Source organism: Mesoplodon bidens (genome assembly GCF_964165515.1).
Source record: "Mesoplodon bidens genome assembly, chromosome: 16".
Taxonomy (NCBI): domain Eukaryota; kingdom Metazoa; phylum Chordata; class Mammalia; order Artiodactyla; family Ziphiidae; genus Mesoplodon; species Mesoplodon bidens.
In genome coordinates this window covers 8301108-8423003 of record NC_138173.1, presented here as the reverse complement: position 1 = coordinate 8423003, position 121896 = coordinate 8301108, and the positions used below count along the sequence as shown (strand labels likewise).

The window sequence follows — 121896 nt, the reverse complement described above, 5'->3', positions numbered from 1 at the left end:
GTCCAGAATAAGTAAAACCACGGGGACAGAACACAGATTAGTGGTCGCCAGGGGCTGGTGGAGGGGTGAGGGGAGTAACTGATGAATAGGTACGGGGTCTCTTAGGGGCGATGAGGAAAGTGTTTTGAAACTAGATAGAAGGGGTGGGTTGCACAGATGGTGAAGTACTAAAGGCTACTGAATTGTTCACTTAAAGATGCTTAATTTTGTTATGCGAATGTCACTTCAGTCTAAAAGAAAGAAAGAAGTATTCTGGTTGAGAAAGAAGTGGGAAGGCAAGAAGAATTAGGAAGCTTGGTACCACTGCACACACCCCGTTTTCAGGAATTTCATTCTGCAGATGGCAATGCTGCCTGACAGGATGACACATGGCCCTCAGACCGGGCAGCATCATGGAGACCCACGCGTGCCGGCCCCATGAAGTTGTGGAGGCCCAAGTGGCAAAGGGCTCAGGTTCCAATGGGTCTTGATTAAGTAGTGAGACATTCAGAATTAGGAAGGGGCTTATTTCATGGTTGAGCTTTTCTCTAGATTTAGTAGACACAAATGAAAATAAGGAACCTGAAGGGAGCATCCTTTAAAATCTCTGTGCCTAGCTTGTCCATGTCATGCGGTGGTCCCCAAACTTCATCATAAACACAGACTAGGCTGATTATAGAGCTGAGTGCCTTCCTTTCATACTGTCCAAAATCCATAACCCATAACCACATTTGTTATGGGCTGCACTGTGTACCTCCCCTCCCAAATTCATATGTTGAAATCTTAAACCTCAGTATTGAAGAATGTGACCTCATTTGGAGATAGAATCTTTAAAGTGATCCAGTTAAAATGAGGTCATTAGGGTGGGCCCTAACCCATATATATGACTGGTGTCCTTATACAAAGAGGAAATTTGGATACGAAGACACACATATAGGGACAATGATGTGAAGAGACACAGGGCCAAGATGGTCATCTACAAGCCAAGGAGAGAGGCCTAGAACAGTCTTCCCTCACAGCCGTCAAAAGGGACCAGCCCTGCCGACACCATGATCTTGGACTTTTAGCCTCTAGAACTGAGATAATAAATTTCTGTTTTGTAAGCCCTCCAGTTTACGATACTTTGTTCTGGCAGCCCTAGCAAACTAATACAGCATTGCATAATAACCCTTGCTTTTCACCCTTAAAAGGCACATTAGTTGCATAAATGCTTCACCCACCGTGTAATGGCTGGTCCCATGGAATAAATCATGGTCCTTGGAGATGGTAAGTTTCCACAGGACAGGTCCCAGGAACAGACAGCTTTGTGGCCACAGCCCCTGACAGAGCCATCTCTGATTACAGTCCTTAGCAAATGATTTCATAATTCTAATTGCAAAGAGGATGTTAAACTTTAGTGCTTTAACACAAATCAGCACCTGCTTGAGGGAAAAGTCTGAAATGAAGTATGGATGCTTGTCCCAGCTGCACCCAACTCATGCAGAAGCGCATGTGAAAAGACACAGCGGAGGGTCGACTGCAGCCAGTTTCCACGTTCTTGTAAATGTGAATTCTGTGCAGTAGCTCCTGGGGACTGGAATGTGGCAATTTTAATGCAAAATTAATTGTCAAGTATAAGACTGCAGTGGCCTTGTCCCTGGTGACTATCTCACCCACCAGCTAGTCACCTTCACTCTTGTTCTCGATGCTCTGTACCTTGTTAGCAATATTCAAATGATCAAAAATGATTCCAGGGGCTTCCCTGGTGGCGCAGTGGTTGAGAATCTGCCTGCCAATGCAGGGGACACAGGTTCGAGCCCTGGCCTGGGAAGATCCCACATGCTGCGGAGCAACTAAGCCCGTGCGCCACAACTACCGAGCCTGCGCTCTAGAGCCCGCAAGCCACAACTGCTGAGCCTGCGTGCCACAACTACTGAAGCCCACGTGCCTAGAGCCCGGGCTCTGCAACAAGAGAAGCCACCGCAATGAGAAGCCCGCTCACCACAATGAAGAGTAGCCCCCGTTCGCCGCAACTAGAGAAAGCCCGCGCGCAACGAAGACCCAACGCAGCCATAAATAAACAAACAAACAAATAAATAAAAATGATTTCAGGATCTCAATCTCAAAACACAACGCCTCTTGGTTAGCTTGCACCTACTTTTTGTTTTTACTTGCTTACTTTCACAACAGGATGTCATTGCTGAACTTGTGTTAACATCTCCACTTTCACTGTCAGCATCACAATCATTGTAAGATCACACTTGTACACACTGACGTCTGCTTCAACTTTAAACTGAATTCTGGGCTTAAGTAACATTAAAAATGCTATCTTTAACGTCATATAAGGAAAGTCCTGTGCTGTATCTATGATTTTTCATAAAATCCCTATGTACAAAAACGTTTCATACTCTGAATAGCATCTGGATGTGTAAATTACATTACTCTGAAGCAGGAAGCTGTAACAATATTCCTAGAGATTAACCTTGCTTCTCTCACAATGATTTCTACATGTGCTATGCAGTGAAGCAGCTGTTACTCTCCCATAAACCCACAGCTTCAACAAGACCTTTCACTGAAGGGACACAGACAACCTATCAAAAAATGTCTACATTCATAGGATGTAAGGTATGTATTAATTTCCTAGGGTGGCCGTAACAAAGTGCCACTTACTGGGTGACTTGAAACAGCAGGAACTTCTTCCACAGTTCTGGAGGCTCAACACCAGAAGTCAAGAGGTCGGCAGGGTGTAATCCCTGAAACCCGTGGAGGACTCATCCTAGCGGCTGGTGGTTTGCTGGCCATCTCAGGGGCTCCCGGGTTTGAGGCTGCCTTGTCCACATGGCCTTCTCCCCGTGTGTCTTCACACGGCCATCTTCTGATAAGGACGCCAGCCCTGCTCCTGTATGACTCCATCTTAACTCATCATATCTGCAACCATCTTGTTTCCAAATAAAGACAAATTCTGAGGTAGGAGGGCTTAGGACTTCAGCATACCTATTTTTGGGGGGGCTGGTGGGGAGCACAATTCAATCCACGAAAAGGGGACAGGGTAGACTTCACATTTTTCAAGTTCTGAGGGCAACTCGTAAGGCAGCATTTTTGATCGATGGAGACAAAATCTTAATTTACAAGAAAGTACATACAACACATAGGCACAGTTTAAAGGATTATAAAGCAAGTATCCGTGTAACCCCCATTTAGGTCAAGAAACAGAACGTGTACCAGAGAAGCCCCCCGTGTGCCCCTCCCTCATCAAAACTGCCTCCAGGACCCATCCAGCACCCCATGTTACATTCAGCTGTCATGTCTGTCTCCTCCAATCTGTGTGCCTTATTCTTTATCTTTCACAACCTTGGTATTTTTGAAGAGCACTGGCCACTTACTTTGTAGGATTTTCCTCAGTTTGGGTTCGTCTGAGGTTTCCCAGTGACTAGGCTGACGTTATACATTTTGCGCAAGAATTCCACAGAACTGTGCAGTGTGGTAATGTCACTTTTTAATACTATAGGTAGGTTCTCATTAGTTTTTATTTCATTTTGAGTTCCTGGCACATCATGGTTGACTTTAATTATTTTCAGAGTATGTGAAACATTACTGTAGTGTTGAGTTAAACGAAACTATGTTGGAAGGTGCTACTCGTCGCGATTCGCCTGACTTTCCACTCTGTACTCACCCCCTGTAGGTAACCAGTCTCATTAGTTTCTAGTTTATTCTTCTTGTGTTTCTTCTGCACAGGTGAGCAGATACATGTATATTTTCGTCTCCTGCCTTCCTTATTCAATGAGCGATGGTAAACTGTAGACATGCTTGCATTTTGCTTTTCTCATTTTGCTTAACAATATATCCTGGAAATCATGACATCAGTACACAGAGCTCTTGCACAGACTTTTTACACCCGTGTAGGACTACATTGTGTGACGTACCAGCTTACTGAATCACTCTCCTATGTAAAGACCTTGAGGTCATTTTCAATTATTTTGCAATTACAGCCAATGCTGCAGTGAGCAGCCTTGTGCACACGTGCTTTCGCATTGTTGGAGGGTATCATCAGGGTGTTTTCCTAGAAGTGGGAAGGCTGGGTCAACAGGTATCTCCTGGTTCTATTAGGTATTGTTGAGTTCCTCTCCAGAAAGCTAGTATCAGTCTGCACTTCCACCCACAACATGAGACAATTCACCAACAGAATGTGTTGTCATACTTGTATTAATCTTCTTCCAATATCATAGTTGAGAAATGGCATCTCAGTTTTAATTTGCATTTCTAACTGTCTGGATTTTAAAACATATTTTAGGGACACTTTTACTTCTTTTTTTGGTGAACTTTTTCCATGTTTCCTATCAGGTTTTTGGTCCTTTGTCCTTCAATTTTTTTTTTTTTTTTGGTCCTTCAATTTTTAAGAGCTGGCCTGAGGATTTTCCAAACCTAATCAACACTGGATATATACATGTGCACCTTAAAGTTTCCCATCATGACTTCAACCAAGTAGTGTTATCCAGTATATACCAATGCAACATGAGATACGCTACTTATGGGGTTAGGCTCTATTCTCACTTGAACACTGAAGCACATGTGAACTCTTTCCAGGAAACACAGGTAGATATGCTCATGCATTTGTATAGTCAATTACTTATTATGGAACAGGGTTATCTTTTTGCATTATTATGGGTTTTTTTGGTATTAATTTTTAGCTCACATAGCCGAACCCTGTGCTGCCAACCTAGTACTGAGCTTAGATGGAGCTTCACTACCTATGAGGGAATAAATGTTTAATGTGTTCCAAACACAAACAATTTGAGAGATTAGACACATTTTGGTATCATATATATCCCTACTCTCTTGACTATTAGAACTATTAGAAATAGGGACTATTTTCCTGTTAACAGGCTATTTTAAAATTAAAAACATAACCTATAATGGAAGAGAATTTAAAAAGAACCTAGGTGTATACATATATATGTATAACCGAATCACTTTGCTGTACACCTGAAACTATAACACAATACTGTAAATCAACTATACTTCAATAAAAAATTAAACTGTGTAGGAAGATACAGTTTCGCTCTCATGTACTGTTTGAATTGTTTATCTAATTATACACTACTCTTCCAAAAATTTGGTCTTAATCCAGTTTTGTTAAATCCAGAAGGCAAATTATAACACTATATTTATGAAGATTACAACTTTGGAATGTTACATGTTGAGACATTAAAAGTTTTCTTTATTTTCTGTGACTGATTTTCTAGCTCTTAAAACATGTCCATAGGTGCTACCAAAATTGACCAAAGATCATTTAAAGACTTAATTACAGTATTAAAGCGTTTGGTTCCAGGTGCCACTATTACATTATTTGTGACAAGAATAATAAAACAGCAGAGTAGAAACCAGACAGTAACACTGCTTTGTCGACTGACGTAAAGGATTCATCACATAGGTTCCTTAATGGCGGGTGAAATCTGTAGAGAAAGTGGTGACAACTACGGAGAAGTCCTCTACCCGCCCCTGTGGCCCAACGCCGAGGCAGGTTAAGGCTGCTGTGCAGGGGCTGCATTTGAGGGCTCCAGCTCTTCTTAGGTTATTAAAATACATGTGTTTTGGTGTTGTTGGTTTTTCCCATGACCTTCTCTTCTTACACGTGATTTATAAAAGAATTAGAGACAGAATGGAAAAGAAACACATTAAGTTTCCGGGAAAATTAACAGCAGTTTAGAAGTACCAGTTCCCAGAGAATCCCCCTCTTCCTGGTACAGAGCAGAGCAGGTCCTAGTCGTCGGCCCTTGTCCTGCTCACCATTAGAGAGTGAATCTGGTGAGACCACTTTAGGGGGAAAAAAAGTGCATAATAAAAATACTCAGGAAACTCGATTTCCCCTCACCGTTCCCTCTGCCCTCTAGGAGCTAGTCAAAGCAAAAAACTAAGATAGCATTGGGTGACGTCCCACAAGAGTAATGACAAAGCTTTGAAAGAGCACTGCTGAATCTTCAGGAAAGACCGGTAGAAAGCTGAAGTCACTGAGTGGACGGAAAGTAGTTAGCTTCATACTTAAAATACTTGCTTACATCATCAATAACAAAAAGAATTTCAATACGGTAAAAAGATTTTTACCACATTCTAGCAAAATTTTTAAAAAGGGTAGTGTTAAACATCCTGACCCTTAAAAAAAATGTGCTTTAATACATGTAAAAGCTGTGGAGGGACTGAAAAATTGCATTCTTAAAAAATGATATGGTCATAAAAAAAAAGAACACTTTTATACATAGGATTTTATTTTGCACTGCTGTAACAATTTCATTATAGTCCAAGGGAGAAAAAGAAAAAGGATAAAACCACCACACTGAGCAAATTACTAAAGCTTTTCTACTTTTAACAGGATTTTCCATCTGGTAGGTTTATTGTCATATCCCCTTCAAAACAGACAAGATGCTCACCATATTTTAAAGATTATAGGTTGCCACTGAAAGAAAAATTTTACACAGTCACTGTACATCAAGGTTGAAAAAACTGTCCTGCGTGAAAAATATATTTAGAAATCATGTGAATAAAAGAAAAAGAAAACATTATTGTGTTCAAGGAAAGATTAAAGTCCTCATAATGTGCCGTCTAAATGTGGACACTCATTCCTCCTGGAGTCGCTCAGGCAGAGGGAGTTCTTTCTTCCGCCCACCTCACTCATTATACTGTGTTTTTACCCAACAGTATGCATTAAGGCAAACAAATCCTTTTCTGAAGAGGTCTTAAAGAAACTGTGGACAAACAGCAAACTTTTGGCATTAAAACAGGTTAACACATACATAGCCTTTAGAATGTACATTAAGCATATTTCTCTCGGACTAGTGACAAGAAAAAGATGAACATGCTTGTTAACAATGTCAAAAAGTTTAAAATTCAGTGTCCAAGCAATTCCTAACGATGCTTCTGTAGCTTTAAGCTCTAAACAGTATAGAATTTATGCAAATGCATTAAAGAATTCAAGCTTGGCAAATTACACCCAAGCAGGTTATTAAACTATATATACAGAAAGTAAATGATAAATACAGAATTAAAAGAGTCCTTCGGTTTTCCTTATAGCCTTGAAAACTGACAAACTTTTGAGGACAGTTCTATAATATTAAACATTAGGTAACCACAGGTGTGGGGAAACCTAACTACACAATCCGATTTAAAATACTCAAGATGACTTTGTAGTGTTCAATACAATTCAGTTCGTAGGTAAGGGCACAAGACAACATTTAACAAAAATAATCACATCAATTGACCTAGAAATCAAATGCAAATAGATATGAATACAATCTCCAAAATCTGTCTTTTTAAGTGAACATTAACCATTTATTCAAAGTTATACAAGAATTTGAAGGATTAAAGTCTTCTTCTGTGACATAAAGCCATTTCGAAGAGTCTCCCGTCTCAGCTGAGCAGGAGGGTGAAAGAATAGGCGAGTAGCCCCTTCTGGGCAGCGGGACAGTAGAAACAGACTCAACAGCAGCCTCCCCCCGCCTGCTGTCCTCCCTGACCGCCTGCGTGCGTGGCGTTAGTAGCAGCATGCTGAGGGCCAATTTTAATGCCATTTGCCTGAAATGAAAGACAGAAGGATAATAAATGTAACCGGAGCCAACCAGACAGTATAATTTAAATTTAAGAAATCCTTTGGTTTCTTAGTGGCACAATCTTACCAAACAACTGAAAAAAAAAAATATATATATATATACACTAAGCAGATTTTCACAATTAAAACAATATCTCTCAGGGGATGTTCCTTCCTATTAAAATAATACTTGTGGAAATATTCCTGCAAACAATTCCTTATCATACCAGGTACTGTGGTAACAGAAACTGGAGTGCTGCTTTTAAGGGAATTCTCACAATGGAGAGACTGTTTAAAACGTAATCTTTAAAAGAGAAAAACATGCAAAGCCTATGCTCCTCTAATACGACGTACAATCTTTCCTCTAGACAGCGTTTCTGTTCCATGTTGAATCAGCTGTACAGGCTAAGGGCATATGAGTGTTCTGTGTCATCAATAATTTCTATGATCCCCAAAGACATGGCAGCTTGCCAAGAACCCACACACAGAGTGGTTCTTTCATTCATCAAACTCACACTTATGTCTCAACCCTCACTCCCTCAAGTGGATTTTACCTAAAAATACAACACTCTGAGAAAAGTAATACAGTAGCTTCAGAAATTAAGCTCTTAAGGAAACTTTACGTCACAGTAAATCTCAGATTTATAGTGCTTGGCAGTTGTTCTGCAACAGTAGTAGCCTTGGGGTTTCTGGCACTAGCTCAGTATTGACAGCAGCTGATGTGGTTTCTTTTCGCTCTTTTGACTCCTCTTTAATAAAAAGCATGCCCTATGGCTCATTGGTTTTGCCCCCTCTGGGCTGGTAGCAACTTCTTGAGGAATCAAGAAGTCAGACTTGGCATTAGGCCAGATAAATCGCACGGCCTGTTGGCTCCTGACAGCACATTGCAATCAAAGCCACACCAGGCACAGTAAAGCAGTCAGCTACTATATGAAACCAGACAGAGACAATGAACATGCCCTTTACAGAGACGCCCAATTACTGTTCAATTTATATGGCATTAGTCTCTGAATGGTGTCGCCTTTAAATTAACTCAAGATCTATTGCCATATGAGCCTGGAAAATATGGGTTAGAAACTTTATCACTACAAATTAAAAGAAACTGGAAAATCAACACTTTTTGGAAACCCCAGGCAAACTGTTGTTTGTTTTAGCAACGAATATTGAGACAGATAATAAAGAGGCTCTCTTGCACGTGCGCCAAGAGACACACGCACCATGGCTCCTAACACGGTGCTTCCTCGCTGCACCCGGGGGAGGAATAAGGGTTTTTCTCTTGGAAGCAAGAAGGCTTATTGTAGAAAAGCAGAAACATTTACGTAAAAGTAAGTAATATGCTCTTATCCACATAACAATTCTGAAATAAATAAGGACAAATGCATAGTGGTGATTTAGGTCAAAATGATGGCCTTTGGTAAACACTCTGAATTATTTGCTTCAAAGTTACATTTTATCCTAATCATGTTGATCAAAACTGGCTCAAAATAATCTCACAAAAAAAAAAAGGAAAAAAGAAAAAGGAAAAGAAAAGAAACCCACAAAAACAAACAAAACAACTAGTGCCAACTGCCAATTACATATACTAACTCAGGCTCCTGAAAACACGCTATGCTGACCTGGGAGTAATTTCCAAATGGACGTCTCCCTTCTCCGCACCAGACAACGGAGAGAGCACCTTGCATCAGTTAACATCACACATGCATTTACACACTAGAAAATTATTCCCAAAGCAGATGACACCATATGGATGTGTAGATGAAAGTGGATTTTCTTCTCTCTTTGGAGGATATATATTATTTTGCATTGCTTGCAATAAATGGATAGGGTCACTTACTTTAATTCGTTTTCATAGATAAAGTGATGCTTCACTAGAACATAAACATTTAGCTATTATACAACATATAACAAATTTTCAATGAGATGATTATAAATGAATGTGTTAACTGACATCATAGATCCATTTTAGGAATTTTAAAAAACAGAAATCTTGAATCCAAGTAATTAAAATTCAATTCTAAATTAACTAGCCAATAATATTTATATATATATATATATATATATATATATACCTCATTATTAATGTCAAAGACTCCTTCTTGGATTTTTTCATAAATTTCTTTTGCTGTATTAATAAATGCCTGAAATATAAGGTAGAGAAATTAGTTCAAATTATTTAAAACCACACAGTAAGAGAACATTATATTAAAAGCTCTATAAAATATTACAATGCTCAACATAAGAAAATCAACCAATGGAACACACCATATTAATAGAATAAAGGACAAAAACCACATGATCATTTTAATAGGTGCAGGAAAAGCATTTGACAAAATCCAACATGTTTTCACAATAAAAGCATTCAACTAGAAACAGAAAGGAATTTCCTCAACCTGATAAACAGCATCTAAGAAAACCCACAGCCTGTATCATACCCAGCGGTGAAGTCTGAAAGCCTTCCCCCTAAGATCACGAACAAGACAAGGATGTATGGGAACTAACGCTAGTAGCAGCAATAGCCAAAAAGTGGAAACAACACAAATGTTCACCAACTGAAGAATTAAAACCAAAATGTGGCATAACCATACAATGGAATATTATTCAGCCTTAAAAAATGAAGTACTGGTTCATGCGACAGTGAGGATGAACCTTGCTAATAAGTAAAATAAGCCAGACATGAAAGACCACATATAGTTCAATTCCGTTTATACGAAATGTCCAGAAGAGGTCAATCCACAGAAGGAAAATAATTATTGGTTGCCAGGGGTTAGGGGAAGGAAGGAATCGAGTGATGAAAATGTGCTGGAAGACAGTGGAGATGGTCGCACAACTTTGTGAATATACTAAAACCCACAGAACTGTACCCTTTAAAAAAGGGTGAATTTTATGGTATGTGAATTATATCTCAAAAGAAAAAATTCATGGCTGGAGAAGGGAAGGGGGAGGGGGAGACCATAACATAAGAACAGCACACCTGAGAAAAACATGTCAATTAGGTAAGCTGCATAGATGTCCATGTTGAAACTAGCTTACTTCTGGAGGCCACCGTTCCATACAGGATCTTTTTCCCCAGACAATGTATTACTTAACATACAGTTTGGCCGGGGTGGGGGGGAGTAATCAAAGGGTGCTTATGATAAAGAGATAAAGGCAGCTCAACTTCTATGCCATGTTGAATAAAGTTTCACCCTTTTCCCACAGAGCGTACTACTAAATGACAAGAAATTAGCATTAGAACATTGTAACCAAATTAAGCCTCTAAATATCAAAATTAATCCAAAAGCATTCTATATTTATGTAAGATATTAAGATATTTTACACATTACTGCCAATGCTACAGAAGGTGTATACAAACTCAGGTTCTAAACTATTAGATTTGAGAGATAATAGTATTAATATTATATTCAATTAGCATTCTATAAAAATTCGTAAAAGAAGGCTGTTCTCCACTACTACTGATACAGACCTAATTCAAGATATAAAAAGTAAACAGGTTTACAGAGAGGAACACATCACATCTTTCGTCTTTTCTACACTGGAAACATCTGACTGCCGAAACTGCCACCAGAGCTTTTGTTTCCTAATTAACAGGACTGGTATGTTTTCACCTTTAAAGGCCTTACAGCTCCCCAGAGTAATCAATCTACTGCAGCTCAATTACTGCACCAAGAACACACCAGTCAGTGCAGGGGGCGTGAGCGACTGCGGCAGGCGCACAGAGGAATGAATATGCATCAACTCTAAGCGCCTGATCGAACCATCAGAGAGGGTCACGAGAACTTGCAGCGAAATAATGAGAAGAATTAATCACTGCAGATTCACAAGGCACTTTGGAAGCCAGTGTGCTTTTCCAGTGTGTGCTGGAGCTCAAGTGAAGGAGAAACCGGCTGTCAGCCAACTATGAATTGATTCACATTCCTCAAAATGGAGGTTATCCTTATAAATAAGGGAAAACCTAACTCTATTTCCAATAACATGTCAATTACAGTGATGGCCAGGCTAACTAAATATTGAAGTCAACAGATTCATAAATTCACAGAGTTGGAATTCCTTCCAGGAGCACCCGCATGTGTACATTTCACTAGAACATTAGAACTACAAGGTCCCATAAATGAGTTATAACTTCATATAAACAAGCATTTATATTATAAAAGTCATTATTACATGTGCCAATGGATGTAAATAAATTGGCTTTTTGCTAATCTGTTGATGAATCACTTTAAAAACTGGCTTAAGAAAGCTATGTCTTTGTTTATGCTAAATTTTCCAAGTCACTACTAATTTTATTACTTAAATAGTATATTTAATACTTTATTTAAGCACCTTCAAGAATAGCTGTACCCAATGGACGTAAGAGGTATTTTATATCAGAAAGACATGCAATTAACTCCATTATAATTAAATATAGCAAATGGTTATCTTTTCTAATTCCCATAATCTCAGTGAAATACTCTTTGGACAATGCTACAATTTACTTGTCATCCAACTCTCTGATTACATATTAAAGACACTGAAATAAAATATTTTCCACTTCTCTGAGCACACTATAGAGAGGACACTATATAAATGGATTATTTACATCATGGCAAAAATTAATATTTAATATATATTACTAAGTGATTAACTAATGATCAATTTTAAGAAGTCCTTAAGAGTTTAAAACCAATGTGACAACTGTAGACATTAGTACACCTCTTTTCAAAGTATGTGGCTATGGACTGAAATTGTTGAGTTCTCAAACATAATGAGCATTAACCAAATACTGTTAAGGCTTAGTAGACATAAAATAAAACTTCTAAGAGAACAGCCTTCGTTGTCACGGACAGTAACTGTCCACTAAAGCTGCAAAGCACTTCAAAAACTCAGAAAGACAAGAGATACATATCTGTTACAATTGGCTAGAATTTTCTTTCATTGCTCATTTCACTCCAGTCACTAAAAATCAGTCTCCATATATATTTTTCAAGGAAGAGATGTAACAATCTGAAATACCTCTAGGACACAGGGAAAAAAAAAGAAAAAAAAAAAAAGGAAGAAATTAGCAACAATAAGTTAGCTAAATAGATACTACAGAACCTTTACACTAAAGCTCATGCTTTTTTTTTTTTTTTTTTTTTTTTGGCTGTGCTGTGTGGCTTGCAGGGTCTTAGTTCCCTGACCAGAGATTGAACCCGGGGCCCTGGCAGTGAGAGCGCAGAGTCCTAACCACTAGACCACCAGAGAATTCCCTAAAGCTCATGCTTTAATAGGACAGTCTTAAATTGAAATTCCTTCCAATTTTAGACATCATTTTAACTAGTTTTACTTCTTCTATTCCCCAGTCTACAGAAGCAAATTATGAAAAGGAGAGGGAAGGAGAAAGGGAAAGAGAGTGAGTGTGAGGATGTGTCTGTGTGAGCAGCTAGCGGGGATGTGTGTGTGCGGTTTTGGGGAAGAGGCCACGGGGGAGCCCGCACATGGCAGCGGCGGCGGGAGCAGTGGGCCTGTGTGAAGACGGGCTCACAGCTCCTGACTGAAGAGGGCATGTGTTGGCCAAGGTGGCCCGAGTCATCAAGGGGAGAGAGACTCAGGATTTGCTGTTTAACATAAGTAACACAAAACACGTTCTCGAAACGTCTTCATTATTCTTACAAGTTTTGATGTTTACCAGGGAAAGATTTTGTAACAATTAATTTATCTGGAATAGTTATTTCCTTACTATCAGAAAAATGAAGCAAGATGATGGCATAACTCCAGAAAATTTTTAGCACTGCTTAATTGACATAATACTCTAAAAACATGACATCCTAAATATCACTGCAGGTTTTGTGACAAGTCAGAATTACAAACATTATATTCATCTATACTCCACGTTTCAAATATAGTCAAATCTGAATATTAGTTAATAGGTTATAGAATAGGAAAAAACATTTGCTGAGAAACTGATGTGAAAGGATTTCATTAACCCTGTGAAACAATCTAGGCAGATCCACGATTAAGAAGTATAAGCAGGGCTTCCCTGGTGGCGCACTGGTTGAGAATCTGCCTGCCAATGCAGGGGACACGGGTTCGAGCCCTGGTCTGGGAGGATCCCACATGCCGCAGAGCAACTAGGCCCGTGAGCCACAACTACTGAGCCTGTGCGTCTGGAGCCTGTGCTCCGCAACAAGAGAGGCCGCGATAGTGAGAGGCCCGCGCACCGCAATGAAGAGTGGCCCCCGCTTGCCACAACTAGAGAAAGCCCTCGCACAGAAACAAAGACCCAACACAGCAAAAATAAATAAATAAATTAAAAAAAAAAAAAAAAAAAAAAAAAAAGAAGTATAAGCAGAGGCTTCCCTGGTGGCGCAGTGGTTGAGAGTCTGCCTGCCAGTGCAGGGGACATGGGTTCGAGCCCTGGTCTGGGAGGGTCCCACATGCCGCGGAGCGGCTGGGCCACAACTACTGAGCCTGCGCGTCTAGAGCCTGTGCTCTGCAACGGGAGAGGCTGCGATAGTGAGAGGCCCTGTGCACCGCAATGAGGAGTGGCCCCCGCTTGCCGCAGCTGGAGAGGGCCCTCGCGCAGAGACGAAGACCCAACATAGCTAAAAAAAAAAAAAAAAAAAAAAAAGAAGTATAAGCAGATTTCCTCGCAGCCAACTTAACTTGGCGAGCCTCTGGCCTTCCCATGCAGCGCTGCACGCCAGTATCTGAAGCCTGACTCTCTCTACATTTTCCCATTAGCTCCCTGCTCTGCCCTACTTTGATTAATTGCCATGTCCAGTCCTTTACCTTCATTAGCCATTAATTGCCCTCCACCTCAGACACTAATCTTTCAACCCTTGGCAGTAGTTATCTGAATGATTCTGATAATACCTAAACTTAAGTAAGTTTTCAAGGACTTGTATAGCACAAATTAAAATAAACATAACCACAAAGAACTAAAAATGTATATCCTACCTATTACCTGGCCGTTACCCAAGGGCACCTACTCAATTGCTGCCGCAGATCTGGTACTTCTCTGGGTACCATGGAAGGTCCAGGGAAGAGGACGACTGCGGTAGTTCCTACTGCTGCTGAACGAGAACAATTTAGTTGGGAGAATCTCAGTACGAGGGCTTACATTTCGGTTGCAGATGCAGGAAAAGTAACTCTCTGCCCTGGCTGACAGAGGGATAGTGTGTGCAGGGCAGGACCAAGGCAGGTCTAGCTGTGGGCTATGGACACTGGGCTATGAGGGCCTTCACAACCAATGAGGGGGAATACAGACAAAGGGGAACACGGGGTAATATTTTGTTATTATTATGGTTTAACAGTTTTTAAGGCAAAATACTGAAAACTAGTCTACAACAGAATAACATTTCAATTATTTCCTTGTGTAACATGCTGCCACCTGGTGGCAAGATAAAAATTACAGCATCTGTTAGGTAAGAATTCAAAATAAATTGAAGTGTCTTCGTTTTATTTCAACATCTTGAATAGATGCTAAAGAGCAAAGTACCCTGTAAAATAAGGGAGTCTTTAGTTCTCTCTGAGAACTGGGAGACAGAGAACTAGGATGCTGTTAAATTTTCTTCTCCATTGCTAATCAAGGCTATGGACATTCCAGGTGTCCATCTGCCAAAGCTTACACTAGCCAATATTTTTACCAAATATTTACTATGGGTCAGTCAGTATACTAAGTGACTTACACAGGTTCTCGATATTTCTGAAAAGAAGTTCAAAATCTGTGTAACAACGAGGAAATTAATCTTGCGGGTTGAAGCCGTACCTCCAAGTTTGCTAGCAGAACGGCCAAGGGGAGGCTCTGAGCAGGCTGTCGGGGTCAGAGCCCAGCGCCACCTCTTACCACACGTGTCGCTTGGACCTGCTGCTCAGCCTCTCTGTAAAAGGAGGGCAGCCGTGGCGCCTACTCCAGACCGGCTGGTTCGCAGGCGGCCTCGGCACGCGTCCGCCCTCGGCACCACGGGGCGTCGGCGCACACCAGCGCGGAACGAGAGGGGAAGCGGGCCCTCGGGAGCAGCCTCCTCAGCGAATTACAACACCCTGATTAGACAGAACTAAGCATCAAAAGGTAAGTCAGCAACACATAATGTGTACGGTGAGCCGAAAGAAGAAAATGTATTGAGATAAGACTTCGGTACTATGCAGACAGGAAAGTCCTGAGAAAAGAACATCAGACGAGAAGCAAGACAGGCCGTTTACACATGAAGCTTCGCCGAATTCCGTGACGGAAAATATTCTGGTTGGACCTGCGTTAGCTTCCGGAGAGCCTTCCCACACGCCGAGCCCGACGCGATGGCTTCAAGCTGCGTTCACGGACACCCCGCGGGGGCCACCATTTCCTCCTCCTCCCCCTCATTTTCCGCGGCATCCCCTATTCCAAAGTAGAGCTGTTCTGCTCTTCTTTCTTTCATCCAGTTTCCTGTGTTTCATTAGAAGAAAGAGGGCTGCTGCTAAATCTACTGACCTGTCATAACTCTCACTGTACAGACGGCACTGGGCTGCCAAGGAGAAGGGACTTGCCCAAGACCGGGCAGAACTGTAGCAGAAGCAGGGTTAGCAGGATTAATATTCTGCCCACGTTTATCGTCTCTTTATTAGGATCACTTATCTTTAACCCAACTCAAAGGAATTTTCATTTATTTTGCTTATGCTGCCACGAAAATTGAACATAAAAAGCACACAATTATCCTATCCTCTTAAAAACCTTCTAGCTAGCTAGAAATTACTGTGGATTGCTAGGATTATTCTTGGAAGTACAAAATATTTGTGTTACTTGTAACACGCAGATATGTTTAATTCCTTAGTAATTTAGTTCTTCCATTCAACAAGCATTTACTGAGTGCCTGATTTGTACCAGGCACAGAGCATATATACTCAGTTATATACTTGGGTACATGAATGCCTTTGACCGCAAGGATGTGGGAGTACTACAGGACAGATGCAAATCCAAAACTGGCACACAGCACGAAAGCTTCCACAACAGCCGTTTAGAAGGGTAACGTGGCATGACCACTTCTGCTGGTAAAAAAAACTGTCGAGAGAGAGAAAGCCCCATGAATGAAGGCTTGAAGGAAAGTCAGCTCCCACTCATTTATTAGGAAAGTTAACGGGAGGAAAGACTAGTCTGGACAGAGAGGCAGCTTTTAAGCTCAGTTACAGTGGAAGCTGGGGACAGGGAGCCATGTGAGATGAGGGTAGACAGGGGGCCCAACAGACCTCAAGGAACCTTGAAAAGGTAGGAAGCAGGCTGGGGACAAAATCAGAGGGTGGTTTAGAGGAGGAATTCTCAGGAGGAGGGTTGGCAACAGGAAGGCCAGGAGGAGTTGAGAACTATAATCAAGGTAAGAAATGAAGCCTGACAAAACAGTGGCAACCAGAATGGAAGGCAAAGATCAAACTTAGTATCTCTTTTGGGGAAATGAACAGCACTCGGTAAAGAACAGGGTGAGGATGGTAAGATGTTTAAGGGTGACTCCATTTTTGGCCTAAGTGGCTGAGGTGGAAGGGTATGCCGTGAATTGAGAGAAATAAAAAAGGAAGAAAATCAGGTTTCAAGGAGGGAATGAAGAGTTTTACTTTCGACACACGGAAGGATCTCTAATGCTGATGGGAAAGTCTTGGTAGCCGGTCATCTATATAGTTGTGTAAGTGCATAACACGCACACAACAGCAAGGTTTTCTTCAGAAATGTTCAGCCACCCTGGTTTAGAAGTAGAGAAACTGGACGAAACTTTCAAAGTTAGTTTGGTTTGGATCATCCCTGAAGTTCCCTAGGGTGATGGCCAAACGAGCAGCAGAGAAGCCGACGCCAGTCCGCAAAGCCTTCCAATCTGTGGAAGGGAGTGGTAAATATTTATTACACTAAGCTCCCCTCAAGGTATGCTGGAAGCTTGGTAAGGTCAGGTCAGATTTTCAGTGAAAAGCCCTGTGGTACCCACGACACCGAGAACAGGGTTGAGGGGTAACAAAGCTTTCAGTTCACAGCCACATTCCAGCTCTACAGAAACATCTGTTCCACCACTTACAACACAGCCCAAGGCAAGGAAGATGTCCCCTCAACCCAAATTCTGTCTGTAGATCTCAAGTAGCAGGACAGGACGCAAGTATTCACAAGGTGCCTTGAAACTGGTCTTAGTCACTAAAGTCTTACTGTCAGGTGTTTTCCCCGTCCCACCCCGACACAGAAACCCACTGACCCTGTCAGGTTAGATGTCTTGGCAGCTTACTACAGTGTCTTTGGGTTAGGTGGCTGTATTTTCAGCTATCACCTTGGCTATATCTTTAGTGCTTTAGCAGCTAAACCAGGAATTTTCCAGCCCTGATTTTTCAACAGTTTAAGATATTTTTAATTACTAAACTTTTGCCTCAAAAAATTTTGATGTTTATATATTTTTCTGGTTTCACATAAATTTCCAATCTTAATTTTAAGTAAAATTGATGAATATTAGGGAAAAATCACCCATCAAGTAAATGGCTAAGAGATTGAGAATATTTGACAGTGACAGCTGTTTGACAAACAATATGTTTATTTCACACCACAATCACCTTTGGGTCCTAAAGGAAATATAATACTGTTTAAGTTTTGGTAATGTACAACTCTGAGGAAACGAAATTTTAATTTAGAGGGAATAAACAGAGAAAAACAAGGAAGGAATCACAGAAGTAAATATATCACTTCTAGAATATTCGGACACCTTTAAAAAGTTGACCTGCGGCCTTTGGGAAGGGGTACTTTCCCTAGCCTGCCATATTATTCCTGGGTTATTCCTGGGTCTGAAGAACCTCTTTCAAACCACAAAGACCCTAGGAGGCTACTGGAGGGGGCTCCCAATCAAAGGAGAAGCCAACCTATTCACCTGTGTTTTTCAAAACTCATAGGTTTTAGAATGCTTAGGGCAAAGAAGGTTTCGGACAGAATTCCACCTACAAGTTAACAAGTGGGACCAAAGCATAAGCTGATTAAAGACTGCGGGGAGAGGAGTAAGGTTAAAGTAATTAAATAAATACATAACCATCCGAACAATTATCTACTGTGTGGGGAGAAACTGTGCTAGGCGCTGGGGATGCCGAGATGAAAAGACAGCCTATGTTTTCAAGGAACTCTGTCCTCATGTTGAGCCAACGTGAAAAACAAGGGTCACGACAGAGTCATGAGAGAGTGCGAAGATAATAAACCCATGACACAGGAATGACTAAGTACAGAGAAAGGAGCACATAAGAGTGGTGAAGGGGGCAGGGAGGGTGTGCCACGTGTCACGCATTCCAAGAGGAGGAATCAGACTCACTATACATCCTTGAAGGATCAGGTCGGAAGGAGGGCATTTCTAGTGTGGAGAATACTTTCTGCGGAAGCAGGTCAGGAGCCCTGCCCTGTGGACGCGCTCTCTAGTTTAACAAGGAGAAGAGAGGGGAGGGCTGGCAAATAAAGGGACCTGTCTTCCAAGCTAAGGAGTTTGATGCAGAAGCTGTGAGGAACCACCTCAGGGTTTTAATAAAGCTGGAGAGTGACATTCAATTTTCATTTTTAGAAAGATCTTATAGGCAACAGCGTAGAGGCCTGAAAAATGAACACAGGGAGTCCAATCACAGAAGAGGACAATTTGGAGAGACATTTAACTGGCAGAAATAATAATACACACATGGAAAGCAATACATATTGACTGAAGAAATGAGTGTAAGGGATAGGGAAGGGGGTTGCTTTAGGGTACACGACAGCGCACACCTGCAGACTGGAGCAGAGAAGGGATATCAGTTCAGTCTGAATGTGTTAAACCGGAGGGTCCGAGACCCACTCACGCAGAGCTGCCCAAGTAGAGCTGGACACACAGCCTAAGAAGGGTATTCATGGATTTAGGTGACATTTCAACGTGGAAGAAGGAGATGGTAAAGGAGTCTGGAAGGCGGGAGAGCACAAATAAAGATGAGACCATGATACCGTGGAGCTAAGACAGAAGAGTAGTCAAAAGCATCACATACCCCCCAGGGACTGTTCAAGAGAAGAAGAGAAAAGCATTTGTTAGGGGAGGCAACTAGGAGGTCTAGGGTGGCCTTGGCCATGATGGAGGAAGTCAGACTGTGAACCGAGGTGTGAAATCCAATGAGGAAACAGAGGTAGATCTTACTAGAAGCTACAAGAGAACATATCCAGGAGAACAGGGACTGATAGGGTTTGTTTTTAAGATGGTTGAAACCTGATTATGTAATTATATGCTGAGGGCCAAGAATCAGTAAAAGAGAGGACGAAGATGATGAGAAGGTCTGAAGAAATCATGAATCTGCGGAGCAGGGGAAGGACAGCACTTGGCTGGACCGTCTCGTTCACTCACAGCCTCTCCGCTCCCCAGAGGGAGCCCGGGTCGCGGTACCGACACCCCCTGAGAGCAAGCTGCAAATGCAGACCTTCAGGCTGCACCCCAGACCTACCGAATCGTAAGCTGCATTTTAACAGGATTCCTAGGTGAAGTGAATACACACTAATGTTTGAGAAGCACTGTTCTAAATACAACTGATTTGGAAAAAAATATTCTTACAAGATATTCTGAGCTTAAGAAGAAAGTAGCCTCCACTTCCCCCACTGCAACCTCTATGTTACCATGAAGAGAATTAGCAAAACTAAAGGACGTCAATCCTTTGGCTATTACACACCCTCCACCCCAATTCCACTGGGGCGGGGGTGGGGGTGGGAATGGCTAAATCACACTTGGAAAACTCTAGGTTAAATAAAAGCCAACAAATTTCTTAACAGTGGGTTTTCAGAATAGGAATAACACACTACTATTGTGAATTCTGGTTTCCTGAAAGGGGGTAGACTCCAGCTCCTCCTAAGCTCACCTGACCACGGAACCCTCTGCAGAAGCGATCATTTTAATTCATGCTCCTCAGAGAAGGGCAGGCTAACCTTCAGCGCTGCTGTTCTCCCCCGTGTGGCAGACAGAATGGGAACGGATGGGGAACCCGGAACACCTGGGTTTGAGTCCTCACTACATATGTGAAAGAACTCTGACAATATGCCATACAAACACACAGCCACATTATTATTTCAGGGACCTGACACATTTTAATCATTTGAAAATACTTCTGAAAGCAACCTTCCACTTATGAGACACTCTTCTAAATGCTGCAAGCAAGGTCACCAGATTCCAGTGACTGGAGGAGCGTCCCTTCATATCAACTCCTCAGTGTGTCACAGGACAGACCACGGAGGTCAGATCTTCCTGGAACCCTGCAGACTAGGACACTAAATGAAGCTGTGGTTCTGGAATGAACTGCCAGAGGGTGGCAGCTGAGGAGGCATGTAGCCAATGGGAAGCCAGGGCAGTCACCAGGCAGCATGATATCTTGATGTCCTCAATAACCTTTAAGTCTCAGTTGAAAATGGAAGTCAAACTAATATTCAAAAATATTTACTGCTGGTCACATGGTCGATTCTTATTTCCTTATCAGCAAAATCTTCAGCAAAATGGAGGTCAAAATAATCGTTTTTTTTCTTTTTTGTCCACCAGAGGTAAAAGAGCCTAAACCTCATTTTCTTAATATAAGGTGTGATGACACTATAAATGCACTGTATATTCAGCGTGAACATTACCTGAATAAATGGTAGACAACTAAATATATGGGTTCCCCCCCATATGCTATGCACTCAAATATATGTGTATAGCATCCAAATATTAAGTTTAAAAATCAGTAATGGGAACTGAAAATGTAAAGAATGTGTTCTGGTCTCCTATTCTATGGGAATACCGCATAGGCGAGAATATTTTGGTTGCAGTTGGCTTTTTAATTTCGTTGACACTTAGGAGATGAATTCTGGGGTGTACCTCTACTATCACATTTAAACGTGCATTTCTTCAGCAAATAGCAAAAAGGATGAATGATAATTGCATGTTTGGAGCAACCCCAAGTTGTATAAAACTGACTAGAATCCACTTCATAGGAAGGGTGAATTCTCTTATTATAACTTGTAACTTGGAAATTATAATTTACAGTTTGGAAACAAATATACTTAAACATAATACTTATGTACCACAGTAGTTTGCTAATACAGAGAGGTTTTATGTGGAGAGAGCTTTCTATGTTTGTATGTATATAAAAAAGTGTTGCTTTGTGTGTACATGGTCTGTGTGTGGTGTTAATCTTATACATGATTTTATAAATATAAAATGATACCCATCTATTAAATAGTAGATCTATCTGAGAAATTCTTACCTCTGTAAGTATCTAGTTTAGGCAGACTAGGGTATCATTTTATTTTTATGCTCTTTATAAAATAATTTGAAAAAAATCCTGGAAGCATAGTCTTGGTGCCATTTTCCATTTATCATCCCAGCTGAAGACCAGCAGCATAAATCCAGGTAAGAGCAGAACAGTCGGCACACGAGAGGCTGCCGTTAACAGAAAACTATGAGTCCGAAATACTATAAGTAGAGCAGTGCTGAACGATGTTGCCAGTGGGGCCCTGAACCGGAAAAGAGAAGGACATCAGTGTGGTTTAGAAATACAAGGAGCTTGGATCCAGCTGTCAACATCATCAGCAAGACGATGAAACAGTTGAGGATTCTCACTGTAGAATTCACAGGTCGCAGCCAGCCCGTAAAACAGAAGTGGGACCCTTCGTAACAGGACTTTCTAGTCTTCACTCTCTCCCCCAGGTTGTCATTGAAATGAAGCTTTTTTAGATCAAAATATACACCATCCTACCTACTACTAAATGAATAAAGAGGATTCATGTATTATGCTAAGTTGTTGGTGCTTCACTTCATTGATTTTAATTATATCCTGTTATTTTAGCTCAGCGTTACTGACATTTTGGACTCGGTAATTCTCTTTTGTGGACAGCTATCCTGTGCATTTTTCTCTAACACCACTTTGATCCTTCCCCTCAACAGATCCTTCGTGGACGAAATCATTATGCTGAGTAAATCAGTACATCCAGAGATTAACAGTAAACCTATTTCCAGCAACAACGCAACAAATGCTGGAAAAATGGTGCTATCTTATGCTGCAAATTGTCCAATTGCTTACAGGGAAATAAAAGAGTTAAACTTCATGGTCTCGACTTGCATTAGGTAACTGGACCTTGGTTAAAATACAAAAATAGTCCACAGCACAACAGGAAAAGGAAACAGGTCTAGTTCTAAACTGAAAGGAATCATCAAGGTACCAGTTAGGCTTAATCTTAATGAATGATCACATAGTTTTAAATTTCTAAAAAGAACCCTTAGTCAGATGGTCCATAATCAGGACACTGGCATTTGTATAAATCATTCTATCTTTAAACATAATTATGTTTAAATAATTTATATTTAAAAATGGCTTTTAAGAAAGTTTTTTTCTTTAATACCGGAGTTCTCTAACTTCTCTACACATGAGAGCCAAGGATTGGCTAGGAATCAAGTACTTTTTAAAGATTATACAGAAGAGGACACTGACCTTCTGTGAGCTGCCCAAACACCAACCACCACTCTTACTAGCTGACCAGGATGCACTCAGGATACCTGCCTTACTTTTTTAACTCCTCACATGATCAGCTCTCCCAGAGGGTCCTCAAGCTCAGGCAGTAAGCTGAGGATAAACTCTTGTCTGAGTCCATAGCCCAAGTTTCTACCCACTGTGCTAAACGGCCTCTCCCATGGAGGATGGCATAGTTAGGCAAATCCAAGTCCTTAGAAAGCAAAAACAGAAGGTATAGCACTTAGAACAAACATCTTTGAAATGAATTACTATTTTCTCCAACCCCAAGTCTAAGTCACTAACTGATCAAGAATCTAAAGACCCTGTAAAACTAATGTATTTATTGCTTGTTTTCAGGATGATTCCTCTTTGGATCTAATTCTAGTAGGCTAACTCTTGCTTAAATCCCAGAGAGCGTATACTGTAATTTTATGAGCTGAATAGTTTCCCACTGAGGCCTCAGCTCTCCTGCTGCAGGAGCCAGTGCTGACTGCAGTGACAAGGAGGGTATCTGACAGATGCTGGCTTAGTTCTCCTTCCTTCCCTTCTCAAAGTAGAAAGAACAGGTTTTGTTAGTCTTCCCTGACCTCGAAGAAAGAAACTAAGTACCTGTTTTCCAACATCAATTGCTGAATGAAAAAAAAAAGGGGGGGGGTTGCTATTCAGACTTGATATCAGATATTATTAAGGAATTACTGCTAAGTTTGTTAGGTATAATAATGGTATGATGGACATTTTTTTTTTTAAATTACTGCTACTGAAATTTGTAGGTAAAATATTTCTGGAATTTGCTTTAAAAACAGGGCACATAATAAAATAATATCATCAAAATGTCAAAATGGTGGTAACTTCTGAAGCCAGATGATGCATATGTGGGTTTACTTTTAAAAATGGTGACACTATTTAAACTGATTTAAAATAGCAGCTTCATCAATCTTACTGTGAGGCTACCAAAATGCTTTAATACAGGGGATGTAAAAAAAACCTAAACTAATGGATAAATGTGTACTGTCATATAAATGCTCTTTACTTAATGATGAACTTAATTATTTTAAAGTCTGACATGCATAGAGGTCATCAATGAACTCTTTTTAAAAAAAAGAATACTAGTGCAAAACATCTAATATTTAGCCCATTTTTGGAGTTCTTCCTTTAGTTACTTTGTACAACTCATCATTATCTTCCAACCAGGTCTTTTTTATTCCATATAGCCTAGCTGTCTTTTTTATGAATATTAGTGTTATTTCATGTTCTGCTTCTTCTGAGAAATCGTATGAAGGATGTCTATGCATAATAAAAATCACAACAGTAACTCTATTATTTGTTAGGCATATGCTAAACATACATTTAGCATGGAGGGAACTGGTTGTATAAAAATTTGCTCTGTGTAAGAATGTGACAGACTCATGAAAGAGCCATACTTAACAAATAATGACAATAATTTGAAAAACAAATCCTGGGATCTTCATGAATTAAAAAAAATCACTTAAGCCTTTATAATTATATTCCATTTTCTCACATTAGTATTTCATTACAATTGTGAGGTTTTGTAATCCTTAATTTTTATTTTTTTAATTGCCATTGTGATCTTAAAGAACAGGTTAAATTTAATGAATTTAAGTTGCTTGTATGTGGTTATTACTATTATGTTTTGATCAAACTTTCTGAGATAATTACAGACTGACGTTCAGGTGTAAGATAATACAGAGAGATCCTGTGTGACTTTCACCTTGTTTCCCTCAGTGGTGGTATCTTGGAAACATAATACATTGTTACAACCAAAATAATGAAAAGGGATACAGACATTTCAGTTTTCAGGGATCCCTCACGCTGTCTTTTTATAACCATACCACCTCCTCTTCCACCCTGACATCCTGGCTCAACACTGGCAATGACTAATCTGTTCTCTATTTCTCTAATTTTGTCATTTCAACCAAGTCATATAAATGGAATCACACAATGTGCAACCTTTTGGGACTGATTTTACTCATTAAGCATACTTTTCTGGAGATTCATCCAGGTTGCTGCATGTAACAATAGTTTGTTCTTTTTTAATGCTGAGTAGTATTCCATGGTGTGGATGTACTATACACTTTGTCTAACTATTCATCTGTTGAAGGACATTTGGGTTGTTTCCAGTGCTTGGTTATCATGAATAAAGCTGCTATGAACATCTGTGTATGGGTTTTTGTGTGAACATGTCTTCATTTCTCTCAGATAAATGCCCAGGGGTGCAATTGCTAGGTCATATGATAGCTGCACATCCAGTTTTTAAAGAAACTGCCAAACTGTTTTCCAAAGTGGCTGTATCAATTTAACATTCCCACCAGCAATGTATGAATGACCTAGTTTCTCCACATGCTTGCTAGCATTTGGTGTTGTCACTATGTTTCATTTCAGTGTGTAGTGATACCTCATGGAGGTCTTAATTTGCATTTCTCTAATGGCTAGTGATGCTGAATATCTTTTCAAGTGCTTATCTGTCATTTATATATGCTCTTTGATGAAATGTCTTGTCATGTCTTCTGACCATCTTCTAATTGGACTATCTGGTTTTTTTACTATTGAGTTTTGAGAGTTCTTTATTTTAGATACTAGCGGTCCTTTGTCGGATATTTGGTTTGTAAATACTTTCTCCCAGTCTGTAGGTTGTCTTTTCATCCTCTTACCAGGCTTATTCATAGAGTAAAAGTTTTTAAAGACTAATTTATCAACTTTTCCTTTTATGGATCATGCTTTTAGTGACAAGCATGCCTACTGCTAGAATCAAAAGATCTTCTCCTGTTTTTTTTCCATAAAAGATAAATAGGTAGAACATTTTACATTTAATTCCATGATCAGTTTTGAGTTAGTTTTTGTATAAGGTGTGAGACTTCGGTCCTTTCTTTCTTTTGCTTATGAATGCCCAATTGCTACAGCACCATTTGTTGAAATGGCTATCTTACCCTGTGAATTGTTTTTGCATCTTTGTTAAAAAGCAGTTGGGCACATTTGTGGGTTCTCCATTTGGTTCCACTGATGTTTCTCTCCCTTCACCAATATCACACAGTCTTGACAACTACAGCTACGTTAAGACTTGAGATCCAACAGAGTGATTCTTCCTACATTATTCTTCTTTTTCAAAGTTGTTTTAGCTATTCTAGTTCCTCTGCCTTTCAGTATGTATTTTATAATAATATTGTCAGATTATCTACAAAAAAATCTTACTGGAATTTTGTTTGATAAGAGTTGGGTTAAACCTGTATATCAATTTCTGAAAAAGTGACATCTTTACTAGGTTGAGAATTCCAAACAATGAACATAGTGTATGTCTCTCCATTTATTTAGATCTTCTTTACTTTCTTTCATAAGCATTTTGTAGTTTTCAGCATACATGTCTTATACCTATCATTTTTAGATTTATACCTAGGTATTTCATTTTCTTTTTGTGTGATTATAGATGGCACTGTATTTTAAATTTTGGTGTTCATTGTGAGTATATAGAAATACAGTAGATTTTTTATATATGTCTTGTAAAAATCCTGTAAACTTGCTGAACTCACTTATTAGCTCTAGTTTATTTATTTTGCAAATTCCTTGGGATTCCTACAGAGACAATCATGTCATCCACAAATATAAACAGTTTTATGTCTTCCTTTTTGAGTTGTATGCCTTTATTTCATGCCTTTATATCATGAGAATAGCTATCCTTGCTTTGTTCCTGATCTAAGGGGTAAAGCATTCAGCCTTTCACCACTAAGTATAATGTTAGTTGTAGGTTTTTTTGTAGATGCTCTTTAACAAGCTGAGGAAGTTCTCCTCAATTCCTTTTTTTTTTTCTTTTTGAGGGTTTTTAAACACGACTGGTGTTGGATTTTGTCACATGCATTTTCTGCACTGACTGCTATGATGTGATTTTTCTTCTTTATCCTATTAAAATGGTAGATTATACTGAACCAGCTCTGTATCCCTGGAATAAATTCCTTTTGGCCATGATATATATATTATACATATGCACATGTATATGATTTCATATATTGTTGAAATTCTACTTGCTGATATTTTGTTGAGAACTTCTTTCATATATTAATAAATGTTATCAGTCTGTACCCCCCGTTTTTTTTTCCTTTGGTTTTGGCATCAGGGCAATATTAGCTTCTTAAAATAAATAAGGAAATGTTCTACCTCTTCCATTTTCTGGAAAAGATAGTGTAGAATTGGTGTTCATTCTTTCTTTAAATGTTTGGTAGAATCCTCCAGTGAAACCATCTGAACCTAGATATTTCTTTTTGGAAAACTTTTAAATTACTAATTCAATCTCCTTAATAGTTATAGGGCTGTTCAAATACTCTGTTTCATTCTAGGAGAGCTACAGTAGTTTGTGCTGAGTTTGTGTTCTTTTTGTCCATTTCATCTAAGTTACCATATTCATGTATTATTCCTTTGATGTCTGCAGGATCTATAGTTATAATTTCTGTTTTGTTCCTGATACTGGCAAAATCTGTACCTTCTCTCTTTGCTTCCTTGTCGGTCTTGCTATATTATTTACTTAAAAAAAAAAAAACAGCCTTAAAAAATTTCCTCTATTGTTTTCCTGTTTTTGATTTCACTGATTTCTGCTCTTATCTTTATTATTTTCTTCCTTCTAGTTGCTTTGGGTTCTTGAGATAGGAGCTAAGGTTCTTGATCTGAGACTTTTCCCTTTTCTAACGAATGTGGTTAATGCTATAAATCTCCCTCTCTGCACTGCATTACGTGTTTCCCACAAATTCTGATATGTTGTATTTTATTTTCATTCAATGTATTTTTAAAATTTCCTTTGAGACTTCCCCTTCGACACACACATTATTTAGAAGTGTACTATTCAGTTTCCAAGTCTCTGAAGAATTTCCCAGTTACCTGTTATTGATAATCAGAACCAAAAGAACTGAGAGGAGAAACAAATCCATAATTATAGGTGGAGACGATGACTGATTTCTAGTTTAATTCCATTGGCTCTACTGGTTTTTGCTTCATACATCTTGCAGCTCTGTAGTCTGGTGCACATAAATTTAGGATTGCTATTATCTCCCTGGTGGACTCTTCTTTTATTATTATATAATGTCCCACTTTGTCGACTTTATCTGGTATTAAGACAGCCACTCCTGCTTTCTTTTGATTAGTGTTTGTCATATGTATTTTCCCATCATTTTATTTTCAAACCGCCTGTATCATTATATTTGAAGTCAGTTTCCTGTAGACACCATATAGATGGGTCATATTTTTTAATCCTCTCTGCCAAGCTCTGTCTTTTGATTGGTGTATTTAAATCATTTATATTCCAGGTAATTATTGCTATGTGAAGGTTTAAGTATGCCACTTTATTTTTGTTTGCTATTTTTTTCTTTTTCCTGCCTTTCTGAGGGTTAACTGAACATTTTTTAGCATTCTACATTGATTTATCTATTGTTTTTTAGTGTGTCTCTTTGTATATTTTTTAGTAGTTGCTCTGAGTATTGCATTATACATACATACATACATACATAAATAAATAACTTATCACAGTCTGCTAGTGTTGCCATTTTACCAAGTCAGGTGAAGTATAAAAACCGTACATCCCTTGATGTCCCTTTCTCCAGCGTGGTTTTATTTCCTATATATACACTGAAAACCACATCAGACATTAGAGTTTTGCTTCAATTGTCAAATGTAATTTACAAGACTTAAAAGTTTTAAGAAAAAAGTCTATTGTGATTATTCATACTTCTGGTTACTGGTGTTCCCTCTTAAAAGGTTCTTTCTTTTATCATTTCATTTGTTAGATAATTTCTTTAGCCATTCGTTTATGGTGGATCTGCTACTGATAAATTCTTGCTTTGCTTCCATCTGAGAATGTCTTGATTTCCCTTCACTCCTGAGATATTTTTGTTGGTTCTAGTATTGTGGACTGAAAGTTTTTTTCCAGCTCTTGAGAAATGTGCTCTTTCCTTCCGGCCTCCATGGTTTCTGACAGAATTCTGCTGTCATTCCAGCTGGTAAGGAATTGTTTTTCACTGCTTTCAAGATTTTTTCTTTGTCTTTAGCTTTCAGAGATTTGACTGTGGACAGAAGCTTGTCTTGGTGTGGATTTTTAAGGTTTATCCTGTTTGGAGCTGGCTCAGATTACTGAATCTGTAGGTTTATATCTTCTGCCACATTTGGGAAGTTTTCAGTCATGACTCCTTTGAGAACTTTTTCAGAGCCATCTTCTTTCTCCTCTCCTCCTAGGAGTCTGACAATACAATGTCAGAGCTTTCGTTATAGCCCCCCAGATTCCCGAGGCACTGTTCATTTTTTTCCTGCTCTATTTCTCTCTGTAGTTTAAACTGAGTAGTTTCTGTTGTTCTACCATCCAGTTCACTATTTCTCTCCTCTGTCCCCATCACTCTGTTGTTGATTCCATCCACTGAGTTTTACACTTGTTGTTATATTTTTCAGTTCTAAAATTTCTATCTTGTTCTTCTTTTTATCTTGTAGTTATTTTGCTGAGACTATTTTTCATTTGTTTGAAGCATGCTCCTAAAATTGTTTGTTGAGGCATTTTTATGATGGTTGCCTAAAAAATCTTTGTCAGATAATTCTAACAGCTCTGTCATCTTGCTGTTGGCATCTATTAATTTTTTTTTTTCATTCAGTTTGAGGTCTTCCTACTTCTAGGTATGGTGAGTTTCTACTGGAACTTGGACATTTTGGGTACTGTGTTATGAGACTCAGGATCTTATTTAAACCTATGCTCTAGCTGGCTTCCTCTGACACAACTCCTACAGGGAAATGAGGAGCATGGAAAAACCTCATTATAGCCAGCTGACGGTGGAAGCAGTACCATAATTTCCTTTGTGATGTTTGGCCGTAGTAGAATATTTTCTCTAAAAGCTTTCTGTCTGGACTTCCCTGGTGGCGCAGTGGTTATGAATCCACCTGCCAATGCAGGGGACATGGGTTCGAGCCCTGGTCCGGGAAGATCCCATATGCCGCAAAGCAACTAAGCTCGTGTGCCACAACTACTGAGTCTGCGCTCTAGAACCCGCGAGCCACAACTACTGAGCCCACGTGCCACAACTACTGAAGCCCGTGCGCCTACAGCCCGTGCTCTGCAACAAGAGAAGCCACCGCAATGAGAAGCCCCCGCACCATGACAAAGAGCAGCCCCTGCTCACCGCAACTAGAGAAAGCACGTGCGCAGCAATGAAGACCCAACACAGCCAAAAGTAAATAGAGTTAAAAAAAAAAACGATTACTTCTTAATATCCTTGGCTTCTGAGAGGCAAATTAATTTACATGATTAAGTAAAGTACTGTTCTCTCCTGAGTATGGGAAATTCCTGCCTGATTAAATTTAAACAATTATTTTTATTATTAACCAAGGATACAGAATTTTTGTAATAAATGCTGCCAAAACATTAATGCAATATATTTTACTTAAATGTTCAGCCAAACTGACAATAGTAACCTGCTACTTACACATAAACACGTACTGTTACTTGTTAAAAATAAGAAAAATGAACACAAACGCATTAGAGTCAAAACTAGAAATTTAGAATTACTTTCCAGTAGTGGCTGCCTTGTCATCTAACTTCACAGTATGGTTCTTTCATAAAATACAGACAATTCTGGCTTTAAGGTTCTCAAAATCAACATGAAAATCCATTGTTAATTATCAGTAAGGATATGTTTCAGATGTCTTGAAACCCCCATAACACGTTGGCCCTTATGGTTTCAAATCCAACACCTCTAATAAAGGAGTGCTTCATGGAAACAGGCAGCTTTATATGTCTATTTTAAGTCAAACAAGAGGACAGAATGGATTTCTCTCTGGGTTAGCTGTGTGAAGTAAAACATTATTCTTGGATGTTATCAAGATGTAATCAATTTGCAACACAGGTAAAGCATTAGTTGGAGCCTGTAAGAAGAGTATTAAGGACAATCACAGAGCACCTCATCCAGTATAGATGAGTATAATATCTTACCTAAGAATTCTTCAGTGAGAATACGAATGCTGTTGAACTACTGTAGTCAATTTTTGGGTTCAACGGTTAATCAGACATGCTCCGAGTATTATTCCTAATAAGTATTTACTCATTGTTCACTACGTTGAAGGCACAGTGCTAGTTGTGGCCTGTGACCCCATCCTCTGCTATCCTTAGGACAAGTGCTTCTCTAATCGTTTGTTTTCTAGAATCCCCTCCTGCCGCTGCTCTTAAGATTCTTACCCAGAAGGTGGAAACTCCAGCATTACTCTGGGCAAACTACATATTTTCTTATTTTCATTTCTGCTTTTTATGAAATAGAGTGTAGTAATACATTTACCTAAGAGAGGATTAACTGTCTATTCCTGTATGTATAATAAATAAATACCATATCCACATACACAAAGCACAGAAGAACATGGTGTGTTCACAAAACTTTCATAGTTCAGGTTGATCAATGGAAATAACTGATACTACAAGTTTTATTTATTAACTATGTCAGAATTCCCATGCTTTGAATAATGTTACATTGCAATAATATAATACTTTCCCTACTTAAGCAGAAGTGGATACAAATAGCTACAAATGTTTAGTGTCTTGAAACATTTCCAAATTTCATTAGTGTCCTTTTTTTTCCCTCTCAAGAAACATAAAAATGATTTTAAGGAAAGTATATACAAAGATCTGTGAAAGCATTTTGGCTTCAAGTGAAGGCTCAGAATATAATTGAAGAGCCTGATATAAGATGAACATTACAAGGCATTTCAAAGGAAAGAAATTTTCTACTTTACAACCTTCAAGGACTATCTGTGACTAAAAAGCTTACAGGGGATAATCAACAAATGAATATTAAGGTATATAAAAAGTTTCTATTAAGAAGATAAAACATTTTAAAAAGGTCTCTTACTTACCTCTTCTACATTAGAAGCAGTCTTAGCCGAAGTTTCCATGAAGATAAGTCCATGTTCTCGTGCAAAAGCTTCACCTTCTTCTTTTTTTACTTCTCTTCTAGATTCTAAATCACTAAACATGGGAAAGAAAGGGCCAAGTTATCAACCAACATAGTACAATGAGAGACATCTGTGGAAACTGTACTATAAGATTCAAAGTTGTGCTGACCATTCTCTCAATTAATTTTCGACACATTAATCAACTTCATTATTCAGTGTATTATAAGGGTCAAAAAGAGCACACTGCTTAGCTTCAAAGAACTAACAATCCAACTAAAGAAAGATTCTAAGTTAGAGCCCTAGAATGCTAAAACTAGAGAAACCCAAAGGGAACATCTAGCCCAAACCCTACCTTTGAGTTAAGTGGGTTCCCAAAGAAGGGAACCATCTTACTCAACATAACAATTTGAGAGAGCAAAATTACACTAGTCCCCTCATCCTTTAGCCAGACTGACTGAGTTTCTATGAATGTGATAAAAATAAGTCACACAATTTTCAGAAACTACAGGAAATTGCTTAATAAAATTCAAAGCAGTATAGAAACATTAATTAATTTTTAATCCCAGTTAATTCCCAATAGAACTGTTCATGGAAGAAGAGGGAGAGAAACAAAAGTCTAAGCTAGAAATTTTGGACAGAAGTATGGTATTCATTTTTATCATACTGAAATTGTATTAGTTAAGGTAGGGGTAAAAAGCAGAAGTCTCCTCTTCAAGTGTGTTTTATTGTAAAAAAATTTAAACTTTACTATTACAAATTTATGTGCCCAGAAAAGGATGGAGAAAAATATCCATGTACTTCCACCTAGCCTTGACACATATTATTTTGACAGATTTGTATCAGATTTCCTTTCTGTTGAGAAATAAAATCCATAGTTACAAGTTGACTGTGCTATGAAATACTAGTGGTAAAACGAGAACATAAAAAGCAGGCAAACTCAGTTTGCAGATATTAAAGCATGACTGGACGAGGATAATTTATCCAACTGTAATCTGGGGGCTTCCTGTGTGCCAAGCCCTATCCTGGATCTGGGGACAGACCACTCAACAGAACAGACATAGTACCAACCCCCTGCCCCCAGGTGGAGCTTATGTTCTAGTAGGTGTAAACAATGGGGGAGGGGGGGACACTAGCAACAGTGACACGGTAACGTGCTCCTGAAATTCAGTCCCCTTACCTGACAATCATTCTTAAAGGAAAATTAGCTTTGAAGTACACAAAATCTTAAGAAAATACCTTCCCTTAACTGCCCTTTATCCCATTTTATGCATATGCCACATTTTATTTAAACAAACTCTTATTTGGAGATATTTAAAGTTACTCCCAGTTTTCCCCTACCAGTATCGCTGATGATGCCTGCATTTGTCAAAGTTATCTTAACAAAGAGGGTTAAGGATGTGTACATTTAAGGGATTGTTGGAAAAAAAGAAAGCGGCACTTCAGTATTCTGTATTTCTGTTTTATCACTCTTCGTTTCCTCAGTTTTCCAGGTGTAAAATCATATTGTTGTCTTTGACTTTTCACTCCATTAATCCCATTTAAATTGCTTTTACTACTTAAATATCTTTCTTTCCTAAACCATTCTCTTAATTTATGCTTTTTTGTTTAGGGTATTCTAATCCCTTGACTATTAAAAACTTTCATCCTTGCAGACTCTGTGTCCTATTTCTTGTATAACCAATTTCAAATGCCACAGTTAAGAAAAATCCATGTCATATCTGTCATTCTGACTAGGTCACTGTCTTTCTCAAACCCCTCCACTGGCTCCCTACTGTTTAATTCACCTAACTCAAAAATTGTTTATTCCCTGTTTCCATGTCTACCCCAATTCACCTCATCTAATAATAATCCCCTCATTTATCTCTGTTCATTTCCATTCACTCTTTGCATGTCATAATTCTTTCTTCCCTTCTCCTAGTTTCTCCCCTAAAATGTCTTTCCACACCTACTGTATCCTAATGATGAGAGCTACCCATCTACAATCATTAGAAACATCTGTTGTACATACTATACTTTGCTCTTTCTTTTCACAACTGAACTATGGGCAGCAACCAAGTTTAAGCCACCAGTAAGCTGCCAGCCACCTCGTTTCAGACATAAGGAAAACACCGGTAAGACAAAACTATGAAAGTTCTCTTTATTCTTCAAATATTCTCTTATTATTTCACACATCATCATTGAATGCTAGTATGAATACTTCCATATTACAAAGACTAAAGCTTCCCTCCGATAGCCTTATTCTTAAAAGGATTTTGGTATCTGTGGGGAATCCAATCCCCCATGGATGTGGAAGGACAACTGTATGTTCTCTTAACAGCAAACCTCAATTAAAATAACACTTAAAAAATCTAATCTATGCAGTATAATATTTATTTGTTACATTACTTTTTAAAAATAGTTTTACTGCAATATAATTGACATAAAAAACTGCATATTTAATACAAAATTTGATGAGTTTCACATATGTATACCTGGTGAAGCCATCAGTCTCCCAAAAGTTTCCTCATTCCCCACTGTAATCCATCCTTTCCTTCCCCTGTAACCCTAGTCAACTAATGATCTGTTTTCTGCTACTAGAGAATAGTCTGCATTTTGTGGGGTTTTATATTAATGGAATCATATAGTATGTTTTCTTTTTTGTCTGTTTTTTTTTTTCGCACTCAGCATAATTATTTTGAGATTCATCCACTTTGCTGCATATATCAATAGCTCACTCCTCTTTATCACTGAGTGTATTCCATTGTACGGCTGTATCACAATTTATCCATTCACCTGTCAATTGAATTTTGGGTTGTTTCCAGTTTGGCGCTATTGCAAATAAAGCCACTATGAGAGTCTGTGTATAATTTTTTGTGTAAAGCATGTTATTCTTGGGTAAATACCTAGGAGTGAAGTGGCTAGGTGGTATGGCAAATGTACGTTTATTTTCTAAAGAAACCACCAAATTGTTTTGCAAAATGGGTGTAGCATTTTACATTTCCACCAGCAGTGCGAGAGTTTCAGTTCCTCTAGATCCTTGCTAATACTTGGTAAGTTAATCTTTCCTATTTAAGTGATGTTTGACAAAACCAGAATCCCTAAGATTTTATATGCTTTCTTCTAGAATATTTTTTATATTTTTAGCTTTTGTATTTAGGTCTGTAATCCATTTCCAGTTAATTTTTGTATATGGTGTGAGGTAAGGGTTAAGGTAAATTTTTTTGCACATGGCTATTCAATTGTTCCAGCACCATTTGATGAAAACATTACCCCTTCCCCCACTGAACCTTGGCATCTTTGTCAAAAAAATTAATCGACAGGACTTTCCTGGTGGCGCAGTGGTTAGGAATCCGCCTGCCAATGCAGGGGACACGGGTTTGAGCCCTGGTCCGGGAAGATCCCACATGCCACAGAGCAACTAAGCCCGTGAGCCACAACTACTGAGCCTGCACTCTAGAGCCTGCAAGGCACAACTACTGAGCCCTCGTGCCACAACTACTGAAGCCCTCATGCCTAGAGCCTGTGCTCCGCAACAAGAGAAGCCACGGCAATGAGAAGCCTGCACACCGCAATGAAGAGTAGCCCCTGCCTGCCGCAACTAGAGAAAGCCGTCATGCAGCAACGAAGACCCAATGCAGCCATAAATCAATCAATCAATCAATCAATAAATGTAAAAATACTAGTTTTAATTGTTACCACTGTAATTTTCTACTAAACTAGTGAAAACTTTCCTATACTCTTGAAAGTTTATAGAAACTATGGTCAAGGAACTGTTTCCCCATGGACTATCATTTTAAATGTAGAGCACAAGGACTTTCACTGCAAATAATGATCCCTAGATATATAAAGTAAAATAAGATTGAAAAAACAACATTAGCACGACACTAATATGTAAGTCTTAGAGGTAAGCTTAAAAGTACTAACGTGATATCTACTAAACAATATTAAAAGTGTTTCAGGCCTTTAAGTAGAAATAAACCTGATTAATCTATGTATATTAAGTCATATTACACACATTAAGTCATGAAGAAGGGAAAAAATATTTTTCTGAGTTCTGCACAGATCCTTATTTATACTGCCAAGTATTTTTGATAATACTGAACAGTGACCTAACCACCAAACGTATCAATGGGTTTTATTTTAAATTACTAATCAGATAAAACTACTTAAGAGTATTCTTTGAAGTATAGCTTCCAACAAAAACTATTTCAAATAATAATTTCCAATAAAGCTTATTATCTGCATTAAAAAAAACAAAAGAAACATCTTAGTATCTTAAAATTTTTATAATTTAAGAAATCAATAACTTACATTTTGGACAACGTACAAGACAGGCACTTTAACAGTTACCACATAAACAGTTACCATATAACAGCTATCCAGTCTTCATTATGTAAAAAAGCTTTAAAAGAGTCTTTTTACCTTTTATTTCCAATAAGCATAATGACCATGTTGGAATTGGAATGCTGGCGGGCATCTTCTAACCAGGTTGTCAAGTGGTTGAATGTGTCTCTTCTAAACATAAATGATAATTTGATTACTGTTTTCAAAGTATTTCCCCTAGTGGTGTACAATGAACAGTATACATTCCATTAAAGATAATTATTTTTAGCCATGTCCAAGTAGGAAACAGATTTTAAGTACAGTATCTGGAGTCAGAGCTCACTGACTATAGTTCAGTTTAGAAATTAAATGTAACCTCACTTTAAGAAATTCCAATGTATAAATATCATTACTAAATTGATCAACTTGGGGTGCTTATTCATATAAGAGAATAACTTAGTTACAGATTTCTGTAGTAAATTTAAAGTTAATTCAAGATACATAAGTTTTAAAGGCAGATAGCCAGGACATAAAGGCAAAGCTATACTTTTATTACTGATAATCATATTTATTTAGAAAAATTCTCTGCACTGACCACTGAACCAAAACATTTCCACGTTCTCACCTTGTAATATCATACACTAGTAAAGCCCCTGCTGCACCTCTGTAATATGACCTTGTGATGGAACGAAAGGACTCTTGCCCTGCCTGTGAGGAGAGAAGAAAAGGTTGATAGTTTCCTTTAACAAACTGTCCCCTACATTTTCTTATTATTCATATGTAGAATATGGACAGGTAGGGAATGAGTGCATAAAGGAAAAGAATAAATCCTAACTTCACCAGTCTTAGGAAAAAGTCACATACTACTACTACTGCTCAAGTCAACCAGACACACATGCAATCCACAACCCCCCACCCCCCAAAACAAGACCTCTAAACCTTTTTTGGCAATCCCTGACAACCCAATTTACTGAATGGCTTCACAATACATGAATCATTATTAGAGCACAGAATGGACTCCTAGCAACTAAGCTCTGAAGACAAATTTGAAAGGAAGCAAATAACCCAGAGCCTCACATTTGAATTCAATAACCCACTCCCTGGGGCAGCTGTTGACACTAGAATAAATAAAGTCCATTGTAAATAAATGATGAATGACATCTTTACGCCCACCATCTGCTGGTGTAAAGGTTGTTGGAAGGCCAAGGATGCAGATTTTATCAGTTATATCATAAACTGCAGTGAGCTTTCAACAGTCATCAGATGGAATTCTTTGAGCAATCATTTTATTATGAAAAACAGAAAATGGTTCTGAATTTATGAAATTTTTTTCTCTACACTTAATCAATTTTCTCTGTCATTTGATACAAAATGCTTGTCAAAAGGCAACAGGACAAAAAGTCATCTTTATATCCACTTGTGAAAACAGACTTCAGAGATTATGCAAAATTAGTTACCTTCCCTTCTACCAGTGGTACTAATGTTCTGCTTTTTAAGAGAGGCTGGTGTGGGATATGCCTTTTGCCTCTGAGTTTAAAATTGAGACAGTTCTTATCAAAAACACTTTTTCATTTTTAATCACTTACTTTCTACCTTTGAGAAAAAATAAGCATGTAAATTAAGTAAATAAAGCCAGTTTTCACAATTTTTGTATTCAAAATCTACTAAGTCCTTGAAAAATACTCATGTTTCCATATTCTGAGTTCTGATCTCCAAGTGTAAATATTAAGCCCTTCCCACCCTCAGAATGCACATGGACAGTCAGGTTCTGCCCTGTGCTAACACTGATACTCAATGCTGTAATTCTTGTTGCTGTCCCACTACACTGCTGTCCCCTAGCCCCGGTGCCTAGCACTGGGTCTGGCACCTAGCACTGGGTCTGGCACACATCAGGCATGCAGAGAAAGCCTGCTGAGTGAAAGAATGAATTCTAACGTCTCAGTCAAATGCACAAAATGGTCATTACTCCATCCCACCTAAATGAGTGGACATCAGTAAGTCCTGACATACTAAGATTCAGTAAAAATAACTTCTCCCAAGTGGAAACTAAAGATTAGACCTTCTTTTGGTAACCCGAAAGCATTTCTGGCACTTAGAATAATGTCTTATGATAAATTAGATACTGAGAAAGCCATCACATAAAAGGGCTGCAAAAATAGCCAATTCGTTTCACAGAGTTTGAGGTTAAAACACTAGATGATACTAGTTGGAAGCATGAAATTAATTACAGTTATTTTTATATAATTTATTGAGACACATCTTTCCCAAAAAATCCTTTCAAATCCAAGTTCAAAACTCAAGCATTATGGGAATTTCTTCTTTAACTGCTTAGCATGGGAAAATTAAGGACTAGAACAGTGTGAATTATATATACCAAGGAAGGATCATGTGGTAAACAATACAAAAAAATACAAATATTAGTTCAAAATGAAAATCAAGCTTAGGCTCTTGTATCTCCCAAGCCTAAACAATGAGCAAAGGTAAAAGTTCTTTAAATCAATCTTGGTGGGACCTTTTGTGGGAGGAGTTAAAATGAATACAGTTGACCCTTGAACAACACCGTTTTGAACTGTGTGGGTCCACTTACATGTGGAGCTTTTTTCCATGGCAAACAATACAGTACTACACAACCTGAGGCTGGTTGAATCCACGGACACTGAAGAACTGCAGATAGGAAGAACCACAGATAGGAAGGACCAACTATAAATTAGACCCAGATTTTCGACTGTGTGGGAGTTGGCAACCCTAACCCATGTTGTTCAAGGGTTAACTGTACACTGCTATAGATCTTATAGAAGAATTATAACATCTAAAACTTCAGTGTTTGCAGTCTAGATAAGAAATAGTAAAAGGGAAAAAGTTTAGGAAAAGCACATATCTATATACCATTCCCATTCCTCCTGAACTGTTTTACAAAGAACAAACATGTTGCAATATGGAAATAATGTATATAATGCATCACTTTATACTGAATCCACTGAATCTGGATGGATTTTGCCCATCATTACAAAATCAAAAACTCCAGCAAATAAAAAATGAAACATTCCAAGTGAGGGCTGTGAAGGTAACTGTGCACCTTGAAATCTAGGATCACTGTGTAATAAGCGAAGATCAGTGTTCAGAACAGTTTCCAAAATATGGAGACCTGGCTTGTCGGGACAACACCCCACACTCTGGCCTAGCCTCTGTCAGTGGTGCTGGTAGCCTTAACGTAAGTCTTGCCCGATAACGTGTTTTATTACGGCTTCTCCAGCTATAAACAAACTGTTAAACAACTAACTGCAGAAAGCTAGCCCAATGGTTATCTTGATCACATTAAAGCAAAGTAATCTAGTTTTTAAGAAGCATTTTAATATAAACCTATCCAAATTGTGATCGACTGATATTGTTTTAAATGAAAAAGAACGTCAACTTAGGGCATATAGATGTTTTTGATCCTCTTCACTATAAGATACTGGCTTAAAGAAATTTTAGAACTTGGAACTGAACAGGATATAGAATTCTTTGTATCAAAAGAAAGGGACGCCTGGGACTTCCCTGGTGGCACAGTGGTTAAGAATCAGTCTGCCAATGCAGGGGACACGGGTTCGAGACCTGGTCCGGGAAGATCCCACGTGCTGCGGAGCCACTAAGCCCGTGCGCCACAACTGCTGAGCCTGCATGCCACAACTACTGAAGCCCGTGCACCTAGAGCCCGTGCTCCACAACAAGAGAAGCCACCGCAATGAGAAGTCTGCGCACCACAACGAAGGGTAGCCCCCCTTGCCGCAACTAGAGAAAGCCCGCGTGCAGCAACAAAGACCCAACGCAGCCAAAACTAAATAAATAAATTTATAAAAAATAAATAAATAAAATAAAATAAAATTTGTGCCCAGGATTTGTTTTTTTTTTATTAGTTTCTGCTTTATAACAAAGTGAATCAGTCATACATATACATCTGTTCCCACATCCCTTCCCTCCTGCGTCTCCCTCCCTCCCACCCTCCCATCCCACCCCTCCAGGCGGTCACAAAGCACCGAGCTGATCTCCCTGTGCTATGCGGCTGCTTCCCACTAGCTATCTACCTTACGTTTGGTAGTGTATATATGTCCATGCCTCTCTTTCGCTTTGTCACACCTTACCCTTCCCCCTCCCCATATCCTCAAGTCCATTCTCAAGTAGGTCTGTGTCTTTCTTCCTGTTTTACCCCTAGGTTCTTCATGATATATATATATTTTAATTCCATATATATGTGTTAGCATACGGTATTTGTCTTTCTCTTTCTGACTTACTTCACTCTGTATGACAGACTCTAGGTCTATCCACCTCATTACAAATAGCTCAGTTTCGTTTCTTTTTATGGCTGAGTAATATTCCATTGTATACATGTGCCACATCTTCTTTATCCATTCATCCAATGATGGACACTTAGGTTGTTTCCAGCTCCGGGCTATTGTGAATAGAGCTGCAATGAACATTTTGGTACATGTCTCTTTTTGAATTATGATTTTCTCAGGGTATATGCCTAGTAGTGGGATTGCTGGGTCATATGGTAGTTCTATTTGTAGTTTTTTAAGGAACCTCCATACTGTTCTCCATAGTGGCTGTACCAATTCACATTCCCACCAGCAGTGCAAGAGTGTTCCCTTTTCTCCACACCCTCTCCAGCATTTATTGTTTCTAGATTTCTTGATGATGGCCATTCTGACTGGTGTGAGATGATATCTCATTGTAGTTTTGATTTGCATTTCTCTAAAAAAAAAAAAAAAAAAAAAAGAAAGGGACTCCTAACAGCAGCTAAGGGTATAAAGGAAAATGCATTTCATGAGACAGGAACTAAGTGAACAGCACCAGAAAAACCCGGTTGGGGTGGCCAGAGTAGACCGTGAGCCGCCAACTCACAATACAGCTCTGTGATTTCTGGAAAAAAAAAAAAATCAGCAAGATACCAGATATGCAAAAAAGCAGTACAGAAAAGTCCGCCTTGGGAGATAATAGCCATGCTCATTTTGAGGATACTTACTACTAAAATTAGAGCCACAGAACACGTGTGAAAGAGAAGCCTTGTAGTCCTCCGTTTTCCATGTGATCGTTAAATTAAATAAACTTGATTCTTTGCCCCAATACCTTTAAAATTGACCTCCAATTGCCAGATAAAGATTCCCCCAAATTGGCTTCTCCATGTGCCTAAGTCTTTCTGTTGAAACAATTTTTGTAGTAACCAGTCTGGCAACTTAACTCCTCCTCCTCTTCTGTTATCTCCATAATATACAACTTCACACACATCAAGCTACTGTTAAAAAAATCTCTACCCTGAATGTAAGTCCTAAGCTCTTGGGAATCTGATCTCTATTTGTTTCTCTAGAATTTTATATTATTATTCAATAAAAGTCTTGTTCATACAGCCGTTTTTTTTTCTACTGGTATTCTGCCCATATTCTGAATATTCCTGCTTTTGTGCCTCTGTTTAACTCTTTGCCTGAAAATCTTTCTCCTCTATTTATCCAATTTCTATTCCCTTTGAGGACCAGTTCAAGCCCCCTAATCTTCTCACAAAGCTAGGAAGCTTGCCTACCACAGCCTATACTTATCCTTTTCTCCTCACAAATCCAAAAGCAATTTCATGTGATCATTTGGTTCTAATACTATTGATTAGATAAAATGAACACACTGCTCAAATGCTTATCTTTTTTCCTCCTTAGTTCTCCTTGAGGGGTAGCCTAACTCAGAACACTGAAGTATATTTATAGTGGACACTCAAATATGTTATCCTGATTGATCCCAAACAGCCAATAAAGTTAGAAAATTAAGATATGTGAGAATTAATATTACAGTAATACCTCTTACTTTCATTGTTAGTCATTTATCTAACAACTCCAGCTACAAAGAACACAGCCAAGAGCCAAAAAGAAAAAGGATTTCTAAGTAGCCAAATAAGTTGTCCAGTGCTCAAGCATGGAATCTCAAGTACTTTACTAAACAGACTCAACTTAAAAATCTAGACCTGTGATCAAGGAACTGCTATCATCGAGGAAAAAGATTTTGAAATCTACACGGTTGGGACGACAGCAAGATTAGTAAGAATCACGGTAATTTTTAAGCTGCCTCAGTGACCACAGCAAGGATGGAGAACAAGTCAACTGGGACTATTTAATTCTAGGTCTTTTAAGGGAGTTTCATACAGAAATTAAAGTAGATTCTGGGAAGAGAAATAAAGGTTGTGAACATCTAGGAAAGAAGAGATGTTGAATGCTTTAACAAATTTAAGAATAGTTACTTTAAAAAAAGACTCAGGATGCAATTGCTGACTTCAGATTCTTCTAACACTGCCATGTAAGAGAAACTGGAGACCACAGGTAGGAGGTAGACATTAATGTAGAATGACATGTTGAAGAGTTTCCTGTCCCTGTGGTTGTTCAAGAAAATGTTGATAAACAGCTGCCAAAGGAGGTGAAACAGCTGGACCTCCAAAGGCCTCTCAACTCCTGGGGCTGGGGGGATGGGAGCAAGAGGACTGGCAGAGGCAGGACTGCTTCTCAGGGCTTGGCTCCAGGCTCTTTCTCTAGCCCCCCTGAATTCTGGTCATCCATCCTCACTGCTCCATTGAGACAACAAGAATTCTCATTTTGGGGGTAAGAAGGTGGATATGAACTGACACATTTTACAAAGGACCAAAAAATGCCTGTGATTTCCTGAAAAGGTACTTTTAGCATATAGGTTTCACATGATTTTTTACATAGTTTCACTAACTTTTATTTGATGGGAAAAATATTTGTCAGTCTAATGTAAGAATACTTTCAGGGAAGGTGAACAGACGCATGGACTTAAAACATCCATACTACAAATTTTGGGGGGAGAATAAAATTTGGATATGCTGGGAAGGCAACTGAAAAAGTAACAAAAAGCAAAAGACAAGCAAGAATAGAAAAAGGTGGGTAAAAACTGGATGAGGGTCTGAGAGTGAGAATGGAATTGGGTACAAGGCATGTTTCTCCTTTGACTTACCTTGACATCAGATACCAGGAATATCAAACATTTGACTTCCCATAAAAGAAAAAAGGTTACAACAGGGGCAGCGGAAAGTGCTTTAAAGGATACACTGATAACTATTATCACTGCTTCTGGCAAGGCCTTCAAGGAGTATCTGTTGGCAGCTGTACTTACTATTTTTGAAAGAAAGCAAAGATGCTAGATGTGGAAATTTTGCAAGGAAAACCCCTTATATTTATTTTTATCTTTATTGTGAATGGAAACAGATATACAATGGATGACAAACATCCTAAGATACTGAGACTCAGTCATTGGGAACTAAATTCCAGTTTCTTAAGGCTGATGAAACAAACCATAACATTTGGCAAGTTACTCCCTGAAGGACTCTGGGATGGGTTTGTAAATATTCTGGGCCAGGAACAGCCATGACCCTTGCTACTAAAAACACAGCTTGCTATACAAATGTATAGAAACACTGAAAAACATTAACGATATGGGAAACTGTGTTTCACTAGATATAAACTAAGTGTGGGAGCAACCTTAATGTGTCAGATAACATCTATTAAAGAGTTTCGGAAGTTAGCTATGAAAGAAGAAAACCAATGATAAGGGGAAAACCTGTAGGGCAGAGACTCAAGAAACTTTCATAAGTTAACAGAGCTTTTTGAACAGTCCTTAAAATCTGGAACAGGCCATGGTTCCTAGCACCCTCCATCTGGAAGCCCTGGAATTCTTTTTGGGGGGGTCACGATGTCTTCAAAGACACCAGTCTCTCCGTGTTAGACAAAGGGGAAAGAAGACCACCCCCTGCCCTTCAGAGGAAGTGTGAACAAGAGGGTTGTTTTTGTTCTATTCCCCTTTCATACTGTCCAGCATAAGTAATTATTATAGATTTCTTTTGAAAGATCACTGCAGGTAAAACAATTAACTCATAAGCTAAGGGGAAAATAGGTACTTATCAAAAGAAGGCATGTCTAGTTAATCTAGAAAACAACTGGGGAATGAATGATTTGTTCAAGTTTCGAAAAGAGGGGAGGGATTATTTAACAGAATACCTTAAGGACAGAAGAGCAACTGAATAAACAAAATGAACTACAATGAGGTGGTTTGTGCCTAAAATATCACACAATTTTTATTACTATATTAATCTTTCCTTTTGAAACCATGTACTTTTAGTAGATGGTATCTTTTCAGCACTTCCAATGATCCTAAAGTTGCTTAGACAGAATGAGATAGATACTTCACTCATTCATTAAAATTCACCAAACGTTGCATCAACCAGTATAAACTAAGAATACAAACAAGGCACAAAGTTGAATAAGACATAGATGGTTCTTTCCCTCATGATGCTTATTCTGAGGAGGGTAAATATGGGAACAAAAAAACCCTGATAACAACGGGGTAAGAGCTATAACAGAAATATGCATAAAGTCTTATGGGGACAACCAGCTATCCCATGGGGGTCAGAAAGGCTCCACAAGTATTGATATCTGAGCTACCCTTAAACAGAAAAGGGGGAAAAAAGTACTTCAAGCAAAGCAGGTGTTTATGCAAAGTACAAGGTATGAAAAACATCTTTATTAAAGAATAGCAAGTAGTTTGGTTCACACTACGCTGCAGGATGTGTGCTGCACAAGCTTATTAGCTAAGGAAGCAAGTTGGTTTATGTTGAAACAATCCTTCTGAAAAAGAAGTGAAACTTTTAATACAGAAGTAGAAAATACTTCCTTTTGGTTAGAGATCATTAATTTTAAACCTTTAGGAAAGAAGGGACTGTGCATATTTTACTTTTTGTCTTGCATGGAAATGCAGTTTTGAAGTCATGTCGCCTCAAAGAATTTAAATCCAGAAAGTTATGAGACGCTACTGGCTGGGAGGGGAAAACACTAAGAAATGGTAAAAGCATAAATCTTTACTGCAAAAAGAGGAAATAAGCAAGCACAAAAACACAGAGTCCAATGTATAACTCTGGGACTGAGCAAGATAGAGATTTGGGGTTTTCCATTTCAAGGATGATTGTGTGGTGCATGGGAAGGATCAGCCTTCAGAAACTTGGTCTTCCTGCGAATCCAGTCTCTGAGACTGAATATTCTTCAAGGTGCCTTCCTTCAATAATGGCTATTAAAGGTGACAGGTAAGACACTAAGACTGCATGATTAGGGGAAAAAAAAAAAAAAGACCGGGGTATATGATGATAAAATTCCCCATACTTTATATTTCACTTACTAGTTTAGAGAGATGCTCTTTGCAGGAGACCTTTTGGTTTTTCTCAGCTGGGGTTCTGTGAAGAATTAAGTCCTAACTGCCCTAAGGTAGTGGTACTCAAATTGTGATCCCTGACCCTGGGGAGTCCCTGAGTCCTTAAGGGTCCATGAGATCCTCCTCTTCCCAACTACCTATTTGTGTGAGGTTATATTTTCTTCATATACTTCAACAAAACAACACATAAGACTCAGTACAGGGGCAGATATGAGAATCCAGCTGTCTTCTACGAAGCAGACAGTAAACAGATTTTTCAAAAGGTAACAGAATGGCACTCTTCACACTGGAAAAATACAGTTTTTTTGCTTGGGAAAAACAGTTAATTTCCATAAAAATTGCATCATTTATCCTAACATACAATGAGTTTATTGTGGTTATTCTACAATGAGTTAATCATTAACTATTTAGTAAGTTTCTCAGTTCTAATTTCTAATATGGTAAATATTGACAGCTATAAGCCACACATGCAAAGGCTCTTTGAGGTCTTCGCTAATTTTTTAAAGTATAAAGGGATTCTGAAACAAAAAAGTTTGGGAACCTCTACCTTAAAGCATCCATTGTACATAAGAAAGTAACTTCTCTTTTATGCATAATATAGGAAGACAAAGAAAACAGTCACTCAAATAATTTTCTGTGGTTCAGATGAGAAACTGCCATTAAAACATGACATAACAAGGTATGTAATAGGCACTCAATGAATATAAATGACAATCAGGAGCTGGAGTAAGGTAGCTTCAAGTGGTTGGAACTAAATCATACTTTTAAAATAAATGAATAAACTGACAGATCAAGTGACTCTATCGTATTGACATTCACATATTTTACTTCTTAGGTATATGTTAGACATACTGCTTGTTTTTCTTAAAAACACAGTTTCTAGAGCATTTCTGTTTAGATCCCATAGACTGAGCATTTGCTCAAATATGTTCACCAAAACCTGACACCTCGGGTACCGCTGTTTGAAAACACTGCGTAATAAAAATGAATCTTTTCTGGTACCACATATTCCATCATGGCTGCAGGGGCGTTGGTGTCTAACAAACCATAACAAGCATAAAATAACATTAAAACAGAACAAACGTATAATGTAATTTTATAAAACAACTTTATTGAGGTCACACAGTGTATTTTTGCTATACTTACTGTATCCCAAATCTGAAGTTTTATCTGTTTCCCATCAATGGTTATCATTCGAGCACCGAACTCTACACCTGAATAGGACAGAAAATGTCTTGTTATACAAACTAGTGGGAATATATTTAACATTTAAGGATTTTTTTAAAAAGGTGGTCTATGGGCTTCCCTGGTGGCGCAGTGGTTGAGAGTCCGTCTGCCGATGCAGGGGACATGGGTTCGTGCCCCAGTCCGGGAAGATCCCACGTGCCGTGGAGCGGCTGGGCCTGCGGGCCATGGCCGCTGAGCCTGCGTGTCTGGAGCCTGTGCTCCGCAGCGGGAGAGGCCACAGCAGTGAGAGGCCCGCGTACCGCAAAAAAAAAAAAAAAAAAAAAAAAAAGGTGGTCTATTTCTAGCACATGTTATGCCAAGTGATATACAGATTAGCAAATACAGCTCCTATCCTTAGAAAATGTATAAGCTAAGGCAGAGGCTAAGGATATAATTAAAACACTAAGATATCTGAGTCTAGTGTAGTCAAGAAACCAACTGTGGTCTTCATGTTTTGCAGGCTCTGTAATATTTAAAAAATCTAGAAATGAGATTCAAGAACCATAATTATTAATCACAAATATTAAAATTTCTTAAAAACTATTAGTGTGGTATAAAATTTACTAAAATGGACAGATGAATTTCAACATCGTCTTGGTTCCCAGCATGGGTTATCAACTAGGAAAGAAATCTCCAAATCCACCCACTAGAGATGACCACTGTTTAAACATATTTTCAGACATTGCTCCATGAATAAAATACCCACAGAAGTATACAATTTTATATAAATGGGAACACATAAATGCTGTTCTGCAATTTGCTTTTCAGTCACTGTGTCATCAACATTATTCTGTACCACAAAGCATCTTTATGAGTCAAAAAATATATAAAACTATACTACTGTTTTTGATGGCTGCATAATATTCCTGTGTGTGTGTGCTATCTCTATACATACATGCATTTTATTAAGTTGGTTACTCTATTGCTAGAAATTTTGGTTGTTCTCAAATTTTCACTAAGTAGTTGATGCTGAAATGAATTTTTTTTTTTTTTTTTTTTTTTGTGGTACGCGGGCCTCTCACTGCTGTGGCCTCTCCCGTTGCAGAGCACAGGCTCCGGACGCGCAGGCCCAGCGGCCATGGCTCACAGGCCCAGCCGCTCCGCAGCATGTGGGATCCTCCCAGACCGGGGCACGAACCCGTGTCCCCTGCATCGGCAGGCGGACTCCCAACCACTGCGCCACCAGGGAAGCCCTGAAATGAATTTTTCAACTTATTGTTATGATTTTTGGCAAATTACAGGAAATAGGATTGAAAGTACTCATTTAATCATCAAAACAGGAAGAGGAGAAAAAGAGGGGGTAACTTCAGAATAGCAAACAACTGTGAAGGTGACTCTGCAAGAAGTCTATCACTCACATTATACCACATCATTACTGCTTGGAGTGTGTTCTATCAGTATTTACATCAGAGTCAGGGTGAAGGGAAGACACACATGGTCCCCAGAAACCATATGTCATCCTGGCAGAAAAACAGCTTTTAGTTAGTTGCCTAGGAAAGGGCATACTGCCCAGTGCCAGAATTCCATTTCAGCATCGCCTATAATTCCCCCAACTGTGACTAGGAGAGTGAGTACAAAGGTAACTTAGCCTCCCAGGATATGTAACTTGATGGAGTTTCTACTCTATATTTTATTACTTATTCCATCCTAGGGGCATAGTCAATACAAAGAAACTAACGGTATGTTTCTTAGACTCAGAAATACAGGAAAGCCAAAGAAAAGGGACCTAGGAGTCATGATGTACTAGAATGAAAAATGCAAAACTATAAAACTATGTCATATAAAACCATTACAGTGGGGCTTCCCTGGTGTGGCGCAGTGGTTGAGAGTCTGCCTGCCGACGTAGGGGACACGGGTTCGTGCCCCGGTCCGGGAAGATCCCACATGCCGCGGAGCGGCTGGGCCCGTGAGCCATGGCCGCTGAGCCTGCGCGTCCGGAGCATGCGCTCCGCAACAGGAGAGGCCACAGCGGTGAGAGGCCTGCGTACCGCAAAAAAAAAAAAAACCCAAAAAAACCATTACAGTGTTTACATATTTATCTACATGCATTTATTCATACATACTGTGTGCCACAGGGTGGGGGGCACCCAAAACAACCATCCACCAGCTTACTGTTAGCGACACAAAAACGAGCAGCTGAGGAAAGAAGCCAGTGACTAAGTATGGGACAAATGTTCTTTGAAATATCCAGTATTTAAAAGGAATGTTCTAAAGTAGAAAATTCTACGCATCAGCAAGATAGTTGACAAAATGGAGGCCTTTTCATGAATCTATTGTTTATAGCCACTGAGAGAAATCCTATTTTTCCTTCCACTGTCATGGATGGGTTTTTAACCACAATCCAAAAACATCTGCATGGCTCAATGGGATTCAAGATTTCTTAAATCCAATGCATAATGTCAAATTTGATGGAAAACAACTGCAAATTAGAAACAGACCCTTGACTGATACCAAGGGTGGGCAGGTAAGGGCAAGCAGATGTTCCTTCTCTAGAAATGACATCCTGGGCAGAGGGATAAAGATACTAAATTTTTTTTTAACATCTTTATTGGAGTATAATTTCTTTACAATGGTGTGTTAGTTTCTGCTTTGTAACAAAGTGAATCAGTTATACATATACATATGTTCCCATATCTCTCCCCTCTTGCATCTCCCTCCCTCCCACCCTCCCTATCCCACCCCTCTAGGTGGTCACAAAGCACCCAGCTGATCTCCCAGTGCTATGCGGCTGCTTCCCACTAGCTATCTATTTTACATTTGGTAGTGTATATATGTCCATGCCACTCTCTCACTTTGTCACTGCTTACCCTTCCCCCTCCCCGTATCCTCAAGTCCATTCTCTAGTAGGTCTGTGTCTTTATTCCCGTCTTACCCCTAGGCTCTTCATGACCTTTTTTTTTTTTCCCTTAGATTCCATATATATGTTGTTAGCATACAGTATTTTTTTTTCTCTTTCTGACTTACTTCACTCTGTATGACAGACTCTAGGTCCATCCACCTCACTACAAATAACTCAATTTCGTTTCTCTTTATGGCTGAGTAATATTCCATTGTATATATGTGCCACATTTTCTTTGAGGGATAAAGATACTAAAATTGACTGGCAACCATTCCATCATCTGCTGTAGGACGGCTGTTATGGTCTCTGCTTCCTGGCCTCTTACGATGCTTCATTCCTGCCCGTTCCCAAGTCCACGTCCCCACCCTCCTGTGGGTTCTATATAAAACTCCATATATTCCCTTTCCTTAACTTAAGCCGTAATTGAGTTTTGGTATATTTATCACTTTATTCAAAGTAAATACACAAGAGATTATTGAAGCTTAAGAAGTCCTTAAACAAAGATTTTGCCCCTAAAAACATACCCAATTTTAAAGACATGTTACATGAAAATCAGGTTTGGTTCTAAAGGAGGTAAATATAATAAGATTGCTATTTTAAATTCACTTATTAATAAGGTCAGGACAGAGAATAAAAAAACAAGAGGTCAAGAAACTAGTTAAAAGGCTACTATATTATCCAGGAATGAGATAAAGAATGATGATAAGAAGATAAAGAATGGTGTATACATCTCCAAAGAAAAAATTGACAAGCACTGTTGATCACTGAAAAACTATGATTTTTGTTTTCCTATCAAGTGAAACAGAAACAAAGGATTCAATTTCAGCCTCAAAAACATTAACTCTTTCCCATTTACCTTCTCATAACTGGGTTCAATGCAGGTTTTACCTTTGTATTCTATGTGGCAAAAGAAAATACTGAAACCTGAAGTGACCTAGAACTCTCAGAAGCAAACAAAAAACCCCCAAACCTCATACTTCTCTTGTGGATTGTAAAAAATTTTATTAAACTTTCTCCCTAAGTATATATATGCTTGAGAATCTCATTTAGAAAGTTTTCCTTCTCTTTTTCTTTTTTTTTTTAATGGGATAAACCATCATCCCCTATGGCCTTGAGGCTCTCTTCCCAGATACATTTTCAATTAACAGCCAATTTGGCTGCCAGAGAAACTATCTGTGGAACCAAAGGCCAGGCCTCATTTACCTGACACAGTCAGGGAGTGATGCTTATTTTCTTCATATATGTTAGTCACTTTCAACCTTCCAGGACAAAATACTCTGAAGGTAAATACACACTTTCTAAACTACCTCTAGATCATTACCATCCTTGTAGAGTAAGTACTTGCATCCTTGCACAGTATCCATTTACTGAGCATTCAATAATCGATGCCTACTAATTGTGTGACCCTGAGCAAGCTAAGTTATTAAATGTCTTCTGTGTTTTGGTTTCTCTTATTTGTAAATGGTATTAATGATATCCATCTCATCAATTTTTTTCAAGGTTAGAAGAGTTATTACATATGTGGAATCTAAAAAATGATACCAATGAACTTATTTAAATAGAAACAGACCTAAGGACATAGAAAACAAACTTCTGGTTACCAAAGGGGATAGCGGCGAGGGGGCAGGGGGAGGTGCATAAATCAGGAGTTTGGGATTAACGTAAACACGCGACTGTATATAAAATAGGTAAACAACAAGGACCGACTATATACCACATGGAACTATACTCAGTATCTTGTAATAACCTATAATGGAAAAGAATCTGAAAAAGAACATATATATATGTACGTATAACTGAATAACTTTGCTGTACACTTGAAACTAACATAACACTGTAAATTAACTATACTTCAATTAAAAAAAAAGTTACTACATACAAAATAAGTGCCTGGCACACAGTAAATATTTGGTATGGGTCCACTGTCATTACTATTTTATATTATACCCTCCTCTGTTCATCACGCAAAGGCAAGCACGCAGCAGAATCAAGACACTGCCTTGTGCCTATTTTAGCAAATCACTCCAACATTCCTTTAAAAAACACGTGCTAATTACCTTCTAAATTGTTTTTATGTCAGAAAAATAAATTCTTGTGATGGGTGTCACAAGGTACAGTAGTCAGGGTCCAACCAGAAAAACAGAAACCATACGTAGGTATTTAAAACAGAGGGGATTTAAAGTAGGGAACTGGTTGCATTCAAGGAAGGGCTGAGAAGCCCAGGGAGCAGAGGGCAAAGCAACCCAGAGATTAGGAACAGCCGGAAGCTGCTGCTGTCCCTAGGCCTGGGGGCAGAGAGAGAAACCAGGGCTCCCAGAGCCCAGGAGCCAGACCACCCGTGGGCCTGTTAGGCAGGGGCTGTGGCTGAAGCCACGGAGGGCACACAGTTAACCCCAGCAGAGAGGGGGGAAGGCCCGCAGCTTCCCTTTGCTTTTGGCCTCCTAACTCCCAGCGCTGCGCATCAGCGAACCCAGAGGGAAGCCAGCTGGCACAGTTACAGGGGTTACAGTTTTCTGAAAACTCCCTCTGGTGCACTCCCCCTCACATAGGCCCCCACAAGTAGAGCCTACGCCGATTTCTAACAGCAGTGAGGCTCAGGCCCATCCGCCCAATCAGGTGTGTCCTAACAACCAGAAATTTACACGAAAGCTTCAACGAAAAGGAAGGCACTTTTGTCTAGTACCCTATATGAAAAACAACTGGCTAGTTGTCTCGGGACCGAATCCTGCCTAAGAGACGGCCTCAAGGTTCAGACCTACGGAGCAAAGAGCAGATCCTACGCAAAGATGAGCTCACCAAAGCTAAACTGCCCCGTGAGGATCGGCATGAGAGAGCAGTACCTGCTTCACCCATTATTATTGGATATCATTAAAACTATCAAAATGAAAATGGAATCTGCATGTTCTTATTGACAGTAGCCAGTAAGGAAAGATTTTAATACATCTACAAAGTACATGTGGCTTGGTTGAATACTATTAACTGATCTAATAATTTGATTCATAAACTCTACCTTCGATGTGGTATTTTAAAAATACACAGGACATGAGAATCAACTTGTTATGAGTAGTGAGTTAATCATATCTATAGAACATAAGCAGTCACTGGCTGAAAAGATACATTAAGCTATCAATTGCAAAGTTTAACTAGATTTCCAGTTACCTTGTTTCTTCATGGTTGACTAATCTCTAATTGTTACTGGGCTACAGCCATAGAGGAATAATCTAGATTCTTTAGCTTTCAGAGTATAAATATAATTTTTTTTAAAACAGATAACAACCCTGAAACAGTATGCTTAAAGTTTTTAGTTTTTCACTTAATTTTACACTTTTGCATATTAATGAATAATACCACTAATAATAAAAACTAGTGTAGCTAATAGTAATAACAGCTAACATTTGTTGACCACTCCTTACCAGTAACTGTCTCATTTATTCTTCACAATTGAGGAAACTGAAAAATGCTTGATGGTAGTTTTTCTCAATTAATAATTACAGGTAAGCCTAAAGCACTTAACATGCTGCCAGGCACCGTTTCAATGCATCATATTTATTAACTCATTTACCGTTCAGAGTAATTTTGTGAGATGGTTACCACTATTTTTCTCATTTTACAGATAAAGAAACTGAGGCATGGAGTGGGAAAGTGGCTTGCGCAGCTAGTTAGCAGCAGAGCCCTGATGTGAACTCTGACAAAGTGGTCCAGAGTCTCTGCTCTTAACCCCTCCCTATGATATACTGTCTCTCAATCAACTGTTTTATCATTAAATACAATCAAAATCAAGTATTAATGTCTCGCTGCATTCCAACCACTTTTAAAGAGTTGGGGAACATTATTTTTACTATACATACTTGTATTTTTTAAAAGTGATGGAGACTAAACTCTGTACAGCAACAAATCTAGTTCCACTGATTTCTGACTCATCACTGATGGAATGAGCCCTCTAGCACATTCCACTCCCACTACCCAAAACTTCTAAATGCTTCTCATCTCTTTATAAAACTTACCAATAGTAAGGTCATGTACTGGCTGAAACCTCTTGTCTGTAAACTGTAGCAATAAGCATGATTTACCAACACCTGAAAGTTAAAAGAAAAAAAATTTAAGGGACAAAATTCACAGAAATTAAGAAATACTTCATAAGGGTACTTGGAAAAGAGGCAGCTAGGGTTTCTGGTGCTCTGAGAACAATCTGCCATGATTTTTCAGTGCTCTCATTTCTTGGGGAATTAGAGGACTGATGATTTGGGTGAAAGGTGTTGACCAATCCAAAACACCCTTTTCATCCTTTTGCATTCATCCAGCATTTCAATCTGAGAGTGGCAGCAATTCCCGGGGAAAACCAACCAGATCCTCCCAGCAGCCTCTACACCACAGGATTCATGCAGTGAAGTGTTCACGCGCTTCTGTTTTTTCTGTAGTAGTGAAACTATTTTAAAAACATAGTACTTTCCTCTTTTTATAGTTTATCTTATCTTAGTCTCCTATAAACAAACAAACAAGTAAGTGTTCGGGATCTACTTTTCTGGGAAAAGCTGCTCACTCTATCTTCTGGCTGATCCATTTCAGGATCGATTCTAACCTGAATTGCATTCCTTCACTCTATTATTGAGGTCTTGAATAACTTCCAAATTCCCAAATTAAAGGCAACTTTTCTGTATACATCCTACTTGCCCTCTGAGGAGAACTGAATATTGAATACCACACCACTTCCTGCTCATTTTCAGGCCCGTAACCTCACACTAGACCGAATCTGCTTACTTGGTAGCATCCTGCACTTACAAAACAAAAGGCGGTCATCATTTATTCATTCATTCACTTACTCAAGAAGTCTTCATCGAATGCTAACTGTGCACATGGAAAACTGATATGCTTCCTTCCTTACAATCTAGCTCAGGGAGAGAAATTTAACAGAATGAGTGTGCAAATAATCTATACGAACTGTAATCTGAAATAATTATAATGACTGCCATTTGAAAGAAGAAAATAAAATTCTATGAGGAAGAGTAACAAAAGAGACTGAAGGGCTGGAGAAGGTCTTTCTTAAGTGAGGCAAACTAAACTGTTCAATGTCTTCTAGATTATCCACTCAACGAGAGAAGGACAACGAATACCTTGTCACTTGCTGCCTGTCTTAAGGCAGAGATAAGTCACCTAATAATTTTGCTGAATGACTGGCCCTAGTGTCAAATGCTATAATGATTGTCAAAATGCCCAGTAACAAATCAAATACATGGTCTACGGTGTGTGTGTATGTGTATGTGTGTGTGTATATGTATGTGTGTGTGTGTGTGTGTGCATGGTGTGTTTTAGGAACTATTTTATTTGTTCAAAGTTTTTTGAGTGTTTTAAGATTCTAGTTAACTGAAAATAAATTGGAATTTCAAAACATTTGACCTTGGTTTTCTTCTTTTTCTTTTATCCACAATTTCTCTTTTACATTACAAAAGGAAAAAAACTCCTTAGATTTCTAACACCCTGAATAACCTTTCAGATCTAGGAGAGAAAGAAAAGAAATTTTTTTTTAGTTCTTTGTGTGTTTTTAAAAATTTTACATTAGAGTATAGCCAATTAACAATGTTGTGAGAGTTTCAGGTGCACAGCAAAGGGACTCAGACATACGTATACATGTATCCACTCTCCCCCAAACTCCCCTCCCATCCAGGCTACCACATAACATTGAGCAGTGTTCCCTGTGCTATACAGTAGGTCCTTGTTGGGTATCCATTTTAAATAGAGCAGTGTGTACATGTCAGTCCCAAACTCCCTAACTATCCCTTCCCCCCATCCTTCCCCCTTGGTAAACGTAAGTTCGTTCTCTAAGTCTGTGAGTCTGTTTCTGTTCTGTAAATAAGTTCATTTGTAACAGAAAATTATTTTTTAAGTGTTAAAGTACAAAACAGGTGAACAACTGAGATGTGAATCTTCAGTTCTGTTTTAAAAAAAGAGGCTTTATTTTTAAAAGCACTTTTATAGGTTCATAGCAAAACTGAGCAGGAAGTACAGCAAGTTCTCATATACTCCCTGCCCCAGGGGAGCACAGCCTCCTTCCCTATCAACATCCTGCACCACAGCGGTAACTAACACTGGTTACAACTGATGAACGTACACTGACACAGCATCACTTAAAGCCCTCAGTTTACATCTGGGTTCATTTTCGGTGCCGTCCGTTCCATGGATTTTGACAAATGTACAGTGTACCCACCATTACAGTACCATACAGAATAGCTTCACTGCCCTAAAAATCCCCTACGCTCTGTCTATCAGTCCCCCCCTCACTCCTAGCCCACTAATCTTCTTACTGTCTCCATAGTCCTGCCTTTTTCTGACTGTCATATAGCTGGAATCATACGGTATTTTAGCTTTTTCACATTGGCTTCTTTCACTTAGCAATATGCAATTAAGATTCCTCTGTCTCTTTTCTTTATTTCTATTTTTAACATTCGAAATTTCCCCATATGGTATAGAAAAAAATTATAATTAGAAATCACAGACTTTATTACTGAGGGACCTCAAGAATCATCTCACAGTCTGATAATCATTTAAGCGATACAAGAGCCTGAAACCCTTTTCTTACCTCACAACAGAGTATGGATTGCTCTAGCAATAACAATACCACTTATTCTGACCAAATACTGACTTCACTTTCAAGACACCATATTCTTTCTTCAGGTAATCAAAGTATCTTTCAATGCAGAGAACATATCCAAGTGCCACTGTGGTGTTTCCCAAGTCTCCTTAATCACCTATCTGTAGATCATTTGTCAGGATCGGTTAAATTTACAGGTAGCTCATCTTATTCAATATATGTTGACTTCTACTATTTTAATTCTGGATAAAATACTTGGGGTTTCTGGCTCACAGTCACCAACACTTCCAGATTGCCAAACTGAATTAACTAGTCTTTTTCTCAGTCCTCAATTTATTTGATCCAGAAACAGGATCTGTTTATGCCCATAAAATATTTCCACATAGTTTATCTACCTACAACCTCCTTGAAAATGATTGCTTCTGGCTTTATCAGGCTATAATCACCTCCTTGGTCCCTTCATTCTGTGACAACTGCTCTTCCTCTTCCATACAAGCCTTAAATACTGGAGGTTTCACCACCATCTCATATTTGGTTATCTTTTCTCTTCAGCTGAGAGAACTAATCCAGTTCTACAGCCCCAACCTACACCTATAAATTAGTCAGTGATAACCAAATCCATCTCTCCAGCCACCATCTTAATTAATTTCACTTTTATTATATCCAACTGCCTACTGAACATGTCCACTTTAATTCCTTCAGGGCTGAAACTCAAACTTCCAAAACCGAATCCATTCCTTTTCATTTTCCTGCCTACCATCCTTCCAACAATTCAGAACAAACTCAGCATCTCCTTCAGTATTTCCTTATCTCTGGAGTTGGTTCCCAGTGCACCACACCAACAAGAAAATCACAGTCATCCTTAATTCCTCTTCCTCCTTTATCACCTACAGCTAATGGCTCACCAATCTCATCAATTCTCTCAGAAACACCTTGAATTCCATGCTCTCCCCTCCTCTGAATCCTCAGTGCTCTAGTTCTGGTCCTAGACATGATCTTTCTGCCTTTAGCCTTTGTCCTTTCTCCAACCTACCTGGATAAACCTCTGTGAAATTTTTGCTAAAATGCACATGATTAACCGGCTCTCACGGAATATTGCTTAAAATATAAAATTCAAGCCCTTCAAAACAGTAAACAAGGTTCTTTGTATTTAGGCTGAAAAACTGTTATTCCAATAGATCATATTATCTATCATACCACAGTCTAGAGGCCCTGGACTTAAGCATAACACACCATCTCCTGTCCTCTGAAATGACACCATGTTCTTCCCCCATATCTCTTACCAAGGAACACTTCACTCCTTGGCAACTGTAACCTCATGCTTAGAGATTCCAGCTTAGGGATTCCTATGCCTTCTTCACTAAAGCATTCCTGTTCCAAAGATGCTACCAATCCTCAGGCGGAACTAATGGTACACTGTATTTCCATAATAATTTCATTTATGCCTCAAAACCCTGGTCAGAATCCCAGCTCTGTCACTTTACTAGCTGCAACATGGGGCAAGTACCTGACCTTTCTGAGCTTCAAAATCCTATCTATAAAATGGGGGAAACTCCTACACTTTGGTGAACTGTTGTAAGAATCAAATGAAATAAACAAATGTAAAAGGGCCCCTCTACAGTGCTAGTTACCTGTGTCCAGTTCCTAAACATTCTTTGAGCTGTTTATTTAGGGCATGTGCCTTTTTCTATATGCATGATATACTTCAATAAAAATAACAACATTATGGTCTTTCTGATGCATCAGCTTGCCTAGGGCCCTCTTCAGTTATTCAATCAAAGACTAATCTGGGTGTTGCTGTGAAGGCATTTGGTAGACATAATTAAAGTCCATAATCAGTTGTGTCTGGTATAAGATAGAGGTCCAGTTGCATTCTTTTGCATGTGGCTGCCCAGTCTTCCCAACATCATTTAATGAAGAGACTGTCCTTTCCCCCACTGTGTATTTTTGGCTCCTCTGTCATAAATTAATCGACCATGTATGTGTGGGTTTATTTCTGGTTTCTCTATTCTGTTCCATCGATCTATGTGTGTTTCTATACTAATACCATACTGTTTTGATTACAATAGCTTTCTAATATAGTTTGAAATCAGGTAGAGTGTGGTGCCTCCAGCTTTGTCCTTCTTTCTCGAGCCTGCTTTAGGTACCTGACCGCTCTTTAATTAATACAAATTACTGCACCTAATAATGCCGCTGTTAGAGTTCCTACTATGAAGTCACCTTACCTTCTTCCTTTACTCAGGGTCCAACACACTGTCCTCAGCAGGACTCAGTGTTGTGGTGAGCACTGACTATCTGAGTACCACATCAATGCCAAACGATTACAAGTAACACTCATTAAAAATGCCGATTTGTAAAATCCCACCCCACAGATTCTGATTCAGTTAAGTCTTTGGTTAGGCCCAAGAATCTAATAAACCTGACAGTGATTTTTTTAGGCAACGGGTCCTCCTCCACAAGGAACACTGGCATAAGTGCTAGGTATTCTACTGAAGTTTATTTTCCTAGTCCTAAACCGATTTCCACCAACTTCAAGATAATTTAAAAAAACTGATGATGGCTCCATTTTTAAAATCGTAAGACAAATACCTTTAACTTAAAGGATGTGGAAAAAGCAAAAATATAAAAGACCAATTCCTAACTACCGAAGTTTTCTCCAACTGTCATCCTGAAATCATGGCTGCATACTGTCGTCTACTACACTGGGTTCTCCAAAAACAAAATGTAACAAACCACGAATGAATGACCTATCCTCATAACTGGAAGTAATCCACTGAAGAGTTATATGTTTTAAAATCATACCACAGACCTGACAGACCTCAAATACAGACCATACAGAGATAGGGCGAATTGGTTTAAATGTTAGTTAGTAGCTTATTTTGCAAACACAGAAAACTATATCCTTTGTGCTAACATTCCAAATCGTAAAACCCATGAAACGTGAAAAAACAGTAAAGTCTGCTGCTCTTCTTCAACAGAAAATAAACTCAGCATAGACATTAGAAAGAATACAAACTTTACAGTTGTAACACCAGTATTCAAGTCCACCTGTATTATTTCGTAACTTGTGACCTCAGACAAATTAGTTACAGAAACTAAGCTCCATTTCCACATCTGTAAAATGGGAAAAAGAAAACATGGCATTCCGACTTCAAAGGAGTATCATAAGGCTCCAATGCAAACATTCTGAATTGTGCAAATTCAGAAGTTCAATAAAAACGTTAGAGGATTCTTCAGGATGAGTACAGCTGAGGAGCAGAATCTCCAACCAAACCCATCTGACCTCGAATTCAAATTTTTAAATATATAGTTTCTAAAATTAACTGAAGAAAATAGTCACAATCTATCACTTTCTTTTAAATAACATGACTTCAGAGTTGTTTTCATGCTGCTGGTTTTCCAAACATCATCCCCGTCACATGTACGAGTGCAATCCCCTCAATTACTGCAACTGGATACTCATCTGGGGGCTCACTGTCGTGAGTCAGGATGGCTCCCAAAGAGACAGGTCCAAGTCCCAACCTCTGGAACCTGTGAATGTGACTTTATTTGAAAACAGGATCTTTGCAGATATAATTAGGGTTTTGAGATGAGATCAGCCTGATTCAGGTTGGGCCTAGTTCCAATGACAGATGGATATGCAGGAGAGAAAGCCATATGAAGACAAGAGGCAGAGAATGGAGTTATGCTACCACAGCCAAGGAACACCTGGAGTCACCAGAAGCTGGAAGCAGCAGGAAGGATTTTCCCTGGAGCCTTCAGAGGGAGAATGGCCCTGCCTATCCCTGGATTTCAGACTTCTGGCCTCCAGAACTGTGAGAGAAACAGCCTTTTGTTGTTTTAAGCCCTGAAACAGCTTTCTGATAATTTGTTAAGCTGCCCTGGAAAACCAATGCACTTATCAAGAGTAATCTTGCCTTCCTTCTTCACCTTAGATTTTTACATTGCTCGTCTCCCAGTCTTGTTGACTCCGTCTCTAATAATTCCTACTGTAATCAATAAAGAGACTCAAACACCAGAAATATTAAGAGTGAGTAACTAAGGGAAAAAGGAAGCAAGGAATGCAGAGCGTTTACTTGAAAAATCTCTCAGTGAAGGCTAGGAGGGTAGGAAAGAGACAGTCACTCAAAAAATATTTATTAAGCACTCACTATATTCCAGGCACTGGGCTCAGTAATAAAGAAATTAAAGAAAGTTCTCAAGAGGATGTAGCTTTAAGAACGTAAGACATCTTTTCCTCAAAACTGGAAGGTATAGAAACAACTAGGCAGACAAGGCTGCAAGACTTGCTAAAGAATCAGTAAAATGAAAAGGAAATAGGAAGATGTGGAGACCTGGCCCTCCTTCCCTTGATGCAAATCACCTACCGCTTTTCTTTATCTTCATTTTACAATATTAAAGTACCCCAAGTACTAAAACACTTTTTCTGAGATGAGACCAAAACCATGAAAATGAGTAGAGCAGATAACCTCAGCTGAAAGTCTCTGATTCCTTAGGCTAGTACTCCTTATACATCAGGCCTCTGCACATATTTATTTAGCATACTTTAAGAGCTCTTTCTCCAATACTCAGTGACTTTTTGTCCACTTAGCTAACAGCTACTTATTCCTAAAACTCAACTCAAATGCTGTAACCTCTAGGAAGCTTCCGTAGTGCACGCCTACCTTCACAAAGTGAGTTAGGTATTCTTCTGACTCTTAAATATGGAGACTTCCTGGCTGTGTGTGTATATAAAATAATCAATATAATTGTCTGGCTTCTGGGAAAAAAACAATATCCTCTGCTGTAAATGCAAGAGGAAGGAACACTGCCAGGTTTCTGTGATCTCCCTCACCCTGTGTATGGCATGGGCTCCAGGAACCACATCCAGACCTGAGCTCAGACCAACAGATGAAGAAGGCAGCCCTCACTGAAGGGTAAAACACAGGCTTAGAAGAGCTCCAACCACTCTCTTTATTCAGCCACTATGGGGACTGGAGAAGCCTTAACCTGGCAGTTTATTTCTTACCCTGCATTCTTTATGAAACCTCCTCCGCAGTTTGGATTTTTTCCCCCTTAGTTTCTACCTCCGTTTTCTGTCCCAGGATCCCATCCAGGACACCACATTACACTTGGTTGTCGTGTCTCCTCAGGTTCCTCTCGGCTGTGACGGTGTCTCAGACTTGCCTTGCTTTTGAGGACCTGGACAAAAGTCCTGAGGAGTACTGGTCAGGTATACTGTAGAATGTGCCTCAGCTGGGATTTGTCTGATTTTTTTCCCCTGCGACTGACCAGAATACGGGTGTTTGGGAGGAAGACGACAGAGACAGAGTCTGATTTTCATCAGAAGGGTACATTCTATCAACATGACTGATTGTTGCTGATGGAAACTTTGGTCATCTGGCTGAGGTAGTTTGCCAAGTTTCTCCACTGTAAAGTAATCCTTTTGCCCTTCCCTTTTCATACTAGACCCTTGGGAAGGAAGTCACTGTGTAGCCTGATCCTCTAGGCTTAACAAAGTTTTAACCTCTGTATCCCCCCTGCCCGGTTTCTCTCTGTATGATGTCATATTTCACCTCCCCCGATATCCAGTATTCTGACCTTTCATAATGTTTTAACAGTATCATGTGTTTTTGTTACTTTTATATTAAAAAATATATGAAAAAGAGCTCACATTTGGAGTACGTACTCCTCTGAGATGGAAAAGTGCCTGAAAACGTTTTAAGTTTTTCACTCCCTACAACATCCTCCCCTAAGTCCTGTTCATTCCCACTGTCACCAGTATCCTCCTCTTCATTTTCACTATCATTGCCTTAGATAAGGCCTTCATTACTTCCTACCTGGACCACTGTAGTAACCATCCAACTACACCCCATCTTTCTAATCTGTCCTACATATGACTGCACCAGAGATGGATGAGAAAAGACAGGATTACATTTAACATCTAGTATGTCTCTGCCGCTGTATTACAACATGAATATACATAGACATGTACATACACATGTGTATGTGTATATACACATTTAATTTCTAATTTAGTCGTAACTCTAGTCCTGTACTCTCCTTTAAAAACTTCAATATTTTCTACTGTCTACAGAATAAAGTTCAAACTCTACCTTAACCTGTCACAACCTAGTGCTGACCTAAGTCCAACACGTCTAATGAACTTATCGTTCCTTATTTCCACGAACTGTCTGACACAGGGTCTATACTACGGTTAAGCTGAATGGTTTACAATGAGGAAAGTACAAGGTATGGCACTTAGCAGATGTGTAATAAACGACAACTACCTTTCTGGTTTTTGCCTAGCTTTACATTCTGATTATTTAACATTTTTACTTGTCTAAACCCTACTCACTTTCCAAGGACCAGCTCAAATGCCATCTTACCCTAAGTTTTCCGAGGAGGAAGGCACTCTGGACCCTATGAAGTTCCAAGCTTTCTCCAGGACCTCAATCAGAGCCCTTATGACATTCTACCAGCACTGCTAGACTATAAACCCCTTAAGGGCAGGGACACGCCTGATTCACTGTTTACATTCTTCTCAGAACTGTGGTTTCCATTTGGTAAACTTTTACTGTTGCAGCCTCCTGCATTGCAACACACACCACCAGTTTAAGAGATAAATACCAGACTACGTTGGGATCCTGTGTGTGATGCTGGTAGAAAGTTGTTTCAGGTCTCTAGGTCTTGTTTGCTTATTTGTATAATGGTAATCATACCATTCACCCTATTCAGAAGGCTACTGTGAGGAATAAAAGAAACAGCACGCAGAGAATAAAAGGTAACACGTCTGTGCTGCTTCTTCCCTCCCCAGTACGCAGAGGCAGACCAACACATCATCCCATGCTACGGCACAGTACTTTACACGTACACGTACGTTATGAAGCACTTCTCACATTAAACTTTTATTATCAGTTCACATATCTACCTGCCTCCCCTGGGGGCAGAAAATCACTTTGCTCTGTGGCCTGGCTTAGAAAGCAGATGCTCAGTGAGTGAAGAGCATGTGTATCGCATGCTCGCTGAAAAGATCACAAAATGACACACTCACCTTTTCGACTTAATGACAAACTTAGTCTACATTTTAAAAAGTCCACTTCTCAAAAAAATTTTTATTCCCATAGTGGCTTTTTCAGATAGAAAAATGATGCTAGAGAATGAAAATGTGACTGCATGAAATTAAGAACTGCATCCCTAATAGTATCTGCCCCTAATTTAAGTGTAATTGCCCTTTGGAAACATCAGGTCTAGCAGGTGCACTGCTGTGCCAGGTATCAGTCAAGTGCCTCCTGCTCTAGACTCTCTCTGGCCTGCTGGAGACACGAGGACGTCTCTCCCTTGACAGCTGGCATGACAGGAAGTGCCATCGGCAGAAAGTAGCACTCCAGCTCTCTGTGGCCCCTGGCCCCCAGCGCCCCTTCAGGCTGCTTCTCAGGGGCTCCCAGGCGCAGCCCTGCCCCACAGAGGCTTCCCACAGCTTCCCAACCCATCATGGCCCCTCAAGTGCAATTCTCGGCCACCAGGTGGGCCTCAGCTGCCAGCCTCCAAAGACGTCTGGATGCCAGATTTGTCTGTTCCTTCCTTCCTTGCTCCTCCTCAGTCTTAGGGGCACTGGCTGTGCCCTCTACCTGCCATTGCTGCATTCTTAGAGTTCTCTTAGCCAACTCCCCATTACTCTAACCCCACATTAGAGTCAGTGGTTCCTTACACCAGACCTTCCCTGTTCGAATTCCTGTGTGGTTTCTGTCTCCTAGTTGGACTCTGACTGACAGAACTAATATGGTTAAAATACATGCTTCATTAAAATAAAACAAATTTAACTTGGTTAAGCCAAGGATTTTTTTTAACACAAGCCAAGTTTAGATATCCTTAGGAAAGACCTCGTTTGTGCAGTATTTTCACAAAAACAAAGCTAGGTGCAATTTACATTTTTTAAAAATTGAAAAATAAAATGGAGCATTTGCTAATTTACACAGAGAATAAACGACAGTATATTAAATTTAATAGCAAGTAAGATAGCAGAATGTGGTTAAAAATAGCATCTCTTTCCTTTTTTCCTCCCACTCTTGGGACTTTCTTGAACTAGTTTGTTTTAATGGTGGAAAATGGCTTAGAGTGAGAAGAATCAGAACGAAGAAAACTGAAGTATAACTACCTCTCAGAATCTCAGAATGTCTCAGTATGCTGGAACCAAAGAGGTCCTCTGTGCAGTGTTTTCTAAACAGTAGGCTGTAACCGGTTAGGTCATGAAATCAATTTACTGGATTACAACTAGCAGTAAAAAAATGAACTAGGACAAACCAGCAAATATTAGACTGTATGTACTAAATAAAGTTAGGATGAGTGCTCTTTGGAAACTATTGTTTTAGATATATATGTGCACTTACACACATATCTGAACCCTAGGGTGCAATGTAATATGTTACTGCAGTTTGTAAAAAACAAACTTGGAAATTATTCTCCAGCATCTCATCCAATCACATATCCAATGAAAGAACCCATCCACAATATTTACGTTAGTAAACACGGCAAGACGAATCAGCCAGAGAATCTAGAATACTTCTATTCTCGTTTAATGAACATTTACAAGAACAGGGATCAAGGGAAAAATATGACTGAATCATCAGTTGGCAATTTAACATATAAATAAATAAATATACCTTGCATACCACGAGTCATCTACTAGGTGACAATTCTATTACATAAACCTCTTTGCAAAAAGATCTTTCAAACAGGTAAAATTAGGATGACCCTGTATCCTGGTTTGCCAGGGACAGGCTTAGTTATTCCTGGTGTCCTGAAACGTTAGGGATCAGCTTGGACGATGAATTACATGGTTTCCCTAAAGCGCTGATTCTCAAAAGTGTGGTCGCCAGAACAGCAACATCAGCAATCTCTGGAAACTTGTTAGGATGCAAATCATCAGCCCCGCCCCAAACTTGGTGAGTCAGAAACTTTGGGCTGGAGTCCTGAAATCGGTGTTTTACCAAGCTCTCCAGGTGATTCTCACGTGCCCTAAAGTTTGAGAACCACTGGCCTAGATATAACCAATTAAAATGCTGGTTTCAGTGTCTCATCCTCTTTAGTTTTCCAGCTACACAACTAGTGTGACGCCATTACGTGCTTGGCATAACAGAAAACAGTGAAGTGTGTTTCACCTCGGTACAGGTTAAATTCAAAACAGGGTTATCCTGGTTTCCACTTAGTAGTATCTTTGGCAATTCCTCAGCTTAGAACGGCTAGACTACCTGATGCCTGCCAAATACCCAAAGGACATGCTTCGCTATACACAAGTAGTTTTTATTGCAGCTATGGAGTTCCACAATTGAGTTTATGCTAACATAGTCTTGTCTTATGTAAAATATATGCCTGACTTTTGACATTTTGAAGGTGAAAATAAGCTCCCTCTTCACACACAATCTCATCTGACCATAATGGTAAGCCTATGGCATCAGTAAAGCAGGAATGATAACCTTTAAAAAAAAAAAATTTTTTTTTTGCCACGCGGCTTGCAGGATCTTAGTTCCCTGACCAGGGAATTGAACCCAGGCTGCGGCAGTGAAAGAGCTGAGTCCTAACCACTGGACCACCAGGGGATTCCCGATAACCTCATTTTAAAGATGAAGAAACTGAGGCTTAAGTGACATGCCTCAAGTTAACACAGTAAGAGGCAGAACTGAAAGTCAGAATCAGGTTGTTTGATTCCAAGCCATATTTTTCCACTGTACTGTCCAACCTCCTGAGTTTGTTCTTCTCAGATACATATTACTACTTGCAACCAGTACCTCTCCTAACTAAAAAGAAGATATCTCACTTACCACGTTATTAGCAGCAATACTAAGAGGAAGAAGGGAAATGTTCTATAAGCTAAATGACTCTGACAGAGCAGAAATTTAATGAAGGAAGGTGGTTTTAAAAAAAATGAATATACAACTTCCTCGATGTTGACTTTATCCCAAACGACAATGTTCCAGGGAATATATCAGGTATATTAACATACTTTAATCTCACCGTTTTCCTAATCCTTTCATAGGTAAAGATCCCAAATAAGAACTACAGCACCTCAGAAACAGATTTCAATGAAGTAGTTTGAAGAGGATACTTTTTCATGATGCTGTGGGAAGGAAGAAGGTGTCTGGATGTAAATGTGCAAAATAATTACTGTACAATAAGTTTATTGTACATGATCTCCAAGCAGTATGTTACGATATAAATGGGCATCAAAATTAGAGGCCGTAAGCAGAAAGATCTATTCCAAGCAGCGGCCAGATTAAACTAATAAGAAGTATGTGATAACAGTAACTAAATCAAGCTGCCAAACCTCCAAACACAGACTTGGTATCAGTCGACCAAGATAATGTTGAGACTAGCCTGTTGAATTTAAGTATGTGAAATATATACCGAGCTCAAAATTCAATATTCTTTCTAAACTCTTATTTTTAATGGAAGGTGATTTGTGACCTTCCATTGTGGTCACATGGGACCTAGGCTGAGCCAATCAGATGCTCCTGTTCGGAATTTGGAATCCTGAAGGAGTACCTCAATATCAGGGACCAACAAGCGAGAATCCGCGGTGGCTACAGAGGAGGTGGCAGACGACTGGCAATGCACCAGCACCTGCGTCAGCAGGAGCTTGGCTGTGCCTTGCCTTCCTTGGTTTTGTCATTTTCAAGCCTGATTATATTGCCTTCCTATTAGCTCTATGGAGCATCCACTCTGTACAATAAAAGTTTCCCCTGCTGAAGTTAACCACAGTAGGTTTCTGCTGTTTGCGACCACAGCCCAGGACTAACAGAAGCAGGAACTGACTGAATTAATAATGGTTCAGCTATGCAGGTTTTTAAAAAGAATGAGACAGATTTATATGTGATGCTATGTTAAGACACCCAAGATTCACCCTGAAGTGAAAAAAATAAAGGTATAGAACAGCACAATTCGTATAATCATATTGGTGGGATTGGGACACACACACACGCAGGCTTAAAGATGTACAGGAAATGTCTAGAAGGATACACAGACCATTACTATACTATGTAAAGTGGGGGAGTATTTAAATTTTCATTTTTTACCATAAGCATTCATCATTTTTACCATAATAAAAAAATGTTTTTCGAAGAATCTATTTTAGCATCAAACACTATATAAGCAATACTTTTACTGGCCTCATCCAGTGACCTCCATAGCGATGTGGCATTGAAATAACTAGCAAAACTTCCAGTGTGACCAGAAATAGTTACATTAAATATTGGTCTGCTAAGAAAATTAGACGCCTGCAAGTAAAATAATGTGTTGTGAAATAGAAGATTTTGATTTCTTTTTTTAACTCCTAAAAGCCACTAAAGAATAAGTAAGTAATCAGCAGTTCTTTGAACAAGACATACTCCTGGCTAAGGCTCAAAATTCACATGTTCACGCTCAAATCCAATACGATTTTTCCATTTCTCAGGTAAATTCTCCAAGAAAGGAAACTCTAAGCCAGAGAGGATGGGAAAAAAAAAGACCGAGAAAGAAAATAAGGTTAAATGGAGGAAAGGCCTCAATACCTTTGTCAGAAACCTGCGTGAAGGGTTGAAATTTATCCCATTTAGAGATGGGGAATAAGGCTTCTTCTGTGAAGCGTCCACAGCATACAAAACCGACTGCTGAAACTGCACCACACAACGCTCTTCACGGTACATGGTCCCTAGATTCCTTCAGTCTTCAACCCCCAGAAACCCCGACAAAAACTCTACACGGCCACCCTCCGGATCACGTTCCTGGTATAAAGTCATCTGCCCTTCTTGGCAAAATAAAAGACTGAGGAGCTCAGCTCAATTCTCTGTTCTCCACACGTAACCAATACAAAAATAGGGGCGAAAGTACAAACTGATTCTATGGGATTATTAGGTGGAGCATTTCTCAAACAAACGAGACCATACCTGATCAAGTCACATCTGATCTATCATTTGTAAAATGTGGCCAAGAGCTATCTAGGATTACTGTGAGAAACATGTGAAAGCCATAGAAGAGTATTCAGCATATAGTAGGTGCTCAATAAATGTTGACTGAAAATCTGAATCTGTCGTGAGCCACTCACTCCAGTCACAGTGAACCTTCCCCATGCTCCTTCAGTACTCTCTGTACATACACATCTCTATTACATCATCTTGTAATCTCTGTGGCAAATTGGTCTCCCCTCTAGGGTGGGGCAGTCTTGTTCATTTTTCTAACTCCGGCACAGGGAATGCTCACATAGTATCTTACATTTCTTTAAAAAGAAAAAAACCCTCGAATCCCATCCCCTACTGTTTGCATAAATACTGTCTTCCAAGCCCTAATGTGTCAGTCAAACCTCTGCTTGCACAGCCTCAGGAACAGACCAACCCACCACTTAACACACTCCTTCCATTTCACGGGCACTCTTCTCTTCCCGGTCCTGCTTCTGCCCGCGAACAGCCACACAGGGTAAGTTTAAGCCCTTTCTTATATGGCAGTCACCTAAGTATTTGAAGGTCATTATTATATTCTCCTTTAAGGTTTTTTTTTTTTTTGGGTTAAAATGTTTCAGTTATTTCAACCATTCCTAAAATGTCATGGTTGACAGAGACCCTGACTGGTCTCTGAGCACAGACTCCAATGTGCAGATATCCCTCTGAAACAAGAGCTGCCATAAGTGAATTGCAGTTGAGTCCTGACAGAATACAACCATTACCTACCTTGTTTGTACATCACACTTCTACTAACCTAGAGTCACATTTATCCCTTCGTTGGCTCTGTTACTCATCTGACTCATACTGAATCTCGTCATGTAGATCGACATATCCTGCTGTTTAACCAGGTGACCGTCATCATGGTTGTTTTAAATGTAAACATAGGGCTTTCACTTCATTTTTATTAAATTCCATTTTGCTAAATTTAGCCAATCATTCTGGCTGTCAAGGTCATTTTGGATTCTGTCTGGTGTAATCCACACATCAGCTCTTTCAGCCGAAGTGGACTTTATCCAAGTTGTTGCCAATACGAAATATAAAAATCCAGGACAGAATACAGCAGCATACTCCCTCCAGCTTGCCTACGTGAGCAGTCCTTTATGGATACAGTCATTCAACCAGTTAAAAATCCACCTAGCTGCAAAACCAGAAGGATTTCCTCACCCCATACCAAAGGTTATCCTGAAAAACTGGAACAAATACCGTCCTCAAAGGACTGGTGAAGCAACTCACCAGGCACACAACTACTACTGCTTTAGCTTGTAACTAATTTCCCTATTTATTAATCTTTGTATCAAGTAAAGCTTTGAGTGTAAGTGATTTTGGACACATGTACTCTTACTTTGCCCTTTGAAATGGTTTAAACTGAAACAATACTTCGTCCAAAGAGATAAGAAGATAACCTTTGATCAACAGATTCATTTATACTGAAGACTTCTGTAGATCTACACAACTGCCTCTTTCCAAAAGCGTTCAAAATTGACAGAAACCATTCAAGAGGTAAATCAAGGTACCAAGAGTGAGTGTAGAAGCCCACTATCATCAGCCTTATCACCTCCTTCCTGAAGACCCCTGAAAAAGAGCACCTCAACCTGATATTCTTCTCCATCTCAACAGGCTCATGAGGACATCTGAGTTTGGAAAAGACTTTTTCTTTTATGCAGTACAGAAAGAATTTCAGGATCAAAGAACTGCCATTTTGCAGGTTAACATGGACTCCTGTTTCCTTCAACTCAAGTAACTACAGTTTGAGGTCAGCATGGTGAACAGCTTTTTCTATAGGCAAGACCTCCCCAACTAACTAAATTTTAGGATACTCAACAAACTAGAAAAATTATCTCTAAAATATTGCTATTAATGAAGCACTTTGCAGCTTAAAGGCATCTGTGCACAATGTTTATTTCAAACTCACAAAAATCCTGTGAGGTAGGTAAGCCAGACATTACTACTAACTTTTTCTAGATGAGAAAACTGAAGTTGAAGACGTCTGAACTTCACCAAGGGACAAGCAGAGGAGCTGTACTATTCTAGTTCCAAACACCAGGCGCTTCGACAATTTCCAAGAGCGCCGTTGAAGCTAAAATACCCAGAAAGGACTTAGAACAATATAGTGTTTGCCTGCTAGATGCACAGTAGTTATTGCTAAAGGTGGACAAATGCTAAAGGGGGAGCCATCCATCAACGTTAATAACGCTGGAGGCCGCAGAGCAAGCATAAAGGCACCACTTACACTGATTTATCAACTGTAAATAAACGAAGGGAAACAAATCACTGACACTTGAGTTGCAAAGACAGCTACAAAGTTAGGGGAAGAAACCAAAAACCAGTGCTAGAGCACTGGTGAACAACCCTATAGAGTGCACTAGGCGGTACTGTACACATTTTACAAAGAGAAAACTCAGGAATGTGAATTAATTGTCCATCTGCACAAACGAGAGTTACTGGCAGGCATCCTCTTCTCACACCGCCCTGTAAGGAGCAGGTGACACTATACATGCTGGGGAAATGGGACCACCATACTGCTTCCTGCGTGGGACAAGTGCTGCCTCTCCTAAAAGCCCATTGCAAAGGGGCATGCCTGTGACCTATGCCCTGATCCCTGCGAACGGCTGAACCAGGCTGGTGCCTGATAGTAGATAAAAATTCAAATTCCGCAATGATTAAATTCTCCTAGTAAAAGACAGCCTCTCAGATTGAATTTTTAAAAAAATATATCACTGGGCTATATAAAAAACAGGCTTAAAAAAAGTGACATAGGGCTTCCCTGGTGGCACAGTGGTTAAGAATCCACCTGCCAATGCAGGGGACACAGGTTCAAGCCCTGGTCCGGGAAGATCCCACATGCCACGGAGCAACTAAGCCTGTGTGCCACAACTACTGAGCCTGTGCTCTAGAGCCTGCGAGCCACAACTACTGAGCCCGTGTGCCACACCTACTGAAGCCTGTGCACCTAGAGCCTGTGCTCCATAATGAGAAGCCACCACAACGAAGAGTAGCCCCGCTTGTCGCAATCAGAGAAAAGCTCGTGCACAGCAAAGAAGACTCACGCAGCCAAAAATAAAAAAAATAAAAAAAAATTAAAAAAAAACGTAAAAATTTTTTTTAAAAAAGTGACATAGTAGGGCTGAAACAAAAATTAGAGTTGACTGTTAACTACTCTGGAGAGTGATTCAAATTAGCCAGTAGAGCTGAAGAGGGGCACCGCTTCCACCCACAGTTCCACTTGAAGGTGTATCTCCAGAACTCAGCACACGTGCTCAAGGAGCAGGCATGAGAATAACCCATGCAGTGCTATCTTTTAGAATGCAGTGGAATCTAAAGAAAACTAAACTGATCAAGCAATAAATATCAACAAAATAGAGCAAAATACATTAATATAGATAAAGCCCTGAAAATAATGTTGAACAAAACAGTTCCAGAGCAAGTACAGTAAAATTCCATTAATATGAAGTTGAAAAAAATACAAAAAATACTGTGCATTGTTTATAGGTACATACATATATACATATGTAGTAATCATTTGGAAACTTTCATAGGAATAATAAACACCAAATTCAGGAGACTGGTTACCTCTAGGGACAAAGAGGTGAAGCGCATACAATGGGGTTCAACTGTATCTGTAATGTTTCCTAAACAAAACAAAACAAACAAAAAACCTCATTCCAAAAGAAAAAGGAGAGAGGATAAAATAAGTATACACTAGGCAAATATGAACAGAAAGTTAATATTTAAAATTAATATCAAATACTTGAATACTAAAAAGTATACTACCAAATACACAACATGTGAAATTATAGGGGAACTTAAATAACAAAGGAATAATTAACTTTTCAGCGAGATATAATGCCCATACACACCTTATAAATTAGCCCTCAAGTTCACTGGGGGTGGGGGGGGGTGGAATCAATTTGTCAAAACTACAAAACAAAAAATCCCCCAAACTCACCCAACTGTCGTAATAGGAGATATTTACATCTCGCCCCCAAATTCCAAAGACTATGAGGAATACAGAAGGTGTGACACACACAACTAGCAGGACTGCTCTGATGGACACGTATGGAGCCCTGAACCCACCACACACCCAAGAATATACTTTTCCAGCACACATGCGACATACACAGACAGTGACCAAGTACCTGGCTACAAACTTGGTCTCAAATACTGAAGAATCAATATACACAGTCTATATTACTTAAGTGAAATAAAGTCAGAAACTAATAATGAAAAAATATTGTTTTTTTACAAGAAGAAAGAAAAAGAAAACATATGTTTAAAACAAAAAACACACATTCCTAATTATCTTAAGGCTCAAAAGAGAAGCCATGAGAGGAAAACAAAGATTTCAGAGTGTCCAGTTCCCCAACACTTGTTTACAGTTTTTCTTGGATTCCTCAGCACTCTTCAAATTCTTATCAAAACCTCTCTTCTTCAGCTAGCTGGAGTAGGCTTCTGTTCTTCTTAATCAAATGGGTCCTTCCTAGAACAAAATCAGTCCTTCTACATCATTAGTGGACTTGGATGGGCATATAGACTACATTAAGCAAAGCCGATAAAAACAGATGCTTAATAAAATGAATCTTGCTAAACAATTTTGAATCTTGTTAAAACAACGTTGATAAAGCAAGGAACCTTCCATAGAACATCTAATGGCAAACAAATATGGTTAAGTACAAAAAAACACCAACATAGGCTAGGAAAGCAACAATTCGAGTCAAGGATGGCAGACCCTTTAAAGTATCAGCTGGCCATAAATGAGCAAGCTAAGCAGGGAAGTGGAAAAAAAAAGAAAAAAATCACATTAGGACACATGCAGGGCGAAAGAAATTACTTTTGTTATGAACAGCATTAGTCAAACACTATACAGCACTGGTCAAGTTTGGGTTCGTTTTTCAAATGTATATGGGGAAATTACTGAAACATTCAAAGAAGCAGAATAAAAAATGAGGATGAAACATTAACCATTTCTTGAGTCGGTGTTACACATAGTGTCTCATTTATTCATTCCATTTTATAGATGAGGACCCCGCGACTTAGAGACTGAAGAGGCTGCCCAAGCTCACAGAGCTTGTGAGGAGCAGAGAACAGACTTTATTCTTGTTTCACACGGAACAGTTCTGCCCTGTTTTGAAGAGTGGAGGTGGCTTCTGTTTTAGTAAAGGGAACTGGGGGACTGTGTACTCTCATGTCAACTCAACAGACCAAGCAGTTGGTAAGCCAACACGAGAGCCGTGGCATGGAATTTGTGGGAATCAAGAAACGCGTATGATACAGGAGAGAGAGCATGGACTCTGGAGTCAGAAAGACCTGGGTTCAAATTCCAGCTTGGCCACTTAATGGCTGTGTGATAGGACAATAAGTCTCCCTTTCCTCACCTGTAAAATGGAGGCTTCCTCACAGATATTACTGTTCAGATTCAATGAGTTATACCACTAGGAAAGGCCCTATGTGTATAAATATATTACTTGTATACTTACATTTTTCACTACTTTCCACTGTATTCTTTTTAAGAAGAATCAGAAGAGAATGCCTTTCAAGACTCAATTAAGGAATAAGTATACGCATGCACGTGCTTTTAAAAATGGATACTATAATTAAGGTAAATGAAAACAGAGTTCTCTGCACAGCTTAGTACTAAGTACAGTGCCCACTGCACAAAGGTATACACAACACGGATATTTACTGTTTCTACCCACTGCTCCTCCTCAGCCTGCCCTGGTAGGCAGAAAAATGCCCCCCCCCCACACACACAAAGACATACACACCCTAATCCCCGGAACCTGTGAATATGTTACCCTAGTGACAAGAGGGACCTTGCAGATTAAGATTACAGATCTCGAGATGGGAGATTATCCTGGATTATCCAGGTAAACCCAATCTAATTATATGAGTCTTTAAAAGCAGAAAACCTTTCCCAGCTTCAATCAGATATGGGATGACTCAAGAAGAGTCAGAAAGATGTGACATAGGACTTCCCTGGTGGTGCGGTAGTTAAGAATCCGCCTGCCAATGCAGGGGACACGGGTTCGAGCCCCGCCACAACTACTGAGCCCGCGTGTCACAAATACTGAAGCCCGTGCGCCTAGAGCCCATGCTCCACAACAAGAGAAGCCCCCGCAATGAGAAACCCGCACGCCGCAATGAAGAGTAGCCTAGGCTCGCAACAACTAGAGGAAGCCTGCGTGCAGCAACGACGACCCAACGCAGCCAAAGAAGAAAAAAGATGTGACGTAAAAGGACTTGGTCCACTGCTGCTCGCTTTGAAGATGAAGGAAGGGGGTCACGGGCCAAATCGTGTGACGATGTGGGTAGATGCTGGAAGCCGGGAAGAGATGACAGCCAGCAAGAAAACGGACATCTCAGCATGGAACTCTATCCTACCAACACCCTGAATGAGCAAGGACCCTCCAGAAGGGTACCCAGCCCTGCCAAAACCTTGACGTTAGCCCAGTGTGACACACATCAGACTACTGATATGTACATGAACTTATGTAGAGCGTCAGAACTCTAAGATAATAAATTTGCATTGTTTGAGCTGCTAAGAATATGGTGGTTTGTTACGTTAGCAACATGAAACTAATACGCTCTCTCTTACTTGCATTAAAAAAAACTGTAAAAATTTTTTATGTAAGTGCCCTTAAATCCTCTCTGAAACAAGGACAAATAAATTGGCCAATGCATGTAGCCTAACCAGCAGAGGCTACCTAGCACACATTCAGCGTTTTCTGAGGCACTAACTCTGTGCCAGGCACAGTCTTGCCTTCAAGAACTTCACTCAGCATCATCCATCAATATTCATTTTCTCCCTCAGATTTGACCAGAAACACAATTAACTGTCAGCTACCCCTGAAAAATGGCAACATTTTCAAGACAGAACTGGAGAAACTTAGAGTTACATCATAGCTATGAAAAGCAGAAGAGGTGGGGAGAGGGAAGAAATAGCTTGCCCCAAAGGACATAGCTCAGTTTCTTCATCTATGAAATGGTAACCTCACACATACCAGTTGAAGGATTAAAAGATAAAAAGCTTTTGATATTGTGTATGAACTATAAAAAGTGTGGAGAATCCCTCATAACAATCTACTAGGTAGACAGAGTGCCAAAAACTAACGTAATGGAGAATTCCATATAAATTCACCCTGGATATGCCTTAGGGATTACTTCAACAGAATCCCAGAAAGCAGAAAATCTGACAGTAGAAAAGAATCAATTTTAGAAAAACAGGCAAAAAGGCTCATAACTGACAAGGAGAGGAATGTCACAGTACCACTACAAACAATGCTTTTAAAAAACAGATGTCCAGGACTCACTGCAGATCTACTAAAACAGCATCTCCAAGGACGAGACCCAAGTCGTTTGAGTTGAGAAACACCACAGGAATGAAAGGGGGTGTCTACGGGTGTAGGATAGCAGAGGGAATCTAGCATCTTTTTGCCAGGTGTCCTTTACTTACAAGTGAAGAGTAACAGCTAGAATGTGGAGTATTTTCAAACCAGCAAATAAACGAGGCTGATGAAACCAAATGAAGTTTCACAGAAAACGAAAAGTCAGAAAGAGGGACAAGGGCGCTATGTGGTTGCGTCTTTTGTGGCAAAGGACACAGCCTCCCAGACTGAGACGAGCAGAGAATAACAAAATGGAGCAAGCACAGCTGGGCCAGAGTGAGCGGGAAAAACAGCTACGCTGGCAAAATCAGGATCTGCTCAAGTGAAACAGCAAAATCACTGGCTACCACAGAGGAGGAGAGCTGTCCAGATGACACGGGGGAGGGGGAGCAGTGGGGGAGGTAAAGGAGAAAATTAATTTCAGGTTGGCGCAGGAACGGAGTGCGGGCCTAAAGGACAAGAGCACGAGCTAGAAGAGCGAGCGAGGGCCACGACTGGAGACGAGCAGGCAGGTTCACCAGCAGAGAGGAAGGGGGACAAGGAACGAGAGCAATAGGGCCACGGCCTCTGCGCTTCACTAGACAGTCTCAGGAGCAACACAAATATTAGGGGAAGCAAGCAGGAAATAAAGGGGCTAGGAGAGAAAGAGAAAGGGCAGTCAAACATCCTGAAAGACTACAAACAACATGCATAAAGCCAAAACGTCAAGGAAGTTCTAGATGACGTTAAAATGTATGTTTCAGGCACATTTTAGCGCTCTCGCTTAATAAAACAACTGAACACATCTAAAAACAGGCAAAAGTGAACAATATAGTTCAGGGATGTGTAAGTGATACAACTGTGAAGAAAAGCTAGGGAGGGATTAATACAGAATTCAGGGTAGTGGAAGCCTGGCGGAGAGGTACACGATGAGGCTCTGTATTTCTCTGGAATGGGTGTCTGATTCAATACTACTCTTTAAAGTGTGTAAACATGTAACATGCATATGTTTTTATATGCATGATATATTTCATAATTAAAAAATAACTTCAATGGAATTTTTCTACCTCCCAATTTCCCAGTTTGTTTTCCTACTGTTTGTTTTCCAAAGTAATCTAACAAACTTGCTCATATAATTTTATAAAATGATTAGTGTTTCTGGCCTCAGGTTTTGTAACAAGAAGCTGCACCTCAGGTCTAGTGAATCAAAATTGCTGGGGGTTGGGCCACTGAATCCTTCAAAAAAAAAAAAAAAGAAAGAAAGAAACCAACACCCTAGGTGACTCACAAGAATCTAAAGAAACTCAAGTTAGAGTCTCCCACAGGAAGAGGTCTTCCTTCTGTTACAGCCCTAAAGCTCTGGAGAATCAAATGCCATTCCTTCCCCAAGTTCTCTGGGATTTTGCTCCTGCCCTCTCTCTAGCGTTTTCAAACTTTCAACCTCAAGTCTCCCCTATCCCAACACACACACACACACATCAGCCAACTTGATCCTGCAGCCGACTCTAAGCTCACTCTTTCCTTCTTTCACACTCAAAGTTTTCTAAAATGGCCCACAGTATGGCTCCGTTTTTAACTTCCCATTATCACTCTCTCTTTTAAAACCATCATTGATTGAGCTGCAAACATGTACTTCCAATTACCTACTAGACATTTCCCCTTTGCTCACCCGGCAAATCCTTACGCATTCTAATTTCAGCTCAAATATCACCTCCCAGGTAAAGCCCTGCAGCACCTCCCCCAAGCGCCCATCCACTCATCTATTGAACATTTCTGATACTGAATGCCTACCCTTACTTTTAAGACAAAGCCCAAAACTTTCCAAACAAACAAAAAAATTAAGATGCACATAGTAAAGGTGGTCAAAAGGTACAAACTTCTAGGTATAAGATAAACAAGGCCTGTGGATGTAATGTATGGCATGATGAGTAGAGTTAACAATAGTGTATTGAAGGCCGAAAGTTAAGAGAGTATATCTTAAAGGTCTCATCAGAAGGAAAAAAACCTTCCGAACTATGTGGTGATGGATGTTAACTAAACTTACTGTGGTAATCACTTTGCAATACATACGTTTATCAAATCATTAGGCTGTGTACCTGAAACTAATACAATGCTATATGTCAATTATATCTCAAATTAGAAAATGCATTCAGATATATGATAATGTGTGACCAGGCTGGTCCTGTTTACTTACTTATATAGCACTTGTCCCTGAAAGAGTTTAAGCAAAAGCAAAAACAAGCCAACCAAACAAAACGGTGGAGGTGGGCAGAGAAGGAAGAAGAGTGGAGGCAACCGGCACCAGGCAACAGGGAGGGGTGGGGTTTGTTATCATCTTAAAAGAATGAATGAATAGGAGTTGCTCAGGTGAAAAAGTTCTGACCTAACCTGTCTTTTCACTTCGGCTGGGAGTGGGGCTTTGGGGAGTGCAGCACAGTAAGAAAGGGTATTTCAGACAGAACACAACCAGGTTTGTGCTTTTGTGTGCCTAGCTGAAAGGCAGGAAAGAGGAGGGAGGGTTAGTGATGAGATTAAAATGGAAGGCAGACGCCAGAATTTTAGAAGCAACAATTATAGGTTTACTACAATTTTTCTCTCCCTCTATACTTGATAATTATCTGCTTATGATATTAGTCCAGGCTTGTTAAAAGCTAATTTCCACTTTATATCTAGGTTTAAGTGACACATTTTCCTAAACAATTTTTCAGGAACAAGACATTACCAATGAAAAATTTTAAAGCTATATTTTAACTACATTTGGCCATGCAATAAGAAAACGAACATTTCAACAGTATCATGATCATGTAAAACAGTTTAAAAGTCTCTTCTGTGAAAGAGGGAACTCTGGAAAGGAAAATGTGTGCGGTACTTCCACATCTGTCCTCATTTTAGTTCTCTACTGAGAGAAGGGAAGGCTAATAATGATTGCTTCACAGGCTAGGGAAAGGGAGAATCAGAAAAAACAGTGATTTCCTTCTTTCTAAAATGCATATTTTTCACACTATGACTTTTTTAAAAATCAGGATGGATTTCCCACTACTGATTACTGATCATTTTTTTGCATGTGGGGAGGGCCACATTAAGTGGACCTTACAACTACGGGTATACTTTGAATTAAGAAAACATAGGAAAGGATTTTGGCCAAAGTTAATGATAGTAGTAAGAAAGTGGCAGAATTGGACTAAAAAATTCTTCTGTCAAGTTATTAATGTATATTAGTAAGAACATTATGGCCTGTTTGGCTGTTCTTTCATCAATTCAATTAAATGTACGGAGCCTACCATCCATCTTCTACAGGCTCTTCCTGGAATACAAAACCATACAAAACAACTTTTCCGCCCTCAAGAGGTATATAATCAATTATAAATGCCTACACAAGTGTCTACAGAACAGTCAGGAATTAATATCAGAAGAACGACACAAAGTGGGATACATCCAGATAAGGAGTGGTGGTCACTTCCAGCCAGGATACCAGGAAAGCCTGACACATCAAAAGAACTTAATAAACATTGACTCTGAGAGATTACAGAAGACTCAAGTGAGACTTTGAGGAATGAAAGGGTTCGGACAGAGAGGCATTCCAAGCAGAGAGGGTGGCAGAGACCAGGAAAAAGCACAGGGCCTCACTGGCAGGAGCAAAGTGGAGACTCGCAAATACTGGGAAAGAAGGCTAGAGAAGTTAAACACGGGCTAAAATATGGAGTTCCCTGAAGGTCAAGCTAAAGAACGTGAACACAGGAACAGCCTCCGAACAGCTGTGTTTGGGGAAGGTTAGTCTGACAGTCAACTATACCAGCTGAGCTGGAGTGGGGTGAAAGTAAATGCTGTGGATAGTCCAGGGTCAAGTGCTCAGGGCCGGAAATAGGTGGTAAGGTAGCAATAGCAAGAATGTCGTCCCTTTGAACCGCCAGGGGACTGTTTTTTCATGAGGGCAAATTGCAAAAGAAGGGAGCACCGCCTTGTGAATATTTGTAGCCCCACTACTCCCAGTACAATACTTTACTCACAGCAGATGCTTGGTAAGTAAGCTGAACGAAGGCAACCTGTGAAGTCTAATTTGAAGCGTCACTACTGCTTCATGTCCATAATCACTCTTCTCTCTACTTCTCAAACCCACTCATATAGCAGTTAACGTGAACTCCCTCTTCCAATCTCAGTGTTACAGCCTCAATCAAAATTTGCCAGTAGGCTTTAGAACCCCACTTCCTTCAAGTATGCCACAGCCTTTAAAAAAGTATATAGACGCGCTATGAACATGTGCAAAACATGACTTTATCCAGGATTTTACGCAGAAAACTATCCCGTTTCCACACGCACACCAAAAAGCCTTGCTGAAAGACTATGTTTACAGCAGAAAGTTTTTCTTTTAGGCAGCAATCAACATGCTTCTTGTGCTACTTATTCAATCTGCCATATCACTAGTGCAACCACAAGCTGCTGCTTACATTTCCTAAGTTGTGCAAAGGGTCCAAAGTTGTGCAAGAGTCATCACTGAAATCAGACTCCGGTATATTAATAGTTATAACACCTGAACAAGTCTTAGTTTTATCATCAGATTCAAAGTAATGCCAAAAAATCACAGATATTAAAACTATTTTCAACGAGTTTGACTACTTTATCTGCGAAATACAATGGGATGTTATCTCCAGTGCAAATAACTGTATTTCTTTCTGCTTCGAATGGACATCAGGTCACCTGATAACTGGCAGTTGTGAGCCTGGATGTGATGTATCGAAAAAAACAAAGTGTCCCCAACACACACACGCCAGCGCACATCAAGAGCACTGAACGGCCTTGCATTACTACTATCAAAGAACCCCAAGTTTACACGTGGCAGAAGTCGACAGAACTCTTTCATGCTTTAATGACCTCGAAAGGGATTCCCCAGGCGTCAAGTAACGGGGTGTGACTTACTCTGACTTGGGAGTTGAGAGTGATAAAACTACATGCCTATATTACTACTATTATTATTTTTTAGAGGTTTCTGTCTGTCCTCAGCTGGCTGTCCCACGCCAGCGAGCGCGCTGCCCGGGCCTCGGCAGGTGCGTGTGGGTCAGGAAGCCCAAGGCCCTCCTCCCATCACCGTCTGCTCTCCTCGGCCCCGCTTTCCTCTCTCGGGGGCGGCGAAGAGGCCCAAGGCGAGGGGCCCGGGGCAGGGCGTGCGATCCTCAGAGCCAGGCCCTAACGGCCCCGGGCTGGGCCGGTCCTCCTCTCATACACTCCCCAGATCGCGCGTCGAAACGGCGGCCGCGGCCCCCAGCTGCAGGGCCGGGGCCGGGGAGGCGGGCCGGGCCGGCCAGGCCAGGCCGCGGCCGCTCGCAGTGCCCACGTCACCAGCTCCAGCACTGCGGAAATGGAGCGGCGCGGCCGGCGGGGAGGCGCCGGGCTCCCGCGCCGCGGCCAGACGCCGTTTGCCCCCCAGCCCCGGCCCGGAGGCCGCCGACTCCCACCCGCCGCGCTCCGGGGCTCACCTGTGTCGCCGATGATAATGTACTTGAAGAGATAGGCGTACGCCATGGCCACGGCCGCTCGGTGCCAGGGCACACGGCTCCTCCTCCTGTTTCTGCTCCTCCTCCTTCTCCGCGCCCCTCACCCCGGCGCCGCTCGGCCTCGAAACGCCAGGCCCCGCCCGCCGCAGCCGCCGCCGTCGTCGTCAGCCGCCGGGAGTGAGGGGCCGAGAGGAAGCGGGACAAACCGACACCCTGTGAGCCAAGGGAGACAGCGCCCAGCGGAGCCCAGCTGAACAATAACAGCCGCCGCGGTGCCTCCGCCCCGCCTCCGCGCCGACCCGGAAGTGCTGCGGCCGCCGGCGCCGCCGCCGGGGGAAGGGGGAGGAGCCCCGCACGCCGGCAGCGCCCCGCCGGCCGGAGCCCCGCCCAGCCAGAGCCCCGCCCCTCCCCGCCCCGCCTCGCCGGAGACCCGCCCGGCGCCGCGTCGGCCGCTGTAGTCAGCCCGGTCGGCCCAGAGCCGGGCGAGGCCGGGGGTCAGGCGCCAGCGGCCGGGAGACCCTGGGGCAGGGGAGGGGCCTTGCGGCTCCGTCCCCGCGACGCGAGTGGAGCTGCGTCCTTCCGCCCTGCGGTGGGGACGCCGGACACGTGGTGGGAAGGCGGAGGTCGCGTTCGGCGCAGGGCCTGCCCTAGGCTCGTGACAAGGTGTTCGAAAATGATGGAGCCTCTCGGGGCGGGGTTGGAGGGCGAGGCTATATCTGTGGTGCGGGACGGGGCTTTGACAGGGAAAAAGGAAGTGTTTGTAAATTCGAAACCCTAAGTTAGGGAATATGCGGTAAACCATGATATGCACCTGAGGTGGAATACTATGCGGTCTTAAAAAAAAAAAAGCCAGACTTAACGTTATGCAAAAACAAGGCACAGGACTCAGTGTATAAATATACATTTATGTTATATATACTAATTATATATACAACTATCTTATATATAGTAAGTGATACATAAATTACATTTGTATGTTTATAAGCTATATTTTATTGTTATATAAATATAAATAACTTTTTAATTTTACCGTTGTGTAGAAAAATGACAGGAATATACTTAAAGACCCATAGTACGTAGCCAATCTGAAAGGACACAACTGGGACCAGGGGAAGGAAGGGATGGGATTGGAGGGAAGATCTACTTTTCACTGAATTTTTCAAGGGCAGTTTGAAATTTTTGCAGTGTTCATGAATAACCTATTGAAAAATGCACTTAAAGGAAAAAAAGTAACTTTTTTGTTTATTCAACTAACACTTTAGGTACATACTATATTTCGTGCACTGCTAGGCCCTGGAACTAGAGGCAGACACTGTTCTAAAGGAGCACACAGATTTTGGAAGAGGAGACGCAAGACAGAGTTAAAAGTGTCAGGATAGGTTATCTAGAGAAGATGATGTCTGACCCAGAAATATGAAGGAAGAGTTTGTCAAAAGGACAAAAGGTGGGGGAAGGGAACTGAAGTTTAGGTGCAAGAAGCAATGTACAAAGGTCCTGGATCTGTTTAGGGAATTTAAAGTTGCATAAGGAAGCTCATTTGCTAACCCATAGCCTCTAATGTTGGCAGTGGAAGGAGAGCCATTGCTAGGGCAGAAGTGACTGGGGTTTAGTGGCTCTGGTTCCTGTTTGTTGCCTAATATTTTCCTCTCCCTTTTAGGATCTGTCATTCTACTGAAACCTTCATGCTGGGCTGGCAGTAGTTAGTTGCTGCATGGTTTGAATGGCCTTTCCAAACGTCAACTCACAGGTTTTTGTTTGTTTGTTTGTTTGTTTTTAGTGTTTGGAGGGGATTTTCAGAGATAGCACACAAAAATTTGATGTGAAAAATTACCTGGAATTGCATAATCTAATTCACCCATCTTTAGTTTGGGGGAGGAGAAGTCCCTTCTTAGGCCTGCCATGTTCCAAAGGCCATTTTGTCCCTGCTATCTGAGTGCCTTCACTCAAGTCTTTCCTGGTGATAGACATGTAGAAAGTTCCCTCCTTCCAGGAGAAACTCAATTTCTTTCTACTCTCAGCGGTATGCCCTTTACACGTAGCCTGAACAGGACAACGCTATGGGAATGTTCCACGAAAGCCTAGCATCCTTATGATCAGAAGCATTCCCATACTGTTAGAGGAGAGCTGTGGGAGAAGTCACTGGTGCCAGGTCATGCACGGGCTTGTTGCCATGTCAGGATGCATGCGGCACTTTACCCAGTGGACACGGAAACTGGGAAGAGAAAGGTCAGAATTGAATGTAAAAAATTATAGAAAAGGATATGTATAGAGCTTTAGAGGCAATGCAGTGTAAAGAGAACTTAGGAAACCTGCTTCTGATCTTGGTCTTACCACAAACTGGTTGGATGATTGTTGCAAATCTTTTGGCCTCCTAGAGCTTTGACACACTCAATTGATAAAGCGACGGAGTTAAGTGTTACCTGAAAGGTCTATTCCAAGTCTGAAGTCCTTTAATTTTATGGCTATCCGCCTCCAGATCGAAAGCACCTGTAAAGTAGGTGGTAATCTTTCTCTCATGAAAATGTCAGGGCCACAGGAATCAAGTGTATATGGTTCTTGCACAGAACTGAGAGGTGTTAGTTATTGGTGCGCAGGAATTATAACAATCCGTGGCTTTGAAGAAAGCAAGGACTAGATGTTCAAGTCCCTTGCTGAGCCTCGGTTTCCTTGTCTGGAAAATGTAGAGAATAACTACCTCACAAAGTCAATTTAGCATCAAATGAGATAATATATGTGAAGATATTTTGTAAATTATGAAAAACATATACTTAATATGTGAAACCCTTAGTGCTGCATAATTTTAAAAAATTACCTCAAGTGGGGCTTCCCTGGTGGCACAGTGGTTGAGAGTGTGCCTGCCGATTCAGGGGACGCGGGTTCGTGCCCCGGTCCCGGAGGATCCCGCGTGCCACGGAGCGGCTGGGCCCGTGAGCCATGGCCACTGAGCCTGCGTGTCTGGAGCCGCAGCGGTGAGAGGCCCGCGTACCGCAAAAAAAAAAAAAAAAAATTACCTCGAGGGAGTTAAGGCCTAATCACTATACAAATTTCTGTTTTAAAGTCAGCTCCTTTCCTGTCTCTGTTTTATGTCTCGACGTTTATTTTCTTCTGTGTGTAATTCATAATATTTTGTTATATTTTCTCTAAGCCTATATGCTGTCTTAAATTCTCTTTGAAACAAGGTGTAAATAAAACCCACACAAACTTCATTTTAAACACTTTTCTTAGCCCCCAAAATCCAAAGACATTTTTTCAAGAAAAACTCCTTAGGCAAAAATGACAGAAATAAAACTCTCTTCCCTTAAATCATAGGATACTTCATGGGATTTTCCATTCTGTTCGATTTTCAGCTATTTCACTCCCTTGGGGATGAATTCTGATAACCTCATCTCTCAGTCTTACATCATATGTGGTCTGAAGGTCATAACTGTGAAATTTAAGGATTGTTTAAGGCTGCATTCTCCAAGGTCTGCTTATTCAAGTTTTCCATGACATTTTAAAGTAGAGTATTATATTAGACTTTTGAATTTACTCTTCCCAACCAAACTTTTCATGTGTTTAAATTTTCTCTGGTTTTGATCGCTCTCAGACTGTGGGAAGAGAGGTAGTGGGGGAATGGGATGGGAGAAGAGTGGCTTGGAATGCTGTAATCCATAGGTTCTTACTTTGGTTCCCATGGTTTCCTTAGCCAGCTCTCGAATGCACTCTGGGAGCCCTCTGATCCTCCAGAAATGATATGCACGATGTTGTATGGATTTGCATATATGTAATTTTATGGGAGAGATCCTCGCACGAGTCCATGACCCAGAAATAATTAAGAACCACTGTGAAATGCTTGTGTTAAGCCATTTCTAAACACCATGACAGAATTAATTTTCCTGCATATACTAATAAGCTCAGTACCAGTTGTGGAGGAAGAAAGAACTCTGTTCAACTCCTGAATTTACCCCCTGTCAGTTGAGTGATCTTGGATAAATTACTAAACTCTCTAAGCCTTAGAGTCCTCATGAGATGACACAAGTATCTAGCAAAGTGTCAAGCTCTCAGGAGACACTAAGTAAACACTGAAGTCATTTCCCGCTTTCCTTCACCCTCTCCCTGTGTTCCATCTCCAACCTGTCACTAAGAACTGTAGGATTTAAATGAGCCCAACAAAGACCCTCCCATAAAGGAGATTAGAGTCTCTCTCATGCTAAGTCATGGGTAGTCATTGTAATACATAATGAAATAATTATACAAGTCACCATAATGCAGAATCAGTGGGAGCCCTGAGCTTCTTTTCCTGCAACTAGATGGTCCCATCTGGGGTGATGGGAGACGGTGACACCCGAAGTGTGTTGCTTGTGTCCACTCTACTCTGTAACATTCAGCTTAATTGTCACTTGCCACTCACTGATAGGGTTTTGATATGTCTGCAAGCAATTGATTTACTATGGTCTCTGTGCAGTCAAACCTCTCTGTAATGATAACCTGTATATGTAGCTGCTCCCCAGCAGAAGCGGAAGGAGAGCCGTCTAAGCTGAGCCTTAAAGGGCCTTATCTTTCATAGTTATTGCTTTACTAGTCATTCCAGATGTTTCAGCAGCCCTCTCCACTGTACTTTGTTCACCTTATCCACCTCATCTGCCATTTATATTCTCGTTGGGTAAAACACTTAGTATTCCCTTTCTTACTTTTCTACTCATGACCGATTTCTGACCACTTGTCAAAGCCAGAAATGACTCGTTTCTCTCTTCCATTCCATTCTTTTTTCTTTTTTTAAACATCTTTGTTGGAGTATAATTGCTTTATACTTCCATTCCATTCTGCTTATCCTTCAGAAGTTTACTTGAAGGGTCAAAATGGAATGATTGCAAATTCACATCCTGAGTCAATGTGTGTGTAGGTGAGTGAAGAAACTTTCTTTTGTATATAGGTTAGTTTTGTTATCAATGGACTTACCATTCATAATAGAAGGGGCCTACATAAGTGCACAAATGAGAGAAACAGTGAATATTGGAATAATAATAAGCTCATTTTATAAAATCGTGGATTAAAAAATATAACTACAGGGCTTCCCTGGTGGCGCAGTGGTTGAGGGTCCGCCTGCCGATGCAGGGGACACGGGTTCGTGCCCCGGTCCGGGAGGATCCCGCGTGCTGTGGAGCGGCTGGGCCCGTGAGCCATGGCCGCTGAGCCTGCACGTCCGGAGCCTGTGCTCCGCAACGGGAGAGGCCACAACAGTGAGAGGCCCGCGTACTGCAAAAAATAATAATAATAAATAAAAAAAATAAAAAATATAACTACGTAAAATATTTTGAATTAATGATTAATAACAAATTTAAAAGTGAGTTAAAAACCAAAATAGTGTTCTTAAACTACCTACTTTTCTCAATCCTTAACAGTTGCCTAGTGCTTTCCACAGAGAGAGTGGTCTGGGGAATGGCCCAATATTGGATTCCAGGAGGCCTGAATTACAGCCTGTCTTGCCACCAACAAGCTGACCTTGAGAATTTTTGTCATATACTCAATAGAGATGATAATTCCAGTTGCTAATAGAATCACTGAGAGGTAGATATGAGAGCACTCTGAAAAGTACATTATTACTAGGAGAGAGTGTATATACCAAATTGCAGGTGAATCATTTTCTTGAATGTATCTAGGTATATTAGAAGACTGACTGCTATAGAACTGTATAACATCGGTAATACTTTACTATCTGCATTGCTGGGTTTTTGTCAGCAAAGACTAGACCATGCAATTACTTCACACCCTCTGGTTTGAACACATATTCATCCATTTATCCTGAACATGTTCTATGTCTTGTGTTCATTGGTAGGTGTCCTTATTTTGGAAAAGTCGGGACCAGAATGAGAATGAGGATACCTGAGGAGTATCCCTCATATTTTGCTGAAGAGAGAACCATTTACTACTCCCATGAGTGTTTCAATTTATTTTAATCTTTACCCGTAAAGGTCTTTAAATTTTGATAAAGGGAAATCCATTTTCTCTCCATTTTTAAGGACATGATAAGCTAGCTCTGTCCCAGTGGGAGGTGTGGACACTGAAAACCTTCTGTCACTGATGTCTTTTGTGTGAGATGGGTGCCAGGAATTACGAGATCACATTTCAGTCTTCTTCCAGCTCCCCTCCCTCCTATATAATCCTTATCTCTGCTTCTAACAGTCTCATTATCAGAATTTTCAACATATGGAGTGAGAGAGAAGAAAATGACTATCAAAGAATCACATTTTCACTTCTAATATGTAGAAAATAGGGGTCTATTTTTCCAAACTTTTTTATTTTAAAAAAGTTAATAAAAAAAATAAATCTGTTCTTCAGACATTGAGGTTACATCCAAAGGCTCCCATTTAAAAATCTGCAAGGCTAATTTAAATTTGTCCAAGAATCACTGCTGTACTTCACCACTCTTTTAAATTTCTCAATGTAAGTAATCTGGGGATCAATTCCCAGCAATTTCTTCAAATGAAACAGATTGTGAAAAAGTACAGTATAACCTTACAACAGCAGTGAACATTTATACTCACACAATTTTTATGCATCAGAAATCAAGGAGTAGCTTAGCTGGGTGGCTCTGGTTTGGAGGTCTCTTCGTGGGGTTGCAGTTAATCTTTCAGCCAGGGCTGCAATCTGCAGTCATCTGAAGGCTAGATTGGGGCTGGATGATTTATTCCCAAGGTGGCTTATGGCAGACGCCTTAGTTCTTTACCACATGGACCTCCCAGAGGACTGCTTAGTATCTTCACGACATGGAAGCTGGTTTCTCCCAGCATGAGAGATATGAGAGAGTGAGCATAAGGCCAAAACCTCAGTGTCTTTTATGACCTAACCTTGGAAGTCACATCCCACCACTTCTGCTGTATCCTTCTGGTCCCATGGACCCACTGTGCTAAAACATAGGAAGGGACTACACAAGGACATTAATAACCAGAGGTGAGGATCACTGCCATCTTAGAAGCTGGCTACCACAACCTACAGAGATCAAGTGAAAACAAGGATCTAATAAATGTCTAACCATCTGAAATCAGATACATTTTGGGTCAAATCAGTTTCACTTAACCTGTCTACAATAAAATTGTACTATAAATAGATTAGTCTATAAAGAAGTTTATTGTGGTTTTGGTTTTGTGCACTTCTAAAAGTATTTTTGAAAAAAAAGACCTAAAAAAGAATCATTTTACAGTTGCAAAAGGAAGAGAAAACATATTTTTCAGGTTTTAAAAATTACATTTCAAAGCAATTTTTTGAGGATCAAATACGACAACAACGATCTCCTAAAAAGGATTTTTAAAAAGGAATTGATGTTTGCTTTCATCTCAAGTCCTTAAGGATTCATGTGGTTCAACAGAGTTAACAATTTATTTCCACTTTTTCATTAACTTATTTGAATAATTTCATGGGAATCAGTATTCTCCTACCTGCACATATTTCCTACCTGCACTGTTATGTCCAAATATTATAGCAGTTGATCATGCGTTTTATGTCTCAGGTTTAAAAAAATCTATATTACAACATGGATGGACCTAGAGATTGTCATACTGAGTGAAGTTAAGTCAGAGAAAAACAAATATCATATGATATTGCTTATATGTGGAATCTAAAAAAATGGTACAAATGAAGCTATTTACAAAACAGAAATCGAGTCACAGATGTAGAAAAAAAACTATGGTTACCAAGGGGGAAAGGGGTGGGGGGATAAATGGGGAGATTGGGATTGACATATACACACGACTATATATAAAAGAGAACGGATAAGAACCTACTGTATAGCACAGGGAATTCTATTCAGTGCTCTATAATGGCATATGGGAATGGAGTCTAGAAGAGAGTGGATATGTGTATATGTATGGCTGATTCACTTTGCTGTACAGCAGAAACTAACACAACATTGCAAATCAACTATACTCCAAAAAAAATTAATTTAAAAAATCTACATTAAATGGAGGTAGGGGAAACACTGCCTTTAGTTTAAAAGGTTTAAGGTACAAAGAAGTAGAGTTTGACTATCATTCCTTAAATGTAGTGTTTTCTTGTACTATAATATTTATTAGAAGAACTGCAGGCTTATGTCACTTTGGAGTCTTGAAGTTTTCATTACTAAATGGAGAAGATTTTTTCTTAGTAAATGGATAATTTTCTTCACACTGCATTTGATACAAATTATAATACAGAAGCGTCTGTTGGAAAGAGCAGATTATTCATCATTGATATACTCTAATTTTTGTTAATTTTTCCTTTAGAAAAATCAGTTATAGGCAAAGACCTCTTTAGAACTAGATCCCGCTTTCTCTCTTTGAATCAACTGAGTGCATTTCCGGAAGGTTCTCGTTTCACTTCACTCGAAAAAACACCAAATCCAAATGCCAAAAGTGAGATTGTCTCATCTGATCCCTGAGATAAGCTATTTTGCTTATTTATAAAAGAACACACTGAGGTTCTTGAATTACTCATTGAAACAAAAACTGAATTATTTACATTTTCTTTCTTGGAAACAAGCAGAGATGAGGAAGGAAGTAGACAGATCTCCCTTGACTTACTGTAGGGTTACATCCAGATAAACCCACCATAAGTTGAAAATATCTGTTAAGTTGAAAACGCCTTTAATACACCTACTGAACAGAGCTTAGCCTATATACCTTAAACATGCTCAGAACACTTACATTAGCCTACAGTTGGGCAGAATCCTCTAACACCAAGCTTCTTTTATAATGGTGCTGAATATGTCATGTAATTTCTTGAATACTCTACTGAAAGTGAAAAGCAGAAGGGTCGTCTAAGTGCAGAGTGGTTGTGAGTGTACGATTGTTCCCCCCGTGATCGCGTGGCTCCCTGGTGACTGCGGCTCAGTGTGCTGCGAACATCACGAGAGAGAGTATTGTACAGCATGTCACCAGCCCGGGAAAGAGCAAACTTCAACATTCAAAGTACACGCTCTACTGAATGTGTACCCCTTTTGTAAAATCAAAAAATTGTTAAGTCAAACCATGGTAAGTCAGGGACTCTCTGTATAGTATGTTTGACTATAAGCGACCCAGGATACAGGAAATGGAGGGTGGACTCAGTATGCAGGCCTCCCACCATTAACATGAATTCACTTAAGAAAAATTTGAAGTCAGGAAACAACTACTCAGTGATTCATTTAATGTAGCTGTGTAAGAAAGAATTGAGACATGCTGTTCATATGTCAGGTACTGTGCCAGCTGCTAAGGATATGTATATATATATAGAGAGAAGCTAAGGAACCTTAAGCTCAGGGTCCCTCACTTGCATGACCCCTTCCAAGGCAAATGTGTTCACGTGGTCAATTTTCTTTTTTGGTAAAATTTGCAAAAATAAGATATTTAAACTTTAATTTGTGAATTCTGTTCTTTCCACTGACACTTCCCCCTTGTGTTGGGAGGTGCTGGAGTGTCTACAGGGTTTTTTTGTTTTGTTTTTGGTAATGGTTAAGGAAGGGTTGAGAGTTGAGTGAGGGAGACATTTAGCTCCCTAGGGTATATTTATTCAGTCTCTCATGTGTGTAGTTGAATCATTCCAAGTTGTCCAGCATAGAAAAGGCTTCCAGGGGACTTCCCTGGTGGCGCAGTGGTTAAGACTCCACGTTCCCAATGCAGGGGGCCTGGGTTCGATCTCTGGTCAGGGAACTAGATCCCACACGCATGCCGCAACTAAGCGTTCACATGCCACAACAAAGGAGCCCGCCTGCCACAACTACGACCTGGCGCAAACAAACAAAACAACAACAAAAACACATGGTATTCTTTAAAACAAAAACAAAAAGGCTCCCAGGAATACTGTGATCCCTACTGTGCTGACTCATCATATGGTGTAGAGGTCATATCTCCATATAAGCATGTCCTACTAGATTCGTTTTCTATTGCTGAGTAACAAAACACCTCAAACTTACGGGCGAAAAACAATACCCATTTAGTAGCTCGCAGTTCTGTAGGGCAGAAGTCTGGGCCTGGTGTAGATGGGTTCTCTTCTCAGGATCTCAGAAGGCTAAAATCAAGGTGTCCACTTAGCTGCGTTCTCATCTGGAGCTTGGGGTCCTTTTGCAAGCCCGTGTGATGTGGCAGGATTCAGCCTCCTGCAGTTGTAGGACTGAGGTCCCTATTTCTTTTCTGGCTATTAACCAGGAGCTGCTATCAGCAGCTAGAGGCTCCTGCATTCCTTGCCACATGGCTGACTCCATCTTCAAAGCCAACAACAGAGAAATCTCCCTCATTTTTAATCCCTCCTGCTTTGAATCTCTTTGTTAGGAAGGGCCCCGTCACTTTTAAAGACTCAACTGATTAGGTCTGGCCCATCCAGGACGATCTCCCTATCTTGAAGTCAATTGTTTTGGGACATTAATTGAATCTGCAAAATCATTTCACAGCAGCATCTAAGTTAGTATTTGGTTGAACAACTGGGAGAAAGTGTGTGTACAAGGGGGAGTGGAGATCTTGGGGACCATCTTAGACTTCTGCCTATAAGCACTGGACATATATATATAGTTTAGTAGAAGATATACCTATTATAAAGCTTTCCAACTCAGAATAGATATCTTCAAAGACTCAGAAGAAAAATTCAAACATAAATAAATGAAAATTTATTCTAACTTGACACAGCTCTAGTGAACCATTTTAACTACAATGTTTCTATTAAAACTAATAAGAAATGACAGGCTCCTAATTTATTAAAAACCTAGAGATTGTTATTTATTGAAAACAAAGAGTTCATAAAAAATAATAGAGGATGCAATAAAAACAATAAATATGAATGATAAAATTAATAAAAATCATCCTGTCATAGAGGACTAAACTGTAACAAAAGTCTTTACAGGACACAGCAAAAGCCATAGTTTGTTACAAAAAAGAAATAAATTTTGAAAAGAAGTAACAAGTAGGCTCAGTGACTGTCTTGGACTCTGGACAGAGGAGGGGGCCCTGCCCTGATCCCCGCACTTGAGAGCACCTTGCTCATCATAAATACTGAAGCACAGCGAGAGTTAGCTTGCTTTTTGACCTCATGGAAGAGGTTTCTGAAAGTTTGGCACCCAGAAGAAGACTGGAAGTTATAAGAGGGGGACGGGCAAGGAGGCCTGGCCCCAAGCCCAGAGGAGACCGAGGCAGGAGACAGTGTGTGGGGTCAGGAGGGACTCGGCACCCCACCCTTGGAGACCAGCAACCGAGGAGCTGCTTCAAGCTGGTCAATCCACACCACCCAGGTGGGTGTCAGGGTCCCTAGGCACTTGCTTTTTCCTCTCTTCTGCTCTGCTGGTATAGTTTTGAGAGGTGAACTTCCAGAAGGGATGGGATTTTTTGCAAGGCAAGAGGGAGGGTATATGCCCACCCTGATTTCCTGAGGCTCTTGACCATGTCCCTCCCCTCTGGCTTCCAGAGGGGTCCAGGCAGCAGCCAAGCTTCCAGGGCCCAGCCAGGCACAGCTAGCTGAGGTAGTATATACCAAAGGACTGAGAAAGAGAACAAACAAGCATGATTCCTAGATATTTTGCCAAATGAACAGGGTAACGCATTAATTGCAGGAGGAAAAGAACAGGTAGGTGGGAAAGGGGAGAGAATCAAAGATTCTGTTTTGGACACGTTGAACGGAGATGCCAACAGTCATTCAAGTGGAGAGATCAAAAGAGCAATTGGACATTTGGGTCTGGGGCTTGGGGGAGTGGTCTGAGTTCCAGATAGAAATACCATACAGCTGGTACGGTTGTTGGGACCAAATGTTTTTTCAAGTGTCTGATAGACACTTGTGGTTCTTCTTTTGTGTATTATCTGTTTGCATGCTCTACCTATGTATCTATTAAGTCTCTGACAATCATTGTTAAAATTCACATACTTTTTTTTTTTTTTTTTTTTCGGTACGTGGGCCTCTCACTGTTGTGGCCTCTCCCATTGTGGAGCACAGGCTCTGGGTGCGCAGACTCAGCGGCCATGGCTCACGGGCCCAGCCGCTCCACGGCATGTGGGATCTTCCCGGTCCGGGGCACGAACCCGTGTCCCCTGCATCGACAGGCGGACTCTCAACCACTGCGCCACCAGGGAAGCCCTCATATACGTTTAATACAATTGAAAATGTGTAACAAACCACCCAAATCATTTAATCTTCACAACCAATCTGATAGTTTTAAAATTAATTTATGTATTTTTATTTTTTGCATTTTACCCTGAGGGTTTTTTTTTAATTGACTTACAGTGTTGTGTTAGTTTCAGGTGTACAGCAAAGTGACTCAGTTCTTTCCCCTTACAGTTTATTACAAAATATGAGTATAGTTCCCTGTGCTATACAGTAGGTCTTTGTTGGTTTTCAGTTTTTTATATGGTAGTGTGTATATGTTAATCCCACTGATAGTTTTTTAATTTAAAATATTTAAAGAAAAAGAATAATACTCAGAAATGGAAAAAAATGTGCGGAAGTGAAAATTCTTTTGTAAAACTTGAAAGGGCAAATTGAATCAATTTTTAAAAAGGTAGTGAAAGGATTATCATAATCCTTTAATATATGCAAACACTTGCACCTAAATTTCCAAATTCTGATAATATAGGTAAAGGAAATAAAAATAAATATACAGAGAAAAAGTCTTTATTTGATAGAAAAAGAGACTGAAGCTTAAAGAGTTTAAATAATTTCTCATGTCATGACAGCTAGTAAGTGACAGTGCTGGAAGCTGGAAATATGGGTCCAATGAGAGTTTTGACCTCCACATACAAATTTAGAAGTCATCAGCATGTTACATGTAAGAAAAATGTATTTGTCCTCCACAAGGAAGTGATGAATGCTTTATGTTCATGAAGAAGGGTTAGACTGAGTCTCCCAAGGGAACTCACAGGTTGGTATATATAGTAAATGAGGCTTAGAAACCTGATTTCTCTACACATCAAAAGTGAATCCATCTTTCAGCAATGGACTCACATTAACCTAGTTTACGAGTCTGATTTTTAAAAGTATAATGTCAAATTGCAATAAGAAATCACTATCTCAGAGGCAGGAATATGTGAAATTCATTCCACCAGCTTTTTCTTACCCTTACAAAGAGTAAAGTGCATGGAAATATTTAATGACTTTAAGCAGAGGGAACACGAAACATCCAGCTCACGTTTGGGGTGGTCTTTCCTGGGGGTAAAACCTATGACTCCTAGTGCATTTCGTCCCCTCATTCATTTCATCAGTTCGACCACACCCTGTCGTCTCACTCTGACCTGCAAGCCGTATCTGTTTGGCCTACGAAAGCATTTGTAACACAGGCCCAATAGCCTTAACCAACTACCAAATATTTTGATGAGTCAAAAACTCCCCTGAATAATATTTCAATAGAGAATACCAATTTTTATCTCCAAAATTTTCCTTTTTCCAGCCTCTAAAACTGACCAATCCTCCTTCTGATGGACTTACCCAATTCAATCAAATTACCATCAAGTTCTGGCCCTGGGATTCAACTTGCATCTTTAGGTCGCTTCTGGTGAACTTCATTTTGCAGTATATTAAGCCCCCGTCTCGTTAATTACCTACCGTGTGACCTAATGAAGACATTGATTCCATCTGAAATTCAGTTTCTTAATCTGTAGAATGGGGAAAATAATATCAAAATTATAGCATGACCGTGCAACGTGGAGGCCGTGTGAAGCTCTCAGTGTGTTAACTTGTCATTTTCACTGCCTGATTGTCATCATTACATGTTGAATGTTAGTCTTAACTCTCAGGGCACAAACTTACTTCCACGTTCTTAGGAGAATCCTTGCTGTAAAATCTAATGACTATAATCTCAGTCACACGTGGTTCTGATGCTAAGAAAAAATGGGACAGTGGGCCCTGTAACATGAGCTTCAAAATTGAACTCAGAAGCAGTAATCAGAGATTTTTAAAAAATTCGGCAGGAAACATGTGGTGTTTTCTTTCAGCAATAGATCCCTTTAGCATTCGTGTAAAGCTCATGGATGCCTGCTCAGAATAATGGTATCAAAGGTACAAAAATAAAAAACAAAGGATTACAGAAAAAATTATATTAGAATTGTTATTAAATATTTCCAAAACAAATTTGTGTTAGAGTAATATATGCACTTCTTTATTAATATATTAAAAACCAAGATCTAACAAGAGGCCTAATAATGGCTATAATTTAGCAGTTGGGATGAGTGTTAATGATATGACAAGATGTTTGTATCAATTGTATTGTAAGATGACAACATCCGTATTTCTATTAGTGACAAATCGGTAGATACTGCTAATACACCATGGTGCTGACAACAATCATAGTTGAATAAAATGTTAAATTTCAGTTAGAGTTAATACAAATCAAGAAGCAAATTTCCCCCTATCCATATCTATGTAATCCACAGCCCCCAGATTAAGAACCTATGCATCAGAGGGTGGTAAACACAGACTCCAAAAGAAGAGAGAATTTTTGAAGGACAAACTGATTGACACATTTAATAAAAAGATTAGAAATGATAAAGATGGAAATACTTATTGGGTTTATCATTTAGGAGTTCATCAGTGGACATCGCCATTGAAGTTTCAGTGGAGAAGTTGAGGGCGTAAGTCAGATAATAGTAGTTTAAGGATTAGTTGGGGAAGGAGAGTGCAAACACGAGCAAGTGGGGAAGTCAATGAAGATGGCACTTTTTTTTTTTTTTTGGCCAAGCCACATGGCTTGTGGGATCTTAGTTCCCTGACCAGGGATCAAACCCATGCCCCCTGGGTTTGAGGAAGCACAGAGTCTTAACCACTGGACTGCCAGGGAAGTCCTGAAGATGGCACTTCTAAGGAGCTCGGCTGTGACGGGGCTGTGCCAGAAATAAGAAGTGCATTGGTTGGAGGGAGGACTTGGTTGACAAGAGAAGGTCTGGGCATAGTATGTATTTTGAGTAAAGAACCATAGAAAGGGAGAGTCAAGACAGAGGGAAAATGCGTGATGGGGAGAGAGGCACACACTTCTTAGGAGGTAGGAAGAGTCTGGACCAAGAGAGGAAGTGAAGGAATTCACCTTGGACTGAGAAAGGAACGTCTCTTCGACTGAGAGGAGGGAGCTACACCAGAGGCAGATTGCAGAAAAAATCTGAAGTAAAGAACAGAAAGTTGGGAAGGTTTTGAAATAGAAATCTATGCCTTTGTCCTGCCCTTCGCTGCCACTAGCCCACAGGGGCGTGTTCTTTATGTACAGACAGCAGGACCTAAAAGCCTAAGAAAGCTATTATGTCAGGTAGATTACTTGCCGTGGTAAACAACAGGAAGTCCAACATTTGGGATTTGTTATTTAACTTCATTGACTTAAGGAATAAAGGTGATTTATTGCCTCGTTCCACAAAAAAACTCCAGAGATGAGTGAAAAGTTTTACATGAAAAATTCCAGGGTAAAAAAATCTGTTTCTTCCAGATATACTCTCTCCAGAGAGCTCCCTAGCAAACCTCCCCTTACACATCATTTACCCAAGCTGCATTCTTTTTTTAAAAAATAAACTTATTTTTATTTATTTATTTTTGGCTGTGTTGGGTCTTCGTTGATGCGCATGGGCTTTCTCTAGATGCCGTGAGCAGGGACTACTCTTTGTTGTGGTGCACAGGCTTCCCACTGACGTGGCTTCTCTTGTTGCGGAGCATAGGCTCTAGGTGTGCGGGCTTCAGGAGTTGTAGCATGTGAGCTCGGTAGCTGCGGCCGGCGGGCTCTAGAGCGCAGGCTTCGTAGTTATGGCGCATGGGCTTAGTTGCTCCGCGGCATGTGGGATCTTCCCGGACCAGGGCTCGAACCCGTGTTCCCTGCATTGGCAGGTGGATGCTTAACCACTGCACCACCAGGGAAGTCCCCCAAGCTGCATTCTTATTCCTGGACCACCCCCTGTGGCCGAGAAATTCCACCCCATGGTTGGCTTACCAACCACTGCGTAAGTTCCTGAACTGTCATTAGCAGGAAACGCTGTGCTCCCTGTGGGCCAGCTGTTCAAGCAGAGCCTTGGCATTCAGGTGTGTGTTGGGCATTTTGGGTCATTAGAATGATTGCAAGAGGAAGTTAGGGATGCAAGACCTCCCAAGATGCATGGGACAGTTCAGAGCAAAGAGCTGGCCAGCCCCAAATGCCCATTGTGCCTGCTGCTAAGAAATGCTGCTGTAGACAGAGAAGCCCACCCTTGAATTTCACTGGCTTCATGAGGAGGTGTGGTATAATAAGAAATATATTTGGTATGTCCCCATTCCTAGCACAGAGCTCCTAAAACCCTTGGAATTATCTGAGTGATCAGAAAGTCTTTTGTTATTCATAAGAAGCCCATGTTTTGATCACACATGAGTCTATGCTAATGAGGAGACTCAAGGCTGTGTCCCTACATAGCCTCAGGATGGGGCTGGTCACCAGAAAGACTGAGTGATTAGAAGGTGAGACTTTCAGGCCCACCCACCAACCTCTAGAAAAGGGAAGCGGTACTGCAGATTAAGCTCTATAAAAACTCTTGAACAATGAGACATTTGAAGAGCTTCTGGGCTGGTGAACACATGGAGGTGCTGGGAGAGTGGTGTACCCAGAGAGCGCATCTCTTTCATCTAGCTGTTCTGAGTAGTATCCTTTTATGAAAACCAGTTACATGTTAAGTAAATGTTTCCCTGAGCTGTGTGAGTTGTTCTAGCCAATTATCAGACCCAAGGACCCCTCGGGTTTCTGGGAACTCCAATTTATAGCTGGTCATTCAGCAGGTGGCCCCTGGACTCGAGACTGGATCTCCAGCAGGGGAATCTGGTGAGACTGAGCCCTTAAGCTGTGGGATGTGATACTATCTCCAAGTAGATAGGGTCAGGATTGAGAGAAATTTGTATGACACCCAGATGATGTCCACTGACCTTTGGGGAATTGCTTGGAGATGATGGAAAACAGCCCAGGAAGATATGGATACCTGAACAAAAGTGTGGGAGGAAGGGGAAACGGATTTAGGGGAGGCAGTCAACAACAGCTGCTATAGGTATTATAGATCTCAGAAGCGGAGAGCCTGGGGTTTAAATCCTGGCTCTGCCGCTTTGGAGCTGTGTGATCTTGAGCAAGTTAATGAATGTTTAAAAGCCTTACTTTCTTTAATAAGTAAAAATAGAATAATAAAACATACCTTCGAGACTTCTGAGAGAATTAATGAGAATGTATGCAAGGAGTCTGTCAAATGTCCTGGCCCCTAGACGGGATTCAATGAGTATTAGTTTCCTTTCTTCCTGCTCTTACATGCATTAATTTCCAGGGTAGCTATCTGATAGGATCTGAAGAGATCAGTACCTTGCTATTTCCAGCAAATGTTTTTGAGGTGCTAATATCTTCTAATGAGAACATGAACCATCATTTAAACCATTAGATTAGGAACATTACAGATGGTCCCAGCACAATGTGTTCGTGTCGCAGATGGCTCGTAATAGCAAGTCAGTAGTAATAAGCAAGGAGAGAAATATCAGTTTTAGCTCTGGGCTTTCAACTCCATTTTTTAAAAAATTAATTATTTATTTATTTGGCTGTGCCGGGTCTTAGTTGCAGCGTGTGCGATTTAGTTCCCTGACCAGGGATCAAACCTGCGCCCCCTGCGTTGGGAGCACAGAGTCTTAACTACTGGACCGCCAAGGAAGTCTCTCAATTCCTTCTTAAGTATACTACTGCTGTATAAAATAAATAAAATATGTATGTACACATATGTTTGCCTTTCTATGTTTCAGTTATTTTATTATTATTATTATTTGGTCACACCGCGTGGCTTGCGGGATCTTAGTTCCCCAACCAGGGATTGAACCCGGGCCATGGCAGTGAAAGCACTGACTCCTAACCACTGGACCGCCAGGAAATTCCCTCTATATGTTTCATACTTAGGTGAAGATGCATAAGAAAATGACCTTCATTCTGGTTTTGAATGCATCTTCTTCCCTTCAAACACAGGCCTTTGGGCTACCCTGGTGGTGCAGTGGTTGGGAGTACGCCTGCCGATGCAGGGGACACGGGTTCGTGCCCCAGTCTGGGAAGATCCCACATGCCGCGGAGCGGCTGGGCCCGTGAGCCATGGCCGCTGAGCCTGTGCGTCCAGAGCCTGTGCTCCGCAACGGGAGAGGCCACAACAGTGAGAGGCCTGCGTACCGAAAAAAAAAAAGATAAAAAAAAAAAACAACAACACAGGCCTTTGTGCATTCTGCCCTCTCTGGAAGATGACTCTTATTTTTCTTTCAGAGTCCATGTAAATGATCAATTCCTCTGGAAATGCCTTCCAATTTTCTAGACTAGGTAGGACATTTTGTTTTTGTTCTCATAGCCTTGTGTTTTTGTTATCTATTAATGTGTTACAAACCACTCCCAAATTCAGTGGTTTTAAATACCAGCAGGGTATTAATTCCCATGACTCTTTTTGTTGATCAGGTGGTTCTCATTGCTTCATGTGAAGTTGACTGAGGTGCTGAGATAGCTGGAAGGTCCTGAGCCTGGCATATCATGCTGGACACCAGCTGGGAGTTCAAGGCCCTTGGTGATCCTCCACGTAGGTCAAGGCCCTTGGTGATCCTCCATGTAGACTGTGCACTTATTCATAGAATGGCAGCTGGATTCTAAGAAAGTGCATTCCAAGAGGTCTAGTCCCAGTGGGCAAGTGCTCATCAAACCTCTGCTGGCACCATGTATATAATGTCCCAAGAATCAAAATTAATTATGTAGCCAAACCATTGTCAACATGGAAGGGGATTGCACAAGGGCAAACTGCCAGGAGGCCTGGTTCACTGGGGGCCAAAGTCTACCACATCCAGTGAACCTTTCCTTCATAGGACTCATCATTGTTTTCAATTATATATTTATATGTGTTATTATTTTTCTCTCTCAATAGACTCACAGATCCATGAAAACAGGATCTTTTTGTTTCTTTGCTAATTATTGTGGAGCAGAACCTTAAACGCAATTTAAAGGTTTTGAAGAAGCCCAAGTGACTGAGAAACCAATACCAGGTGCCATCATGCAGGTCTTGCAAAAGAGATTGGTCCCCAAATGGCCTGCCCACTGTTAGTTGATCACCTACCATCACACTATTTCGAGGAGAATTGTAGGTATTCTGTTCTCCCTCTCATCTCAAGCCAAGGGAGAGGGATTTCAAAAATTATTTGCAGAACTTAACATGTGATCCTTGAATTTTGATGCACCATCCCTGCTAACGTCCCTTTGTTTGCAGGCACCAAGTTTATCTGTGGGCATCAGACCCTGCAAGGGATTTGTCTCAGGAATGTCCTGCCAGGCAGCCCCTCTGAACAAAGCAATCGGGACATGTCCTGGATGGACACCCAATGATGTCTTCTACCAAACAACATGAGCTGCATTTATTGAGTGCTTCTTATATTCAGGGATGTCACATACAGTTTTTCTAATTTGTATGATAACACGGCAAGGTATGTAGGTTTCATTCACATTTTACAGATGAGAAAACTAAGTGAGGTTGAATTACTTGTCCAATATCCCATAGCTAATAAATAGCAGAGCAGTGTTTCGAACCTGGGTCTGAATGTTTTCAAAATTTGTGTCTTTACATAGCACCACACTGTCATAGTTCAGGCAGACATGGAGAAGACACGTCTTCAGAGGCACACACAGAGACCAAGTTTGCAGTATATTTGATAGGAATATCAAATATTCCTTCCTTATAAAAGGAAGGGGGGTAGAAGCAGCATTGGGCAGTTGGTGAAGTTGTAATACAGGCTTCAGCGACCCTGCAGGAGCTCTGGAACACATTGTGTCCGTTTGTGTGGCACCCTTCAGGTGGAAGACTGGACCTTCTACCTTCTGCCTTGCTCAGGCAAGAGATGCACATTGCCCCTGTGCTAATTTTGTGTCAGCTTGACTGGGACACGAGGTGCTCAGATACTTGGCTAAACATTATTTCTGGATGTGTCTGCGGGGGTGTTTCTGGATGACATTAGTGTTTGAACTGGTAGCGTCAGTGAAGCAGATTGCCTTCACGATGTGGGTGGTCATCATCCCATCAGCTGAGCGGCTGAATAGAAGAAAAGTGCAGGGGAAGGGAGAATTCACTTTCTCTGCCTGACGGTTGAGCTGCGATGTTGGTCTTGTGCACTTGGACTGGGACTTACATCATCAGCTCCTCTGGTTCCCAGGCCTTGTGATTTGGACTGGAATCGATACCACTGTTTTTCCTGGGCCTCTGCCTTGCAGATGGCAGATCATGGGGTTTCTCAGTCTCCAGAATCACGTGAGCCAGCATCTTGTAATAAGTCAATCTCTCTCTCTTTGTATTATCTCTATCTATCCCTATCTCCTATTGGTTCTGTTTCTCTGGAGAACTCTGACTAATATACCCAGGAAGCACCTGTCCTCAGGCAGGGTGCTCTCTGCAGCTGAAACCAGTCCCAAAGTGGCTGGGGGTTACGTGCTAACTTCACAGCCCACAGCTAGGCAGCACATCCTTCCTGCTCTTCACAGCACAGCCCCATGTCTACCACGCCTCTCAGCTATTCATTTGAATTTTGCTTTTGGTATTTTTATATTTTGACTTAAAACATATATTATTATTCATGTTTTAATAATCTTGTTATCTTGAGATTCATTTAAAAGCTAATCAGATTTGAGCATGGACGCCAATATTTAAAATCTGACTGCCAGTTAAAATGGTAAATTTTATGTTATGTATATTTTATAACAATAAAAAAAATTTTTGACTCCTACACATACCTATATGAGAGTCTAAATTCCTTATCATGGTCCATGAAACCTATCAGAGTCAGATCTTAAACTATATTTATAAGCTTCTACTACTGATCAGTTCTGCTCCATTTTTAGCCTCCCATCCCTGACTCCCCCTGCTTCTGGACAATGCTTCAGCGACACTCAACTTTTCACTGATCCCCAAATATTCCATCTTCTTTAGCTACTGATTTTTTGCACATCCTAGATAGTCTGCATCATGCTTCCTTGACTTCTCTGCCTAATGAAATCCTACTGATCCTCTTCAAGACAAAATGTAAATATTATTTGACTCTCTGGGCAATTTTGTTTGCTATATCCTTGTGTTTTCCTATTATGTAGCTTCTAAGGATTCTTGGTTTACATATACATGCATGTGTATGATTGCGTTATACATACATTGTTTCATCATTGCACTGTATTAGGACGGTTTTGGCTGCAAGTAACAGAAAAATAGGTCTTGCCTCTCTATTGGCTATACCCCTTTAACCTATACTTCCGTTTTTGTTTGTTTGTTTCTTAAAATCTTTTATTTAATTTGTTACAATATTGCTTCTTTTCTGTGCTTTGGTTTTTTGGCCGCGAGACATATGGGATCTTAGCTCCCCAACCAGGGATCAAACCTGCACCCACTGCATTGGAAGGCGAAGTCTTAACCTCTGGACTGCCAGGGAAGTCCCTATAATTCTGTTTAATGTAAACATTGCAAATTCAGTGGAGATGTTTCAGTTCTTAATTTACTTGACTTCAGTTCTAGTTAGCTATTGCTATGTGTGGTACAATAAAGAATTTGGGGCTTCCCTGGTGGCACAGTGGTTGAGAGTCTGCCTGCCGATGCAGGGGACACGGGTTCGTGCCCCGGTCTGGGAAGATCCCACATGCCGCGGAGCGGCTAGGCCCGTGAGCCATGGCTGCTGGGCCTGCGTGTCCGGAGCCTGTGCTCCGCAACGGGAGAGGCCACAGCAGTGAGAAGCCCACGTAATGCAAAAAAAAAAAAAAAAAAGAATTTGTTTGATGTTTATCCCAGGTTGTTGGCATAGAGCTTCACAAATCCTTGGAATTTCCTGTGTGATAGAAATGTCTTTCTTATGCTAATGAAATGAGTCATGATGGGCCCCCTAGATAGCTTCAGGATGGGGGTCTCATTACCAGAAAGAGTAACCACAGGATTAGAAGCTTGAGCCATTCAGCGCCTCTAAGGAGGGGAGCTGGAGACTGAGTTCAATCATGTGGTCAGAGATTTAATCAATCATACCCACGTAATGAAACCCCAATAAAACCTCTGGACACTGAGACTTGGAGGATCTTACTGGCTAGTGAATACATTGATGTGCCAGGAGGGTGATATGCCCTCATTCCGTGGGGAGAGGGCCGGGAAACTCTACATTGGGGACCCTCCTATATCTTGCCCTATGTGCATCCATTATAATAAAACTGTAATCCTAAGTATGCCACTTTCCTGAGTTCTGTGAGTCACTCTAGGGAATCATTAACCCCGAGGGGGCTGTGGGAACCTCTGAGTTTGTTGTCAGTTAATCAGTAGTAAGCGTGGCCTAGGGACCACCCTCCACCCGACCCCCCTTAGATATGCAGCTGGTGTCTGAAGTGAGAGATGTCTTGTGGAGGACTTGGCCCTTAACCTGTGGAGTCTGTGCTAACTCTGGGTGGATAGTGTCAGAATTGAATTGCAGTACACCCAGTTGGTGTCAGTTGGAGTTGACATGAAATACTCTGTAACTAACCATCCAAATATTAGCTGTTTAAAATAATTTTTAAAAATCATGATTTCTCACAATTCTGTAGGTTGACTGGGCTCAATCGATTGGTCCTCCCTCACCTGAGGTCTCCTGTGCAGGTGCAGTGGAATGGCAGCTGAGGCCCGGGCAGATGGTGCCTGGGCTGGGATGGCTGAGCATCTCTCTTATCGTTAGCTCGGGCTTTCTCACAGTGTGGAGATCTTGAAGTAGTCAGACTTTTTTTTTTTTTTTTTTTTTTTTTGCGGTACGCGGGCCTCTCACTGCCGTGGCCCCTCTCATTGTGGAGCACAGGCTCTGGACGCGCAGGCTCAGTGGCCATGGCTCACGGGCCCAGCCGCTCCGTGGCACGTGGGATCCTCCCGGACCGGGGCACGAACCCACATCTCCTCCATCGACAGGCAGACTCTCAACCACTGAGCCACCAGGGAAGCCCAAGTAGTCAGACTTTTTACATGGTGGCTGGAACCTTCCAAGGGACAAGGATTGGAAGCTACCAGTCTCTTAAAGTCCAGGCCTGAAAATGGGCACAGCATCATTTTTGCTGTATTCTGCTAGACAAAACAGTCACCAAACCCACCTAGACCTAAGGGGAGGGGACATAGAACCCCACTTCCTGATGGGAAAAGTACCAAATAATTGGCCATCTTTAATCTGCCTCATCCTCTCTTTGGCATTTACCACTGTTTTCCACAAATGATATGACATCATGTTCCCTGATTTTTCCTTTATCACTGACTCTTCTTCTCTAGTCTCCTTAAGTGCTATGTTGCCCCCACTATTTGAACATCTTCTTTCTTTTTCTCGTTCACCGCTCATTTACCTTGGACTATCGTAACTACTCTTATGACTCCAGTCACCACCTTTAGGCTGGTGATGCCTCAGATCTCTAAAGACGTCTACTCTAACCCTTTGACTCACATAGCCAAGAAGCCTTTACAACTCCTGGGAGAGGTATCTGAATAAGGTTTGTGCTAACCCATCTATGGGCAGAGCCACAAGTTTTGTCCAAAAGGTGGCCAGGTCTTCCTTGGATAGCTTTCCTGAGAGTCTCCTGCTTGTCCAACTGCATCACATTTGTGGCAACCTTCATGAATGACCTCCACAAATGACAACCTAGGATGACACAGCTCATGGAACCCTAAAGTGTCCAAAGGATGTGGCAAGGCTGACTGGCTGAATGAATGAGAATGATTTACACGAATATGTAAAATCTTTCACCGTAGGACCTACATTTAGTGCTTTCCAGATCCTTCAGCTATAAGAAGTGTAGACACAGTTTGTATGTTTCCACGAACTGCACTCCATCATAATTGCACTTTCACAGGTAAGAAAAGAACACCTGCGCAGCCAATGCACGACCCACAGCACTCATTTCTATAAAAACAGTGTTTAGCCATATCCTTTCTCACAGACCATGTGGACATGGCATTCAACAGTAAAAATAAGCTGGTAGTGGTTCCTGAAAACAAACCTAAAAACAGATAGATCTGAAAGAACAAAACTTGCTTGCTTAACAAAAAAAAAGAAATAGACTATGAACATTGTTTAAATAAATCCCAATTTTGTTATATGTATGTAACAGTTTGTGTTGATTTTGTTATATTTATACTTGAGTTCTGTGTTGGCAGATTATTTCTGTGTCATCTCACTTATTAACTCTAAGGACCTGTGTTTTGGAATGGGTCCTCCATTGGTTTCTTTCCTATAACTGGCCCAAATCTGGGACTGGTCCTCATCATCAGTCTGGTGTGTAAGCATCGCAGTTTAAGAATGTGCCACGATCTGGCATCCTCAGTCTGATGCCATCTTCAGTGAAATCCAACAGACATTTGTAAGGCACCGTGTTCCATCCCGTGGAGGATACAAAGAGCCTGGGATGTCAAGGTGAACGAGGGAGAGGGGAGTCCCAGAAAACCGTGCGACAGGGCGGCAAGGCGACTGCGGCACAGAGACGCAGGCTTGCTGCCCTGTGCAGGGAATTAATTGTCGCTTCTCATCTGAGGAGCGGGAGGGATGGGGGAGGGATTCCAGATGGAAGGAACACAGGAGAGGCGCAGAGCAGGAGTTCAGGCTGCGGCTGGGCTGAGGAAAGCCTTGGCTAGAGTACAGAGCATACGCAGGTGGGTTCCAAGGAAACCGACCGAACAAAAACGGGGCGGGGGGGGGACGTTGTGGAAAGCATCGTTCAGAGAGAGTTGAGTCATCCAGGCTTTTGAGCATCCCAGCCCCCGTTCTGCGACCGTCTCCCGTGGAGTATCATGTCAGCCCTGGATTGCATGGGCGTCTTGTTCTCACTCTTCCCTGATGGAAAAGACTCATTTGAAAATAAAAAGCAGGGCTTCCCTGGTGGCGCAGTGGTTGAGAGTCCGCCTGCCGATGCAGGGGACACGGGTTCGTGCCCCGGTCCGGGAGGATCCCACATGCCGCAGAGCGGCTGGGCCCATGAGCCATGGCCACTGAGCCTGCGCGTCCGGAGCCTGTGCTCCGCAACGGGAGAGGCCACAACAGTGAGAGGCCCGTGTACCGCAAAAAATAAATAAATAAATAAATAAATAAATAAATAAATAAATAAAATAAAAAGCAAAACAAATAAACCCAAAACCCTGTCCTTGAACTGAATCTCTTTCTCATAACTTTCTCCCTACATGGCCAAGCCCATCAGAACAGGCGAGAAGCTCTGAGTCTGAGTCCCCCACTTCTGATGTATCTATATATCACTATATCTCTATATATCTGTAGGTACATTATCTATCTATCTATCTACACACACACACACACACACACTCACAAACACACACACACACACAAACCCCACTGGTTCCATTTCCTCTGGACAACCTGAACGAATATACCAGTGGATCTCAAACTCCAGTTGCATTCGAATCACTTGTCTTGCTCATAATACAGAAGATGCCATGAGTCCTTTTCTCATAGTTTGGCTTTAGTAAGTCTGGAATTGGGCCTGAGGTTTTGCATTTTCCTCAGCTGCTTCTCAGGCACATGGTGAGAGATTTACACAACGAGAAACACTGGTCTGCATACTCCTGATGATGATCTCCTCAATTCTCCCGGATCTAACTCTTGTCTGTAAGGAGATTATTCCCAAATCTATAGCTCTTGGCCAGAACTCCGCTGAGTGCCAGATCCTTGTAACTGTCTGTTAAACATTTCAACTACTTGTTCCTTAAGCAGCTAATCTCACCATTTCCCCTGTAACATCTTTTTTCAGTTCCCATTTCAGTGAATGATACCAACATGTACCCATTCCTTCAGAGGAGGGACCTGGGAGTCCTGCTGAATCCCTGCTGCCCACTTCTCTATGTCCTCAGTATCTTTCATATCTTCTCTACCTTTCCACACCACTGCCACAGTCTGAACCTCCCACTCTGTGGAGCCTGGGCAGTAGTAATGAACTCCACCCTGCCCCCTGTCTCTTGTCCCCTGCCCTCCCAATCCAATCTCCACTGCTTTGCCAGGTCCATATTCTAAAATCAAATCTGATCAAGGTTAAACCCTTTAATTGCTTCTACAGCCCACAGAATAAAGCCTCCATTCCCAGGATGACGTAAAAGCCCTCCTCCATATCTAGCCCTGCTCTGCTCAGTAAATGCCTCCCTTCCCAGATAGGCCTGTGCTATGTCCAGCTGTTTGTAGCTACGTAGACACATGGGGCTGTTTTTGGCGTATTCATGGTACTGTTAAACTGATCTGTCTTCCTAGAACGTGTCCTCTGCCATCTTCATGCAAAATATCCTTTTGCTTGCTCGTCCTTCAAGACTCAAGAATCATCTTTTCTGCCAAGTCTCTTCTGATATTCCTAGGTAAAATCACATTTTCCCGGTCTTTGATCATCGCCTCTGGAATACTTTATTGCATGTTTTAATTTTCATGTGTAGCAGTAAATAGCAAATAATTCCTATTAGATTGAGAATTAGTTGTTCACTTTTATATCCTAAGTACTTAGCACAGAGTGTGACATATGGTATAAATGTATGTTTGTTCCTATTGAATAAATAAATGAATTAATTATAGTAGAAAGAACATTGTTCTAAATAAGGTCTGAGGATCTAATATATAACATCGTGACTATGGTTGATAATACCATATTGTATAATTGAAATTGCTAAGAGGGTAGACTTTAAATATTCTCACCACTCCCAAAAGAGAAAAAATATATAAATATGTCTATGAGGTGATGGATGTGTTAATTAAGTAGGTGGGAGGAATATTCATGATGTGCACATATATCAAATCATCACAATGTGCACTTTATCTTACAATTTTATTTGTCAACGACATCTCAGTAAAAGTGGAGAAAAAAAAAAGGAAGAACATTGTTCTAGAAGTTCAATTACATGAGTCTACTCCTGGCTCAACCACTAATTAACTTACCTCGGACAAGTCATTAACCCTCGTGCAGTACAGATAGCTTTGGGATTTGCTGGAAAGCAAGTGGTAAAAACAGCAAACAGTGGCAGAACTGGCATGCAGATCCTACTGTGACTATCATGAGCCCCTCTAAAAATTATTTTCAATGCTCAGTTTATGTACCAATAATCCATGTTGTGCTGATGTCGTAAGGTTTGGAATCCTAAAAGAATTGGGGCAAAGAGTAACTCATGATGCAGAAATAATACAGATCTCCTTCCTGCCAATCCAGAGGGTATGAAAGGAGAGACTCTAGGGTAAACAGAAGTCGGGGGCTGTCCAGCCAGCAAGGGAGCGGAGGGGCCTCTGTAGCACACAATGTACATCTGCTGTGGGACTGGGAAGGGGCTTCCCTTGCCTCACGTGCAGGGCACATGACGACAAGGCTGCCCCACCACTGATGATGAATCAGCCACCCTGGCTGGCAGTTGGCTTTTCTGATTCTATCCTAGGTTTAGGGTAGATCTGCTGTTTGAGAAGAACCCTGCGCTCAAGCTTCCTTCCACTCAACCACTGGGGGAAAGCAAATGAAAAGAAGTAGGATTCTCAACTAATCTTTGCTTTGATTCCTTTCCTTGATGGCACAATCTCCCTGAAAGATTAAAAAACGCTTTCTTCTTGAAGCTTGGGTAGCAATGTCCCCCTTTCTTCGGAAGGGGGGAGGGAGAAGGTCTTACGTTTTAGGCTTAGACGTTACCATAACAACAACAACAAAACAACAAAACAGCAGTAGCAGCTACTGTTTGGAGGACAGATACTCTTTTCCGGGCTCTGTGCTAACCATTTGGCACATGCTGCCTCATTTACTACCCGTGATAACCCTATGTGATGAGGACACTTTTTATCTCCCTTTACAGATGAGTAAATAGGCTCAGACAGATTAAGGAACCTACCTTAAGCCACACGGCAGGTTAAGAGGCAGGACCAAGAAACAACCCAGGTCTCTCTGACTCCAAATTCCTCCTAACCGAGGAGTCTTCTCCTGAACTATCCCAATTCTATAGCATACACTCAAAAATTGATATTGATGATTCTATATTCCTTGAATTCAAATCTTTGAATTGATCAAGCAGTTATATGCACAGATATGTACGTGACTTATAAGAAAACTATGACGGGGGCTTCCCGGGTGACGCAGTGGATAAGAATCCGCCTGCCAATGCAGGGGACACAGGTTTGAGCCCTGGTCCGGGAAGATCCCACATGCTGCGGAGCAACAAAGCCTGTGCACCACAACTACTGGGCCTGAGCTCTAGAGCCCGCGAGCCACAACTACTGAAGCCCACACGCCCAGAGCCCGTGCTCCGCAACAAAGAGTAGCCCCAGCTCGCCGCAACTAGAGAAAGCCTGCACGCAGCAATGAAGACACAACACAGACAAAAAATTAATTAATTAATTTTTAAAAAGACAGTAATGTATTATTAAAAAAAAGAAAACTATGGCAACTTGAAAATATAGGTCCTTGGATTTTTCTCATTAAAAAACCCAAAAAGCCAAAGCCCAACCAACCAACCAAGAACCCCCCAAACCAATCAACTAACAAAAACCTCTTATGTTAGAAACTTTGTCCTAAAACAGAATGGCATTCTAAATACTGGTAAAGCCACATGTTCATGGATTTGTGAGTCATCTGGTGAATCATTTTTCACCTCTAAAGGGCACTCCATTTCCAAACACTTTATCAGTGAGAGATTAATGCATGAGCTCTGAAGTCTTAAGAATTATTCACTGTACGTCTTACTTGCTCATCAGCTGAATACTTTCTCCACCTATGGTTCTGGTCAATCACTGCTTCAAATATGTTATGTTTCCAGTGATAATGTTGTTCATTCCCTACTCATACAAGTTCATTTCTTCTGAGCCCTGTCTCCCACCGAGTGCCTCTTTTTTTTTTTTTTTTTTTTTGCGGTACGCGGGCCTCTCACTGCTGTGGCCTCTCCCGTTGCGGAGCACAGGCTCCGGACGCGCAGGCTCAGTGGCCATGGTGCACGGGCCCAGCCGCTCCGCGGCATGTGGGATCTTCCCGGACCGGGGCATGAACCCATGTCCCCTGCATCGGCAGGCGGACTCTCAACCACCGCACCACCAGGGAAGCCCCCGAGTGCCTCTTTTAAAAATTGTTCTTGTGAGTAATAATCTTTCACTGCCAACTGCTGTGATTCATGGGTGAGGGCAAGCCTGGAAGGTGAAGAAAAGACATTCTTATTTTTACCTTAGTGTGGCTATTCCAACACTGCCTTCTGGGTCATCCCTCCCACCTACACCCCCGTGCTCTGAAGATACCTGATTGTTTGCTGTTGAAATCATGAGATCTGTGTGTTACAGGGAAAGATTAAGCTCATTCCCTGTCTAAACACTGCATCAATCCAGATCCAGATGATTCAGCCAGAAGGACCAGCTACACCTGTCAGCCCCAAGGGCCAGCTATTACCCCCCAGGCTTGGGAAGCATCAGTACCTCGAGGCTGCAGACCCTCTTGGCTTATCTTTATCCCTTTGAAATTCAGTAGCCAGGTTCCACCCTGCTGCCGTCCACAACTGATCCGGAATTCCCACAGGACACAACCGTAAAAGTTGCCTCCAGGCTCGCGGTTGTGGCACTTGGGGCCAAGAGGAGACAACTTCCCTCAAGTCAACTTTGTAATTCTAAGCAGTCATTCTTACTGAGTGGGTGCTAACATTTATAAAATCATTATTAAGGTGGGGATCCCCTCTGCATTTAGGGGGCGTGGGACAAAGCTTTGCCATCCCACCAGTGCTTCTGTGTCCCTGTGGTGGTCTCTGGATGCTGCCTCAGTCCCCCTGCAGGAGGAAGGGACTTATTTGTGTCCATGCTGTCTTCAGGAATCACCTCAACTGAGGAGAGCTGCCTTGTCCATCATGGTAGACGTCTAGTGACCGAAGGAGAGCAGGGTGTGAAGACAGGTTCCCCTACCCCTCTGGGGCTCTGCTCTGAAGGGAGACTAGACCTCCAAGCTCTGGAACCTCACTCCTCTCCCCTCAAAACTGCTCTACCTTCCGTCTTTCTTACCTTGATGAATAAATCACGCGGCCACCCATCCAGCCCAGATGCCAGAGCCCTGGCAGTCACCTACGCGTCCCCTCTCTTTACTGCCCCATCCAGTCACCACGTCCCTTTTAGTGACTGTGTTGTGGACCTTTGTCATTTGAAAAACAAACTTATTAAAATTTTTTTTTTTTTTGTGGCTGTGCTGCATGGCTTGTGGGATCTTAGTTCCCCAACCAGGGATTGAACCTCGGCCACCACAGTGAAAGCACCGAGTCCTAACCACTGGACCGCCAGGGAATTCCCTTAAAATTTTTTTATATGAAGAAACTTTGATTCTTTTTTTAAAATTGAGGTTTCATTGATGTATAATATATAGATTTAATTTTTAAAATTTTGTTTTTATATATTAAAAGTTGACATATACCACAAAGTTACACTTTGCTAGGGCTTCTTCCAGAATCTTAGGAGATATCCCATACAAATTAAGTGACCAGAAACATATATTTTATTAGCTGCATAGAAAACCCCACTCTGAGTACAATTTAGTACCTGATAGACATTGAATTAGACACTTTATTATCTCATATCTGTTATGTCATATTTCATATAATCATCCTATTTATTTATTTTATTGAAGTATAGTTGATTTACAAAGTTGTGTTAGTTTCAAGTGTACAGCAAAGTGATTCAGTTATACATACATAATTATATATTCTTTTTCAGATTCTTTTCCTTTATAGGCTATTATAAAATATTGAGTATAGTTCCCTGTACTCTAGTATAGAGTAGGTCCTTGTTGGTTATCTATTTTATATATAATAGTGTGTATCTGTTAATCCCAAACTCCTAATTTATCCCTCCCCCCCAACTTTCCCCTTTGGTAACCATGGGTTTGTTTTTTATGTCTGTGGATCTATTTCTGTTTGGTGTTTAAGTTCATTTGTATCATTTTTTTTTAGAGTCCACATATAAGTGATATCATATGATATTTGTCTTTGTCTGGCTTACTTCACTTAGTATGATGATCTCTAGGTCCATCCATGTTGCTGCATATGTCATGTTTGATGTACAATACTATGTAAATTTCAGGTGTACAACATAGAGATTCACAGTTTTTAAAAGTTATGCTCCATTTAAAGTTATTATAAAGTAGTGGCTACATTCCCAGTACTTTACAATATATCCTTGCGGCTTATTTATTTTATACGTTGTAGTTTGTACCTCTTAGTCCCTTACCCCTACATTTGTCATTTTCTTGATGGTTCAGGCTCTGACTTCCGTTTCCATTTGGGGGAATTCTGCATCGTGTGAGATTCGGTGAAGCCAGGACTCTGCCCTCCGCTTTGGAAGCCAGGCTCCCTCTCTTTCCATCCCTGGTAGCTCTGGTGCAGGCACATGACAGGCAGTTGGCTAATTGGATGCTTTCTTTGGCATTTTAAATTTGGTTTCCCATTCCACTCTTGGCCCTTCAATTTCTTTTCTGTAGACGAATCATCTAGAAATATAAGTCAGACCATGTCACTCCTTGCTCAAAATCTTCTAATGCTTTCCATCATACGTGATACCAAATTCAAAGTCTTTATTGCGACCCCCAAGGTCCTCCATGATCAACTAGTGGCTGATTCTCTGTGTTCACGTCCTATTGGTCTTCCCCTGGCCCATCTGCACCAGCATCCTTACTGTTCCTACAACTTGCCGAGTACACACTTGGTATCTGCTGTCCCTCGGGCTGAAAGGCCCTTCTCACTGATTTTTACATGGTTCACTCTCTCTCTTTTTTAAAATATTTATTTATTTATTTGGGCTGTGCCAGGTCTCAGTTGTGGCACATGGGATCTTTTAGTTGCAGCATGCGAACTCAGTTGCGGCAGGCATGCGGGATCTAGTTCCCTGACCAGGGATCGAACCCAGGCCCCCTGCATTGGGAGCGTGGAGTCTTACCCACTGGACCACCAGGGAAGTCCCCATGGTTCACTCTCTTAATGCAGGTTTATTCAAATGTTTACAGAGAGGCTTTCTATGACGCCTCCTGTGCAAAGTAGTCACCCCCTTCCCAAGTTCATCTCTGACCCCTTACCCTCCTTTATTTTTCTTCAAAGCACCTCCCACCATCTGATGTTATACTGTTTACTTATTTGTTTGCTGGTCTATTTTGTATCTTTCCCACCAGAATGCAAACTCCCTGATGGCCAGGATGCAGTATATCTGTATCTAGCCTGGTGTATGGTAGGTAAGAAGATAGTCATTGAATGAAAACGTGGTAGGGTCAATGGCTTGGGAGTCTCAGTGGGCTCACAGAATTGCTGCAATGGAATTTCAAGAGGCTTTCTCACCAAGGAAGCTGTTGGTATTTTGAGTGGTACTGCTCCACACGTGGCAGGACATTCAGCGTTCTTTACCCTCAGCCGTGGCATGCCAGCAGCACCCCTTGTCACCTGATGCTATGGTCTGACTATCCAGCCCCTCCAAATTCACATGCTGGAAGCCAAACACCCGATTTTTTTTAAAAATTTTTATTGAAGTATAGTTGATTTACAATGTTGTGTTAGTTTCCAGTGTACAGCAAAGTGAATCAGTTACACATATACATACATCCACTCTTTTTTAACATTCCTTTCCCATACAGGCCATCACATAGTATTGAGTAGAGTTCCGATGGTGTTAGAAGCTGGGGCCTTTGGGAGGCGATTAGGTCATGAGGGTGGACCCCTCATGAATAGGATGAGAGCCCTTACAAAAGAGACCCCACAGAGCTCCCCAGCCCCTTTTGCCACGTGAGGACACATCAAAAAGTCCACAACAAGGAGAGGGCCCGCACTCGGCCGTGCTATTTCCTTGGACTCCCAGCTTCCAGAACTGTGAGAAATGAATTTTTGTTTTTTGTAAGCTACCTGGTCTGTGGTGTTTGTCATGGCAGCCTGAACAGACTAAGACATCCACAATCAAAATTATGCAACACGTTTCCAGATTTCCCCTTGGAGGAAGGTGCAAGGCAGCCCTTGACAGAGTACCAGTAGTAGAGGAAGTGACGGGAAGCACAGGAGGCTGTGATCAGAGACTCAGATGCTCTTGGTTTTTCACTGCTCATATTTCTATCTTGGCTCATTCATTTCCACCGTGGTCCCTCCTACTAACCTCTGAGTTCTTTGAGGGCAGGAAGCATGGTTTGTCTGAGTGTATTAGCCCATTTGAATCCATGAATGTATATATACGTGTATATGTATGTGTGTGTGTGTGTGTGTGCGCGCATGTATTTGTATTTATATCTTTTCCCCATAGGGCTGCCTGGCCTCCACAGCTCATTTCTTTTCCCCACCCTCTGACCACCAGGCATCACTCAGCAGATAGAGTAAGACAAAGCAGGGACTCTGACATAACGCACACTGGCCCTTGTGGGACCATCTGTCCCAGCCATGAGCCCGAATCTGCTCTTGTCACTACGGGTATGATTATGTCCATTTTACAGATGAAGAAATTGAGGCTCATCTTCTTTACCTGCCACTCATTGATTGGTAACCAATTGGTCCTTGTAACCCCACCTTTGCTCTCGCCTCCATTCCAAAAAGCTCTTCCTCAGCCTCAAGGCATGATTTTATAGAGAAGGCTCCCCAGGTAGGAGGAGAAGGTGCTGATAGCAGTGTCATTATTTTAGGTTGGGGAGACTGATAGACCTGCAATCGTGCCCTCAGCCTGTGCTAAGTGACCTTGAGAGTGACCTTGGAGTTGGAACAGCCGCTGCGGCTGGCAGTCACTTGCAGCTGATTCTGCTGCTTTGTCTCGTGAGATGTGAAGTGACCTGACCTCCACTGACCTAATGAGTGACGTAGCTGGGACAGGAATTCAATATTCCCTTCTTGGTCTCACCAGGTTCTCTGTGTGCTTGGTGTCTTCTTGACTTCAAATGTGCCTTGTCTGATAGGACCTGAATCTCCATCACCTTCAGTTGTCAACTCCTCTGTCTCCAGTCGTCCCAGTGGCTGCCTGGAGCACAGACAGTCCCGTGTGCTGTTACTAGGGCTCTAGGGCTTTTGTCCCCATATTCTTTTACCTTGGTGACTTGGGCAGGAACATATATAAACCCTTTGAGTTTAAGGTTTGGAGAGGCTTGGGAGACCCTCAGCCAATTTTCTTAGTCTAGACCCACACCCTCCTTTTTGCCCTTGAACTGAGACACAAAAAATATGAGTTCTTGTCCTTCAGGCCTGAACAAAATGGCCCCCTTTCCCCACAGCAGTGTTTTATAAACTCTGGGTCACAACCAATTCGAGAGTTGTAAAGTCAATTTTTTCCAGTTGACCAGCATTAAAAAAATGAATAGAATAAAATTTAAACTATAAAAGTGGTAGTGAAGCTCTGTTCTATGAAGTCTTTTTTCAGTCATGTGTGTGTATGAATGTGTATATGTGTGTGTGTGAGTGTATCCTGCATCACAGTTCAAAATGTATTTCTTATTATATTTTATAGTAAAAAAAAATAGGGGTTCTCAACTTGCAGGTGATGCTTTTGATTTGGTAGAACATAGAACAATATGCCACTAAAAGTATATCAGTCTCTGGAGGGAGTGGGATAGGTATGTGCGTTGTTTTTCTTTTTTAATTAATTAATTTATTATTTTTGGCAGCATTGGGTCTTCGCTGCTGCACGTGGGCTTTCTCTAGTTGCAGGGAGCAGGGGCTACTCTTCGTTGCGGTGCGCGGGCTTCCCCTTGCGGTGGCTTCTCTTGTTGCGGAGCACGGGCTCTAGGCGCGCAGGCTTCAGTAGTTGTGGCACGTGGGCTGTAGAGCGCAGACTCCGTAGTTGTGGTGCGCAGGCTCAGTTGCTCCGCGGCATGTGGGATCTTCCCGGACCAGGGATTCAATCCGTGTCCTCTGCACTGGCAGGCGGATTCTTTTTTTTTTTTTTTTTTTTTGCGATACGCAGGCCTCTCACTGTTGTGGCCTCTCCCGTTGCAGAGCACAGGCTCTGGACGCGCAGGCTCAGCGGCCATGGCTCACGGGCCCAGCCGCTCCGCGGCACGTGGGATCTTCCTGGACCGGGGCACGAACCCGTGTCCCCTGCATCGGCAGGCGGACTCTCAACCACTGCGCCACCAGGGAAGCCCTGGCAGGCAGATTCTTAACCACTGCGCCACCAGGGAAGTCCCGGTATGTGTGATTTTGTTATTTTATTTTATTACATACAGTTGATTTACAATGTTATGTGATAGTTATACAAATATATGCATTCTTTTTTATACTCTTTTCCATTATGGATTATCACAGGATATTGAATATAGTTCCCTGTGCTCTACAGTAGGACCTTGTTGTTTTGTATGTGTATTTTCAAAATTCCTGATTATAACATACCTCCCTGCTATTTCCCTAGTGTGCGTGTGCATGCGTGCACTCTCTCTCTCTCTCTCTCTCTCTCTCCCCCTCTCCTCCCCCACCCCGCTGTTCTTTTTTTAAAAAATAAATTTATTTATTTATCTATCTATCTATCTATCTATCTATATTTGGCTGCTTTGGGTCTTCGTTGCTGTGCGCAGGCTTTCTCTAGTTGTGGCGGTCGGGGGCTACTCTTTGTTGCGGTACGTGGGCTTCTCACTGCAGTGGCTTCTCTTGTTGTGGAGCACGGGCTCTAGGCACGCAGGCTTCAGTAGTTGTGGCTCACGGGCTTAGTTGCTCCGCGGCATTTGGGATCTTACCGGACCAGGTCTCGAACCTGTGTCCCCTGCATCGGCAGCTGGATTCTTAACCACTGCACCACCAGGGAAGTTCCCCCCACCACCACACCCCCCCCACTCCGCTTTTCTTGAGAACAACAATATCTTATCCATCTGGATAGCCCCTTATTCCTGAAACAGTGCCTGGCGCTCAGGGGTACCCAATAAATGCTTATAATTGTCAAATGGCAAAGCTTCGAAGGTTAAAAGGTGGAATCTATGTAGTTTTCTTTCGCCATGCCCAGCACACACTTGGCATTTCATAAATCACTGGGTGTGATGGTGATGACTTATGGAAAACAAAAGTACAATCACGAGACGCTGCATGAATCAAAGGCACAGGTGTGATGCACAGCCGCAGAGCGGGGCCTTCACAACAGAACAAAGCTCTCTTTCCCCCTCAGTGCACTTCAGCAAACCCATCCAAACCAGGAAACCTCAGGGGCAGAGTGGCTGTCATGTCCCTAAGTAATAGAGCCTATCTCCTCTTAACCTTTGTGACCCTCAAAAACCAGTAAATTCCTTCTTTTATCTATCCCAAATCCTTTATATTACCCCCTAAGCCAATTTTCTGTTGTACTGTATTCAATGGGAATTGAAAACAGCTGGTCACCATCTGCTGTAGATTAATTCTTCATGTACTTGAAGCCTATAATTAGGTCATTCCTCAGCCTTCTCTTCTCCAGGCTAAATATCTTCTTTCTTTTAGCCCTTCCCCAAAGGTTTTATTTTCCAATTATTTAATTGTCTTCCTAGTGTTACTCTCAACATCAGGCTTTCTGTTCTCCCTACACCTCAAGTGGAGGAGGCTGATCAGTGTGAAGGGTTATGGGTGTTGAAGGTCACCACTGCCACTTTAGAGGAGGCTTTTCTTCTGTGAGTTGTTTATTTTCAGAGGGCCATTCAGAAATGAACAGCAGCCTTTGACTGCCACAGTGAGATTGGAAACAGAGTAATCAGACGGTTGTGCTTTGCTTCCCCCCTAATTCCAGATACACTGGACAATCGCCTTGACTTTGCACCCGACATCTGTGAGATGGCCAATGCAAACCTACAGGGAGTAATTTCACTCTGGATTATGGATGCATCACTAGAACAGCATTTTGGAAGTGTCTTGGAAGCCTGGAAGGTCAGTGACAGCTGGAGACAGATTTTTAACTTTAAGCTCAGGAAACAAGCGTCTGGTAGAGAGAAGTGTTCTCCCTCTTAGGTCCAGGAAATATCCGGCATGTAGAATAACCCCGGTGTCCAGTCACCATTCTCCAAGGCAGTGGTTTTTACTTTTGTTCTTTCTGGAATTATATATATGCAACCCATTGCCTAGTATCCAGATTTTTAAATGAAATACAGGAATATTTTGTGGATCCATCAGTTTTTGAAATGATTGAAATCATATCTTCACTTCTGGGGCTTTCTGCTCTCTCAAAAGTGTGTTGGACTTTTGGTTGGAAGAAGTTACCCTCTGATTATCTGTCCTTAAAAGACTCCATCATTACTCAGAAATGATGGCCAGACTAGGTGATGTTCTTCGCCTAACTCTATTGACTAGCCCCTCCAGCTGCACGCACCATGACTAAGCCAGAAACAGCCCCTAAGGCATGGATTCTGTGATTTCATGTGCACAGTCCCTTCATGAGGTAGATAGCATCACCCTCATCTTCACAGATGAGACAGACACAGAGAAATTGTTTTTAAATGTGCTTACGGTGGCTTAGGCAGCAGAGCTGGGGTTTGGATCCAGGTCTGGTTGGTCTCTAGTGTCATCATGGCCGCCTCTGCATGCTTGTTAAACTGCAGACATCAGGATCCCATGCTCAGATTCTGAGTTAGGAGATGGGGCCCAGGTACCTGCCTTTTCAGTCAAATAACCCAGCAGAGCTGATGCAGGTAACCCAAGTCCCATGCATACAAAAACACTGTCTAACTCAGTCCCTGAATTAGAAAATTTAGGTCACTGTTCCTCAAACTCTGTCGTACATCTACCCAGGAGCTTGTTGAGAAGAGGTCTGGCTTCCACTCCGCAGCTACTGAGTCAGAAGCAAGGAAGGGTTGAGTCCGGATGCTGTATTGTTTAGTTTTTAATATTTGTTTATTTATTTATTTATCTATGGTCGAGTCTGGATGCTGTATTGTTTAGTTTTTAATATTTGTTTATTTATTTATTTATCTATTTATTTGGTTGTGCCGGGTCTTAGTTGCAGCATGCGGGATCTCTAGTTGCAGCATTCAGGCTCTCAGTTGCAGCACGCAGGATCTAGTTCCCTGACCGGGAATCGAACTCGGGCCCCCTGCGTTGGGAGCACAGAATCTTAACTGCCCGACCACCAGGGAAGTCCCTGGATGCTGTATTGTTAACGTGCAGCCTGGGGTATATTCTGAGTCACTCTGAAGTTTGGAAACCACTGGTGTGAGTCTTCCTGCCAGAAGTATCCTATGCCCAGCACTTCTAGATGCTTTTGTGGGAGATGGAGGCTGGTAGGGTGGAAGACGGGATGGTATGGGCTTAGAGCTCTTGGCTTCCTTAATGTGGAAGGAGCTCTTGGCTAAGGAAACAGTGGGGAGATGACCCCTGAGAAAGCCTGCTTCCTCACCTCCTACAGAAGAAACTTTAACCCTAAGGATGAAAAGCCAAGTGTTGCATTTGATATCAGAAGTCCAGCGAAGGGATAACCATCCGTTATGATGTCGTAGCAGGTAGTGTTGCCTTGGCAACATAGCAGGAGACTTACCGAGGAGATAGAAGAACAGATGGGCAGGTGTCATTCCTCCGAGAACACAGGGGTGACAGAGGTTTACTAAAATGAGCAACGTAAAAAAATACTTGGCACCCTGAGAAAACCAGTCATAGAAGATGAAAGCTCAGAAGATTTGGTTTATGAATATATTTTAAATCTACAAAATAATGTTTTAACAGCAGCGTCAGAAGAATCCTCACAGACGTCTGAGAAATCTTCGTTCTATGGACCCTCCTTTGCAAGCAGCTTTCTAGTAAGTCACATGCTGTACCATATGCTAGTAATATACTGTGTGAGGGAAAATGAGGCGAGGGTTTGCACTTAAAAGCCAAAGCTACACAAGGATAATTAAACTGTCACTGGATGACCTGAAGAGAATTGATTGAATTCAGCACAGCAATTTCTTGAGTCAGTATGTATCAGGTAAATAGATGGAAATAAGTTTGAAGGTTCATGCACACTTGTATTTAAATTTCCGTATTATAATATTTATAGGCGATATTTAAAAATGGATCTAATTTTAATTCCCTAGATGAATTGTGACTCCCATTTATTTAATTCATTTTTACTTTGAACCAAGGAAAGATTATTACTTGATGCTTCAACATCTATACTCCATCAATTCCTCAAATGCATGATAACCTAATGAAGATTATCGGGGGGGGGACCCTCTCTACTTCAGTAATTCAACTTCACTGGTTCCTTAAGTACACAATTACTAAATTTAAATCATTTAAAAGGAAACATATGCAATCTATAAAAATGTTTATCCCATCACTTGATAGAGATCAAGCAGGTTTTCTGCCAAGTTAGGCAGTAAACAGATGCTGACCTTATCAGATAGGGCATGGAAATTCCTCACATTTTCCTCGTTTGAACTGGTCTGTGAGCTCTAAGGATGGGAAAAAGAATGACACCTTATGCATGTGAATGAATTCCCCTCTGGATACTCCTTGGGATACCCTGAGAGACTGAATCCTTCTTATAGACAGGAGTATTCCCAGTTTTTGTTGAGCTGCTTCCCAGTTCCTGTGCAATCCTACCCTTCCTCCTCCTGACTCCCTGTAATTTACCTATTCTAACACCTCCTTTTGCTTCAGAGCCTCGTAAATGGTAAATGGAACACTTTCCGATCAGAGCATCTCTCTGCCTTTCTTTGGAGGCATCTGATTTTTCCTTATTCCCCTGTCGTCTCATAACCGCTCTGGGTCCCTGTGTTCCACTCTGCATCACAGATGGCATCTTCAGTCTTCCCAGGATGAATTTCCCACACTGCTTCCTCCTGTGCGAAGTGGGGCCCCTGAAATCCAATTCTGAAGCGGGCAGACTTGCTCAGGACATCGATGAAGAGCTGAACTAAGCTCATGGCTGTGTGGGACCCACGCGGTTTATTCCTGGTCACCAAAATCCCACCCTTTCCTTAGGTCAGCACTAAGGAAGGTAGTTGTGGGGAAAATTGAGACCCGCTTTTACTGTGTGACCAAGTGAGGAAGTAATGGAATAACCTCAGTAAATACTTCCCACTTAGGGATTTTCCTGGAGGTCAAGTGGTTAAGACTTTGCCTTCCAATGCAGGAGGTGCAGGTTCGATCCCTGGTCGGGGAGTTAAGATCCCACATGCCTCATGGCCAAAAAACCAAAACATAAAACAGAAGCAATATTATAACAAATTCAATAAAGACTTTAAAAAATCCATATCAAAAAAAATCTTTAAAAAAACCCAACAAACACCTCCCGCCTAGAACATAGAGAAAGGAGGAGAGCCATTGTTGGTGCTAAGCCCAGGGCTCATGCCTTCTATTGCCGATCAATTACAGCATCCCAGAGCCTCGGGGTCACCTCATTGCTGGCAGTGGAGTCAGTTCTCTGGTTAGCGGATCTGGAAGTATCAGGTTCTGACTCCTGGGTGCCCTTGTCCAGTGCCTTTTCAGGGCCATTGGAGAGTTGCACGTGGGATGATGTGGGGTGTGCTCAAAGCAGTTCACTTTCTGCTGGTGCAAATACTTGGGCCTTGGGATTGCTTTAGAAAATGAGAAACTGTGGGCTCTCCTTCACTAGATCTGAGTTTCTCTGGTTTTTGTTTTTCTTTCCTATTTCTGGCAATGCAACTCCCTTAAATCATTATTTTAGATTCCAGGACTCCATTTGCTCATAACCACTGGCAGAAATCCTGTGTGCCTGTTTCCCAGCATGGGGTCAGGTCACGCTCTCCCATGCCCCTGGCTTTCAACTGGAGAGATGAGCTTTCTTCTTTTTTAAAAAATTTATTTATTTTATTTTTGGCTGAGTTGGGTCTTCATTGCTGCATGGGTTTTCTCCAGCTGCATCGAGCGGGGGCTGCTCTTCATTGCAGCGCGTGGGCTTCTCATTGCAGTGGCTTCTCTTGTTGCGGAGCCCAGGCTCTAGGCACGTGGGCTTCAGTAGCTGTGGCACGTGAGCTCTAGAGCGCAGGCTCAGTAGTTGTGGCGCGGGCTTAGTTGCTCCGCGGCATGTGGGATCTTCCTGGACCAGGGCTCGAACCCGTGTCCCCTGCATTGGCGGGCGGATTCTTAACCACTGCGCCACCAGAGAAGCCTGAGTTTTCTCCTTAATCTGCTCTGGAATGTTCCTCCGACCTCCTCTGTGAGCACCATCACCTGTGTCTGCCAGGAGAGCCTTTGGTCTAATCCCTCCTCCTCAAAGGCTGTATTCGGGAGAGTCTATCCAGATCTTGGGAATGAAGAGTTGAGCAAAGAGCAGTGA

At 41.0% G+C, this 121896-nt stretch overlaps 1 protein-coding gene and 1 long non-coding RNA gene across 2 annotated transcripts in view; one reads left to right on the top strand and one right to left on the bottom strand.

The window, feature by feature from the left end:
* Positions 1-6203: 6203 nt before the first annotated feature.
* RAB2A (RAB2A, member RAS oncogene family) lies at positions 6204-81075 on the bottom strand. Its single transcript, XM_081259007.1, has 8 exons — positions 80827-81075; positions 53462-53533; positions 46538-46605; positions 36789-36871; positions 36263-36355; positions 31823-31934; positions 9607-9675; positions 6204-7524 (listed from the first exon to the last, which is right to left on the bottom strand). Exons 1-8 carry the CDS (start codon positions 80870-80872, stop codon positions 7429-7431), a joined length of 639 nt encoding a protein of 212 aa, XP_081115133.1. The 5' UTR covers positions 80873-81075; the 3' UTR covers positions 6204-7428.
* A 34224-nt stretch (positions 81076-115299) lies between these two features.
* Positions 115300-121896, top strand: part of LOC308630380 — a 23111-nt gene continuing 16514 nt past the window's right edge. Inside the window, exons 1-3 of the long non-coding RNA XR_014017835.1 lie at positions 115300-115859; positions 117412-117548; positions 119334-119407. This is a non-coding gene — a long non-coding RNA (uncharacterized lncRNA). The remainder of the gene's footprint in view (positions 115860-117411; positions 117549-119333; positions 119408-121896) is intronic.

Bases quoted from the DNA above. Each gene is read 5' to 3' on its own strand.
- RAB2A (XM_081259007.1), bottom strand. From the start codon at position 80,872: ATGGCGTACGCCTATCTCTTCAAGTACATTATCATCGGCGACACAG. The intron at 46,606-53,461 runs GTAAGTTTTATA...TGTCCTATTCAG, and splicing joins AGTACATGACCTTACTATTG to GTGTAGAGTTCGGTGCTCGA. The intron at 36,872-46,537 runs GTAAGTATAGCA...CTCTCCTCACAG, and splicing joins AACTTCAGATTTGGGATACA to GCAGGGCAAGAGTCCTTTCG.